Source organism: Selaginella moellendorffii, unplaced genomic scaffold (assembly GCF_000143415.4).
Source record: "Selaginella moellendorffii unplaced genomic scaffold, v1.0 SELMOscaffold_14, whole genome shotgun sequence".
NCBI classification, from domain to species: Eukaryota; Viridiplantae; Streptophyta; class Lycopodiopsida; order Selaginellales; family Selaginellaceae; genus Selaginella; species Selaginella moellendorffii.
In genome coordinates this window covers 866,944-996,071 of record NW_003314275.1, presented here as the reverse complement: position 1 = coordinate 996,071, position 129,128 = coordinate 866,944, and the positions used below count along the sequence as shown (strand labels likewise).

Below are 129,128 nucleotides of genomic sequence, written 5' to 3'. Positions count from 1 at the left end.
CTTAATTGCACTCCTTTTTGCAATGTTAGAGACTTTTGTTGAATGTCTTTGTATCAAGACTCCTAAGGCTGTGTTGAAGGATAAGATCCAAAAAGCTTGCAATGCCAAGATTGCTAATCTTCATCACAAGCATCTTTTTGAGGTGACCAGAATCATGATCGCAGCAAGACAAGAGGAAGTCGTGCACTACCAGCAATTAATCTCTCCTGATGCTGCTCTTTCCTTATTTGATACCAGGTTGGGGCATATTGCTTTCTCTTGTGGGAATTTCTTTTGGAAAGTGTTTCTAGCAAGATGTTGCTTTCTTCAGGGCTAGCAAGGCTAACCAAGAGAGGAACAAGAAGTCTGTTGATGAAGCTTTTGCTGAAGCCAACCAAAGAGCTTTGGAGGGATCAACTTCCATTCCTTCAGAAGAAGCCATTGTCACTGACGAGAGATGAGTCAACTGCCACATCATCAACCATGATGAGTCGTCTCCCCAAACGCCCGTCTAGATACATAAGGGGATCCAGGCCCAAGGGATTTCTCGAATCGTTCAACATCAGTCTTGAGCTCCACACTCCGATCACATTTTCCATTCCGATTCTCCTCTTCCATTGTTTTTCCATTTTCTCCATTTTGTTTTTTGGTGAAGAGGGAAGAGAGGAGAAGAAGGGAACTAAAGAGTTCCTGGCTGCTGCAACCCTTGCACCCCTTGAACTACTTGCACCGCCGCCTTGTTCTCGCGCCCTTAGAACCCTAACAGGCCCTAATCCACGAGCAATCACTTCGGCTGCAAAAGGAGAAGCGCCCATTGCAGATCCGAAGGCTTTACTCCACGCCCAACATGTTGAAACTCGCGCCATTCTCAGACCCTGACTTGACATTCTTTCGCTCAGTAGCAGCGAAGTCCTCTAAACGGCTTGCCGCCGGATTGCTTTGTCATCCTTGACAGGCCGAACGTCGCCGGCAAAATTCTTCCGCCCAACGCTGCAGTAGTCGTTGAGCTTCTGGGTGCCTCAGATGATCTGCCGACAACGATGAAGACATGCAGAGAGTACATCACCTCCGACCATTGCACCGAGACTGTAATTCTTCTAGCTGATGACTCGGTCAAGCACGCGAAGAAGTTTGATGAGGTTCACACCTTCAAACTGATAGGTGGAAAGGTGGAGCATGAGCTCTTGAACAAGCCGGAGTACGTGGACCTTGGTCCTGGTCTTCCTGGTTGTCGGGTTTACTTTTGCTTCACCCTTACCAAATTCGAGGTAAATCATGTTTTGTCAGTCATCAACTCGCGTGACTGATCTCTGTTGCAGCATGGGGACCTACACAGGCCTGTTTGACGATGAGATTCTTCAACTGCTCTGTGATGCTGCTTGTGCTGACAACCTTGACGACGTGAAGAAGTTTACATGTGGCCTTGGTAAGTTGTCATATGTTTGCACGCTGAACGCACGCTCAGTTTTGTTCTTTAGGTGGAAGCTTGCAGGGTGAGAAACGGTAACATGATCGGGTGGCTTCTTGATGAAGGTGCAGACAAAGATTTAAAAGGTGTGCTTCTGATTGATATTGTTTTGTTTTCGTTTCTTTTCCTTTTAGATGCTCGCGGCTTTTGGCCGGTTTTGGTTGCCCATGGCCCGGTACTGCAGCAGGTTCCTTCAACAGGTCCGATATGCGTTGAGAATTTCAACAAGGCTTTGGATGTGAAGGATGATGAACTGGTGCGAGCTTTGCTGCAGGCGGGAGCAGACCCATGCGAGGCAGATTCTGCAGGTCGGGTTCCACTCATTGAAGCGGTCCATTCCATGGTACCCCTAGGCACTTTCAAAGTGCTTGTGGACAATGCCAAAGATGTGAACGTTGAGGACAAATATGCTCTCACAGTGTTGTGATGCGCAAAGAAGCAGGCACGGGGCTATGAGGAGGTGTTGCTTAAGGCTCAGGTAGATCTTATTCAATTCTTTTCGTTGTTAATTCTTGCTAATTCTTCCTTCTTTTTCTTTTCTTAGTTGCAGAGGATACTGGGGAACCGGGAGTTTTACACATCAATAAAGCTGTGTTGATAGCTTCCCACTTGAGAAACGAATCTAATTGGCTTTGCGGTCTCATGATTTAGGGTATATTCGGGTTATATACCTTTCCCTCGGTTATGAGAATATACGATATTTTCTCATTTTCTCTCCGCCCTCTTTCAAGCTGTGTGGAGTTTTGCTAGGGAGAAATAAGTAGGAAAAGGGAACAGGCTATGACCGCTCATGAATGTATGAATCAACAATGTACATAATTGACGATTGATGAACCTGAGCAAGTTGCATTTTGTTATACCATTTTTTGCTTCTGACCCAGGAATCTAATCCAAGTCTTTGATGTATATTTGTTTTTTTTTCTTAACCTGTCAGCGCCACCGCTTTCAGGAAGAACAGGATCAGGAAGATGAAATCTGGGAGTGCGGCTCTTTCTTAAATCAGGTATGTCCCCTTCTGTTCAATAATTGAATTGAAGCAGCTGCTCGATGGCAGAATATATATATATATATATATCCAACATCATAAACGTCATGGTTTTTCACAGGAACTTGGAACTTTTGAGGGTTTGATTTCAATTTCAGCTGGCTGACAGGCATCTCCCACAGGAGTTGCCCTCTCTGCAATGCGCTCGATGGTTCATTTAGAATGAACAGTCAAATTTAAATCAGCATTAGTCAGAAAAAAGAAAAATTAAAAAGGAAAACGAGAAAGAAAGCAGCTTACAGTAAAATTGGAAGAAGCTGCAACTCTTGTCACTTGCTTGGATTCATCAAAAGCTGCTTCAACAAGATCAATGGCCCGTCCCAAACCAGCCGCTTTATTCACTATTTCAATATACTGGGTCCGAGTTTGCCACTGCGCCGGCTCCAGATTGGAGATGAACTGACCATTCATGTCGCACTTAGTGGCACTTTGTGATGATGATGATGTTGGGAATACCATCGTCCTAAGTGCAAGAGCAATATCCATGCCACCATTGAATACGATCCCTCCAATTCCACCACTGTACGGGCCTCACCGTGTGCCTGTCCATTATTTGCAAGGCTTTTACCTGGATGATATTGAGAATTTGATAATAGTAATGACATATGGTCAGCAATGCTTACCTTTGGAGCTCCACCGACCGTTCCACTGGCAAAGCGGCACGAAGAGTGTCCCACGAAGTTAAGCTGTCTTGCAACTGGCAGAAAAAAAAAGAAAAAAAAAGGTTTTTTTTTTTACTCTAATAGATACAGTGGAGCTGATGTGCATGACATGGGAGTATCTCTCCACTTCCATAAACTTCTCAACCTTCACAGAACCAGCTTTGGAAACCTGGAAAATATTTTGTCACGCTTGAAATCAGTAGTAGATTCACTGGATGAACAGGAATTAAATCATGTGACAAGAAAACTCTATGATGAAGGTTACTTTGAGTCTTTGATGGCAACAAATGAACTGAATACTGAGAATGAAGATGAAAAGAATGCTCGGACAATGGAGTGAGTTGCCACTCGTAGTTCGCAGCATGAAAATCATGCCAGACAATGGAGTGTGTCGTTCCTCCTGGTTCTCAGCATGAGACATAAGCTTCAACTCATGATCAAATTAAAGAACAACTAGTTCTGCCGTTTGTATGCAAAAGTTAGAAGTTTAAATTTTGAACTTGCAAAAACTTTTAACTGCTGAGAAAGAAGCTTTTGACAGAGAGAAGCAAAGTAATGCTCTCTTACAGGCTTCTATCAATAACTACTCTGAAAATCACACGTGTGAATGCATGAACGTTGATACTCATGGTTATCAAACTTTGCAAGCTAAACTTGTCAAGGGTGAGATACCTAGATTGCTTTGAATCAAGACTCCCAAGGCTGTGTTGAAGGATGAGAAGATCCACCAGCAATTAATCTCTCCTGATGCTGCTCTCTCCTTATTTGATACCAGGTTGGGGCATATTGTTTAAACTTCTCTTGAGGGAATTTCTTCTGATGACGAGCCTTTGGTTAAAGCTGAACTTGGAAAGTTGGTTGGTGAAAGGAGATCTGCTTTCCAGAAAGATGTTGCTTTCTTCAGGGCTAGCAAGGCTGTCCAAGAGAGGAACAAGAAGTCTGCTGATGAAGATCTTGCTGAAGCCAAGCAAAAAGCTTTGGAAGAATCAACTTCCATTCCTTCAGAAGAAGCCCACTGTCACCGTCCTGTCAAATGTCCAGTACCTTCTCCAATATCGTCACCGAGATTTGAACCGTGAATCAGAATGTCATCAACAAGATACCGGCAGTTCACCATCTGACGGAAGATGCTCATCTCTGTCGCCAAAGACTGAATTGTTGGAGAGTTGCAACTGTTATTTGAGAATTTTTCACCTTCACAACATCCTCTGAACGCACTCGCTCAATCAGCATTGCTCTCATAGTGACATCGTTCTGTTCGAAATCTTCATGCCGTCACTAATATGCTTGTTGTTGCTCCACAAACATTCAAGCAACTTCTTCAGCAGGGAGAAGAACCGGCACTGGGAAACGTTATAGGAAGCCTCTATGGCAAATATTTAGCGAGTTTGCTGGGAGGCCGAGGGTGGGGCTACAGTGGAAGTGGTGATGTCAAGTACCATCTAGGAACGTCCTACAACAGACCGACCAGGACTGGGAAGCACATCCATCTCTCGTTCGTTGTGAATCCCAGTCACCTGGAAGCTGTGGACCCGGTTGTGGCGACGACTACAAGAGGAAGAAGAACATGGCGATTTTGCTTCATGGAGATAGCTTCTCTGGCCACGGTGATGCTGCACTTGAGCGATCTTCCAAACTACACCACCGAGCAGTCGCTCCTTGCCTTACTGCACGGACGTTTCCAAGGGTTTGAACGCTCCTATCTTTCCCCTGAATGGAGATGAGCTATCGTCCATGCCTGGCCGCGGAATGGAGGTGCTAGTTCAAGTCGGATATTGTGGGGTCACAATGAGATAGACGAGCCATTGTTCACTCGACCAAAAATGTACCAGGTAAGCACAACTTTGTCTCGATTTGCTAGTGCTTGATGGATTTTTTTTTTTTTTTTATGTGCAGGTCAAGAAGAAACTCGTTGAAAGTGGTCATGACGATCAGTGAGGAGACCGTGAAAAAAACCCATGACAAAGTGTATGCGATTTTAAGCGAAGACTACTCCTAAGTCACAGGACTGATATTGGACGGGCTTCACGGGTCCGGAGCAGTTGTCACGGTTAAGAAACACCGGGTAAGTTTAGTCTTTCGTCTTTGTTTCTTACATGTGTCGGTGTTCTGACTGCAGTGTCAAACCAGAGGTTGGCAAGAAAATCGCCACCCTTCCTCCCCCGTTTACCCCGCATAGAGAGAGGATGTGTGAGCATTGAGGCGGGAGACGGAGTGGAATGGGCTACAGCTGAGGCATTGGCGTTCACAATGCGACATGCTTCCAGCCTGGGGGTGTCCGGCCAGACGATCCATGATTCGCGGCCGTGCACAAGATGGAGCTCGTCCAAGCAGAAAAAAACTGTAAAGCTGAGCATAAGAAAAATTCCATAGATGCATCATGTGGCGATGGCTGTGCCGGATCCGGTAAGAGTTATAACGGCTTTAGAGCAGGTGAAGGTCGAAGTTTGCAATCAAGTCAAGGTGGACAAAGGCGCTCCTCCCGCACAAGCCAAGCTTTTGGATCTGCCTAACGATCTTAGCGAAGGCTGGTGGTCTGCGGGGAAACCGAACCGAAAGCTTCTAGTCCGCAGCTGCTACGATCCCATCTTTAATCTCGTGTGGAAGCACAATGAGGTGGAAGCGGAGAGCTTGGACGTTCCTAATCCAGGCGTAGTCTTGCTGGGGAATCCAGGGATAGGGAAGACGCGGTTTTTGTGGCTGTCGCTATGGAAACTGCTGGCCAAGAGGCAACATCATCATAAAACTCCCTACTATGGATGACTACGTATTTGTCACTTGGGAGAACGACCAGCTTAAAGTGGACAAGCACAGTGAGGTCCCGAACACATTAAATGGCGGTGGTGAAGGTGTGTCCTGGTGGTACCTGGCTGATACGTTTATACCAAGCTGCGCTTGGAGTTTGCACTGCAGGTTTTTGCTCACGTGCTCACCGAAGAAGGCCAATTACTACGAGTTTGCAAAGACTGGCAACGTGCGCATGCTGTTCGATCCCGTCTGGACAGAAGATGAGCTTCTGGCCCTCAACGAGCACAACTTCGGACATGATCCAGAGGAAGTGAGGAAACGCTTCCTTGGTACGCCTCGGTACGTGCTGGAGAAGGTGTGGCCGGAAGCCCAGGCAGAGATAAGCCGTGCCATTGGACTGGTGAGAGATTTTGACAAGATTATAATGCTCCAGGCTCCAGCTCGCAAGGCGTTTCATACAATTGTTGACGAGAGCACGTTCACATCTTGCCGTTTGGCTCCTGCCAGTGCCTACGTCGAAGAGCAACTGCTGTCAAATCTCCCATTACCAGGATTGAAGCGTTTTTTGTCGGTGGAGCAACCAGATGGTATCTGGATATCTAGGCAAAGCTGCTAGAGACCTTTGTCTGCAATGTACTCATTCCCAGGGGTGGCAAGCTACAGTTTAGGAAGCTGCAACAAGATGGGGAAATTCGGGCCAGTTTTGGTAGGGAGCTTTCCAGAGGTTGCTCCAAGGTATCATCTAGAACGTAGTGGAACTGGACATGAGGCTGTCTTTCCGCAACAAATTCTATTAGACTATAAGAATGCGCTCTTTAAGCCTTCTTCAGCCAGGAACACAGAGTGGGATTTCATTGTCAATGGAAATATATATCAGGTAACCGTAACAAAGAAGCGCGCCTTGGTACTCAGGCCAGCTGTTGAGAAAGCTCTGGACTTCCTGCGAGTGTACTACAGCAAAGAGAAACAAGTCGACTTCTGCATACTGGTACCGCTCTTCAATCTGACGGCGTTCGCCATTGACTGGTTCGATACCATCAATCCGGAAAAGAGAAAGGACAAACATGGTATGGTTAATGAAGTCATGGACAGCATCAAGAAGCTGAATGTCAAGGTGAAGTTAGTCTTGCTGGACATTGGTGGCATTTGCGTGCCTTGAATGATGAAAGAAGCAGCTGAAAATTTCAAGAATATACCCATTTGTACGGAGAAAAGATTCTCTCTACAGAACTTTCGTTGAGTAATCCTGCATCTGTAAAGAGCACAATGAGTAGTTTTGGTCCTGACACCCTCACTTTTGTGAGCTTCATCAAGGGGAAAGAAACATAAAAAATCTTGAACTTTCTATGTTTGTCTTCCAAAACTCCCAATACTAGGACTGCTAAAACATTATCTTAAGTATATTCACTACCAAACAGGTTTACTTAAAAAAGATCTTTGTAATCAGAAAATGAATCTATCCATTGCATTTCTATCGGCCATGAGGGCTCTTTCGCAAGAGGAAATTAGACTAAATTAGCAATGCATTTATACTTATATGATATAAAAATTCAAACTGTTCCAAGTTAGACATTGTAAGCACACTGAAAGAGTTGTAGACTTCGATCCATACCTTGCCCGTTGGTCAGATTACTTACATCTCCGACATGCGTAAAGAAGACAAGGAGGAGATGATATCGCTCTGGTAGTTTCTCACGATGATCCCTGCCCCCATGCACGTCGGGCACACGTCACCGATATCCAGCGAGACTACCTTCACCCGAATGTTCAGCTGCTTGATTCGGTCCATCACTTCATCAACCATTCCTTTTTTGTCCTTGCATGAGCGTCTCTTTCCCCTCTCAGCTGGCTTGATGGTATCGAACCAGTCAATGGTAAAGGCGGTCAGATTGAAGCCCGGTACCAGTATGTAGAAGTCGACTTGTTTCTCTTTACCGTAGTACAGTCGCAGGAAGTCCAGCGCTTTCTCAACAGCTGGCCCGAGTACCAAGGCGCGCTTCTTTGTGACAGTTACCTGATATATGCCTCCGTGGGCGATGAAATTCCATTCCGCATTCCTGGCTGACGAAGGCTTGAAGAGCGCAGCCTTATGGTCTGACCGGATCTCTCGCGGAAAAACGGCCTCGTGTCCACCTCCTCCTCTGCGTTCCAGAGGATAGCTTGCAGGAACCTGAGGGTAGCTCCCTGCCAGAACTGGCCCGAATTCCCCATCTTGTTGCAGCTCCCTGTATTGCATCCTACCACCCCTGGGAATGATGATGTTGCACACAAAGTTCTCTAGCAGCTTTCCCTGGATGTCCCGGATACCATCTGGTTGCTCGACCGACAAGAAACGCTTCAATCCTGGCAACGGGAGATTGAGCATGAGCTGCTCTTCGACGTAAGGACTGGCGGGAGCTAAACGGAAAGACTTGAACGTGCTCTCGTCAACAACCATATGGAAGGCCTTGTGGCTCTGGCCTTCGGATAGCGCTTGGTGATTGATAACCCTGTCGAACTCTCGCACCAGTCCTAATGCTTCGCTTATCTGTGCCTGGGCTTCCGGCCCCACCTTCTGCAGCACGTAGCGAGGAATACCACCCCACTTCAGGAAGCGCTTCCTCACATCCTCTGGATCGTGCCCGAAGTTATGCTCGTTGAGGGCCAGAAGCTCATCTTCTGTCCAGATGGGATCAAACAGCGTGCAGACGTTGCCGGCCTTTGCAAACTCGTCGTAATTGGCCTTCTTCGGTGAGCACGTGAGCAAAAACCTGCAGTGAAAACTCCAGTCCCTTTTCGGTATGAACGTATCAGCCAGGTACCACCAGGGCACACCTTCACCACCGTCAGGCAGTGTTTTCGGGACCTCCGTGCGCTCCTCCACCTCAAGCTGGCCGTCCTTCCAAGTGACAAATACGTAGTCATCCACAGTAGGGAGCTTTATGATGATGTTGCGCCTCTTGGCCAGCAGTTTCCACAGCGCCAGCCACAAAAACCCCGTCTTCCCTATCCCTGGATTCCCCAGCAAGACTACGCCTGCAATAGGAGCGTCCAAGCGCTCCGCTTCCACCTCATTGTGCTCCCATACGAGATTAAAGATGGGATCGTAGCAGCTGCGGAGTAGAAGCTTCCGGTTCCGTCTACCCGCAGACCACCAGCTTACGCTAAGATCGTCAGGCAGATCCAAAAACTTGGCTTGTGCGGGAGGAGCGCCTTTGTCCACCTTGACTTGATTGCAAACTTCGACCTTCGCCTGGGTGCGCTCTAGAGCAGCTATAGCCCATGCCGGTTCCGGTCTAAACCGGTGGGGCTGCGGCTGTCTTCGCGGAGCGCCTCGGCACAGCCATCGCCACATTTCTCCCTCGCCAAAAACCCTAAACCATCCTCGTCGCCTCATATTACCGGTTCGGTAAAAGGCTTACTAGACTAATCCACCTACAAGCTAGAAAGTCTGGAGGGGTTCCTCAAATTGGTCTTCCTCCTCGGGACCACCAGTTCTTACACCACCAATATCAGCTCCGGCCGTATTTTTCCTTTTTTTCTCCTCCCAGTTCTTTCTGCTGTTTCTGGAATAAACTCTACGGAAACCGAACACCATGACGTACGTCTAAAATTCTCCCTTTCCACTCACGATTGTCATGGGGTTCTTGCAGACGTGGTCCACATTGCTGCGTGCTTGATATTCATCGGGCTGTTTGCGCTGGACGCATAAATAGAGTTGCCTTGATTTTCGCACCATCGTGATAGCGTGGTTGTATCCCGGAACATCCTTCGAGCTCTGTCACCCTTACAACTTGGACTTCTGTGGTGTGTATCACAGGTGGCTTAGCATGACTTTATCATCACTCCGCCTGGACAGTGATTGCTTTTTCTTCTTGTTTTATTCAGGAACGGGACTGATGTTTGCTGATTTGGAACACTTTCCTATCAAGGTACTTTTGTGTGGAAATGCTTTGCTTTTTGCTGACGGCACACGATTTCCATACATTGCATTCACTCGTGTAGTCTATCCTTGTCTTGTTCTTGCCTACACGGGACAAGCAGCATGTCTCCCCAAGAATCACGATGACATTTGAAGAGTTTCTACAAATCCATACCGAGTAAGAAATTTTTTGAAAGGCCACCTGCTTTCTGGTCTAATGCCTTGACAATCTCTTCAGAAACCGTATGCTGGCCAGTTTTCGTCATCGCCACCCTTGCGGGAGCCAGGCAGTCATTTCTGCAACCTTCTCGATTATCAAGCAGTGCTTATCTCTGGGTTGCTTCCCACGGGTGAAAGTTGTCCACACATCCTAAGATATTTACCGGCAGACGGAGTCAAATGCTTGCCGTGACACTCAGATTCAGGAATACAATCCTCATCGGCCACGCATATGGTATGTGGTGCTTCCGGTTCACTTCCAACGCCTGATTTGTTCTTGTCCTTTCAGATTTGGCCGTTGTCACGGTTATGTTCGTCACTCATGATCATATGGAGGAAGAGCATTTTCCTGGCAGCTGCGTTTCCCCTTTTCTTTGAGGCATTTTACATATCAGCGGCACTGGTCCTCTCGATGATATTCATGGCCGTCATGTACGTATAGCATTACGGCACCTCCAAGAAGTTCTCCATGAAGTGGCTGCTCACCCCGGGTCCGAGCCTTGGCATCGTCCGAGTTCCTGGAGTAGGCCTGATTTAAACAGAGCCATCTTCTCACAAACCTCCCGGCGTTTCACCAAGTCCTCGTCTTCGTCTGCATCAAGTCCGTGCCGGTGCCTCACGTTCCACCGCCATCGGCAGGATCGAGCGTATCGTCCAGATGGAGGACGCGCACCCTTGGACCCCCTCGAGCACCGAGGTGTCCGTGGATGGGAGGATGACTGTGGTGGAACTCCGCAGTGCTCGAGGAGCAAGAGCTGGAGGAGGCGGAGCTCCCTCGGCTGGACAACAAGAAGAGGGTGAGGTTCGAGCTCCCAAAGGCCGTCGTCCATCATGAGGTTCCGTCCATCAAGGCGAAGCTCCCTCGGCTAGACAACTCCCAAAGGCCGCGGTGGAGATGGATCTGTCCATCAAGGCGGAGCCAAGGAAGCCATGGCGTACGTGCTGGGACACTCTTTTACGTCAAGGCGAAGAAGGCATCGTCCTTTGTGAAGAAGTTTGCCGTTGCGGAAGAACTGCCGGAACCAGCATGCTTGATCGAGGTGGGCATGAGTGAGTTCCAACGTTTGGATGCGTGTTACCGCTCATCTTAGTGTGTTTTCTTTTGCTATAGTTTCTTTTTTCTCATTTGATATATTATTTTTTGCTGCAATCTCTTCTCATCTCAGTATATATTGGCCTTTTTGCTACAATCGATCTTTTTTCTTTTTCAGATTCTTAAATTTCAGTTTCCACTTGCGTAAAATCTATCCACTCCTGGCAAGCTTAAGATCACAAATCCTTGGAGAATAACGAGCTTACGACCTCTCCCTTTCTTTTGGAAGATCATAAGAACGAAAAGAAACGTGTGATTGCCTTGTGCTTGGAGAGCCCCATCTTGTGCACGGCCGCGAATCCAGTCGCAGTGGCAGCGGATGGCCGAGGACTTGGATCTCCGCAAAGCTCCCACGATTGACGGACAGCCTTGCCGTTCCCAGGTGAGGAGCCCATGTTCATGGGTTCTTCCTGGCACCACACAACATCCGCGTCTACAAGAGAAACCGCTCCGCAAGCTTTCTTACGCTTGAGTTCTTTTTGGAGAAGATCGTAAGGAACCGGGCACAGCTGCTCTACGCGGCAGATAGCCACGTCCTTTGCTCCAACGCGCTCCTTTCCTCGTCGTACCTGGAGAAAAAGCTCAGTCATTGTTTTCCTCCACAAACCAAGAAGTGCACTATTTCCGAAGGGAGTGATAAAGGGATAGGTAAAAGAGCGTCGCGTCACACAAACCTGCAAAAAGCTTTCCAGCCTCGCACTCGAGTGTTGTGGCCCTTGTCCATCATAACCGTGTGGCAGCCAGCATGCACACAAGTCCTGTTTGACGCAACCACTTGTCTTCTCCATAGCTCAAAAACTGATCACCTGCGCACCATTGACGACGTCTCCAAACTACGGGTTTTCCATTGAATCCATATTCCGAGAGCGAGCTGCATTAAAATCTAGAATAACAGGAGAAAAAACGTGTTGCTCACGATTGGGCAGAACGTGGTCAAGGGGGCAGTATCTTTCATACCACGGCATGTCTCTGCAAGGAGCGTTGCGAACGCAAGTGCCTCAGCTGTAACTTCCCGTCTCAATCATGTTGCTCACACACCCTTTTGATCGCTCTATGCGGGGTAAACGAGGGAGGAATTTTCTTGCCAACCTCTGGTTTGACACTGCAGTCAGAATATAAGAAACAAAGACGAAAGACTAAACTTACCCGTTGTTTCTTAACCGTGACAACTGCTCCGGACCCATGAAGCCCGTCCAATATCAGTCCTGTGACTTAGGAGCGTAGTCTTCGCTTAAAATCGCATACACTTTGTCATGGATATTTTTCACGGTCTCCTCACTGATCGTCATGACCAATTTCAACGAGTTTCTTCTGGACCTGCACCAAAAAAAAAAAAAAAAAAAACAATCCATCAAGCACCAGAAAATCGAGACAAAGTTGTACTTACCTGGTACATTTTTGGTCGAGTGAACAATGGCTCGTCGATCGCATTGTGACCCCACAACATCCGACTTGAACTGGCACCTCCATTTTGCGGCCAGGCATGGACGACAGCTCATCTCCTTTCAGGGGAAAGATAGGAGCGTTCAAACCCTTGGAAACGTCCGTGCAGTAAGGCGAGGAGCGACTGTTCGGTGGTGTAGTTTGGAAGATCGCTCAAGTGCAGCATCACCTTGGCCAGAGAAGCTATCTCCATGAAGCAAAATCGTCATGTTCTTCTTCCTCTCGTAGTCGTCGCCACAACCGGGTCCACAGCTTCCAGGTGACTGGGATTCGCAACGAGCGAGAGATGGATGTGCTTCCCGGTCCTGGTCGGTCTGTCGTAGGACGTTCCTAGATGGTACTTGACATCACCACTTCCACTGTAGCCACCCTCTCGCTAAATGTTTGCCGCAGAGGCTTCCTACAACGTTTCCCAGCACGTTGGAGCTGCCACGATGAGGCATACCGATGACAAGGCTCGCAGCTCCCGAGCGATTTGCTCCTTCATGTCTCACAACCTTCCAGTCCAAACCTTTTGGCCGTCCACTTAAGTTCCTTCTGAAACTTTGTCCCCTAGATGAGACGATCGAGGATGGTAATCTGCCTTTGCTTGGAATACTTGCGCTCGATCTTCTCCCGCAACCAGTTGCACTTCTCTCGATCCGGGATGTGCTCATCGTCCCACGCTTGCTCCAGCCGCTTCAAGATCGCCTGGAGAGTCTGGACTGGACGATTGACAAAAACCCGGACATCCTCCACACCCCGATAAAAAAAACTCACGATCCAGATTGGTCTCGGATTGAGCAGCTTGGCTTTCGTGTCACCCGGTACGCTCTCAGCAAGCACATACTCTCCTCCGGACAACCCTGGCCTTAACTTGTCGTCCACGCTCTTGGAATCGCCCTCTTCGAGATAGGCCGTCAAGGAAATTATCCGGGGGCACGGCCCAGGGCTTTAGTTCCAAGAATGGAGAGCATTGGCGCTGGCCTCTCGCATCACGATCCCTGCTTCTGGTAGTTTCGGATCGTTTGGCGACAGGGCAATGGCGTCTCTTGCAGCAATCGGGCGGAGGAAAGGTAGGATTTGTCATGCTCTTTCTCTCGACCTGGCACTTGCGATTTAGATCGGCGAGGAGCAATGTCGTGAGCACTGGCAGCTTGTCTCTCCATGTCGCGGGTAACTAGCGAGATTTCGTTTCCTTTTGATTTCATATCTTATCGCAGGAACATACAAGATGTTTGGATGCACCAAGAGGTGTGGAGAGAGCATGGCTTTAGCTCGCTCGCCTCCCACTTGTTCCAGGAAGGAGTAAAAGCTGGTCCGAGTTCCTTCTCACGCCAAGGTGGTGGTCTCCCATCCACTCCATTGCCGACGAGCTTCATTCCAGGCATGCTTTCTTCATCCCGGATTCGAACACCGGTCGTCGACGATCGTGTTACAATACAGGACTCGAACTTTGTCCGCGACCGTTTTACACTGGTTTAAAAATCCATGGGCGTGAACCGTACAAGTACCGGGGGAATGCATCCACCTGAGGTAAAAATCCTCACTTTTACACGTTCATCACCGATCAGCTCTTCCATGATGCTCAGCGCAAGGGCCGTGTCGACGAGGAGGAACGTCATGCTGCTCCAGCTCAAGGTAGGCAATCCTTCGAGATTCACATACAAGGTGGCCTGGATTTGCTAGCGTGTGGTTTTGACTGCGTTCTTTGCGCCTTCTTTGGAGCCGGAAGCCTCCATTCCCTCCGATTTTCCTCTACTACTACCCTTGCGACCTCTTGCGCTGCTGTGGCTGGATTCTTGCTCTTCTTTCTGAGCAAAGGCGCCGGCTTCCCCCTGTGGATTGCGAGCGTGTCTTGTTCCCCTGTTGTCTTTGGCGTTAGCATTCTTTTCTTCGAGTTAGAGGCTTCCATTTTCTGTGGCCTGCCTCGATTCTCGTGTGTTTTGCGTCCTCTTCGTGTTTTCTCGCTAGTAGGGGCTCTTCTCTCGGAGTGTTCTCGTGTTCTTGCGTCGTAGGGGCTGAGCTAGCGTTTGAGTTCTTTTGCTTTCTTGCTTGCTCCCTTTGCGTGCTTTTATCTTTCTCCTTTGGTTGCGCACTAACTTAACTCTTGTTGCCAGCTGAGGAAAGCTTCCTTCTCCGGATGACGGACGCGCTGATGCTGAAGATTTACGAGGCTTGGAGCTCATCTTACCGAACGTCCAAGCCAAGCGCTCCACAGGTGGAAACTGAGCCTACTGGCCAGAAGGAGAGCGCTGTGGAAAGCAAGCGGAAGCGCCCGGCGAGGAATGCTTCTACCGATCAGAAGCAGACCAGCTTCGCGAAGAGCGCATCGGCCGACCAGCTGCGTGCTCCTGCCGACCGGAAGCGGAGCCACGATCTCATCAAAGAAGCCGGAAAAGCAGGGAGGCTGGAGGACGCGGAGAAACTATTCAGTAGCATCTCTTCTCCAAATGCGTACTCGTACAACGCCATGTTGCAGGTTTACGCGGTGAACAAGAAGCCTGGCGAGGCCTTGGAGCTCTTCCAAAGAGCCACCACGAGAAATGCCGTTTCGTGGAATATCGTGCTTAATGCGAGGTGAGCACGGTTTTGCTAGAGTCTTACGTTTTAACTCTTCGTCTGTTTGTTTTATCAGCTTCTATGGAGCTCTCCCCTGCTTCATGCGGTATCCTTGCTGGGATAGCTACTCTTGCAATTGCAGAGCTCAAGGCTGCTGTTGCCTCGTCAGACCTGTCGCTGCTGGAGGACGTCAGAGCACAGTACTTCAAGGCCTTTTGCTACGATGATGGATATGTCGACGCGATTATTCGAAGCAGCTATACGTCTCTCATGCACAGCCTTGGTACCCATGGTCATCTCGTTGATGTTGCCGAGAATGTCTACAAGCGAATCCCCTCTCCGGATGCTGCTGCCTTCAACGCTCTTCTCGCGGTTTACGTGAAGAACGGCTATTACTCGCGAGCACAGAAGCTCTTCGCCGAAGGAGGGGGTGACAGGATCGACACCAGGTCGTTCAACATTATGATTTCCAGTTTGCCGCTGCTTGAAGACTCGGAAGCTCTTTTCGAACGGGCAAAGGAGCAGGATGTCTTTACCTGGACAAGCCTTGCGTCAGCCTATGTCCAGAACAACAGGTATAGTTCGCTTTTCTTCTTCTTTCTTCGGCTCGGCAGATTGTATCTTGTTTTCCAGGCCAAAGGCAGCAGATTTGACGATCCGGAGGATGATCCAAGAAGGCATCGAACCAACAAGAGTCGCGTTTCTCGTCTGGGTTGCTTGTGGTGAAGAGCTTGGAACAATTGTACGCGACTTCGACTTCGTTCCGGATGCCTCGCACTATGGCCAAGTGGTCGTCAACCTTGCCCGAGGTGGGAAGTTTGCAGCGGCCGTGGAGCTTGCAAGCTGTTTGCCAGACGATCCCGTGAACTGGATCGCGGTTCTCTCTGCGGCAAGAATGGTTGACCACGTGGTCTACGGCGAGATTGCAGCAGAGAAGCTTCTGAGGCTCAAGAGCGACGATGACAAGTCCCCCACCGTATACATCATGCTGGGCAGCATCTACTACAACACGAAGCAGTAAAAGAAGCTCAAAGAAATCCTGGGAAAGATCAAGAAACTCAAGTTGAGGAGGATTCCGGGCATCAGCACGGTCGAAGCAAACGGCATTGGGAGGAAGTTTGTGGCAGGGGATGAGTACGAGCCAGGGATTCATCTTCTTCTACAGCACTGGGACGACATAATGAAGAAAGAGCACGGATACAAGCCAATTCTCGCCGACGTTCTCGAGGAAGAGAAAGAAGAAGGGATGTGCTTCCACAGCGAGAAGCTTGCGATTGCCTGGGCGGCGAGCGAGACGGCAACGGGGCCAATAACTGTGACCAAAAACCTCCGTGTGTGTCGGAATTGCCATAGCGCTACTATGGCAATGTCCAAGATCATAGGACGCAAGATTGTGGTGAAGGATGCCGCGACTACGCACACCATCGTTGACGGCCGCTGCACTTGCAATGGTAAGTGGTAAGCTTTCTCTTGATCTAAGCTAGTTGCAAGGCTTTTCTAATTCTCTAACGAGCTTTTAAATTGTGGCACTAATCACGAGGAATCTGAATCGGTACTTGAAAACTACTTGAAATGGATGAGTCAAGAGCTTGACAACGAGTGGAAGGAGGTAGCAATTCAAAACTTTGGCCAGAAACAAAGATGTGCAAATACACAAGCCAAATGGTGATAGAATTGGATCAATGGTAGTGGACTTTGGAAAATACAAGGGTAAGCGACTTACAGATCTTCTTCACGTTTATCTTGAATGGATGTCAACTGAAATGTACACCCATTGGGGTCGTCATGCGAAGGAGCTCTTATCAAGATGTCCTTCCAACTCACATACTATGATTGATGGGAAGAACATCCATTCTGTAGAGACGCTGAAGAAGATGATCAGGTCGCGCAAAGATTTAGAAGAAGCAAATAGAATCCGCGAATGTGTTCGTCAAAGCAGTTATCGGAATGACAAGTTTGTGGCAAATCTGTTGATTGAGATGTTTGGATCATGTGGGAGTTCAGACGATGCTCGTTTGGTGTTTGATGAAATCAAGCAGCCAAACATCTACTCTTGGAATATTATGCTTAAAGTATACACTCAAAACGGCCGGGTAGAAGATGCTTGGATCTTGTTCGAGAAGATGGAAGCCAAGAGTTTGGTGTCTTGGAACATCATGTTAGCAGCTATGGCTAAAAAGAATCAACTCGTTGAGACAAAGGAGTTTTTCAATCAAGTGCCCGAAAAGGATGATTACTCATGGACCATACTCTTGGGTGCATACATGGATTATGGGGAAGTAGACGAGGCAAGGAGAATTTTTGATGGGCTGAAGGTGGCAAACGTTGTTACATTGAACACAATGGTCCAAGGGTATGCCTAGAACGGGCAACTTAATCGAGCTCGCGAGATGTTTGATGGTGACACCAAGAGTGCAGCATCATGGAATGTGATGATCTCTGCATACGGAAAAGCAAGAAGCTGAGGAGATGTTTGAGTCAATGCCAAAAGAGCTCAGGAACCAGATCACTTGGAATTCAATGATGAAGGAGCTTGTACGCAATGGTCGATTAGTCCATGCGAAAAATATATTTAACACCATGCCCACGAAAGATGCTATTTCTTGGACGTGTCTACTCGAGGCACTGTGTCACGTAGGTGGAAAAGAAAGTTTGGCAAAAGCTCTCAAAGTGTTGGAGGAGATGCCGCATGACAAAACAGTGATTCACTGGACGATGATGCTGGAGGCCTATTCCAATACCGGGGACGTTGACTCCGCGAGGGCCATGTTTGACCGGAAGTGGCGTCAGTCAATGCGATGCTGTGGGCTTATGCCCAAAACGGCCATCTTCAATCAGCGGTTGACTTTTTTTACGACAAATCTAAAAACAAAGATATTGTCACACACAATATAATGCTCATTGTGTATGCAGCGTGCAGGAGGTATGATGATGCAAAGGCATTGTTTGCCAACACGCTTAACAAAGATGTGTACAAATGGACATCCATGATCAGGGCATGCACAATGATAAGGGATGAGACACATGTGATTCAAACCTTTAATCAGATGATTTTGGATGGAATTCTACCCAACAGAGTAACATTCATTGCTATACTTGTGGCAAACAGCCAGGTTTTGGATGTTGAAGAGAGCAAAAGCCTATTTTTCACGCCCATGGAACCCGACTTTGATATATTGAGCATTACGATTGCATGGTTGGGATGCTTGGGAAGGTGAAGCGGATGGAAGAGGCCCAAGAACTTATTGAGACGATGCCCTATGAGTGGGATGCAAGCATTTGGATGACATTTCTCTCTTCCTGTAGGAAGCATGTAAATGCTGAGCACGGAAAATATGCTGCGGAGCAGATATTTGCCATGGACCCAAACAATGCCACCCCATACATTATCCTCACCGAGATATACGGGAAAAGCGGAAGGACTGATGAAATTGCTGGGCTGAGAAAGATGGTGACAGAGAAGGGCTTGACGAAGCTTGGAGCAATCAGCCGTGTCCAACTTGGTGGAAAAATGCACACATTTCATCTGGGGGATTGGTCTCATCCTAATATAAAAGAAATATGGGGTGAGCTCATGAGGTTAATGAAGCTGGCAAAAGAGAATGGGTATGTGAAAGAAGAGAACTTTTGGCACCTCAATTGCAACAAAGAGGAGGTCCATAGTGAGAAGTTTGCAATTGCATATGCATTGCTTCAAGAATCTCACAAATCGAATGTTCTTGTCAGTAATAACATGTGCAGTGATTGCCATGCCTCAGCAAAAGTGATTCCTGAGATTGCTGAAAAAGGAAAGAATATCTTTGTTCAAGATGGTCAACAGCTTCACTGTTTCGAAGGAGGCTGTTGTTCTTGCAGTGATGCATGGTAATCTTACTACATTTCATAAGTTGGCTGTTTTATTCCACAGTATATTTTAAGTTCAACCGTGGTTTAAACTAGTTGCCAACATTTGTTAATTGGTTGCAACATATAGTGGAGGTCTTTCTAGGTGCAGTCCTCTTCATCCAGTCTCGTCCTAGTGCACGATGCGAGTAAGCTCTCTCCTCCCTTTCCAAGCATTTTTTCTCAAGACCTAAGATCGATTGTGGCAGTGTGATTGATTTCATGGATTCTCGAGGCCAGGCATGAGCGAGAGATGCCCGTGGCAGATAAATGTAAGTGGTAAAGGGGAAATGCCAGATCCTGAGCTCACAGTCTCTTGCCTTGCAGCTTGGTGATCAGATCATCCAAAGCGCAGGAAAGCAGCAAGTTGGTAGCAAAACACAATTGGTTTTTCTTTTTCTTTCCTGACACATTTTGATGTAAGCATTTATATAGATTTTGTGAAAGACAATGTAACAATTGTCAGTTTCTATGCTTCCATGCAAGTTTAAGGTAAAATCTTTTTGCTAACAGATGATTAATCTTCCTTTTATCTTTCTCGGTGGTTTTTTCACACTTGGCACTTGTCATGCTTTGTTTTGCAGGTCCTGTAGCATTGGTGTGTATTGTCTGGATTTCCTTGTGGGCCGGAGGCCTCACATCGAGCTCATGTGAACTTCTAGATGTGCTTGAATCCGATCTTGTCATCACGAGCACCAAACAAAAGGCCCTTTACCACTCACATTAATCTAGCTCCAGCAAGCAGCAGTGAGCAGTAGCGAGCAGCACAAGTCGAGTAAGCAGCAACAAGTAGTGGAAGTTGAGCAAGGGGCAACACAAGCAATAGTGAAGTAGTGTGAGGTAGTAGACCAACAAGAGCAGCACAATGAATTCAACTATAAATAAAATTAAATCTATAACTTTGTGAATTATAAAAGTGAAACATTCAACATGTCATTACATATTAAATTTCAAATGATTTTAATTGTGAGTTTACATGGAATTCATAATATTTTGCCACATACTAACAGTTATATCAGCGTCATCATCTACTTAAATATTAAAAGCCATTTAAATCTTGCTACATTACTATCTATATAGATAATGAAAATACAGAATCAAGATTAGCTTTCTCTGTGATCTGGTTTAGGGTTTAAGGTTTTTAGTGATACTTTTGTTATGTAATCATACCTCTCATCAAATTGGAGTTTGGAGCCTCTTCCAGCTTCAGGTAGAAGAAGTTTCCTCTGACTCCAAAGTTGTGCAGGACAAGGCTCTGATTCGGAAGCAGCAGCATATGCTTGTTATGCTTGAAGGGCTGCACGAGAATGGCAGCAGTGAGCTGTCGGCAAGGTGGAGGAGGTGATCCAAGGGGAGATGGTCTACATGAATCTTGAGCAGCAACAGTACTGGCAGGGCCTTCCATATCTCCAGATCCAGTGGTACCAGGCACTGATCACTCCCTTCCTCCGGAGAGCGATCTTCTTCTTGACTTAGTGTTACTAGCTTGAAATAGTGGTTGTTGTTCCCTTTGAGAGGTGGAATGAGGCTGACTTCCAAACAATACTATCTTCCAATGCTCTTCCTCAGTTGCAATTGCAACTGTCTCTGCCATTTCTCCTCCCGAATTGTATTATATTTTTAAATACTAAATAAATATTTGTTAAGAATTTAAAGCAAGCAAAAATATTTTAACTTTCCTAACAAAAGGTATGGCAAGAAATATATGATTGGGCATCTATATCAACAGATACGTGATTAATTTGATAGATTTATTTTCTTAGCATCATATTCTTTTGAATCACGCAAGTATTTACAAATAAAAAGCTAGCCCTTACCAATGACTGTCTCAAAAACATCATGTCTGTTTTCAGAACACTTTTTAACATTTTCATAGCTTTCCTATTTTGGAACCAGTAGTTTGGTTTAGGGCATAGTGGCGATACTGAGCATATTCTGTTAGGGCTCTTTTCTTTCTCTGGCGCACGCGTTTTCTTTCTCCGCGAGTTCTTCTTGACTCCCTCCCTCGATGTCCGTTGACGTGATTCTCATCCGGCTACTTCCACACACGGAGTAGCAGCAGCAGCGTAGCTTGATCGATCGCCCGGCGCCTCACTCCAAACCAAGGTCAGTCCCTGGCAGAGATTTCTCCCTCTGCATGCTGAATTTCTCGCCCGGGGCTGTCGATCACACAGCCCTAGTCTATCCCAGGCCTCTAGATTCCCCTTTTCCATTTTTTTTCTCGCGTTGGATTCCTTTCCAATGGCGGGGACTTCCACGCGCCTCTATGGCCCTCTGGCAGCTCTCGCCGCTGGTCTGGCAACAGCGATATCATCGTTCGAGATTGCTCCTCCTCGTCCTCGTCCTGCCACTCTCGGCCCACCGCCATACCTCCTCTACGCAGCTCATCCCTCCATGCCAGTTCCTCCATTCTCGAACGCCTACGTGAGAGAAAAATCTCCTCTTTCTTCCTCGATTGAATCCAAGAGCCCCTCGGTCGATCAGGTAGTCTGGACAGTCCATCGCTTTGTCTCCGATTCACTCAAGACGTGTTCTTGCTCGTCGCTCCACTTCTTCCCGATCCTTCCAAGCCTGGCTGTTCTATCCGCCACTGATGGCTCCCTCTTGCTACGCTCGTCTCCATGCCAGCCACACTATCGCAGCGTTGTTTCTTCTTTCTCCTCGTCGTCCAAGCCCAGCTATCCTTCCATTTTTTCTCCGACTTTCGCCGCCTCAAAGTACATTCGTTCGTGGCACTCGAAGAGCTCCTCCAAGCCGCAGGAATCCACGAGAGACGAGAACGAGAGGAAGAACTCCAAGGAGGTGACGGTGGTTTTGCTGGGATGGCTTGGAGCAAAGCAAAAGCACCTCAAGAAGTATGCCGACTGGTACACGGAGCGTGGGATCAACGCCGTCACCTTTGTCATTCCAATGAGCGACATGATAAGTTTCAAGGCTGGTGGAAAGGCCGAGCAGCAAATCGATCATCTGGCGCACCACCTCTTGGCCTGGATGGAGGAGGAGGAAAACGGCAAGGAAAAGCATCTGTTCTTTCACACCTTTAGCAACACTGGATGGCTAACGTAACTTTCCTTCTTTTCGCAGTCTCTTCAACGTGCTAACGAGTTATTGTTCTTCTTTTCCAGGTATGGAGTCCTTCTCGAGAGGCTGTTGCAGAAGAACAATAAGCTGCTGGACAAGGTGAAGGGATGCGTCGTGGATTCGGCCCCGGTCGCAGAGCCTGATCCTCAGGTAAAGGCTTCGGAGCTTTCTCTTTTCAAACAGGAGCTGAAGTTTGTATCAAATGGTCAGGTCTGGGCATCCGGTTTCTCTGCCGCGTTTCTCAAGAAAAAGAGCGTTACCACTCGCAAGGTGGACGTGTTGGACATCCTCAAGCACAGCAGCGAGGAGGCGCACGAAACTCGGCTCCAGGCCGACGTTACGGAGCAAGCGCTAGTGAGCATGCTCGAAAAATTCTTCTCGGTTTTCCTACAGCTTCCGTATGTAAAGAAGTGAGTCTTTCCTGTTTTGATTCATCGAGGCAGTAATCCCTTTTTTGCATCGCAGGAGATTGTCGGAAGTTGTCACCATTCTTTCGAAGCAGCAGCCAAAGTGCCCGCAGCTCTACATTTACAGCACCGCGGACAGGGTGATCCCGGCCAAGTCTGTCGAGTCATTTATGGAAGAGCAGCGAAGAAGTGGGCGCACTGTCAAGGCTTGCAACCTGCTGTGGTCACCCCACGTCGATCACTTTAGGAGCTTCCCGGATATCTATAGCTCGCAGCTCAACATTTTCATTCGTGAGTGCCTCTCGCAGTGGTCGCCACAAAAGTGTGCGTGACTACCATTGATTCTATCATGGCACATAATTTCTTTTTAAAGTGTATCACACCATTCGATAGCACATAATTTTTGGTTTGTTTTAAGCAAAGCAGGGTGGTAGTACCTAAAATATGATTGTATTTATTTAGATTACTTTTACATTTATAATTTATAGTGAGGTCCAAGTGTACGGTTATGATGCCATATACTAATATTAGTGGAGTGGGTGGTTTCAATTTGAACCACTCATTTCCATATATAAATTATAGTTTTTAAGTTAATAAATATGTAATTTTTTATATTCCCTTTCCATATTTTATGCATTCTTATAAAGGGTATCTTTGATTGTCCTTAAGAAGTGCTTAGATTTGGGATTTTAGTTTAAATTTAACTTTTAGATTTAACTTTTTCCATTTTTTTTTCTTTTGTTCTTTTCTTTTGGGATTTTAGTTTAGATTTAGCTTTTGCATTATCTAAATCTCCCTTTCCTTTTAGTTTTTTTCATTTTTTTTTTTTTTGCTTTTTCCTTTCCATTCACCTTCATGGCAGAGTAATAGCCTCCTCCTCTTTTAACTCTAGAGTAGAGTTGGTGCAATTATTCAATGTTATATGATTGCAATTGAACAATTAAACTCAATTGATGGTGGCATTCATAGCACATGGTACAACTTCTCCTGCTCTTGGTGCCAATCCTTGCATTTGGCTAGAATTCTTTCATGGGAATCTTGGGGATGATGTATATTATTAATTCGATTATTTTATAGTGATTGCCACATATCATTTTTGGGATGATGCTCGACATTTGCATGAATTTCTCACGTGTCTCCAAGGGATGGTGCTGTAGTGGTATAATGGTTTGAGCGCAATTACTTATGGGGATTTGAGTATTTTCCTAAATGTCTTTAAATGTATATTCAGACATGCTGACAATTGTGATGATGCCTTCCAACAATTACATCATTTTCGTCAAGGACCATTTGAGTTAATAATACAATTTAGCATTCGTTTCTAAAGCTTCTTGCTTCATGCAAAGCCAAATATGTCAAAGTGGATCAAGCTGGGAATATTGTGATTAACACTTCATCAAGATCTTGTAAAATTGGTGTATGCATTTGCTTCAGCCACCCTTGACGATACCCTTCACTTGGCACAACATTATGAAACGTCACCTCTTGCTACATGTCCTTCAGCTCCATTTCCTATGGGAGATGGTTCTGTTTCAATAGAAGTTGATGCTATTACTACTCGAATTCAAAGACAAAGGCAAGGATGTGGTCATGGTTGTGATGTTCGTTGCTATGCATGTGATGAAGTTGGTCAGACTTATCAGTGTTGTCAGCATTTTTTGGATTGGCAGTCTCCATTTCTTTGGTGGAGATCTTGGTGTCAATAACGTCCTATTAATGCTACTGTCGTGGAAGGTTTAAACACCGAGATTCATCCAGGAAACAAGGAGTTGCACAAGTAACGGAGGGACCATGTGCGAATAAATCAATGACCCCTTCATATTTCTTTTGGCAGTATCATCAAGGGGTTTATTTGGCATTAGTTCATCTAGTGTTTACTTTCCAAACTCGTTTTTATAACAAAAGGTCTTTTATTATTCTCTTTATATTGGTTGATATAGATTTGAGTTTATCTTCTATTGCTCGACATGTTGCTACATATTGCCGTTTACATTTGCATCGTACGGCAAAACTAGTTTTTATTCTTTATGGCAACAGTTATATATATACATGTGCACGGAATGAGGCGGACATAGTTATGTGTGTGGGCGATCTCAAGTTTGAGTTGTAGTCATTGCAAGTGATGTTAAATTAATTTTTTGACCTCATCCTTGGTATAGATTGGTTGTAACGCACCTATACCAAATGTGACTTTGAGACTTTCTCCCTTTTGTTTCATACTTCCTTATATTTTATCCATTCCTTTAACTTCTTTACTTCTTTGTCTGTTTGTTTTTTACTTTTGTTTCCCCATTACTTCCTTTTATATTTTTATCTTGTTTCACTCTTCCTTTTGTCGATCCCTCTGATAGTCTTTGTGTTGAGGCAGTTGACCGGCTCATAAAGGAGTATACTGATCTTTTTGAATTTGACCTATCGTCTAGGGCAAAGATTGCCACACATCATTTCATTCCAACTGGAAATGCTTGTTCAATCAAGGTTCTTATTTGTCATTGGTCATCCAAAGAAATCAAGATTTTACATGCAAACGTCAAAAAGATGTTAGAAAATAGTGTTATTTAGAAGTCATAAAGTCCTTGGGCATATGAATTTCATCTTATGACAAAGTTTGATAAGAGTATTCGTTTTTGCATCGACTATTGTTTGTTAAATGAAGTGACGATTCTGGATGTATACCCTTTTCTTCACAATATTGATCTCTTGGATCATCTAAAGAGAAATTGTTAATCCACCAAGCTAGATCTTATTTTTGGGTTTTGGTAAGTACCAATAGCCGAAGAAGATTTAATATTGCTTTTCGTACATCATTTAGTTTATATGAGTTCTTGGTGATGTTATTTGGTTTGAACAACGCTCCAATGACTTTCTAGTGGATGATGGATGAGATTCTTTGCAACATGCTAGAGGTGACTACTAACTTCATTGATGATGTCTTGATCCACTCGGAGGGAATGTGGGAGGAACACATCTGTGATGTTCGTAAAGTGTTAAATTAATTGCAAGAAGTTGGTTTAAACCTAAAGCAATCGAAGTGCATGTTTGGGTCCAAGAACACAATTTATCTTGGGTACCATATTTCTCGTGAGGGTTTGCAAGTTGATCCTAACAAACTTGTGGTTGTTCTAAAGATCTCTACTCCGAAATGTATAAATGATGTGTAATGCTTTCTGGGCAAGATGCAATATCTTGGTTATTTTGTGGATCATTTTTCTAATTGCACTGCACCATTGCGAGTATTGTTGAAGTTATCAACATCATCTTTCATTTGGTCTACACATTATGAGCAGATGTTCATAGATCTCAAGATGTTATTGATGACTCCTCCAGTTTTGGTGTATCTTGATTACACTTGACCTTTCATTTTGCACATGGATGTTTTTGATATTGGTCTTGGAGGTGTTTTGATGCAAGAGAACTTAAGTGTGGCTAGTCAATGCCATCTATTGCATATATAAGCCATACATTACAACCAACAAAGGCAAACTATATCACGACAGAGAAAGAATATTTAGTAGCACTTTGGGGTTTTGAGAAACTTTATGCATATATATATGGTTTTTGGACATTACTGGAAGGTGATCATGTTGTTGTTACTTCATTATTAAAGCAGAAAAACTTAGTTAGCCATATTGTTCAATGGGCTTTGAAGTTTAAGATATATAATTTTGATGTTATTCATCATTTGGGGAGTTCTATGGCTGATGCTGACGCCCTTTCTCAAACTTCTTTTCCTTCTTCACTCTCTTCTCATATTTCTGATGAGCCTGTTATTCCAGCGTTTATGGATTTTCTAAATGAGGATTTTGTGCTGTTCGCAGTTGTTATATTTGATGTTTAGTGTCCACAATATGCATAACAAAATTTACTTTCTCTTGATGAGGTTTGCAGGCTCAAAAGATTGAGCCATGGATTCAAAAACTTTGAGATGGGTTTGAGAATCTTGCATCACTTGCTGATGACTTGTCATTTTGACATTTACATTCTTAATATCATCTTGAAGATGGCCTTCTTTATTTTGTGAGGATAGATCCTAATAATCATTTATGGTTGGTGGTGCCTTAATATTTATTCCATAGTTTCTCCATACTTACCATGATTCTCCTATTCTAGGTGGGAATATGGGACATTGTCGTGCAACAGAGAAGCTACACAAGTATTTCTATTGGCCAGAGAGACAACACATGATGTTATCTGATATGTGTGTAATTGTGTTTGGTGCCAAGCTTGTAATACTCCTTCTTGTGCTACAGAAGGACAGTTAAAGTCAATTGTAGTTTTTTGTCCATTTTGAGTTGGTGGCATTTAATCTTACGAGAGCTTTTCCATGATTGACTACTGGCAATGAGTATGTTATTATTTATTCTGACTATTTAATTTGTTGGGCGAAAGTTCGTGTTTTTGCTAATGCCTTTGCAACTACTGTTAAGTACTTCCCCCTCAATTGAGTGGTGTTCTAACATTGTTGTCCGGAGCAGATTCTTTCGAATAATAATCCCACATTTATAGTTGAAGCATTTCATGTTTTGACGTCTTGGTTGGGGATATACCACATTTTCACAAGTGCTTATGATTCACAAACAGATGGTTTTGTGGAAAAACTCATTTAGACATTCAAAAAGATGATTGCAAAGTATGTGAATTTTCAGCATTCTAATTAGAATGGTTATTTGCCGTTTCTTCAGTATGCATATGTCATAAGGGTGCAAAATTTTGTTAGTGTTTCACCATATAAACTCCTATATGGTCATGATCCAATATTACCAATGGACTTAGATTGTTACCAAAGTACTCCGGGCTGGCTGTCCACAACAAGAGTATTTAGAGCAAAAAGGGCGAAAGATGAACTGTGGGAAAGCAATGCTTTCACTACAACATATATGCCTTGTGTCCTACTGATCAATCCAAAAGCCACAACGCTGGTGGTAGTGCAGCAGCTCCTCCTTTACTGATCCCTGGAACTTTTCTCACTCGCCTCGACATCATCAGGTTCCAGATCATTGAGACCTTGTCCAACCTCCCAATGTGTAATCGATAGAGTACATGTTTGAGAGACCAGTAGTGTAGTAGAGCTCCAGCGCCCTCAAAACTCTTTGCTGCAACTCTCTCAGCACAATCAGCCATGGAAGAGGGAAGCTCCCATCCAAAGCTCACAACATCTGGAAGGAATGGCATTGAGTTTGACAAGCTCCTTTGCACTCAAAGTTCTCCTGGATCGACCCAGGACATCGATCATGCAGAAATATAAGGTACCCCCTCCTCGCCACCATCCCAAAGTATTGGCTGATCAAGACCAAGTGTTCCCAGCTTGGCATGGCTGCACAAAGTTAAAATGCTTTGGAACATCAACTCGTCCGGCTTGACACCCTCAAGATTCATAAGCTGGAAGACTTCCACTGCTCGGTCGCAGTGCCCGTTTTGAGCGTTGGTCGTCCAGGAAACCAAGGTGCGCATCTTCATGCTCTCAAACATGCTCCTGGCAGCGCTCAAGTTGAAACTTGCGTGAGAGCTATCCAGCAGACAATGGTCTTGTGCAGGATCTTGTGAACGGCCTTGTCAAAATGCCCATTCTCGCAAATGCGAGGATCCACAGGACTGGATTCTTCTCCGGGATTTGACCGAAGCTGTTCTTCGTGAGGGCAACGATGCCGATGTTCACGTCCAGATGGTGCATGAATTTGTGGCACAAAAGCAAGTCCACGTGGATCCTACCTCTGCAAATCTCGGACAGCTTTGACATCCAAGCCAGCTCCCTTTCGTCCTTGGGCGGCTGGATGCCTTGGACGATTGCTGCATTTTGCCGTGTCTTGGCATCTGGAAGGGATGCATCAGGGAGCGAAGCAATTGCGTCAGAATAGATGCAGCTGAGCTCCTGGACCAGCTCGTCCCAAGTCCGGCACGCCAGGCCTGTTGTGTAGTTGAGAGAGAGGGGATGGAAAACGTCGCCTTTGTCTGGGTGCAACCGGATGGAGAGCTCCGAGGGATTCAAGCCACCCAAACATCTGGGAGCTTTCCACTGCACAGAGGAAGATGAATACCCGAGTCTCTCTCACCTCCCAGCGCAGGTCCATAGCCATGCGCACTAAAATCTAACAGTTTGGATGGTATATTCTAAGATATACTTTAATCCAACGGCTGTGATGTATCGCTCTTAACCTTTTATTTGTTTGTAGTTACCACTAATATAAACTGCGTTTAAAAGTTCATTCTCACTCACTATTTTGTCTAGCGTCTTTCTTGTTCAAATGGTGAGGAAGGCTTGCATATGCTGGCAGGGTCATCAAGAATTCAATGGCACAACATTGTGTGTGATTGATCGATTATGTTAAAGTGACAATTGATGAGAATTTGGTATATATGATTGAATTGGTAAGCTCAATGGCATATTTGTGCTGTTTGTGTGCTGTTGGAGCAAATCAAATATATATCTTCCCTTCCACAAAATTTGATTGCATGACTACAGTGGAGATGCACCTAAGTTAATACTGTTTAATGATCTGTCTGTTTAAGTCTGTAAGAATGGATTCCATTGATTACAAGTTTGGTTTTGCTTCTTTACTATGATCTAGTACCAACTTAACACCCAGAAACTCAACACAGTTAATTTAATAATAAAATAATAAAATAGTGTTCATGTAACTCAACACAGTTAATTTAATAATAAAATAATAAAATAGTGTTCATGTTAGGGGGCGACCCTAAAACCGTATTATTCTTAATTGAAAATTGAGGCGAATCGAACCCAGCAACCCTACACAATAGAACATTACAGCATGCATGCTATAACCACAAAGCCATGAACACTGGGAGATAATAAAATATAGTTTCAGCACTTCTCATTGGATTTGGAATGCAAAAGAAGATTTGAAATCCATCTGACTGTCCACGTGGACGACATCCGCTGCGAGGCCAGAGATTTGGAGGATCCACGCGCTACCTTGAGGAAGCTCGTGAAGTTGATCGCATCGAGATTACCCCCGGACTGCAATTGTCCAGATTCTGAAATGGCTTGGTCGATTCTGGGCTGGAAACGCTTCGGAAGCGATCATGTTGGAGAGGTATCGATTCGGCCAGTAGCTGCTCTCCAGGATCCGACAAGATTTGGCGTACATATCCACCAGCGTTGTCGCCAGAAAGATGTCACTCGCAAATCCCCGCTCCTCGGCCTGGGAATGGATCTCCATGCCTCTCTCCAAAGCCATCCTCTTCACGGCCCGTCCCTGGACCTGGCTCCTCTTTGCTCGCCAAGCCCGCGCAAGCCTTGAGAGCCGCAACAAAACTTCTCGCATCCGGCACGCAGCCCGATCTGGCAGGCATGCACGAAAACAGCTCCAGGGCGAGCTCGCTCTCGTTGTTCTGCGCGTAACCATGGCGATGGATACTGTCTGCGGAAACATAAACAAGTCACAAGTCACAAACAAACGAGTATGGTTCTGACTCCTGATTTTGTCCTTCAAGCGTTTTGAGCGTTGGTCGTCCAGGAAAGCAAGGTGCGCATCTTCATGCTCTCGTTCACGACATCCTGCGCAAGACCATTGTCTCACGCAAGTTTCAACTTGAGCGCTGCCAGGGCCTTGTCAAAATGCCCATTCTCGCGGATCCACGGTACTGAATTCTTGACCGAAGCTGTTCTTCATGAGGGCGACGAAGCCTTGGTGGCTGTCGTCATCGCCGTCCATGCACCACGTCTTGATCCGGCATGAAATCAAAGGTCTCTTTGGCGGTCCCCCTCTGGTATTCACTGCTGGAAGGGGACGTCCTGTCATTCTGGGCAGTAGATTGGACATGAGATCCTTGGCCGGCGTTTTTGCCCAAGGTCTCGATTTCGCTGCCACAATTTGCCCCTGCTGCGCGAGCGCCATTATCATCGAGTTCCATGGCGCTCTGAGACGCAATCAAACATAGACTCTCACTCTCGGATGCGGGATGCCGCCACATACGCGGTGATCAAGACGATCACGGAACTCCATGTTCTTGGAGTTCTCAAGATGCCCGGACTGGGCATACAGTGTACTGAGTGAGCGCTAGCCGACCACGTCAATCCAAGATTTTGTTTGCCTGGCTGAGATTGAAGTAGGATTGTACGACCGTGTTGCAGGACACGAGATTCCTCTGGGACATTCAATCGAACAAGATTGACGCCGCATCGATCGAATGCCCTGTTCTTGCTGCTCGCATTTGCCAGCGAAAGGGAATATCGCACGATCCAAGAGCCTGAACCCGGCGCGGCGGCGTGGATCATTCGTGGCGTCGCGCCTGGAGGATCGGCACGATAGAAGATTTAGCTCCAGAAACGCTGCCAGAAGAGAAATCCCTCGTTCATTTGATTGGGTCTCTGGCTGTGGATTCGAACCTGTGACCTTGCCAATATATTTTTTTATTCTAGCCAGATATCCGGCCATCAGGTTCCCATCCAAAGTGTACACTAATTGCTTCTTAACGTATACCATAATGTAAACAGCGGCGCAAGTTTTGTGGGCGCATGGCGCTCAGCTCGTTGCTGCTGTCAAGCTCAAGAAAGAAACCATTCTCTTCTCGATGGACTTTCTCCATGCTCTGGCGAGGCCATGGCAAACAAAACGGGTTGGATGGACTCTACATCTCAATCTGAGCAAGCAGCTGATGCAGAAGTTACTTTTGAGAAATAAAGTATAAGTATGCTGCAACAAGAACCAGCAACATCCGTTTAAGATATTGTTCTGGAAGATGGCTTGTCTGAGCTCGAGTTTGATTTGATCCAGGCACCCTGGTCCCGGGAATCTATTCTTCACTTGGTTGTCAAAGCTGGAGGTCCATAGGTTTGGATCCTTTCAAATCCTCGGGGCGTGAGACTCAGAGCTCCAAGTTTTGATGCCTTTTCTTGGCAATAATATATTGCTCTGAAACCGTGAAAGCTTACTCACCCGCAAACAAAACTCCAGGGTTGCACCAGAGATCCAATAAACCTGTGAGAGCCTTGACCAAGCTCAAACTCAATCAGCTGAGAGCAAGCTTTCTCAAAAGTTTCCAAAGAGCAGATGGCATAACACAAAAAAGTATACCAAGTCACCAACTCATCTCATCACAAGTTGCGTTGTGGTCACTCCACGCCTTGGATGTTGATGAACTACAAGCCTCCATTTTATCTTGGAAAATGGTCCAGGCCAAAGGGTGGCGAAGATGAGGAATGAAGCGATCTGAACTGGACAAGAGTATAAGCACAACGAGCACGAGAAGAACCATACATACCGCGGAAAAGCAGTGCTTGTGCTTGTGAGCCTAGTTTGAAGATGTCTGAGACTGAGAAGAAAGACCATGCTGCTCGACTCATAGAGCACGCCCGGCAGCAGCAGACCGCCCGGGTAAAGAGCCCCCTGGATCGAAAATGTGCAGCAGTAGCGTATAATGGCCATACTTGCATTCGAACGGGTACGATTAATAAAAAACACCGTTTAAAACGTGTGTATAATACGGCGTTTAAAACGGCGTTTAAACACCAAGAATATTTTTAAAAACCCTAAAGAATATGCTTTCTTTTACTTAGGATTAGGGTTCATGTATTCGAAAAAAAACTGTAAAATTAGGGTTCGAGAAAAACTGAAAACCATTATACCCGTTCGAAAAAAAGCTAAACGGGTATTAAACGTTCGATACCCGTTCGAATCCGGTTGCGTTCGAATGTTCGGATGCAAGTATGATAATGGCAATGGCAGTGGTTTTCCATGGCATCGTTCTTGAGCCTTGACGAGGAGGTGCCATCCAGCGAAGAGTTGCAGGAAGGAGGAGCGATCTCCAGCGGTGGGTGCCTGGGCGAGAATGCGGTGAGCACAGATCTGGGAGGGGGAAGGCGCATCCACGCATCCACGAGGAAAATCATCTCCAGGGGCCTCCAGGTTCCTTGCTAATCTGGTCATGGAAATGTATGGAAAGTGCGGGCGCTGGAAATCTTCCAGAAGATGAAAGATCGAGGTTCTTTCTCGTGGAAGATTGCGATGGCCTGGCCTGGATCACTTGTGCCAAGGGCACATTCGAGCCTCATTCGGGGACATTCCTTCGAGTGTATTCGACAGGGATTGAGAAGAATGGTTGGAGCTACACTAGCATCGGACTTTTCCCCACTCTTTCATTCTCCAGCGCTGAAATTTTGCTCGACACTGGCCTCGTCTAGCTTCCCAGATCTCCCCAGGAGATCCACCAAGCATCTTAAGTGTTCCATGATCGTGGACATGCTGTAGTCTTGGGCTATGGACGACAAGTAGCTCTTGGCTTTTCCCATCATCCCGAGATGACTGCAGGCAGAAGAGCTTGCTCTGATCACAGTAGCTTGCAAGATGCAAAGGAGGGAGAGCAAGAACAAGCGCACAAAGCGTTGCAAAATTATTTGATTTTGCCAATATATTTGTTTATTCCAGCCAGATATCCGGCCATCAGGTTCCCGTCCAAATCGGACACTAATTGCTTCTTAACGTATGACAGCCTTATAAAACATTCCCACGGGCTTAGGAATGAGCGAGAGCTTGCGCCATTATGGTGAACGTATAATATCCTTTCTGTGGTTGTCAAGCTCAAGAAAGAAACCATTATGGAATGAAGGTTTCACCACTGAATTCCTGGGATAACCTACTTTTTCTTTTTCTGAGAAACAAGGTTTGCTGCAACAGAAATTAATATCAACATCCAACAACTGAATGTCCAAAGATGGCTTATTTAAGCTTGAAATGAAAGTGATCAAGCATTAGACATCAAGAATACAAAATGGAAAAAGAGTAAGAAAATACTTAAAACTATCTAACAAGAGCTTCAAAACAAAGATCCCAAAATTATTAATGATTAAATATACAATCAAGACGACCAAACTTAAGTATTAAGCTTTACTCAAGTGAGCATACAACCATTGCCAAACACATACTACAGCAAGGAATTATTTTAACCCTATAATGAATATTACAAATAGCACCATATATGAAAAAATAAATCTTAAAGATATGTAATCAAAGGATATCTAAAGCTTGCATACAAGAAAAACACTAATATCAACCAACACAACAAAAAAATATTTACAGAATCCAACTTGATGATTATGATGATAATATACCTTGTATCAATGTATATATCGGCAAAAATCATATTGAAGGAGCTATCTTTGATGGAGGTTTTGGAGTTAACATCATTGAATATACATTATGTAAAGCTTTAGGACTTGGCAATATATAAATTGCACCATTCAATGTATGCATGGTTAATCAAAGAGTTGTCAAACCAACAGGCATTGTACATGATGTCTCTATAACAATCAAAGGACATAAATTTAAAGTTAGCTTTGTTGTGTTAAAAATGTCAATTGAAGAATCTTCTTACAAAATCTTGCTCAGAAGACTTTGACTTAACAAAGCTGTTTATGCACAATATTAGATGGAACATGAGATATGTATACAATCCCAAAAAGGACAAACTAAAATATTAATATTGACAAGCAAGAAAATCTCATGAAGTTTTTGACAAACACAAGTTCAAGAGTACAATTGGCAAAAAGGCTTAAACAATCTTGAAGAAGCTAAATTATTTGAAGCATATCTTGAACTTAAGTCAATTCAAGAAATTGACCTCAACAGGATACTTTTTGTATCCAAGTGTCAAGACTGTGAAGATTCAAAACAACCAAATTTTAAAAAAAACAAATATAACAAAAACTACCATACAAAAAGCAAGACCAGTGATACAACTAGAATAATTATAAACTACAAAATATCACTTAAATATACAAGATGAACCAACTCTCACCACTGAAAATCAAGAATTCAAACTTTGCATAAATATTAATGAAGACATTGAAGAATTAAATTTAAGACTCCCTCAAACCCACAAAACATTTTAATAACTACACAATTCGATGAAACTTTTAAACTTGACGCTACTGCACTCTTTATTAAGTATAAAGATGTCTTTGCTTGGTCATATAAATACCTCAAAGGTTTACCACTTGATTTATGTACACATCGAATTGAATTACTTCTAGGAATTCAACCCATTAAACAAATTATTTACTAGATGAATCCAACGTTTGCTAAAAAAGTAAAAACTGAAATCAACAAACTCCTTGAAGCAAGATTTATATATCTAATACAAAATGCCTAATGGCTATCACCTTTAGTCATTGTACCCAAGAAAAATGGGAAATTATGCATATGTGAACTATAAGAAGTTAAATGATGCCACTACAAAAGATACTTTTCCCATACCATTTTCAAATAAAATATGCAATGCCATAGCCGGTCATGAGATATACTCATTTCTTGAAAGTTTTTTAGGCTACAATCAAGTACACATAGCTATTAAAAATCAATATAAAACAGCTTTTATAAGTCCATGGGGAGCATATGCATACATGTGAATGCCATTTGGATTAACTAATGCTCTATTTACCTTTCAACGAATCATTAGTGATACCTTCCAAGATTATCTCACAAATTTCATAAAAGTCTTTATGGATGATTTTAATGTCTTTAGACCTAAAGATAAACATCTTGACTACCTCAAGAAATATTTATCAAATGTAGATAAAACCAAATTGCTCTTAATCCTGAAAAATGTACTTTCCTTGTTAAATTAGGAATACTACTTGCCCACATTGTTTCCAATCGAGGTATTCAAATCGATAAAGCTAAAACTGAATGGGGTTATCATGATTATCAACTTTTTGTTGGCAAAAAATTGTTAGAAGTATTAACTTATACAACAAATTCTTGAGTCCAGATTGGTTGGACAAGAATTGGTGCATGTGTAAGTTTATCTTTAAGTATCAAGAATGCTTGTTGACATTTTTGAGTCTAGTGATAAAATTTATCTTTCTTGAATAAATTAGTTAATGGTTTAGCTACTTTGGCATAGTCCTTGATAAATCTTTGATGGTAACCTATCTTACCTAGAAAACTTCTCAAATTTTTGAAGTCATTAGGTGGTTGCACTTTTATAATAACAATATTATGCAAGTTGATGACTTTCTCCACCCAAAATAAATTATACAACTACAGAAAAAGAAGTCTTAGGCATGATATATGCTTTAACCAAAATTTGACACTATTTACTTTCCAACAAAGTAAAAATATTTGTCAATCATCAAGCATTGATTCATCTACTTAACAAACCCATCCTTAGCGGAAGAATAATAAAATGGTTTTTGTTATTACAAGAATTCAAATTTGAGATAGTTCACAAACCTAACAAATACCATGAATAAGTTGATCATCTCAGCATAATTACAACTGGGGAAAATATACAAAACCCCAACGATGACTTACCTGATTCACATCTTTTTAAGATTACCACCCACAATACATTTCAAGAAATCTTTAGTTATTTAACAACTACAAAAGTTTTGACATCATGTACCACAAAAGATAAAACAATTCGTCTTGAGGACATGATGATACTCAGTCATCAGAAGAAAACTTTATAAAATTGAACATGATAATATATAAAGAAGATGTATAAAATCACAAGAAGAAATACAAGAGTTACTAGAAAAAGCTCATACAAGTTGTTTTGGTGGGCATTTTGCAAAAGAAATTATAACAAAAAAATATTGCAAGTAAGCCTATGGTGGCTTACATTATGGAAAGGCACTTCATAGTTTTGTCAAACTTGTGACATTTGTTAGTGTATAAAATTTCCACCCAAGAAAAAAACATAAGAACTAAATCTAACTATAGCAATAGAACCTTTCTAATGATAGGGCCTAGATTTTGTAGGACCCATACAAAAGAGCAAGAATGGAAATCAATATGTTTTGATAGCAATAGATTATATGACAAAATGGGCAAAAGCTCAACCACTCAAGAAAGCGATAGCAAAGAATATAGCTAAGTTTCTTTATGAAATGATTATCATATGGATTACCTAAACCCTAAACCCTAAATGGATAGAAGAACACATTTCCTCAATGAAACAATCAAGATTTTACTAAACGAATTCATTATTAAACATAAGAAATTTACACCATATTATCCACAGGGCAATAGTCAAGCTGAATCCACAAACAAAACACTTAAGAACATACTGAAGAAAATAGTGCAAACCAATCTTAAATATTGGGATAATAGAGTTTATGATGCTCTTTGGGCTTATAAAATAGCATATAAAGTTTCAATAAATTCAACTCCATTTAAATTAGCTTATGGACTTCAAGCTTTGACACCACTAGAATATATTGTACCATCCTTGAGAATGATAATTTAGCTGCAAATTAATCAAGAAAAGATTGGATATGCTAGAAAAGTTAGATGAAGAAAGATTAAATGCTTTATGGACAATTGAAGCCATACAAACAAGAAAAAAAGCTTATCACAATAGAAAACAAACTATAAAGAAAATTGATAGATTTGAAGTTGGAAATTTTGTTCTATGGTATAGAGGAAATGTCAACAAAATTTGAGGCAAATTGGTACATTAATGGGAAGGACCATTCAAGATCACAAATATGCAAACACCCGGCACAACTCACTTAGCAACACTCGATGATGAAGAAATTGAAATAGTCAATCTCAACAAAATTGAGAAAATATCAAGAACCAAGCATAGCATATATGCAAGCCACGCATACCATGCTAGAATTGACTACCAATGAAACCAATACAACTCACATTGCACATAAAACAGTTCCACAACAATCACAAACAACTCTACTCAAGAAAAGAGTTAGTGAAAATGCATATGAACAAAACAATAAAACAGAGTTAGCCCTAACCCTGATCGGAGAGGAAGTGTGCGCTGAAAAATCACAAGGGTAAGCTTGAGTGGCAAGCAAATCTTGAGATCACACGTGTGCTAGAGAGTGATCGTCAGCTAGGCACCCATCTCAAATGAGTGCATCAGATTCTAAGAAATGCACTGATCGAGAGAGACAAGAAGAAAGTGCAAGTGCATTCTCAACACAGCTGAAGAGTCGACACAATGCGAACCAAGCAAACACCCAAGACAGATACCATCATCCTCTCTCAAAATCTTGAGTGGCAATTCGATGCCAATGTCAAGCGTTGGACTCGCAATCACGGCCTCTTTGACTTTGCAGAATGAATGGCGGGATATCTCATGAATCAAGTGAGCAACAAGAGGTCTCACTTGATGGATCTCGCCACTGGCCAGGTTGAACTTGAAGATTCAGTTTCGGGAGCTACAACTCGGTGCTTAGTTTGCAATTCTCCAATGTCAAGGACGGGCTCTACAAGATCTTCAAGTTCCTTCTGGAGTTTTGGAAGACTGCAACGATAGTGAGCAGATATGTGGCCTTCATCTATGAGGATCTTTAAGCTGGGAAGAAAGTGGATTTAGCAAGATATGTGATCCCGAAGTTTCACAAGGAACTTAAAAAGGTGACAGCAGATCTCAATGCGGGGAGATGTGTGAGGACGCTGATACTACTGTATGTCCACGCCATCATCATGCATAGGAGTCAAGCCATGGTGATTTATAATCCACCACCTCTACCTCTACAACACGCAGCCACGGAAAGTTCAAAGCACCAAGCTGAAGACAACTTGATGAACACCGAGAAGAAAAAGGTCCAGCGAAAGGTAGTAGCAACTCCACGAAGAAAGACACAGGGATAAGGCCGAAGAAATGTTGGGACTCCATAGGTTAACAATGACAACAATGATGTGCAAGCAGTCCAACACAAGGTGCCGACACGACAACAACCAACGAGAACCTCCAGCTCCAAAACAAAACAGCAATAGAGTTTGGCACATACAAAGCCATCAATGAAGAGCTTGCAGCCTTTGCCACCATCACCACTGCATGAACTAGTGCCACTTCCATCTCCAATGACAACAATTCCGGTGGACGATCACTTTCAGCCAACACAGAATATTCTTGAAAATCTTGAGATGGTTACAATTCCACCATCCGTTGTGCAAGGGCACATTGCTCTTCATGAACCACCTGTGCAACAGGAGCAGCTTGCTGAGCAACACCAGCCTTAGCAGCAGCCTGCCATGCCACAATAGTTTGCAGAGTAGTAGCAGCCTCCACCACTACAGCCTATTGAGCAGCACCAACCTTCTCTGCCACAGCTTGCCGAGCAGCAATAGCTTGCCAAGCAGCCGTTTCCACCACAGCAGCTTGCCAACGAGCAGCCATTTCTACCGCAGCAACTAGCAAAGCTACATCAGCCTGCTGAGGAGTAACCACCTTTGCCATAGCAGCCAACTGAGCTACAGTAGCTTGTTAAGCCACACCGCAATCTGCAATAGCAACTGGCACCACCACAGCCTGAGAGCACACAAACATTTCCTCCAGACATTAGCGTTGACGACATGTAGCCGCCTAGTTCAACAATGCATCGCTAGTTTCCTCATGAGCACATGAGCACCAAGTGCCATCACTGTGACAAATACAATATTCCAGTTGAAGCAGAAGAGCAGCTACAACCGAAAGTGTACTATACCATGCCTACAAACTTTTTGGAGTAGTACCATAACTCCAATATGGCAGTGTATGCGTGGAATGGCATGGAGAGCTTCTTTCACAACGTTTTTGCATGACCACACGAGGAGAAGTTGGTGAGCATGGCTCAAGAATTTGATCAGGTAAAGGGAGTCCTTCGCACTATGCAGTCTCACAAACTCCCAACACCAAACACCTGCCAAGAATCTTCCAAGTTAGTGTAGCAGTACTAACTTGAGAATGCCTGCCTCACCAAAAAAAACATGGAGCTCAAGGCCCAACTTCAAATGCTCGAAATTGCCATTAAGAACTACACTTGTGACAAGCTTGAGGACTACGAGGAAGAACCAAAGGCTAATAACATAGCTGCTACTACCACCACAATGGAAGCTTGAGCTACAAGAGCTACTCAACTCTAGTCATCAAAGAATAGAGGGGTACATTGTATTGTGATTTTCGCAAAGGCATTTCTTGAGTTAGGAATTGAAATCAAGATTTCTCCCAATCAAATTTCTAACTTGGATGACTAGGCATGTAGTGGATATATAGGCTGGTGATAGCATGCCAGATTAATCCCCTTTTTGTCTTTTTATATCCTTAGCCATAATAACATATAGCCCACTTGCTCAACATCTATTCTTCTCTTCCATGCCTATTTTACTCACTGCCTTCTAGGGATCAAGGCTATGAGATGTAAATCAATCTCAGCATTAACATCTTTGCGATAATACATGGCTAAGTATTTTTTTCCTTTTTATGTTTGGATCTAGATTAGATTAAAGAGGATTCACTAAAGGTGATTTTGTAGTTTTCCAATATAATACATATTGCCAAAGGTGAACTGAAATATTAGAGTGCCAGAAGTATGGTAGGGTGTGAGCCATGGAAAGTCGCATCCCCATCTCCCCCCTCGGAAGAATGGTAGGGTGAGCTGTGGGAAGTTGCATCCCCAGCTCCCCCTCAGAAATATGTGAGATTACCAAAAAGTGCAAGAAGAAATCCAAGCATTCCACCACGGCAAAGTGAGCATATATAACTAGTATAGTGCCATGAGATTTCATTTCAATTAAACTGAATATCCATCTCATTTCATCTATATTGCTTATGCTCATATCCTACCATGTGTGTTTCCATAGACATGGAGTGCGTACAAAAGGTGAAGATTCTTTATCCATGCATATTGGACTTGAGAGCAGATCGGGAAGCAAAGTCTAGGATATCACCTAGGATTCTGCACCAAGTCTAGCACATGCCCGAAATGAGAGTTGAAAAGACTTGCTGCCAGCCATCACGACTGCCATCAAGACACCAAGAGACATATGCTGTCCTGGAGAAGCCTACTTGGTGCATGACCAAGAGGGAAACAACAATGTCAGCCACCAAATGCAATCCCACACACTAAAATTTAGGCTGGTCATAGTTGTTTCCTTCCTGAATAGCACACACCAAGTGGCTCGCCCAGTAAAGCAAAACAACAACAGCCCATACCTCACCAAAAAAAATTGCTCACACACCACGATATCACCCTGGTAGAGAGTGACTCCTGCACATGAACAAGTTTGTGCCACCAAAACTGTTCCCGAGTTGCCAAAAGGGTGTGCAGCATTGGGAGTGAATACACCAACCACGCTGGCCACCTATTGCAAGTTGAGATGTACTCCCACGAGCTAGAGGTTGAGCCTTCATGGTTGTGCATCTGGATCTCCAATACCACCAACCAAGTTAATGTTGTGGAGACAAGTGATGACAAGTCTCCACATTAGCAAAGAAGACAAGTCATTCATCTAAGAGCATTCTGCACACAAAATCACACATCTACATGGTATCGGGTTTGTTTTGATTTTGATGGTGAAACACTGGTAAACACAGCAACATGATGAGCAGGACCGCACTAGGGCTCTTGCAGTCCTTGCTAGGGTGGAATGACGGATTCAAGAACGCAAGCAAGCGCAACGTGATGTCCATCCATGCCTCTACCCTAATTGTCACTTTGTGTGCATGGCGTGTGGGCATCCCTTCCAATGATTCCCACCACCTCCTCCCCCTCCTCGCTTCTAGCTTACTGTGCTGTTTTGTCCTTTCATCTAGAAACTAATGGCTACTAGTACTCCACCTCGCACTACATTTAGAACCACCCTAGCAAGCACCATGGCCATCCCAGCTGGCAACTGAGATGCAAGATGGGAGAAGCTACTCTAAAAGTTCATGGGTGAGAACTTCACAATTTGGAAGACCAAAGTCCAATTAATTTTAATGGCAAAAGATTGTTGGGATTTAGTGGAAGGAACTGAAGTCAAACCTCAAGATACAGAAGCAACCTTGCAGGCTACTTGGGACTCCAAGAACCGCAAAGCCCTTTTTGTGATTGGACTGGGTCTTGGAGATGAATTTATTTTGGTTTTGACCTAGAAATTTTTCTCCCTATACATGCAGCCTGGTGAGACAATGGCAACATACATCAGGAAGCTCAAGGGCTTAATGCAGCAGCTGAAGGAAGTAAATGCTGCAATTTCCGATGACTATGCAAAAGCCTTTCTGCTCTACTCTATATCCCTAGAGTTGCAATAATCGTCCTCCATACTCTCTTTTGTCCCAGGCAAAACCATGGAGGAGCTCTACTCTGATCTGCTCAAGGAAGAGCACAAGATTGCTGAGCGTCAAGCTAGCCATCAAGGATCCCCTCAAGTTGCTCGCGAGTAAGCCTTGTTTCTTGGTAAGAAACAATTGAGTGGGGAGTAGAGGAAAGGAGGCACTAGTTGTGGGCCTTGTATCTCTTCTACTACAACTCCCAACTCTAGATCTAACTAGAAAAAGATCAAGAAGAAAAAGGGTCCTTGCAACTATTGTGGAAAGATGGGGCATGTTGAGTGTGATTGTCATGCAAAGAAGGTTGCCACCCAGCACATGCTTACCCAGAGCAACTCGTTGTTGATGATGGCTCTTTATCTGTCACCGGTGTCTGCTCTTGAGGTTCTATGGCTGGATAGTGGTGGTGGAGAGGATGTAGTACCTCTCTGTCCGTGTCATCAAGGCGTGCGCGTTGGCATCCAAGGATGCCGCCATCGATCCCTTCGCCAAGATCTCATTGGGATTGCACACCGCGCGCACCAGATTTGTGCCTAGCACACTCTACCCCAAGTGGAACGAGGTGTTCACTTTTGGCAAGGAGAGGATGGTGCATTTCACACTTACAAGGGTCTTCAAGCTCCACAACAGGTTTATGTTGGCAACAAGCGACCACTCCAGGTGGAAGGTCATGGCATGGTGGTGATCACGCTACCTAATGGACCTCTTAAGGAGGTTCATCACGTGCACTTTATACCTGAAGTAGGGCAGACGGTTCTTTCTATAGGTGCAGCCTAAGATCAAGGCTTTACTACCACCTTCTTTCCAAAAGGGTGCACCATCTATGGTCGTGATGGTACTTCTGTAGCCAGTGGCGTGAGATGTGAAACACTCTACCATTTAAATGTAGAATTGGTTTTTCTAGCTCAAGTGCTTGCTTTCCAAGCACAACACCATTGAGCTCTAGCATACTCATCTGGGGCATGTCAATAAATGAGATCTGCATGCTTTAACTTGTAACCAACATACTAAAGGCATCACGCTCCCAGCTGGCCATCTGGGTGTGTGTGAAACTTGTCATCTTGGGAAGTAAGTTTGCCTTCCTTTTCCATCAAGAACCATGGAGGACCAAGCTACAGGCTTATTGGATCTAGTTCACAGTGACATGTGCTACTTGCCCGTGGAAACACTCAGCCGCAAGAAGTAGTTTGTGTCTTTTATTGATGACTATTCCAGATATGCTACGGTGAGCCTTCTCCATGCCAAGAGCGAAGTGTTCAACCACTTTAAGCTTTTTTAGAGCTGGGCAGAGATGTCTACTGGCCAAAAGATTCATGTGTTACACACAGATGGTGGTAGAGAGTACCTGAACAAAGAGTTTCTCAACTTTTTGGCTGAGGCTGGCATCGTTCACTAGTACACGACAGCCCATACTCTCCAACATAACTGCGTGGTAGAGTGCGTTAATCACACTCTGCTAGAGATTGTTCATTGCCTTCTCCAGCACGTAGGTATACCCAACTCCTTTTGGGGTGAAGCCATTAACATGGCTCTTTACATTCGTAATTGCCTTCCCACAAAGAGCACTAGTGTGGTTCCTTATCAAGCTTGGACTAGGAAGCATCCTCAGTTAAGGCACTTGAGGGTTTTTGGCTGCACAGCATATGCTCGCATTCCAGATGTGACTCGGCAGAAGCTGGATCCTAGGAGCCAGAAGACCATCTTTGTGGGCTATCATGTTCATTCCAAGGCCTACCACTTTTATAATCTGCCTCTCAAGAAGCTCGTGGTTAGCCGAGATGTCTCTTTCAATGAGCAAGAGCTTTATCACCACATTCAAGGTACTATTCCTTCAAATTCTAACTTGGTGGACTTGACCCATATACTGGATGATGAGCTCACCCACCCACAAGCACCAGCAGTCCAAAGGCTGCTCATTCCAGAAGGAGGAACACCTCTTCCACTTGGTGATGAGCCTTCTCTAGCAACTCTATTGCTACCAGTTCCTCTGGTCACTTCAATGGCTACTAGTAGCAACACTACTTCATCTAGTGAGCAAAATCTTGCTACTACTGTGGACGAGCTGTTCATTGGTGAAGAAACAGTTGAAGGATTTTCCTGCTCACCTCCTCCAGATTTTCTCATGACACCACCACCTCATCAAGAGATTAGAGCTGTTACATGTTCAGGACAAGTGAGCAAGCCAACGGTCAAAGCTCTAGAATCTCTTGCTCAAGCTCCACACAAGAAGGGATTCTACTGGGCTATGAGCTCCATTGCTGAACCTCATGGCTACCAAGCTGCTCTCTCCAATCCTAATGCCTCACAGTGGCAAGTGGCCATGCAGGACGAGTATGCCTCATTGATCAAGAATGGAACCTGGACATTGGTTCCCCTCCCTCCCGGCAAGAAGGCAGTCACAACCAAGTGGCTGTTCAAGAAGAAATATCGAGCTGATGGCAGCATCAAGCGCTACAAGGCACACTTTGTAGCTCATGTTTTCTATCAGATCTAGGGAGTTGATTACTCTGAAACTTATAGCCCTATTGTAAAGCTGACAATAATTCATGTTTTGATGAGCCTTGTAGCTGAGCTCGACTTGGAGCTCCATCAACTTGATGTTTGAACTGATTTTCTGAACAGTGATCTTGAGGAGGAGGTGTATGTTGCCCAGCCTCCTGGGTTTATACGTCCCGGACAGAAGCATCTCGTCTACTGCTTGCACAAGGCTCTCTACAGGCTGAAACAAAGCCCCAAGTAATGGTACACTAAAATTAACAGCTTTCTGACCTTGTTGGGCTTTACTCGCAACACGGCTGATAATAATCTCTACATATATCGAGATGGCCAAGGATTTCTATTCTTAGCCTTATATGTGGACAATACAATATTAGCCTCTAACCAGATGCGACTCATCCACCACATCAAGGCCTCTCTCACTGCTAAATTCGAGATGACCGATTTGGGAAACATGCACTACTGTCTGGGAATTCAAGTCTGCCGGGATAGGCAATGTGGAGTACTTGAGCTCTCCCAGGAGAAATACATCCATGACATTCTCCAGAGGTACTCTATGCTTAATGGTAACCCGGTGGCTACTCCTATGGAAGCAAGCTCAAGGCTTTTAGTTTGACATCAACCTCTGATAACACTCCCGAGGAGGAGACCACAACACTGTACCGTTCAGTGGTTGGGAGCCTCATCTACTTGATGGTCTCAACTAGGCTTGACTTCGCATTCAATGTGGGAGCAGTCTCAAAGTTCCTGGACAATCCATCTCCCTCACATTGGGCCACTATGAAGCGGATCATGAGGTATGTGAGTGGCACAAGGAAATTCACATGGAGACAACGGCCTGGTGGGATTCACAGATGCAGACTGGGCAAGAGATCCAAATGACAAAAGATCCACCTCAGGGTATGTTTTCATGTATAACCATAACATGGTTAGTTGGTGTTCCAGGAGGCAATAGATCACTGCGATGTCCTCATGCGAATCTGAATACATAGTAGCTGCAACAGCAGTGAAAGAGGCCATCTGGCTTAAGACATTGCTGTAGGACCTTAGGATTCAAATTCCAGCAGTCAAACTCTACTGCGACAATATGTCGGCAATAGCGTTCACTCAGGATGCAAAATTTCACTCATGCACTAAGCACATTGAGTTGAGGTTCCATTTCATTTGGGATCAAGTCAACAATGGAACAATCAACCTGGAATTCTGTCCAACCAGCTCAATGGTCGCTGATATCCTGACAAAGTCCTTGCCTTGAGTGAAGCATGAACTCTTCCTCAAATCACTCCATTTGACTGATGGTGCAAGCCTTGAGAAGGAGTGTGGAGACAAGTGATGACAAATCTCCACATCAGCAAAGAAGACAAGTCATTCATCTAAGAGCATTCCACACACAAAACCACACAATCTACAGATGTCCCCAAGAAAAGCGAGATGGCAAAATGCCATGCCTGGCCCTGAAGAGCACCCACTGACCAGGAACTCACCCTAGTTTGGAGCAAGTCCAGAACACAGATGAGGATGTGCCACCAAACTGTTCCCGAGTTACCAAAAGGGTGTGTGGCACCAGAAGAGATTACACTAACCACACTGGCCGCCTACTGTAAGCTGGGATGTACTCCCGCAAGCAAGAGGTTGAACCCTCATGGTTGCGCATCCAAATCTCCAATACCACAAACCAAGTTGGTGTCCCTAGGAAAAGTGAGATGGCAAAATGCCATGCCTGGCCCTGAAGAGCTCCCACTGACCAAGAAATCACCCTGGTTTGGAGCAACTCCAGAACACGGACGAGGATGTGCCACCAAACTGTTCCCGAGTTACCAAAAGGATGTGTGGCACCAGAAGAGATTACACCAACCATGCTGGCCACCTACTGCAAGCCAGGATGTATTCCTGCGAGCAAGTGGTTAAGCCCTCATGGTTGCGCATCCGGATCTCCAATACCACAAACCAAGTTAATGTCCCCAGGAAAAGCGAGATGGCAAAATCTGGCCCTGAATCACCCAGGTTTGGAGCAAGTCCAGAACACGGACCAGGATGTGCCACCAAACTGTTCCAAGTTACCAAAAGGATGTGCAGCACCAGAAGAGATTACACCAACCACGCTGGCCACCTACTGCAAGCCGGGATGTACTCCCGTGAGCAAGAGGTTGAGCTCTCGTGTGTACCTCTCCAATCGACAATGGGGTTCTCTAAAAGCATCGGACTTGAGATGCCACCCTTTGCAATTGCATTGAACTTTCTGTGGACATCGATGGTCATGTCTACCATTGACATGCGCTGTGTGAGCCCGGTGTGTAAGCACGCTATACCGTTTGCATATGCTCTCGACAGTGTGACAAGCCACGGCTTTCTTTTGTCCGAGTGTTGGTGACAGATGCTGCACACCCACCACTCTGTCGAGCCCTGACCAGAGCTCGCCACTGCCTTGTTTTTACAAGCCGCTAGTCTGTGTGCATGGGGCGCTCCATTCCCACGCCTTCTCTTACAAATGTTTCTTTCTTGACCCCTTGTTTGTTCCCACCTAGCTCCACTCACCGCATGTCCGTTTTTTTCCAATCGCTCCGGCCCCATGCATCCACCATTGCATCCGGGACATATGGATAAAGCACCGTGCAGGGCTTGATCGTCGGAGTACCTCCGGCACGCCGCCCTTATCCCCCCGCGCCAAATATGGCCCTGAGGCTATTTTTGGCTGCCTGAACCAGTATTTGAGCGCACCAACTACCCTATGCACACCTATAGTCTGAATATGGAGAAGTTTAAGGTGCTGGAGGGTGCTGTCTATATGTACCGAATAGGAATTTTACAAACCTGGGTTTGTAGCTTTTCCCTTCTGTGCTTACTTTTGGGGTGGTGTTCTACCATGTGTATTGCTTTCTCATCTCCCGACCAGCTCAAGCATGTTTGTGCAGTTGCTCGCCGGAGCAACTTCCCAATGAATCCATTAAGGGGTGACAGAGAAGATGATACTGATTGTCAAAGAGAGTCCCAAGCTGACCAAGCAACATTGGCCCTGGGGCTATTTTTGGCTGCCCGGATCCATTCTTTGAGTGCACCAACTACCCTATGCTTACCCTATAGTCTGAATATGGAGAAGTTTAAGGCGCTGGAGGAGCTCCTGTCTAACAGGATCCAGGATGACACTGTCCCATACGTAGTGAATATTTTACAAACCCAGGTTCTAAACCAACATCAAATGGTACGTGGAGTTAAAGTTTTTCCTGGTTTGCCTCGTTACTGGATTTGTTGGGAACTCACTCTGGCGAGCAACTGCACAAACATGCTTGAGCTGGTCGGGAGATGGAGAAACCATCCCACCACCCAAACAACACGTCCAAAAGTAAGCATGGGAGGGAAAAGCTACAAACCCACGTTTGTAAAATGATCCCCTGTTTGCTATTATGGGATGGCATCGTCCCGGATCCCGTTACAGAGCAGCTCCTCCAGCACCTTAAACTTCTCCATATTCAGACTATGGGGGTAGGTATGAGAAGTTGGATACTGGATCCAGGTGGCCAAAAATAGCTTATTGTGGCAGCATCCTGCATCCGAGAGTGAGAGTATGTTTGATTGCGTCTCAGAGCGCCATGGAACTCGATAATGGCGCTCTCGCACCAGGGGCAAATTGTGGCAGCGAAATCGACCTTGGGCAAAAACGCCAGCCAAGGATCTCGTGTCCTGGACGAATCTACTGCCCAGAATGACAGGACGTTCCATGGGTTTCCCTTCCAGCAGTGAATACCAGAGGGGGATTTGGCCACCTCCAAAGAAATCTTTGATTTCATGCCGGATGAAGACGTGGTGCATGGACGGCGATGATGTCAGCCACCAAGGCCTCGTCGCCCTCACGAAGAACAGCTTCAGTTAAATCCCGGAGAAGAATCCAGTACCGTGGATCCTCGCATTTGCGAGAATGGGCATTTTGACAAGGCCGTTCACGAGATCCTGCGCAAGACCATTCATTGTCTGCTGGATAGCTCTCATGCAAGTCTCAACTTGAGCGCCGCCAGGAGCATGTTTGAGAGCATGAAGATGCGCACCTTGGTTTCCTGGACGACCAACGCTCAAAACGGGCACTATGATCGAGCAGTGGAAGTCTTCCAGCTTATGAATCTTGAGGGTGTCAAGCCGGACGAGTTGATGTTCCAGAGCGTTTTAACTTCGTGCAGCCATGCCGAGCTGGGAACACTTGGTCTTGATCAGCCAATACTTTGGGATGGTGGCGAGGAGAGGGATATTTCTGCATGATCGACGTCCTGGGTTGATCCAGGAGAACTTTGAGTCCGGAGGAGCTCGTCAAACTCGATGCCATTCCTTCCAGATGTCGTGATCTGGATGGGAGCTTGCCTCCTCCATGGCTGATTGTGTTGAGAGAGTCGCAGCAAAGATCTTTGAGAGTGCTGGAGCCGTGCTACAATACTGGTCTCTCAAACATGTACTCTGTCGATTACACATTGGGAGGTGGGACAAGGTCTCGCTCGATGATCTGGAACCTGATGAGGTCGAGGCGAGTGAGAAAAGTTCCAGGGATTAGTAACATCGTTCGAGTTGGTAGCGAAGTTCACAGCTTCGTGGTCGCAGCGAAGACATCGTCGAGGAGCGTAGGGGAGAGAGCAAAAGGAGGAGCTGCTGCACTACCACCAGTGTTGTGGCTTTTGGATTGATCAGCAGGGCACAAGGGATATACGTGAAAGCATTGCTTTCCCACAGTTCATCTTTCGCTTTTTTGCTCTAGATACTCTTGTGAAGGACAACCAAGTACTTTCCATGCATTGCCCCCTCTTCTTCACACAGGGTGTGACTTGAAATTTCATGGATTGTTTCAAATCTTTGGTCTTGTTGCTGCTAGGAACAAGCATCAAACTTGGATAGAACACGACAAGGAAGTCCCTTGATGAAATCTCAAGCTCCCCAGGATTTGAAACAGAGAACAGAGAAGTACCTCCAGCCTTGGACTCTTAACTTTGCTGCTAATCAAGAGCGTGCCTGGATCAATTTAATCTTCAATGCTCAAACAAGCCATCTTCGGACATTCAATCGTTGGATGTTGATATTGATTTCTGTTGCAGCAAACCTTGTTTCTCAGAAGAAGAAAAAGTAGGTTATCCCAGGGATTCAGTGGTGAAATCTTCATTCCATAATGGTTTCTTTCTTGAGCCTGACAACCGCAGAAAGGATATCATACCTTCACCATAACGGCGCAAGCTCTCGCTCATTTCTAAGCCCGTGGGAATGTTTTATAAGGCTGTTTATATTAAGAAGAAATTAGTGTCCGATTTGGACGGGAACCTGATGGCCGGATATCTTGCTGGAATAAAGAAATATATTGGCAAGGTCACAGGTTCGAATCCACAGCCAGAGACCCAATCAAAAATTTTGCAACGCTTGGTGCGCTTGTTCTTGCTCTCCCTCCTTTGCATCTTGCAAGCTACTGCGATCAGAGCGAGTTCTTCTGCCTGCAGTCATCTCGGGATGATGGGAAAAGCCAAGAGCTACTTGTCGTCCATAGCCCAAGACTACAGCATGTCCACGATCATGGAACACTTAAGATGCTTGGTGGATCTCCTGGGGAGATCTGGGAAGCTAGACGAGGCCAGTGTCGAGCCAAATATCAGCGCTGGAGAATGAAAGAGTGGGGAAAAGCCCGATGCTAGTGCAGCTCCAACCATTCTTCTCAATCCCTGTCGAATACACTCGAAGGAATGTCCCCGAATGAGGCTCGAATGTGCTCTTGGCACAGGTGATCCAGGCTAGGCCAGGCCACAGCGACGACTAGCGCGTGGATCTCCGCCGGATCGGCATTGATAGCTGCCAAGAGAAATAACTGGATGCTCGAAAAAGAGTAGCAAGGGCAAATGCCGCGATCGCAATCTTCCACGAGAAAGAACCAGATTTCCAGCGCCCGCACTTTCCATACATCTCTATGACCAGATTAGCAAGGAACCTCGAGGCCGCTGGAGACGATTTTCCTCGTGGATGCGCCTTCCCCCTCCCAGATCTGTGCTCATCGCATTCTCGCCCAGGCCCACCGCTGGAGATCGCTGGAATTGTTGGACGATGTCGTTCCAAGGGTCGATCCGAACTGCAATACTGAAGAGATGTGAGCTCAACTTACTCATTTCCAGGAACTTGGACAATTCGTCAAGCTTTCTTTTGAGCTCGAGCCACCTTCTTCTTCCGGAGAGCTGCCGCCTCACAACGGAGATTCAACCATGCCTTTCTTACTTTCAACTCTTCCCTCAGTATGTTCGCCTCCTTCTGACCCTACAAAGCCGCTTGCTTAGCCTGAATAGTTACCTCCGATAAACATGATTTAGATTGTTTCTAGAGTTTGAATGGCAGCCTGAATAGTTACCTTCGATTGTTGATCAAAACATGATTTAGATTGTTTCTAGAGTTGAATGGCACAAGAACACCCATAGATATGGATTAGGGTTTGTGGTGAATACCCTTTTTGTTTAAAATAAATCTAGAAACTGTAGCCAACGGTAACTATGCCACGTGGCATGGGGCATTTGAAATGCTTGAGCTGCTTTGTCGGCTCCTCATTTTTAGGTCACGCCGGAAGCCCTCGCTCGGGGAGAGGAGAGAGGGACGGCACCGCGGCGCGCCAAGCGGTAAATCGTAGCTAGCTAGGGATGTTCACGGAAGGGCTAGATCACAGCGCTCTCCAGTGGGTTCGCCAGGTGGAGAGCTTCAGGGAGGATCTGGATTCGGCATTCGAGGTAGAGGAAGAAGAAGACGAGTATGTGTCCACGGATGTAACCTTCGACGGCGAGGCTACTGCGGCAGCAGCAGCCACTACATCCACTGCTTCTTCCGAGTTTGAGAATGCAAAGATCTCGGCACTTGACCAGGTAGAAGAAGAAGACCAAGAAGAAGAGTCTGCGTCCACGGAAGTAAACTTTGATGGAGGAGCAATACATTTCGATGGAGAAGCAGTGAATTTCGACGGAGAAGCAGTAAATTTCGATGGAGGAGCAGTAAACTTCGATGGAGGAGTGAATTACGATGGAGGAGAAACAGCAGCAGCGGCAACAGCGACTACAACAGCACCAACAGCAGCTTCTTCCGACTTTGAGAGCACAAAGATATCAACCCTTGACAGTGGCCACGCTGCATGGCAAGCGATCATCGCCTACGAGGCTTGCATTCGCCTGTGTCTTCATGCCTGGTCTCGAGGCTGCGCCGAGGCTCCCGAGTTTTTGCGTGACGAGTGCATTCTACTCCGGACAAGTTTCGGGTAATATGCTTTTCCTTTTTCTTCTTTGGTTTCATGCTTTTCATGGTTTTCTCAGATTGCAACAACTTCTTCTACAGCCGTACGGGGAATCGTCGGCCAAGGAGTCGCAATATGATGTGGACGCTCGATCGGGATCGAAAGCAAAAGCGACTGTTGGGAAAGTCAAAGTGCAAGGTACGTGATTTCATTTCCTTTTTGTCATTTCCAAGGGTGGAGGATGGGGAGGAATGAGGTGTGAGCTAGCATTCTAATCTGCACAATTCTGTGCTGGGTTGGGAGCAGTTCGTAAAGTGAAGTTGATTATGAGGATGCGTTCCGGATGCCAGTTTCCATCTCTCGCCGAAACCTTTTCCAACGTTTATTCTGTGGGTAGACGCTCTTCTAACAAACTTTGGTCGGGCTGGGGGGCAGTGAGGAAGATTCGCGTCATTCCTCGTCAACCGTTGCGAGCAAACAGCATGCAAGGGCCGTCAAACGTGCAAAACAGCGGCTACTTGAATACTGGAGCACAGTATATGAGACAGGTTTCCGGGCTGTTGAAAGCTGGAGTAAACACCTTGCGCAGTGCGTCGCTCCTAGAGTCACAAGGTGAAGTTTTTCATGCGTCTTTTCCCAACGAACCACATTTGCTCGCAGATTCGTATTTCTGCGTGCTGAAGCTGAGAAGCTCTCCCGAAAGTGAGGCTGTCCGCGTGCAACCTGGTGGTGGAGAAGTGTCCATCTTGTAAGTGGATTTATTTATTTCGAATTGGAGAAAAGAAAGAGACTGATTTGAGTTCTTTCTTTTTCTAACAGCCACCCGGAAGTTACAGCGGATGAGTTGCTAGTCGAAGTTTCTGACTGCAAAGGATCCTTACTTGGTCGTGCTACTGCTCAGCTCTCAGCTACGGATGAGATGGTATTGTATTCCTTTTTTATGTTTCAAACACAAGTAACCCGTGAATGTTTCAGAGCGAACGTGTGCGGTGGTGGCCAATCTATAACGAGCCCGATCATGAATGCGTTGGAAAACTGCAGCTGTTTATCAGCTATGTTACTACATCGTCGGAACTAGGCCCGGGAAAGGTGACTAAATCTTGCTGTTTTTCTGTAGCGTTCTTATGTGCGTTTATCTTTTTCAGTGGGGTGCCGTAGGGGAGACTGTCGCTTACGACATTGTTTTGGAGGTTGCTATGAAAGTGCACCAATTTGGACGGCGAAGGCTACGATTGTATGGGTCCTGGCAATGGCTTCTGTGCGAGTTTGCTGTGTATTACGGTGTTTCAGACATTTACACGAAACTGAGGTACGCTTTCGATTTCAAACTGAGACGCCTGAATGGAGTCCTTCAGGTACCTTGCATGTGTCATGGACGTGGCCACGCCTACCGAAGATTGCCTATCATTGATTTATGAGCTGTTGATTCCTATTATCACTGCGAGGGATGAGAGTGAGCTTAATCGACAGGAGGTAAGATCGCGTTGTACAAAAGAACTGAGTACTTACGATTATTGCTCGCTAGAAACGGATTTTTGCAGATGTTGAAGAACAACTTTCCCAACTTCTGGCTTTTGTTTTTGAGAACTACAAGTCTCTCGACGAGTCATCACCTTCTGGTTTTCTAGATTTTTTCCAGCCGCCGTCTGGTGTAGCTGCACCCAGTCTCTCACCGGCAGTGCAAGTTTTTACCTTGCTGAACGACATACTCTCGACAGAAGCGCAAGCGACGCTTCGTAATTACTTCCAGGCAAGAACTAGAGATGATTTTCTTTCTCTTACGTGGTTTCTGATCAGACTGCTGCGAGGAAAAGATGCAAGCGACTCATGGCGGAAACTGATGAATTTGTTGCGACTACAAATGACGGGTTTTTGGCGGATCCCCTGTCACTTGCCACCGCATACCTTAAAATGAAAAATCTGTGCTCTTGTGTTAGCGCAGAGATTGCCACGGACATGGAAATCCACAACCAACATGTACTTCCAAGGTACTCGACTCTGAACTTTCGTTGTAGCAGCCTCAAGCTATTGTTTGCAGCTCAATTGACTTGCCGAACATAACGGCGAGCATCTACAATGTGGAGGTTTGCAATCGGCTCCGAGCGTTTCTGGTCGCCTGTCCCCCTTCGAGCCCATCGCCACCTGTTGCAGATCTACTTATCGCGACGGCTAACTTCCAGCGTGACTTGTCGTCATGGGGTGTAAAGTAAGAAATGTTTACGAGCAGGATTTCTGACAAGTGTATGTAAGGAATATTGCAGGTCTGTCAAGGGAGGTGTGGATGCAAAAGACCTGTTTCACCTCTACATTGTTCTGTGGATTCAAGAAAAAAGACTTCAATTATTGGAAGTCTGCAAATTCGATAAAGTTAAGCGCTTTTTCATACTAGCGGCGTATCTGACAAATTCCTGCAGGTGCGCCTAGCTGGTGTAACAACTCAACACGGTACTGCGCCTTTCGTTGAGGAGGTTTATGAAAGAATGAAAGAAACACTAAGTGAGTATGACGTGATTATCAGCCGCTGGCCAGAGTACACATTTGTTCTAGAGAATGTATGGGTGACCCGACTGTTATGTTTTAAATCTATTCTCAATGTTTTTCTTTCATGTAGGCGGTGGCTGACGTCGAAAGGGCCGTCTTAACTGCATTGGAGAAGCACTACGCGGATGTTCTTGTGCCGTTGAAAGAAGTGATGGTACCAAAGAAGTTCACTTTGCAATACATGCAGAAGCTAGCAAGGCGGAGGTCTCTGACACTATATAGTGTGCCTAACCAGGTAAGTATTCTAGATTTCAGTGGCGTATTCGCTGGCTCGATCCTAATGACTATCATAAATTTAACAGCTCGGAGTTGTTCTCAACACAATAAAGCGGTTGTTGGACACATTGCGTCCAAAGCTAGAGACGCAATTGAAAGCATGGGTTGCATGCCTCCCTGTTGACGGTGCTTCTCATGGAAAGATGGTCTTCGGGGAGCGGCTGAACGAAGTGACGGTCGCATTGCGAACGAAGTACAGGAGTCTACTCCAAGCAATTGTGGAAAAGCTAGCAGATAACGTAAGATGTTTTCGTTACTTTCATTGTTTACATCTTCCTGCTGCAGGCGCGGCTTCATCCGAGCACCAAGCTGAAAAGGATCTTGGAAGATACAAGAGAAGCCGCTGGAGAATCCGATATGCGAGAACGCATGCAACATCTCAACACTCAGCTTCTTGAAACAATCTCACATCTTCACGAAGTGTTTACTACACGAGTCTTCGTTGCCGTTTCTCGAGGTTACTGGGATCGGATGGCGAAGGTATTCAGCTCGTTTTTTTCGCTTGTGTTTTTGACGCGCTCTTCTTTTCAGGACGTGCTTCATTTTCTGGAGAACCGAAAGGAGAACAGGTCGTGGTACAAATCCTCGTGCTTTGCTCTTGGGGTATGTTTTAAAAACTTTCGAAGTCGTGTGAGCTCATGTCATTTAATTTCTTTTACTGCTTTGCGAAGGTTTTGGACGACATCTTTGCATCGCAGATGCAGCGGTTGCAAGGGAATTCTCTTCATGAAAAAGACTTGGAGCCTCCTCGATCTGTGATGGAAGCACGCTCGATGCTCTCCAAAGACGTACGTAACGGGCTCGACTCATCCAGCTACTTGTTTTGAGGCTACTAACTAGTGTTGCTACTGCCTCATTTTTGTGAGAAGCTGTTCCTGGACCAGCTTCTCTCTGCTATGTACATAGCCGACGATACTTCTTTCTTGAATAACATGAACTGATGAGTCCATCGCAACTAGAGGTTTGTTTACAGCGCAATGAGAATGCAGCATCTCTCCGGGAAGAAAGCGAGAACGTTATAGTGCAGGTACCCGTGAACGAAGCGCAACGGAAGGTCAAGGTTCTTAGTTTCTTTTCTTTGTCTCTGACATGCTTTTCTTTTGGCCGCAGTTTCACGAAGTCTGCTTCTGAACAAAGTTCTGAAAGTTCGTGACCACGGTAATATGTTCTCTTAACAATCAGAAGGTTTTAAAATCTTTGTTGTAATCGCAGAGAAATAGCTCGCAAAATTGAAGAAGAGAAGGCTTGTGAAAGGACACGACTCCAGGGTGGGTTTCCATGGTCATCAGTCGACTTGGTTTGCCGTGAAGAAATGATCTGGTGGAATCTATGTTGCACGCCAATTTCCATTGTACCAGCTGTGGTGAGTACTTTCCCGCCTGCATGCTTTTGCTTTAGCGGAGTTAACGTACCTCTTGACAAGGAATACATCTGCGACGCACCACAACAATGACCAAAGTAAATGGTCTTCTCGCAAGGTACACATTTTCCACTGTTGATGGCTTGGCCTTGACGTTTTTTCATCTTCTCGTCTTGCCGGGACTCTTTCCAGCCAGGAGGCAACTCGCTCGCGATCTCGTACGAGACATTTTCTTATCTTCACGACAAGATCATAGAAGATCTTTATGCTGCTCCCCACTACAAACAGATGCTCAACATAGTCGACTGATCCAGGTACGTGTTTTGAGGGTTGCTACCGCCTCTTTGTTGAGCTCTTCATCTCTGGAACTTGCTATCGTTTCTTTAGATGGAGGAGATGGTGGCTTTCACAGCGAAGAAGGAAGAGTTTCCAATAAACGCGTTAGCACCGATTAAGAAATTTTATTATGGTGATGTTTACATTGTATTTTGTGTTAAGGATCCGTGGCGCAATGGCTAGCGCGTCTGACTCCAGATCAGAAGGCTGTGTGTTCGAATCACACCGGGTTCATACAAAAATTTCTTGTTCTTTTGTTCTGGAAGAATTTATCTTGGCCTTCAAATTCCAACGGTGTCACTTACGCCAGCTGTGATGGTAATTACTTTCCCGCCAGCTATGCATGCTAAAACTCTTTAGGGGTTTTGCTTTAGCGGAGATAGGGTCCTTCTTTTGGTCCTCTGGAGCGCCAAGGGAGCAACAAGGAGCCAATCTTTGATCGATCGGCTTCTGGAGAGGTAAAATCTGGATGGATGTCGATCGCTTGAGCGTGATCTGTGGATCTTGACGCAGCATTCTTATCCAATCGTCCTCTGCTGGCACTCTCGATTGTTTGTGATTTCTCGGGGATTGGATCGGCGATGGGAATGGAGAATGTCGGCTGGCTGTATGAATTCCTGGTGGCAAAAGCGGCAGAGATTTCGGCGGCAGGATCTCAGCGTGCGGCCGTGATCTCGATCTCGCTCTTCGTATCGTTGCTGTGCGTGTGCATTGTCATCGGCCATTACTACGAGGAGAATCGCTGGCTGAATCAAGCGACCATTGCGATTATCCTGGTATGATTTATTGAAACCATCTCTTGATAGAAACTTTTTCTCTACATGATCTTTTTTCTATCAGGGTTGTGCTGTCGGCTTCGTGATCTATATCCTCAGCAACAATGCCGAGCTTTTGAGCTTTGACGAGCAATTGCTTTTCATCTACCTTCTTCCTCCTATAATCTTCAATGCGGGGTAAACTGGCTCTCCCTTTGATCACGTATCTTTCTTTTTCTCTTGGCATAGCTTTCAAGTGAAAAAGAAGCAATTCTTTCACAACTTTGGAACGATCATGCTCTTTGGCGGATCCGGTGTCTTGATCTCGGCATCCATCGTCACAGCTGGTTTGATTTTTCCATGGCGATGCTGTTCAACTTTAACACGCTACTGGCATTTTGCAGGATGCAGGTACATGTTTCCGCGGCTAAAACTTGGAAATCTGCAAATGAGAGATTACTTGGGTGAGCAAGGCTAAATCGATCGACTAATGTCATTGTCTTCCAATCGCTGTTGGGTGTTTGCAGCTCTTGGGACAATCTTCTCGGCGACAGACACTGTGGCAACTTTACAGGTTTTGTCTCGTCGTGCTTGTTTATAATTTCCTGATTTCTTTCTCTGCCAGTTGCTGCACCAAGACGAAACTCCTCTACTTTACAGTCTTGTGTTTGGGGAAGGGGTGGTTAACGATGCAACCGCTGTTGTTTTGTTCCGAGCTGTTCAGAGGTTTGAAGAGGCTGGATTGGATGGAAAAGCAGCGCTGAGAATGATCTATGAATTTGTCTACCTCTTCTCAGTGAGCACCGTGCTTGGAGTTGTGGTAAGTCGTTAGTTCTCTGTTAAATCCTGAGCTAATTCTCATGAACTTAGATTGGACTGATCGCAGCTTATGTTCTCAAGAGTCTATACTTCGGGAAGTACGTGTTTTTACACTTGTTTTGGCGCGTGTGTTTACGTCACAGTTCACACAGTGCAGGCACTCCACGGATAAAGAGATTGCACTGATGGCTTTGATGGCGTATCTGTCTTATATGCTGGCTGAGGTTTGCCTATAATCGTTTCTTCCTCAACGATAATTTGTTTATTCTCAGTTATTCCAATGGAGCGGGATACTTTCGGTTTTCTTTTGCGGCATTTTCATGTCCCACTACGGCTGGCACAATGTTTCTGGCAGTTCCAAAATCACATCCAAGTAAGAGCCATGGTAAAGTAACCTGTTGTTATCACTGACGTAAAACTCCGGAGGAGCAGGCATGCTTTCGCTACCTTTTCTTCCATTTCCGAAAGCTTCATGTTCTTGTACGTGGGGACAAATGTTTTCAACGTGAACATATGGCAACTTGTTGATGTCAGGCAAGTGGGAGTACTTTCATTCTGAACTCGATCACTAATACAACTTGAATCTGGAATGAATGCAGAGCCGCATCACTGAGTTGTGCTATGCTGCTGGCGCTAACTTCTCTCGGGAGGGCGGCATTTGTCTTTCCAATGTCCGCCATCTCCAACTATGCCCGTGGTTCATCAAGCGTGAAGCTGCGCTTTAGGCACCAGGTAATTCTAGCGTAGTGAGATAGCAAAGGGAAAGAAAACTACTGCTTAAAAGTACCACAGCCAGTTTTTTCACCAAGATTTGTCTTTCACAGGTGATTATTTGGTGGTCCGGGATAATGCGGGGAGCAGTCTCCATCGCCCTTGCGTACCAGCAGGTACACAAGCATCTAATCAGAAATGATCATCTAATCAGAAAAGATCATCACCATTTTCTTTGTTTTCTCAGTTCTCAACGTCAAGTGGAACCATGAACACGGACTATGCAACCATGATCTATAGCACAACTGGAGTAGTACTCTTCACAACCTTGGTACGTAAAATTTTCTTCCTGGAACTGACAAGACTTGCTAACTTCGTTTTCTATAAGGTGGTGGGAGTTGTCACAAAACCGCTGATTGCAACACTACTCCCTCACCACTTACGGCATTTGGAGCCTTCGTCCCCGAAAGACGAATCTTGCGAAGAAGCAAACGAAGATGGCTCGTCAATCTTTCTCCGGCGCAGCAGCCTCAGCATGCTTCTCGCCAATCCAACCTCGGCGGTGCATAGTCTGTGGAGAGGCTTCGATGATTCTTACATGCGACCATTCTTTGGAGGTGGCGGCCCTGTTCGCGACAGTGATGCTTGGGAAGCCTAGTAAAAATTAGGGCGGGCTCGAGGTACAAGGAATGGCGACGCCGCGGGATCTCGGCTACTACATGCCGGCCGAGTGGGAGCACCATTCTGGCTGCTGGATGGGTTGGCCGGTAAGTTAGTGTTCTTGCTTTCTTTTTTCTCATTTTTTTCTTTCTAGGAACGCACTGACAATTGGAGAGACGATGCGAAGCCCGCGCAAGCTGCTTTCGTCGAGGTCGCTACCGCGATTTCTCGATTCGAGGACGTGACTGTGTGCGCAAGCGTTGCTCAGGTTGAGCTTGGCTTGGATTGTTTAGCGGTTCTTACTTGTTCTTCCATTTGCAGTGGGAGAATGCGAGGAGCCAGCTACCCGAGCGTGTCCGTGTGATCGAGATGAGCATGAGCGACTCGTGGTTCCGGGACACGGGACCAACCGTAAGCAAATTCTTTGCTTTAAGATGATGACGTTTTGCTTGTAGTTTGTAGCGAAGAGAGTACGTTTGCCAGGCGCCGGTGGTGGTACTGCTGGAATCGACTGGACTTTTAATGCGTGGGGAGGTCAGTGTTGATGGAACTGTTGTTAGAAGCTCATTTGTTCTTCCAGGAGCTACTGCTGGATGTTACAGAAACTGGGAATTCGACAGCCTCGTTGCTAGAAAGGTGAGGACGATTTGCATTTATATCCGGCTAGCTCGAGCTAAATGACCAGTTTAGATCCTCGAAGTTGCACGTTTGCCACGATTCTTGCACACAATGATCCTGGAAGGGGGTGCTATTCATGTTGACGGCGAAGGTATGAAAAGATTCGTAACTCTTTTGTGTTTATTTCATTCTTTTCATTCTTTTTGTGCAAAGGGACCTGTTTGACGACGGAAGAATGTCTGCTGAATCCAAACCGAAATGCGAGCATGACAAAGCAAGAGATAGAGGAACAGCTGAAGCTCTACTTGGGAGTTGAGGCTGTTATTTGGCTGCCACGAGGACTACATGGTATGAAACTTTGAGTCTTTTTCTTTTTCTACTACAGCAAGCTTGAAACAAAACAAATGATCTGCTGGTCGATTTGTATAGGCGACAACGACACAAATGGCCACGTTGACAACATGTGTTGCTTCGTGAGGCCGGGTGTGGTCCTACTCTCTTGGGTGGACGACGAAGCTGATCCTCAGTACGAACGATCTCTGGAAGCTTTCAACTTGCTCACCTCGTGCAAGGATGCTAGAGGCCGATCGCTGCAAGTCGTCAAGATCCACATCCCAGGCCCGCTCTACAGATCTCCGGAGGAAGCTGCTGGTGTCAAGGTTCGGTTCGCTCGATTGGCTTTTGTTTTCACGTTATTGGCGAAACTCAATCTCAGGAGCTCAGTGCTGTGTCAAGACCAGCCGGAGAACGTCTCGCAGCTTCATACGTGAACTTCTACATCGCAAACGGCGGCATTGTTGCACCGGCTTTCGGCGACGCTGCCAGAGACGAACAAGCCTTCAAAGTTTTGAGCGAAGCTTTTCCAAACCGTAAGGTAGAACTTCCCATTCCATAGCTATACAGCTTAAAGCTCTCGTTTTTTCCAGGTGGTGATGGTGAAGCGAGGGAGAGAGATCGTTTTGGGCGGTGGGAACATCCACTGTATAACTCTACAACAACCGTCTGGACTCTAGCGGCGTATGTATGAGCGGAAGTATCCACGTACGGTGGGGCCGGAGAAAGCTACGCACGCGTTTGTTACATACGACGATGGCAAATACTCACGTGGGCAGCTTTGAAGCAGGCAAGGAAATTATGCGCTGCCGCCCATGTTAGTGTGGAACCTGGGAACATCCAAAAAGTAAAATAAAGTGGAGTGGAGGTCGTGTTTGATTCGCGTTTCTAAAAGACCGTCTCCTGGTAAGCCAAAGTTCTTTACTGATTGATATAACTTTGTGCTTGGCTGGATTCGTTTTCTAGAAACCAGTCCCAGGAACTTGTCATGAAGATGGGTGTTGCGAAATTCGAGACTTTGAGAGACCCAAGTCAAAACCATCTGGAAATGTGGTGATCCCAGCGATTGATCCCTGGATCATTCAGTTCCAGTGCGGTGATGGATCACTCACTCACTTCATTGCGAGAGATGATGTAAAAGCCATTGTCTGTTCTGTGCGTGATGAAAGAGAGATTTCTTTTGCCTGTCCAAAGCGTGGATGAAAGTTTGGAGCTTTGCACAGCTCAAGCCGGACCAAGCTGTCCTGTGACACCTTTTATACATTTGTGACCGGCCGGGACCGGTTGATGCCGGTCGCCACGCCGCCAGGCCGTACTCTAGCGGACAAATGCCGGTCGCGGTACGGAGTGCCACGCCAGCCCTTGCACGGTCCAAGCTGGCTGCCAGGTGTGATGCAGCATATTCACCAGGAGGAAGCTTCCGCACTGCCTTCGCGGAAGCGTCTTCGTCTAGTGTAAAGCGTGCGTGCATATATTCATCCCCTCCCTTTATTTTTCTTTCGACCGCCTCAATCGCCACCTAAACACGTGGCCGACTTTCAAGCCAGCGCCCACATTTTTCCTCTTCTTTTTTTCTTCTGTGTGTTCTTTCTTCCACTTGATTGATTCATCGCTGTGATGATCACGTAAGGAGCTATCGAGAAGAAGAGGAAGGGATCATCCATCCGCACGCCAGCCAGCGAGATTCGGTCAAGAAAGAGAGGCGAGCGCAATCCAATCGCCTTAGAAAGCTCGGCATTCCTCGGGAGCTCATCGATCCAATTTCGCTCGATCGATCTATGGACAGCGGCGGCAAGCCGCGCACAGCGCCTCCATCCGAGCAGCTCAATCTCCCCGCGGGCTTTCGATTCCACCCCACGGACGAGGAGCTCGTCGTGAGCTACCTGGCGATCAAGGCGGAGAGCCGGCCATTCGCGATCCCTATCATCGCCGAGATCGATCTCTACAAGTTTGATCCGTGGGAGCTCCCGGAGAAGGCCCTGTTTGGGGAGAGGGAGTGGTACTTCTTTAGCCCCAGGGACCGGAAGTACCCCAATGGCGCGCGCCCCAACCGGGCTGCCGCATCCGGGTATTGGAAGGCCACCGGCACGGACAAGCCCATTCTTAGCAAGGGCAAGAAGGTAGGGGTGAAGAAGGCGCTCGTCTTCTACAAGGGCAAGGCGCCCAAGGGATCCAAGACGAATTGGATCATGCACGAGTACCGCCTCGCCGATAGCAGCGCCAAGGCCGCCGCAGCGATTCCGGCCATGCGCAAGAAAGGATCGCTCAGGGTAAGAAGAATCTCCGCCATCGCCTCGGTCATGGCTTCTTTCTTGCATTCTTTGTGGTGAAATCCTCGATTTCCTGGTGAAATTCGCGTTTCTTGCTTGAATCGTCGGGCTCGATCTCTCAAGAAATCCATGAAATCCTTGCTTTTCTGGGATTCTTTGTGGTGAAATCCTCCATGCTTTGCCGAAATCCTCGTTTCTTCTAGAGTTTTCATGGTGAATCATCGATTCTTTCGAGAGATCGTGTCTTGTGAGGTCATTTCTTCCAGTTTTTCTCATCGATTTTTTTTCCAGCTCGACGACTGGGTACTGTGCCGGATTTACAAGAAGAGCAGTGGAGCATTCAAGCCGATGCTATCCGGCAGCACCACGCCCAGGAGCAGCATGAAATCCGAGCCGCCAGAGGAGGAGCTCGACGACGTTCTAGCATCTCTCCCCGACATCGACGACAACTCTCGCCTCTACAAAATCCCACCCTTCGGATCATCCTCGTCGGCGCAGCTAGCCACGCAGTTCGTAGGAGGATTATCGTCAGCTCCTCCGCCATCTCAGCAGCAGGAACTCTTCGAATCCTCGTCCCAGCAGCAGCAAACTTCCGAGAGCTTTGACCACTACCACCATCAATCCTCGTCACTTACCAGCGGCGGCTATGGTGGCGGCGGCGGCGGCGGCGGCTATGGCTTCCAGACCTTCTTGGGCGATAAGTTCCACAATACCGGCAACACGACCATGGTGATGATGAGCAAGGTGAATCCCTGGGCCTACGATCAATCCCTCAACACCCAATCGTTCCAGGCTGCCAATACTCCCCCGAGCTCTTTGCAGCAGCCCAGGATCATCAATCCTCCTCCCATGAAGCTGGAGTCGGTGCCCAGCAACATCAGCGAGATCTTGCTCCAGATCCAGCAGAGCTCCGCCGCCGCCGCCGCCGCCGCCAAGAAGAGGCCGCGCTTGGAATTCGAGGACGAGGACGACGTCCGGAGTACGTGCCGATCGCCCATCCCGCGGGCCAAGCAGGGATTTGCCTACGATCTGTCCACCGCGATGCTCTACTCGTGATCTTCTCGCGCGGCGGCGGCCATCGCATTTTCTTCTCGGCGAAAGATCGGTGGAGAATCGATGCTAGAAGAGAGTGAGCTTAGAGAAAATACCAGAGAATGTTTTTCGATTCTCTTCCCCTGATGTACAGATATTGTGATGTTAAAACGAAGAAAAAAAAAAAAAAAATCCTTGTGAAAGATTTTGACCTAAGGGCTGCTGGCTTGCTTGTAGCGATGGAGAAGAAGTCGCAGTGCTAGGGTATGGCGGATTGGGAGGAGGAGAGCTGCATCTTCGATGGCGTGCATCCGAAGGTAAGAACGCGGTGTCAGAGCGCTCTAGATTTTAGCTGCGCATTTTCATGGATTCTTCTCGCATATTTCCCTCGAGTTTTGGTCGTGAAACTGTTTTGTCTCGAGCGATCGCTCGTGAAATGGCGATTGTTTGTTCGTGAGGTCTTAATTCTATCGATCGGCGCTCACATCTGCAAGTCTGCAAGTCTGCGACTGTTTGATTCGGTCATGACGCATGAATGATTGGCGCCTTCTTATTCAATTCGCCATCGCACGAGCTCTTTGTTTTTTGACTTTTCACTCTTGTGACGACGATCTGTCCTGCTGGTTGTCAGTGCGACCTGGGAGATTTTTTCCTACCGATTTTCTCCTTTGGTGGTAGTGATACGAAGTTGTTTTTGATATGGACAGATGGACCGGCGGAAGAAGCTCAGGCTTGCTGTTGCGACAGCTTGTTCTGCCGCGAGTGCTGTGGAGCAGATTATCAACGTAAGTCCTGCGTCGTTTGGACTGGAAACCGGTCTCGCTCGTCACCAGGACGAAGAGAAACGCCAGGAAGAAGAGGATGACGAGCTCAACGCGCTCTTCTTCCAAAGTGCAATGCTGTCGGCTTCTCTGGCGCTTTCCACGGATGCTGGGTGGTGGGTGAAGCCGAGAAACCCAGCCTGGTTTGATAAGTTCCTGCTCGAGGTGCACGACCGGGATAGCTGGTTCAACGCTCTCAAGATGTCTCGGGAGACGTTCTTGTGGATCTGCGACCAGCTGAAGCCGCTGCTCAACAAGAAAGTCACCACCTTCAGGTCGCCGATTCCGGTTCCATGCAGGCTGGGTGCCGCGCTCTACCGGCTTACCAGCGGGGCTGACTTGCACGTCATAGGCGACAAGTTTGGAATCGGTGTGAGCAGCTCGCAGAGCTGCGTCATTGACGTGGTCAGGGCGATCAACCAGCACTTTGGAAGCTGTCTGAGGTTTCCCGAGAGGCTCAGGCAGACGGCTGCTGGGTTTGTCGACAAGTGCGAGCTTCCGAATTGCGTTGGTGCGATTGGTACGACGAATGTTCAAGTTATGGCTTCGGGAGACGTACCAAGCTGTTTGATCGCGCTCCAGGCTGTTTGCGACACCTCGTACAGGTTTCTGGATATACACTGCAATGCTCAGCATCCCCACAGTCCTGGTCTACTGAAAACTGGAGCGAACTTACTCTCGGCGGCGCAGTCTGAGAACTCTTCGGTGCACTATCTTGTGGGTGGTGACAAGTACCCGCTTCTTCCGTGGCTGCTGGTCCGCTACCAGGAGGCTGAAACGCCTGTGATGGCTGAGAGTTTTAACAGGAGGCATGTTCGGGCGGTGATCCACATCGAACAAAGCTTCGGGATTCTCAAGGAGACGTTCGAGATACTGGCGAAGTGCGTGAAGCACAACGTCAAGTTTGTTCCCAAAGTCATCGCAGCCTGCTGCATCCTACACAATGTTTTGCTGGACAAGAACGAGATCCCGGTCGAGAGCATTCTCCAGACACTGAGGCTGGACGAGGACAGCCTTGTAAGATACCACCAACAACACCACCATCTACAGGCAGGCAACGGCGAGTGTGCTAGTTTAGAGGAGCAGCAGGGCCAGGAACTGAGAGACCAACTCGCGGAGATGTTCTTCCGAAAAGACTTGTGATGGGCGATGTTCTTCGTGGTCCGGTGGTGGTCACTCCCGCTCCTTTGGCAAGAATCCAGAAGACCGGACAGCAGCAACAGCTCAAGGGATTGTTTGATCGGTTGGAGCAAATTGCCAGTGAAAGCAGCAGTTTGACGAGACTGGTGGATGCTTTGGACCCGGATAATCTACCATCTCATCCGGGTCCATATGCTCGAGCTCTCCAGGCATGTGGGAACGCAAACGCTCTGGTCGAAGGGAGGAAAGTTCATGGTTTCGCAGTTCAGGCAGGTCTCCAAGAGAACCTCATCTTGGGGAACCACATCGTGCGAATGTATGGGCGGTGTGGAAGTTTGGAAGAAGCAAGTCGGGCTTTTGCAGCTATGCCGCAGCACAACTCGGTGTCTTGGAACGCTCTCATCTCAGCTTATGCCCAAGCCGGGCGTATGCACTCGAGGTACTGTCTCCGGCTCTTTTGGAGGATGCAGCAGGAGGGCGCCAAAGTTGACAGGATCACGTTCATCGTAGTTTTGGGAGTTTTAAGTGGCTCTCACGAACTTTCGGAAGGGAAGAAGATCCATTCATGCATACGGGAGTTTGGCATCGAGTCGGACACTTTCGTGGCAACGGCTTTAGTGACCATGTACAGCAAGTGCCACTGTCCGTGGAGTGCCCGGCAAATGTTTGACGCGATGAGTCCCCGGAGTACAGTGTCCTGGACTGCGATGGTTACCGCCTATTCTCAACACGGGCATAACAGGGAAGCCATGGAGATCTTTCACTCCATGCAACAGGAGGGAGTCCGAAGTGATAGCGTGACTTACGTTGCCACCCTCACCGCGTGTGATGATCTCAGGGCCGGGGACGCGATTCACTCGTGCCTTGTTGAAGCCGGGTTTGAAAACGAGCTTCAGGTTGGGAATGCGCTAGTCAACATGTACGCAAAGTGTGGAAGGTTGGACAAGGCCAGGGAGGTTTTCAGCAGGATGCAACACAGGAATGTGGTCAGCTGGACTGTGATAATCACTGGTTACTCTCAGCATGGACAAGACGTTGAGGCGCTGAAGCTGTTTCTGAGGATGCAACTGGAAGGCGTGAGGGCTGACTTCGTGACACTTCTCTGCATGCTGGAAGTTTGCGGGAACACGAGCTCGCTGGCCGAGGGGAGGATGGTTCATGCTTGCAGCGCCGAGACTGGTGCTGCGTTGCAGAGCTCGTTTGGAAACGCCATCGTGAGCATGTATGGGAAGTGTGGAAGCTTTCAAGACGCGCAACGAGTGTTTGACAGCCTCGACCACCAGGACTCCATCTCGTGGACCGCGCTAATCAATGCCTATGCGCAACACGGGGACAGCAGTATGGCCGTGGACCTATTCAGGAAGATGAAACAAGCTGGTGTGGATCCCGACGAAGTCACCTACGTCAGTGTTCTCTGGGCTTGCAGCCATGCGGGGCTCTTGGCCGATGGGTGTGAGAACTTTTACGCGATGCTCGTGGACGACGAGCTGGTTCCCGGGTTGGAGCACTGTGGCTGTGTGGTCGGGCTGCTAGGACGTGCTGGATGGTTGAGGGAGGCAGAAAACTTTCTCAGGAGCATGGACAGTGATCGGGGATTGTGGGTTGCTCTGCTGGGAGCTTGCAGCGTTCACGGAGACGTCGAGTGTGGCAAGCGTGCAGCTGAACGGTTGCTGGAGCTGGATCCAAACGACTGCTCGGGTTACGTAGTTTTGTCCAACATGATCCATTCGGCAGGCGATGAGGAGGAGGACAATGAGGTTCGTTTTGTTGCTCCTCCGTTATAGAATTTCTTGTTTCTCATCGATGGACGTGCTTTATAATTCAGGCTTGACCAGACAAAAGCGATTGCTATTTTGTAGTGAGGTGCGTGCACTGACTGGTGTTTCTTTGCTCTGTTACATAAATGGAAACTTCATCTTGTACTTGGTTTCTTTCCAGGTTGATCAGCTCAAAGCGTTGATTATTTAATGATCATTCGGAATTTGTTGACGCGGACAAAAAGACAGGACGAGCTCCAAAAATTGATAAAGTTGAATTCTTCGAGAAACATATGGGAATCGCATATACGCCAGCCAAAGGTGGTGCAGTTAGTGCAGCGTGGTAGTTGTCTTCTTAAATGCTACCTGACACGTTTCCATTCAATTCCCGCAGTGGCAAGCGATTAAACACCAAGTTTTACTCTGCAACAAGAACACAGTTTCAGGAGCAGAGGCAGCAGATTTTCAGGTGCCTCAAAGTTCTTCCTTCGAGGAGGAGGAGGTGGAGCGAGTCTCAAAAAGCGGTGGAGCACAGCTCAAGCTCAAGCTCAAGCCGAGCCGAGCCGAGGTAGAGTCTCATTTCCATTTTCGATCGCAAGGACAGAGCTCGGGGAAGGAAGAGAATGGCTTCTCCTTTGTCTTCCTCGGCGCGAGTGAGTATGCTAGTGTTGCTGCTGCTCCTGGTGGTACAGTTGGTCCTTGGGGAGGACAAGCAGTGCACAGCTCGCTTGGCCAGGATACAGCCGTGCATCACTTACATCGAGGGAAAGAGAGATCTTCCAGGCTCGAGGTGCTGCCGGGGGCTCCACTACATCTATCAGCACAGCCCCGTTTGCCTGTGCGAGCTCCTCTCCTCCACTGGCGGTGTAACTTCCACTCCCGGGATCAATATCACCAACGCCGTCATGCTTCCCACGCATTGCAAGCTCGACTCCAACACCAGTGCCTGTCCTAGTAATCTCTCCTCTCTTTTCTCTGCCTGCCATTCCTTGCTTGTAGGTGATAGTGTGTTCCTTCGCTTTTTCACTTCCATGTTTATCCTCTCCTTTTTGGTTCTTTCTTTTTCCAGGCCTAACTTTTTGTGTGTTTGCAGCTTTGCTCGAGCAGAACAGTGCTGGTCGATCTGGTAAGCTTTTTAGAATGGAAAAAGTAATTAAAATGTATTGGTTTCTTTTTTCTTTTGTTTTGTCCTTTTTGCCAGATTTCTCTCCTCTTGTCACCACGGTGATGTTTTTCTTGGCGCAAATACTTTTCTAATATCAATCGGAACAATCAACGGTTTTGAATATGGTGAGATCGTAGGAAATCAAGTAGTATCAGTTTGAAATTTTACGAAACTTCGAGATGGCATTGAATTATGTTCGAGTATAATTTTTCATTCTCTTTAGAGGACAGAAAGGAAACAATGGCTATCCTCACGGGAATAGAATTTCGTTAGGAGTATGATTATTAACGGGATATTATATTTCCTAATATAACTTTTCCTTCCCCTAGGCAACGAAAAGGATTGAATTTCTTTAGTAGAAGAACCATAGTTTTTTTTAAGATAGCATGACATTGTATGAGAGGCGACGAGAAGGACCTCTTCTTACTGGAGAGCAAGCATTCCAAGTCACCTTTTTCTCCGCTCGATGTGTTAGCGACGACGAAGCTTGCGACAGAGTAGACAAGTCATCGTCGGAGCTGAAAACCTCCCCGTCACAATCCTCTTCTAGCAGGCTCAAAATCTGGAACGATATTTAAAAGGGCGATGAGACACTCAAGTTCTCGCACGTTTACCTTGCTTGCGCTTGGCCTTTCCAGTGGATCTTCGTTCAAGCAGAGCGACGCAATGCTCATCATAGTGACAAGCTCGTAGGTGTTGTTATCGTCGCAGCCAAGCTCGGGATCGACGAGCTTTTGGCGGTCAAAGTCTCGGAGCAGCGGGGACGCCTATAAAACAACTCTATGTCAATAGACGAACACCACGAGGCAGCATTTTACCCATTCTGTCAGAAGGCGTTGGCTTGAATCCTCCATGGCCTTTCGAGAAGTGATGAGTTCCAGCAGTATGACACCATAGGAAAAGATATCGTTCTTCTCGTCCACTGCATGCCCCCGGAAATGTTCTGGAGCAGAGTAGCTATCAACGTGAAAATGAGCAATGGCGTCTGAGATAAATACAAAACTTACCCAGTGACACAAGGAGGACTTGGAAAAGCTGGTTGAGTTTTATGCTTTGCATAGCCCATCCCTGTAATCTGTGCAAATGTTTTAGGCACTGAAACTACAAACATAGCTTACTTACAACTGGTGTATAATCATGAGTCAAGAGAACGTTCCTAGATCGCAAGTTCCTGTGTACGATTGAGTAGCTGTGTAAGTAAAGCAAACCTTTGGCTATTCCCACGGCAATTGACTTCCTTATAGACCAACCCATGGCATTCCGAGTGAGAACTACACAAGGTCACGGTTAGAGAACAACGACGACGTAAAGATGAAAAGGAAAAAATTCGCTACCTGTTAGATGCCACTCCAAAGAGCCGTTGCAGATGAAGTCATAAACAAGAAATTTCCTGTCGTCGCCTTCGTCGCAGTAGCCTACCAGTCTCACAATATTAGGCGACCGAATGCGGCCCAAGAGCTGCTTGCGAGATTGAAAGACTGATGCGTCCGATATAACTCTCACGGCAACCACCTCGCCTCCTTCTAAAACTCCTCTAAATACATGACCACCCTCTGCGTCTGCCATGTAGTTGCAAAACCCAAAGTCGTTGGTAGCTGCCTTGAGCTCGTCAGAAAAGAAAACCTTCAGTGGCCTTCCCGAGCTCCTAAAACTGCGAGTCTTGCAAGCGGAGCAGACATAAGCAGCACCCTCTAACTCTGTTGAAGGAGCGACACTTCCACTACTGCGTGCCGAGCTTGATTCATCACCTTCCAGAACGAAACCTGACTTCCTTGATCGCAGCAAGGAAAGAAACCCCATTCGAAGTGAGCTCTCGTCCCGCCGCATCTGCAAATATATAATACCATGAGACGGATTCCACAACAAGCCGCAAAAGAGAGGGAAAAAAAAATTAAAAATGTGATTACCCGACAAATAGAAATTTGTCGACAAGGCACGGGCATAGATGGAGCGGAGCTGTTTTCTGAAAACATTTGGTCCCACGAATTTTTGAGGAAGCGGTATTTATTCGCCGCGTACCCAATGAGAAGCGACACTTCATTTTTGACGCAATGCGTACATATATTATAGCCGAAGATAGACTACAATATTCACAAAGAAAATACTTTTCTTTCCTGCACATAGAAGTCATTAGATCACATCAAAAATTACCATCTATTTGTACCTCACTCTACACGTTTGAGAAACTAAAATCCTGCGTGGACGAAAATTTGTTCAGCACTAAAGAGTGGAACAACTGAATTCTCACAATTAAATCTCCGCCATGGATGCAATGCCCGACTCGAGAATGACCTCCATCGAGGAAACCACCAGCCTACAGAGCAGCAACAAAAATCCTTAAATCACACTCAACAGCATCCTGTACAAGAAAGTAATCCAACTTTTAAGAAATAAACACGGAGCTATGCTTACCTGTATATGACGATGCACAACAAAGAAAGGTAAAAGCCGAGCTTGTAGAAGCGTATCTTCTTCTCGGGTTCAAGCTGATTGAAGATCTCCGTGACATCTACAAGGTGCCTCTTGCTCATGTATCTGAGGATAAAAAAAAAGAAATTCACGTTAACATCAGAGCCAGGGAAACATGAAAAACATGGCAACTTACAATCTTATGTTATAATATAAGAGCGGGGCGTTTAGCAAGAACATGAGCCAGTAGCCGAAAATAAGGTAGATCGCGCTCAGCACTCCCTGGATAGCAAATTCAGGAAGAACAAACCGGTTGATACGCGATGAAGAATCAAAGGGATTTATAAAATCGAATTCGAGATCGGAGAGACATAGCAGCTGCGAGAGAAGGACAAAAAAAAAACACATCATCAGAAGAGAAGAAAAAAAAAATCCCTTTTGAAGCCTCAGATTCAAAGACTGTGCTATAGTCACTGTCCTAAAGAAGAACTCATATGACACGCTACAGTGGATCATCAGTGGCAAGAAGCGTCTCAGAGAGAAGATTAGCGATTACTCCAGCTCATTTGTCCAAAGGACTCGCCGAGAATGAATTTTTGCCTTCTCATCACTGACGAAGAGATTCCGAGGAGGAAGAGAGCTCACCTGGTAGACGATGATCCCCAGCGCCGCTGCGACCGCAAGAAACGAGAGAATCCACAGCGCTAGGTCCCATGCCATGCGCGCCTTCCTCCACCGAGCACAAACAACGAAGAGCAAGCCCTCAAACCCTATTCAATCCGAGCCCTTGCTTCGAGAGAATCCACCCCGGCCGTCCAGAGCGCCACGTCAGCCGGAGTTTAGGGCTCCCGCGAGCGGGCAAGAGCGATGGATCGAGCCAGGTGAGAAGAGAGCTCGGGAGACTCCATGGAGCTGTAGGGCGAGATTACGATGGCATCGCCGCTGGTGGAGCTGGTAGAGGCATCGCAGGCCGGATTCGGGGGCTCGGAGGTGATCGTCGGGGACGCTGCCGCTCACAAGGGCTATGGCGGCGTCGGCGGTGGCGCCGCGAGGAATGCCGGCGACCAGCTGTCCGGGAAGAGGAAGAGGAATCGCAACTGGACGCACAGCGAGGTGCTGCTCCTGATCGAGGGCAAGAAGATGGAATCGGAGGCGACGATCGACACGAGCGGCGCGAGCTGCCTGTCGCGGGACAAGGTGATGATCAGCTCGGGCGAGAAGTGGAAGCGCGTGGTGGATCACATGAAGCGCAACGGGATCGACGATCGCGACGTCGCCCAGTGCAAGGGCAAGTGGGACAATCTCCTCTCCGACTACAAGACGATCAAGGGCGTGCTCAAGAAGAGCGGCAGGCCAAACTACTTCGCCATGTCGATCGAGGAGCGGCGCAAGGAGGATCCATCGCTGCCCTGCTACTTCGACAAGGATCTCTTCGATCGCCTCGACTCTTTCCTCTCGGGGCGGCTGGCCATCGTGTCGCCGCCGCCGCCGGCGCAGGCGCTGGACCATCTCAGCACCAGCGCGCAGTCGACGCGCGCGGGCAAGGGCGATCACGATCACCACCACGAGCTGGCGCCGGGGTCGAGCGGGAAGAAGAAGAGGCAGCAGTCGGCGAGCGACGTGGTGGCGGCGATTGGGAAGCTGACGAGCACGTACATGGCGGCGGTGGCGAGCATGGAGGAGAAGCGCGAGGCGCGGCACAGGGAGGCGCTCCAGTTTGAGAGGGAGAGGCTCCAGATCGAGTCGAGGGATCGCAGGGAGCTGGCGGCGCAGCTCGCCAATCTGGCCGTGGCGCTCAACCGGGTGGCAGACAATCTCAAAGACATTTGACAAGAAATCTCCATCTTCCATGCTCCATCCAATGATCTAAAAAATTTGACCATCTTTAAAACACAAGGGTTTAGGGCTTTTGGGTAACCTTAAAACTGTTTTGCAGTATATATCAATTTCGAAAACTTAATTTAGTGCGTTGTGCAGTAAAATATATTAGTGATGATAAACATATTTATACACAAGATTGTATTCTAAAAATATCCTATAATTTGCTTAAGCAAACCAAAAACATTAGTGCAGCATAATCTTAAAAAAGGAAAGGGTAAAGAATTAAGAGTAGAAAGATTTGCCTAAGCTGGTAGGTTAAAAAAATGTGTGCCCTAAAAGGACTCTAACGAATCTTCTATTTATAATAGCTTATTCTTCTTCCAAACAATCCTTGTATCGATCTGTTGTTATCACCCTGTACACAGAATGTTAGAAGCTGTTTTTTAGCGCGTGAATTAGTTCTTACATTGAGGGCATTCACCAAAAGCCGGTACTGGGTTTTCGAGATCGTTCGTGGCTGCAACATCAGAACCAAGGTCAGAGGGAACGAAACTAAAGATTAAGGAAATTATTTTGCTTACTCTTCTCAACACGCTCCATGTCACTTGCTCGGTGCAGGGCGGTGATGTCAGTGATCCAACATATCTGAAGAATCGCTTGCCTCCAACATTGAGCAGCGAGGGATCCACCACTTGAACATCTTGCTCGCCACTCAGCTCAGGTAGAAAATGCTCAACCTTTCCAAAAAGACAGTGAATAAAACTCGAAGAAATCACGCAGATCTCTGTTTACCTGATCGATAAAAGGGTCGTCCTCGGATCCAATCGTGTACATGACTGCGACGACTGCAAGCCTGTTGTCTTCACTCCTGTGGACAAGATGCCCCTCGACTGCGAGGTGCTTCCCATTCACAGTGTGCTCGCTGGGAGCATGGATGTGATACTCGCTCACACTGTACAAGGTGCCATCGATGATGAGCGATCCCGATGAAGCATCGCCAAACTCGAGCTATTGCGCAAACAGAGAATAGAAAAACGAGGGGCCCGAGCCATGATTAGATGGAGATCTTTCGGAGATGAGATGGACTCAGGAGATACATACTGCTATGTCGTGGTCGAGATTGGTGAGAGTGGCATTCGTTGGTTTGTATCTCGTCTGGAGCAACTTCAAAGAGCACACTGGCTGGAGCTCCTTGGATTGAATGTCGACCGGAGATTGCATTCTGCCGCTGCTGCAAGCCCTCCATTCTTGTCTCAAGTTTCCCCAGTTTGCCTGGCCTCGAGTCCCATTCGAGTAGTCATACTCCTCGTCTAGAAGAAAAGAAAGCAATATATGACCGATCGATTTAGTTTGAAAACTATTTACCTGCTTGTGCGATGATCATTGCTTGTGCAAAAACGAAGAGCAATAGTATGAGATTGGTTCTCTCCATCTCTCCTCGTCTCGAATCTACACCTGGTTTGAGACGCAAGAAAAGGAAAAAATATAGAGTTGCTGTTTCCTCCTCGAGTGATTTGCTTCTGTGGAGTCTGGGTCCCCAGAACGGTCCTTAAAAATATAAAGGCGGATGCAAAGTTTCGAACAAAGTGCCATTGTTCTGGACCAGATGCCAATAGGACTCCGGCCCTACCATCACGACGCTCCCAAGCAAAGGCGATTGCAACATGCAGGAACGTCCCCAAGCCCGTGTAAACGCAATCGCTCACTAAGGAGAAAGTCAAAGAGCGTGTTCCAGTCAGCAATGATTCTTGACTTTGGTCGTGCACGAGAGCGTATGAATTTGTTTTATTTTTTCTCTTGTTCCGGCCCTCTAGACTGTACTTTCAGGCCGGCAAATAGAGAGAAACATATTCTTTCTTTGGAATTTCGTATTTTGTTGGAATATCCCTGAAAGAGGCAAATTTGCTTCAGAAAAGATGGGCCACTTTGGAAAAGTCAAACGCGTCTCTGGCTTAAGAAAGAACGTTTCATTCTCAAACTTTGTGTGTCAATTTATTCTGGATGATGTCAGGTGACAAACATAAATAGTTTGGTATTGTTGAACATATCTCCTGGAACTGCACTGCTCGATCTCTTCTAAAATTATTCTATAGCAATTCGTATTCAATTTGTCATGCTGTCTAACGAATGGGTTTGCTTCCGGTTTCTATATTTTTTCACTTTTTATACATATTTGCGTTTTTTATTTCGTTCAATGGTAGTGGATTCAAAACATGCATAGTAGAACATAAAATGCCATCTTTTAAGTGTTTTGAATGCGGCATTTGGGTATCAGAATAACAACCACTGCGCAATCCGTGGCTATATCTACCGTGGTCTCTCACCCTCTCCAGGTAATCCACTCCTCTTTTGATGAATATTTACAAGAGTCTTCAGGATGGCCTTCACGCTGTGACTGAGGTCCCTTGCACTCAACCAGGGCATTGATCTCGGAGAGGGATTCTTGAAAGTAGATGGGCCGGGCTTCACTTGTAAGTGGTGAGGCGCATTGAGAAAACCTATAATACCTGTTCAATGCAGCTTTTGCGTAGGCGGCAACTCTGTGGCAATATTTTGCTCGGTTATGATGCAAATGCTAGTGCATGTCATCTCCTTTTCAAAACATTGTGATTGCAAGGGGTATCCTGGCTGCAAAATTGCTGCCATAGCTTTGACAAATACCACACAACTGACTATAAAAGGTGGTGGTTTAGGTAAATGATTCTCGAGTTTCTATAAATCCCCCAGGGTACTCATATGTTCTTGCATCCTTATTGCTTTCCTGCCCTTGGGGCAGTTTTTGCAATTTTGTGCAAATTACCAGGTAATATTTCCTCTAGCGTGAACCTAATGTGCTGCCTTTGTGGTCTCAGGCCATCTTTGTGAGGTGAGAAAGTTTTTTTCTTTTTTTTGTTACCAAGGTGGGAACTTTTCCTAGAGCGGGGCTGGCATGTTCATGACATACTCAACACAAAATTTTGGTGTTTGATGGTCAGTGGTTTCTACTTGGTTGAGTGCATCTCTTAGCTTGATGAAGATCATTGGTGTTTAAGAAATTGATAAAGAAGAAAGTAGCTACAAGCGTTTTTGCTTCTCAAGCCATGGTGTAGAAGTTTGATGGTAAGTTCACAGTCTTTTTCCACCATGGTGGCAAAAAGGAAGGCATATCAGTATTGTGAGGAAGTTTAGCCTCCTCTGGCAAGACATATAATTAGAGATTTTCCAAAGCTCTCACCCCATACAACAAAGTAGCCAAGCAACAAAAAAAAATATACACAGCTTTTTTTATATAATTAAGTAGTTATATTAAACTTGGTTTATAGTAACAAAATCTTGAGCCAAACTAGTTCAAATCAAATAAAGTGAAGTTGCTAAATTAAATCAAATCAAATCAAATCAAATCTTAAGTCTGGAAAGCAAACATGGTTTTCTTTTATAACATCCATATCACATTTAACTTAATGCAATTTTGGTTTTACTATAAACTGAGCTTTTCTATAAGACTTTTTCATCAAAAACTTTTTTTTGTTAATTGTGTTAGATTGAGCTTTCACAAAAAAATGAAAAAAATTAGTTTAGAAAGTTTTTACATTAGTGATATTTTATAAACTTAATAAAATGAGATAAGTTAGAGACTGAAGAGATAAATCTTAAATTAATTATATAATTTATAATAAAGTTTAAATTAGATTAGTATTTAAAATTATTCATTTCGTTTTACCAGTAATCTTTGCACGAGCAGGAGCCATCCCTGAAGTGGTGGAACCTGTGGTTGTCGCGGACGACGATCTCTCGCCCGGTGATCTTGGAGATAAACTTGGTCGCCGTGTGGCAGTCCTCGCACACTCTCAAGTTCTTGAAGATGTGTAGCGAGCTCGTCTCCGGAGTGCTTATCAACCCAAACGCGATTGCCAGCTTCTCGCTGTGGTAAGCCAGCAAGCTCTCCTTTTGCTCCTCGTCCACGTCGTGCAGCACCATCTTTGTGTCTGGGACGTAGCCTGCCTCCCTCATCGCAAAGCACAGCTCCTCCACTTTGTCGTAAATCTCCGCTGCTCGAGGATGGCTCGTGTCCCGGACTCGAAACTCGTGAACTTTGTTCTTCACCTGGATCGAGCTGATGCCCGGGACCTTCTTCACTCGCCTGCTGGCCATGGCTCTTCTCAGCTTCGCAGCGTTCTTCCAGTCTCCGCGCTCCGAGTAGATGTTGGAGAGAACCACGCTGGCCGAGGAGTTGCCTGGATCCAGCTCGAGGAGCTTCCCTGCAGCGAGCTTCCCCCGGTCGAGATCTTTTTGAACTCTGCAAGCTCCGAGAAGGCTAGCCCAAGTAACTATCCCTGGCTCCAACGGCATTTTGCTGATATACTTCTCGGCCTCCTGGAGCTTCCCTGCTCTTCCCAGAAGATCTACGAGGCAGCCGTAGTGCTCGGTCTTTACTTCGATCCCCCTGTCGTGGCCCAGAGAGTGGAAGTATTGGCAGCCTTCTGCGATCAAACCGGCGTGGCTGCACGACGAGAGAACACTGACGAAAGTTATTCCGTTGAGCTTCACGCCCTCCTGTTCCATTTTTCTGATAAGCTTGAGCACCTCCTCGGACTCTCCGTGTTGAGCGTAGGCTTGGAGCATGCCGTTCCAGGACACCGCGCTGCGGATGGGCATACTGTCGAAGATCCTGCGAGCGTTCTCCATGCTGCCGCACTTTGAGTACATGTTGGTCAGAGCGTTCTTCACGATCACGTCGGAGTCGAGGCCACACTCCACAGCGTTGGAATGGATCATCTTGCCTTCGGCCAGAGATGTTGAGCTTGTGCATGCGTTGAGGACGCTGATGAAGGTAACCTTGTCCACTGGGATGGCTTCGAGCTGGAGCTTTTGGTAAGCTTCCAGAGCTTCCCTGCTTCGCCCGTGTAGTGCGTAGCCATTGATGAGGACGTTCCATGCGGTTATCTGCTGCTCGTCCATCTCTTGCAGGATCACCTCTGCTACATCGAGCTCCCCAGCTTTGGCATACATGTTCACCAGGGATGTTTGCACCAGGGGCGAGCCTCCCAGTCCACTCTCTTCGACGCATTGGTGCACTAACTTGCGAGTTCTTCCGTGAGAGCCAATCGTACAGGCTCCCAAGATGGTCATGAAATTTACTCTGTCTGGTTGGATCCCTTGCTGCTGCATGGTCCGAAAGAGCTGCAAAGCGTCGTCGTGTCTCTCGCACTGCACGTAGATTCCAATCATCGAGTTCCACGAGATGAGATTCGGAAGCTCGAGTTGATCGAACACTGTCCTTGCGTCGTCCGGACTCTCACAACGTCCATAAACGTTGACAAGAGCGTTTCTCATGGTGGTGGTGTCGTCGAGTCCATGCTCCGTGATAAGGAGATGGATCCGGCTGAGTTCCTCGAGACCGGAGGGAGTTGTGAATCCGTTGAGAAGACTGATGAAAGTCACCCTGTTGGGAAGAATCCCTTCCTGCTGCATCATCCTGAAGTAGCGTAGGGCCTCTCCGCAGTGACCATGGTCAGCGAAAGCTGTGATTATCGCACTCCAGGTGATGAGATTCGTCTGCTTCATTCGACCAAAAACTTGAGCTGCATCCTCCGGACTCCGGCACCTCGCATACATGGTGATGAGAGCCGTCCCGACGAATAGATCGAGCTCGAAACTAGTCTCGCTGATGCTTTCCCGGACATGCTTCCCGTGTTGGAGTGTTTCTGGATTCACACAAGCATCGAGAATTGAGAGGAACGTCACCCGATCACAACGCTCACCTTCCTGCTGCATTCTCTGGAAAATGAAGAAAGCCTCTCCACTTCGCTCGCTAATGGAATACGCCGAAATCATCGAGTTCCAAGTACCGACACTCCTGCAAGGCATTCCATCAAAAACTTTCCTTGCGTCAGTCAAGCTACCACACTTGGTGTACGTGTTAACCAGTGCGGTGTTCACGAAAACATCCAGAGAATGCTCGCTCTCACGCACACAAGAATGAATGAACTTGCCTTTGCGAAGAGCGTCGGGATCCACCACGGAGTTGAGCACGTTGAGGAAAGTGATGACATTCGCCTTGACACCCTCGAGCAGCATCCTGGTGAAGAGCTCCACCGCGAGCTTCCAGCAGCAGCCTTGCAAAGAGTAAACCCCCAGCATCGCGTTCCAAGTCACGACGTTCTTCTCGGCCATCTCTTCAAAGACTGACTGCGCATCCAAGAGAGTCCCACACTTCCCATACATGTTGAGAAGCGCGGTGGCCACCAAAGTGTTCTGGAAGAATCCCCGCTCCAAGCTGAGAGCATGCACGAGAATCCCATCCCGGAGCTCGCGAAAACTCCCGCAGGAATTCAACACCGCCACCAGCGTGATCGCGTTTGGAGCCACGCCTTCGAGCAGCATCGCGTGGAAGAGCGCCAGCGCTTCTTGGAAGCTCTTGTAGCTGCTGTAGGCCGAGATCATCACGTTCCAGGACACCACATTCCTCGCCCGGATTTTCCCAAACGCGGCAACTGCGTCGCCCAGGCTTCCACACCGGCTGTACATGCTGACGAGATTGTTCCCCACGCAAAACGACTCCTCCAGCACCCCTGTCTCTTGCGCTAGGCGGGCATGAATCCCCCTACCTCTGGCAAGATCTTCCACACCCCGGCATTCTTGCAGGAGCCGCGAGTAATCGTAATCCGCTCCGGCCGCGGGGAATAGAATAGACTGCGACGAGAGATACCTGGCTCTGGATCCAGCAGGAAGAGAGATCGAGCGCAGCGCGCAGGAAATCTTCCTCATTCCATCATAAACCCTAATAGCCTGTAAACGCGGGTGTCGAATATTCTTTAGTAAACGCCAAAAAACCCTAAACCTCCAAATAAAATTGGTCCCCCCTAAAAGCCCTAAAGCATCCATGGAGAGCGTGTTGTTGGTGATGATAGAGAACGTGGATCTGGATCGGCAGCTTTGCAGTGCACTTGGCCGCCTCTACTCGGAGTGTAAAGATTGTTTCTCCGACGAGATCATCACTGCGATACTACATAGGGCGAATCCTTTGCACACTATGGCGTTTCACAAGCTTACCGAAGGCAGATGCCATGACAAGCTTGTGTCCAGGCTTGTGGAGGAAGATTGCCTGGCCGTGGCTTTCAAAATCATGGACAAGTGCGACGAGCCTCTATACTCGGAGCTGCTACGGAATCCCAATCTCGAGCTCAGGTTTCTTTCAGAGGTGAGGGATGCTGATTACTGGAGCAGAGTTGAGCTGTTTGGAGATGCGTTCTCGCAAACCAATGCAGTCAGAAAGGTTTTCCTGGGAATGATGAAGAAGCATCCGCAAAAGCTTGTGAAATTCAAAGGGTATGAAAAGGTGGTAGAACTCATCAAGCATAGGTCCACTGATTACGATTTGGATTTCTACCATTCTGTTGTTATGGAAGCAAAAGCCCAGGGTGTCCAATTGATGGTGGATCTGGAATACTTGAGGCACTGCATTTGGAACCACAAGGATGACAACTTCTGGAAGCAGAAAGTGTTGGATTTGTGTGGGGCGTCCAAAGATGCTTACCAGATATTGCTTGATTACAGTTGGGATCTGGACGACGCCCTTTCGATTGCAAGAGAGGCCAAGGGTGTGGGTGTTACAACGTTGAATCCACTGAAAATAGTAGCAAAACAGCTCTCTCATTGTGACTACGACGTTGCACAGGATGAATGTGTGCTTAGTTTCCTGAAAGAGCTGGATTGCCTAGAGGACAAGAGCATGGTGAAAAAAATCAACATACTGCAGGATTTTAAAGGTGGTGTGATCCTCGAGCTTTTGGTACGAAGTAAAAAGTGGCGAATGTTTCATCAGACCGTAGAACTTTTGCTCTCTGCATCTCAAGTTGAAGTGCATCTGGAAAGCGCAACTCCAAATGAAGCAAAAGAGTTCCTGAAGCAAGGCCTCGTGGCTACAGCTCTGGAGCTCCTCAACGAAGGTTGTGACCAAGCGGCATTCGCGAGTGTGCTAGAAAGCTCCCTCAAATCGAAAGTATCTCGCAGTAAGATTGTCCAGAAGCTGGAGTTGATGAAGAAATTGGGTTACAAGCGCGGGTTTAAGCTTTTTGAGCTATCCAGACTTCCGGAATGGAGCATCAAAGACCTGTTTTATGCCATGGTTGAAGAGCACCCGCATTTAACTGCTACTTCAAAGAACTACAGGTTTGCTTTGTCCGTGGCTGCAGAAAAGGGGGATCTAGAATTTGCTCACCGAGTTATTATTGCGGCACGAGCAAAGGGTGTCAAACTAAACGTACACAAACACCACAAGGCTTTCGAGAGGAGCATTAATAAGGTTTCTCCAAGAACAGCGCTTGATCTTCTTCCCGATATAATGTTCGATGAGCCTGCAAAGGTTTACGCGATGCTGTACAACAAAACCAAGAGTTTCGAGGATGCTGTCATGGTCGTCAAGGAGGCCAAACTCAGGGGTGTGAGCATCAAATCCTTGAATCCTTTCAAGGGCCAATTAGTTCTGGATTGTTTGAGGAGCAATTCTGGCCGCGATGCTCTGGGGGTTCTCATGGAGTCACTTGGCCCGGACGTTCTAGACGACATGCTGGAGGAGGCTGTCCAATCAAAAGATTACGATTCTCTGATCAGCCGAAAGCTATTTGACTTGGTAGTGGTGAGGGATCCTCGCGGCCGGGCATTCCCCAAGACCTTGGAACGCATGCTAGCAAAGTTTGGAGACTCCCATGAAGAGATACTCGATTATTTTGTGGCCTTTTGCAATGTGGTCAACCCCAGATGGAGTTTGTGCAAGCTCATGCTAGGAAAGCTCGAGAAAGATGGAAGTTTTATAGGGGAGAGAGCAAAGCTTCAAAAGGACTTTCCGTCATCCTTGGCCCGTAAGCGCTGATTGCGATGCTGCTCGCTCCAATTTCTCTGTGGTACCAAGATGGCAGGCCCCGAGCGGCTTACAAAGCTCAGCGATTGTGTGCTGTCAGAATGAATGAACGAAGGCCCTCCTGGTGAGGAGGCTTTCAGCAAGAGAGTAAACACCGAAGAAATTTAAAGGGGTGTAATTTGGTGTTTAATTTAAGACTAAGTATGACCTGCTGCTTCTCATGTCCATTCCGGTGGTGCCGACGATTCGAGTCATCGTCACGTTTTCCAACCAAGAGCGGCCCCGAGCATACTGGATCCTGGTTTTCTTGGATGAAAAGTTCGAATCCTAGTTCCGAGCACGCGGACCCGTTCCTGGTTCCAGGCGATTATACGTGGAAGAAAGGGAAGCAAGTGATCGTCCCATAGAAGAATGGTACGTGTAATGCAGATGGTTTGGCTGAAACACTCCTGCGACTGTTTTATAGGTTGTTTTCAGGCACACTACTAATACATATACAAGAAATTGTAAATCAGGTGAGAGATGTTTCGATTCCTTAAGTGAATACACAATTTTTTGGTAGACAAAATGAACCATCGACATAAGACTCTTGCCTGGAAGAGCCTAAGGTACCGCAATGTTTTCTTGAATTGCAGAGTTGACGTTACGCTCATCTCAGTTTATTGGCTTCAGTTCGAAAACTAGACCACTAACAGGTATCCTTACTTCATTTTTACTGTTCTCATATCTTTGCTGGTTTGAATGATATACAGGATGACGATGGCAAAGAAAGTGTCGCCGTTCCCTGGAAGTTTTGCTGTAATGTCTGCTCAACTGATGGTAGGATCCAATGACCTGTCCGAGGCCGTAGTGAGATTTCGTATCCTAACAAAACAAGAAGCAACGAGAAAGTTGTAGCGGTTTACGTGATGCTTCTACTCGCCTGTCGGATGGTTATTTATCAGTACTGTAAGGCAAATGGGGCTAACTGGCTTTTGCTGCAAACCGCATGTCGAAGCATGAAGACCAACTACAATGCATTTTGCAGTTTTTTCCAGAGAGCTAGGAAGAGGTATTTTTTCACAGCACAAGAAAACAAAAAACTGTTTTTCTGAATCAGCCAAGTTTAAATGTTACAAACATTCAGTATATGATCTTTCTTCCTAGTCTGATTCCGCGAACTCGGTCTCAGAGTCGGTCTTAAATTCGATCTCAAACTCAGTCCCATCTGATGAACTTTTTGTCATTTCAGTCATGCTTTCAAGGATCCTTTAGCTTACGACACCTCAGAAAGTTGGTTCCGATTGTGGTTCTTGATGGAGCTCTGCTAGCTGTGAGGGATATGCTAGAACTGGCTTATCCACTGGTTCAAGCTCTCAAGCGCGGAGTGGTAGTAGTTACTGGCACAACATTATAAGCAGAGAAAATGACTGGTTGGCCGGGAGAATTCACCAACTTCTCTGCTTGGGATGGACCGAAACAGATGGTGGACGGGTGCTCCCGCTGTCCCAAGAAGATCTGGCCCTGCTTGAGCGTCCCAGCAGCTCTTAAGGTGGATGCTTGAGATTTCTCCACAAGGCTATCAGAACGTCATAGTAGCTGCCTTTGAGGCTATGTGGAAGAAACACAGGGGAAGGATGGCCTCTATGCCGTTGTTTTTGCCGCTGCTGGGACATCCGAAATGTCCACGTTGGTTTCGTGACGCCGCAAACGTACATGGCAAGATGAAGGAGGGGATTTACAATGTCTATGTGCATTCGAACGGGTATACCTTGCCGATGTTCCTCTCTGATTTGAGCAAGGATCAGCAGCTGTGCACTGCCTTCGTTTGTGAAAACAATGATGTGGTCAGGGAATTTGAGTTCCAGCTCCCTGATGGAAAGACGGTATCGGTACTCTGCACTGATCAACATCAGCTGACTGAAGATGCTATGCTAAAGTCGGGTGTTAGGGATCCCGCTCTAGCACACTGTATTCCTATGCAGCTGCACTTCCTTTACCGGAATCGAGGACAGTGGCCTACTGCCTTTTGGAATGGATCAATGGGAACCATTATTATAGACATCGAAAGTGCTTCAAAGGAGCTGTATCTTGATGGAATCCAGGAGAGTAGTAGATGGTATACGAGTGGTGAATCGCCTCTTTCAGTTTCTTGAGGCAAATTTTAGAGGCTAGTAACTTGAATATGGTATGGTTGAGCATCGAGGTGTGACGAGCTATTTTCGAGATTACAAACATCTTAACTATCAGACTAGAGATATATTTTGCTACCGTCCAAGCCGGGGCGAGTTTGCCCGTCCTTCGGGGCTGTGCCCGAACTAGCTAAGAACAGTCTATCACGAGCTTGTGGCGAGTGATTGGGGTACATAATATAATCAGATATATGTGACTGAATAATGGGGATGTGCCTGAGCTGTTAAGGGCGATGTTATGGTGGAGTGTATTCTCGAGAATAAGGACATTCTTGACTGTAACACTTTTCAATCCAACGGATACAGACAGTCTGATTAACAAACTGTGAAGGCCAGGATGGAAGATCTCTCACTCTGTTCATGTCTTCTTGCTCACAGATAATGGCCGTGGCGTTTTTTCTCTGTTCTGGCCAATGGCTTTGAGGGCTGTGCATCTTAGCACTGTTGTACTGTGGGCTGATATCCAGCGAAGAGATGGTGTTCCCCGAGGGGAGGTATTCACTCCTTAGCTCAAGTGCTTGTGGTCATAGGAGTGTTGAGTATGTTACTCTTTGATCTTGGATGGCAGATGCACATAGAAAGATGTATTGACTATGATGAATAGTTATTAAAATGGTTTCTATATGTTTGTTTTTTACAATTGTTAACTATTCAGGACTTGCGATGTAGATGGATGCGAAGAACACTTTTTTGAACAGAAACTTTAGCAACTAGTACACATATGACAATTTCTTACTTTTGAAGTAGAAAGCAAAGAGATTTATGTGTGTAAGCTGAAACAATCCATTTATACAATCTCCACAAATTTGGTACAATACTTTAATTAACTTTTTTTTCCAATGTTGGGTTTTGTCAGATTAGAACATGTCTGTTTATCACAAAGATGGAGATGGTTAGAGGATTATGATGGGTTGCTACATTGGGTTAAAAAGAAACTTTTGGAACAGCTGAAAATGAGTGAGAGGATAAAAAAGGGAGAAATTCAACTGATTCAACATATTTATAACTTAATGAAAGGACTTTGAATCTTGTGACCTCTTTGCCAATGGTGAGCCAATGGGGAGTGTTGGAGCAAGGTAAAGAGTATATAAATATTATATCCCTTTGATCAATACATGTGTATATCTGCCGGTATATTCTATTCTAACATTGAGCTACTTGAATTGCATTTTTGAGAGATCGACAATGGTGTCTCGACTTTCAATGATGGAAACAAATTGGATTTTGAGGCCAAGACAGAGTAACACTCACAGATGATTCCTCCTTGTCGAACAAAAACCCAGATGCTCCAGACTCAAGCATCTGGAATTTCTTGCCCAAGAACCACAGAAGCTGCATACTGCAGGAGAATGCAGGGCCAACATTGATGGAAACATCTCTCCAACCTCGCATTCATCACTAGACGCACTTAGAATCCCTCGGGTGAGATCAATGACAGCGTCTCAGCTCTCGATGAACCCGTTGTTCGATGAGGGGGTATCATCTGCGAGCATCGCCTGGTTGAGCAGTCTTGACCTCGAAATCCACCTCGTAGGTGAATGTGTTTTAGTGGTACATATCTCTGCATTCACTCCAGAATCTCTCCAGCTAGTGGTTGCAAACCTCCAGTGTCACGAACCATAGCTGACCTAGCGTGCCCACCTCTTCACAAACCTTGGACACAAGGGGGGACGGCCGCGAGCGAGCCTCCTAGTAATTTGAGTAACTTATGTCAGGTTTGTGAAGCTAGATTACCAACTTGTTGGGAAACCAGCTGGGATGGAAGAAGCCATTGATCCAAACATTTCTAACTAGGTGACAGTGCTTCCACAAACCCTTGGAAATTCTTGGACCGGCCACCATTGTGTAATTTAGTCCAGCACCTACTATCATTTCTTGAGCCAACTTGATGAAACACGCTGATTCTTGAGCGTTTGGCATGGGCTTGTGCTAGCTGCCGTGGCAAACTCGTTCTACAACTCGCCCACAAAGCTGTTGCTCGCACCAGGATCGTCCATCGCCGCTAGCGATCGCCACAGCCCCAGCGTCTTAACCTCCTCGTCCACGCCTACGTGCAACGCGGCTGCCTGGGCGATGCTGCTACCGGCCACGGCCCACTCTCTTCACCTAGAACATCTTTCTTTCGCAATGGCCCAATGAAGGTGCTCCACGCCATGCCGTGCAGAGACGCCGTGCCCTGGAACAACATTACTACCGCATATGCCAGCACCGGCACTTGCAAGACGCTCGGCTACTCATGGTGGAGCGTTGTCTGTTTGAGCTACCTCGTCACGGAGTGTGCCCAAGTTGGTGATCTTGATGCCGTTCCATTCTACTTCCATTTGATGCCAACTAGCAACGAGGCATTCAAGCGACTGCCCAGAATGGACATCCAAAAGAAATGAAGTACGTGTTTGACAAGATCCCTTTCTGGAGCATTGCAACGTATTATGCGCAGCAAAGAAAAGTAGCGGAGGCAACTAGAGTCTTTCTTACAATGCCCTGTGATGGAGCGCTATGCTGGCAGCTTATCTATGCCCAGTATGGGCATGAAGTGTTGCTTTGACAAAATGCCCGTTGGGGCTTGGAACTCTATGATTCTACTTAACTTGGCCTTCCCGCCTGGGACTTTATCTCCTTGTTTCGAGCGATGTAACCAAAACGGCCACCTGGATCACGCTACGGAGCTCTTTCTTTCCATGCCGAAGCGTAGCATTGTCACATAAACCTCCATGATCGATGTGCATGGTCAGGGAGGCTATCTCGAGCCCGCCATGGAAAATCTTAACACGATGCCATGCCGCGACGTGGTTGCCTGGAACGCACTGATAGCAGCAAATGTTCTGAATGGTCATTTGCATGGTGCTTGTTTGAATCTCTCCCAAAGAGGAACATCGTTTCATGGAATGCTATGATCCAAGCTTATGCCCGTTCAGAGCTTACCACGAGATGCTTCTCTGCGGCGTGATGCCTGATGAGGCATCGTTTAAGAGCGTCATGGCGGCGTGCAGCTACGTCGGGATGCTTCTTGCCACACATTGCATGCCCCGATAAGTGATTTTGGCGTAGCTCCGGCCAAAGACCACTTCAACTGCGTTGCAGACATGCTAGAGAGGACCGGGCAGCAGTAGTTTGTCCATAGCATGGTAGTGCCACCTCTTGAAAAGGCCACGGGCGTGGAGTGCATTGCTGGGAAACTGCAAGCTCGAGCAGGATGCTGACTGAGCAGCTCGAGTGACTGAGTACACTCTGGATTGATGGATTTAATATTAATATTAATTTGTTTATTTTTCATTTTACTAATACTTAGAATCTTTACTAATTATAATTAATATTAATAAAGGGATTTAAGTAAATAATATTAAATTATTTTAAATGAATCTAAACTAATTTATGGATTCCTAAAGACACGATAGCACTTCTTGCCCCAAATTGTCATTCCTAAAAGGCCAACTGTTCACCAACATTGATTATATAGCTGAAGCAGGGATTTATAATATTGTACTAACTTATGTATAATAAATAAAACTATGTTCTATATAAGTTTTGTATACTAAAACACTTTTAAAAAAAATAAAAATGTATATAGTTTTCATACCCAATATTCTTACCTCCTTCTACAATTAGTATTGTTACAGCCATAATTATGTCTAGGAAGGATCCACTAGTAGCAAATTTAGGGAGGCTTATGTTTTACCCATGGTAATATAATAAAAACTTTTGGTTACCATCTATAGATCTTACTAACTCAAAGGATAACATTAAGTTAAGATCATACAAACAATACACATTAAAATCCAGCTAATGAGCACAAGAGAAAGTTCATATAATACAGTATAAAATGGTACAAGATAGTACAGCATGATATATTATAATCACCCATTTCACTGGCAAAAAGGAGGATGTAGACAGGTTTCTCCAACAACACCACTTGATCTTCTTAATAGCATATAAGACCTTGAAACTTCAATCATGAAGACAGACTCGATTGTCTTTGGCCTTTTGCAATGTGCCCAAGCCCAATAGTTTTTTGCCTGTCTCATGGAAAATATACTCTCCAAATATAAGAATTTTAGAGGGGAAAGCGCAATGTTTTCCAATAGGCTAGGGTTCCAGACAAATTTTAGAATATATACGAGGCTTGTATTATATTCGATCGGTATCTTTTTTAGGGTTCTTCCGCAAAGGGGAGATGGATAAGTCGCAGGGAGGGATCCAGCAGCTGCTGGCGGCGGAACAGGAGGCGCAGAGCATCGTCGCCAATGCCAGGAGCGGTAAGTTCTCTTTGCGATTCGCGGCCGAATCCAATCGCTGCTCGATCCAATTTCAATGATTTCTTCTCTTTGGTGGGATCGCAGCCAAGATGGCCCGCTTGCGCCAGGCCAAGGAGGAAGCCGACAGAGAAGTCGCGGCTTACAGAGCTCAGCGAGAGAGCGAGTACCGGAAGAAACTCGCAGAGGTGAGAGTTTCCTTGTCTCGATTCCTCCAATTAATTTTTCCAGTGGATTTGATCGAGCAGAGCAGCGGCGACTCTGGATCCACTGCCAAGAAGCTGGAAGCCGACACCACGCACAAGATAAAAACGCTCTCGTCGGAGGCATCCAGAGTGTCTCAAGAGGTGATTTTGCATATCTTTGCGATTGGAGTTTTGATCGAGCGTTTCGTTTTTTGTGTAGATCACTTCTCTCTTGATCAAGTACGTGACAACAGTGAAGAACTGAGGAGAAACTTGGGAGATTTATTTTTCACCGCAATAAGTCTGGAAAATCGAGAGAAGCTAAGTTCTTTTTTATATACTCTGAAATATCATAAAACCTTAGACCGAGGAAGAAAAAGAGGAACTCCCTTACACTCGAAAGCCTTGAATATGTATTCTATCGACTGGAAGAACTTTCGCGCTAGTTGTGTCAAATCGAAGTTGATAGTATCACCAGGATCAGGAGCGGAGCTACAAACGCAGTGATCGAGCTGGCTCTTGCGAAGTTAGTTCCTGAAACGTTTTGAGAAATGAAACGAGAATCAAAAGAACAGATCAGTCGTACCAGACGTGAGGGGAGCCGCGGATTGTGGGATTTTTGGGAAGGAAATGTTTGGCCCTGTAGAAACAAGAGGGATGAGCTTTGAGTAGTAAAAGGGAAGTGGCTTACTTCCTCCAGAGCACAGGGAACTCGAAGACATTGGCATCCATGGAGCAGCGATGTTGTCATTCAAGTCGCAAGTGAAGGTGATGCCGGAGCTACTCGTGATCATCACATCAGACGGCAAGCTATTTAGCAAGCACCCTACAAAAACACAACACTTTTAAGACCAGCAGCACAAAGCTAGTGAGCATCAAACACAAACCTTGATCTCCAGCACCTACAAGAGAAGAACAAAACCTTTGTTTTAGATGCCAAGCGAAACACAAAGGAGAAGCTTGCGGTACCTTGAAGGCTGAAATCTTTGAGATAGATGCCGCATAGATCGTAAATATTGCTTGTAACACCCCGCTTTTGCAGCATCGAGCCGAGTAAACTCACACACTCTAGCGCTTGCAAGTTCGTGATCAGCTTCTGCTGCTGCATTTCGGAGATGTATCTGTGCAGCGAGCTGCAACAGGTAACGTTGGATGGCGAGAGTCCATGGCAATCATCGACTACTGCAGATACGTCGCTAAAAACCAAAGGACACGCTGAAAAGAACAAAAGCTTAGGAAAACTTCTATCCAGAATAGAAAGAATCAGTCTCACCTTTGTTAACCTTACAGCTGAATAGATTCCGGAGTGCCGTGTTAGACTCGGTTAGATTGAGCTGACCAGCGACCCAAGCAAGAACAACGTCCTTGCAGTCTTCCAACACTTGATCATCCGCCGAGGCTGGAACAAGTCCGCTCTGTTTCACGAATCCAAATGAGCCATTCGAGGCGAGCTGTAACGCGGCCTCTTCGAGCGCTGGCTGGCAAACCGGCTTGCAGCATTCTTTCAGGGGGTCCACTCCTTTGCAGGCCGGGAGAAGCCTAGAAGTGTTGACAAGCCTGTAGAGCTCCTTTGTCTCGTACACCGGACACTGCCCTCCTGTCAAGCTTTTCGGCTCCATGGAACATATCTCCGATACGGTGGTGTTGGCTCCTTTGCTCACCAGCAGGCTGCTAATGTCGGAGAAACAGTAGCTTGCTTCAGTACGATTGAAAGTGAGCCGACCGGACGTGTTAATGTGATGCCCTTGAGCTAGACGAAAGAGTGTCTGCAACTGTGGGCAGCAGATAACCTCGCCCACGTACAATGCCAAGGGAGCGAGACAATCTTGTGCTGTTCGATCGATTGCTGGAGTTAGAGCCGAGAAGTTGAGCTTACAGTGTCCTAGACAAGAAGAAAACATTATTTAGTTCGATTAGTCGAAAACAACAAAAAGGAGACAAACACCAACTTGGAGAACACTCAAGCCAGCATTTGAATGAGACTGAGACGCAAGCAAAGAAGTATAATATCCATGCAGACACACTGAACGAGGCAAATTCAAAGAAATCCAACTTACACTCTAGCATGGAAGACAACAAGCATTGTATGCTTATGCGAAAGGAAAAGAGAGGCACACTTACCTGATAGCTTTGGCGAGGATGGATTGGGCAGAACTGGAATCATAGGCGATGGCGAGACAATGGGGATCGCTCCAGGCGCGCTCGGCGACACAGGCAGGAAGAAGGGCGGCTGCGCGCCTACAACCGCGGGAATCGACAGATTCCCATCGAATGCTGGTAGCGCCTCCTCGGCCTTGAGATCTCCAAAACCTACAAGCCCTGGCCACGGCCAAGCACTAGATGAGCAAGCGCTCGCAATGCTGGTGGATTACCGCCCGAAATTCGGCAAGACTTACAGAGCAAGACGATGGCAAGGATCCGTGCCGCCATTGCGAGCTCCCGGATCGAAATCTCCGAAAGAATGCTCACATTCTCAAGGCGCCGTCCGTCGCCCACCTCCTCGTCGCGGCGCCATAGCCGGGCTAAGACCTAGGTCACGCACCAAGGCGAGAGAATCTTCCTCTCTCATTCCCTCTTTGCTCTCTTTCGCTGGTGTTGCGCTCCACCCAGTAGTGATTCCACCTTCCCCCATTTAATTGCCCGTCGCCATCCGGCCGTCAGAGGATTTGAATCGCGCGGCCCAGAATTTGCCACATCATTCCGTTTTTTATATTATTTCTTGGACAAGGGTTAAAAGTGAGAATTCCAAATATGTACACTTTCATACGGTTGGAATGTTTTCGACAGTACGCGCACAATTCTCAAATAGGAATTTCAAGCTCGAAGTATAAACTTGGAAAAATATATATTTATTTTTCTAATTCTCCATTATTTTTTTACCAAAAATCCAGAAATACTGTCCTGGATCATTTGATTCCCGACTCTCGGTGTACTACTGTTCCGATGTCACAAAACATGTAAAAATTATTTGCTCGGGCTAGCGAAAAAATTGTAAACTTTTGTAAAGAGTAATAAAAATGAAATAAAGTGAATTAAAATGCTTAAAATTTGGAACTTTAACATGTTTTAAGGAAATAGAATAGCCTACCATAGTATGCCTCAAAGCAATCAAACCTCCGAAAAGCCCCGAGAATGCAAAATAGACATTCTAGCGCTTGGAGTTTTTTTATGTATGGACAGACAATCGACACAGGAAGGGAGGAATATCCCATCGCTTTCGCACGGTTCTCCAGTTAGAGAATGTTCTTCCCGTACCTCGATGGCTGGAAAACCGAAAACGATCTCCTCGTTTGTTTGCTTATCTAACAGAAGAAAAGATTCCTGCTATAAAACGGAACATACCCCATCTCCAAATCTCCTTTTTTGGTCGAGGAAGAACTCTCACAAGCGAGCGAGTCGCTGGCGACATTACTTACATCCAATTCACTCAATCAATTCGAGCGCCAGAGCCTCCAGCTCCCAGTTACAATCTGGAGTTGGACGGAAAAGCCGGGAATTATTTGTCTGCCGAAACCATAGCAGTTATATACCCTTGGAAGTCGGGGATCTCGGTGTCTATCTGCGCAATCGATCGATAGGTTAAAGTACAAGTTGTATGAATTGGACAGAGACAACGCTCTCAAAGTCTTCTATGTCTTAAATATTTGCTGGTTTTTCTTTCCATTTTCTTTTTTGATTTATAGAAAAAATTCAAGAAAGCTGTAAACATAAAGCTCAAAAAAAATTAATAAAAATAAAAAATTAAAACTAAAAAACTGTGGAAACAAAGCCGGCACAGCCGCCGACAAGGCACACACAAATGCCGCAAGCGACTCGCGACCTGCCACGTCAGCTCGATTTTAGGGTCCTGCCTTGCTGGCGCTTCTTTAAACTTTGAACGTATAATCTCTCTCACTCTCTCACTCGCTGGTGTCCATCCCTTCATTTGTTTCACTCGTTTTCCATATTGCCCGCCAATGCCATCGTTGAAGAACACAAGAATGACATGCCAGCCAAGAGATCCGCCGTATTTCTTGATTGGCATATCACCTTAAGCCCTAATCCGTACGGGGGGCTTGTCAATAGATGGAGCGAATGCTGCTCGATTCAATGTCTCTCCAAGACAAAGTTGACCATTCAAACCCCCCCGCTAAACCCTAGCGTAAACCCGCATATTCGTTCTGTTATTCGCGGGCTCGTCACGTAGTGGTGAGTGTTACTGCTGCTAGCGGCCAAATGGAAATCTAGTTCCGCCCATGGATCGATCGATGGAGACCCCGGATGCCACTGGAATATGGAATATCCGCCGTGACGGGCGCCCGTCACCGCCCCGCGGCCGGAAAACTGACATATGGCCTCACTGACGCAGCATGGACTTTCGCGGCCACGTCACGGTCACATAGCACAAGAACAAGGCCGCCTCTTTTTTGTGGCGCAAAGAAGCTTCTTTAAGCGATGCTGACCATGAGCAGAGATCTTCCACGTGGTGCCACCGGCGGTACGCCAGCTGTCGGGGTGGCGCTGCCACGCTGGCAGGAACCGCTGACGTCGGCGTGACCGCTTGCGTAACGTAACTTCCACGTGGGGTCCTGGACACGCGTCGGGCGGTCACTGGCTGTCGGCTTAAACCCTCTTAAAGAGGTGATAAACCCTCCTGGAAGGAAGGCCCTTTTTTTTCCCACCCACCACCAACCTAGGTTTTCCCCTCTCTCCCTCTCTCCGCTCTCATCTCTCTTCTCTCTCTCTTTTCCCATTTTGCCCTCTTTGTGCTGCTTTGCGCGTCTTGGGGCGCTCTCTCCTTCTCTTTGCGTGATCGATCGTCTCATCTTTGCGCGGCCGAGCTCTTGCGTGATTAGGGATATTTTCCGGATCCTCCATCCGGATCGATCGATATGCGGCAGCTCCGGCAGCAGTATGCTCGCGATTCGTGGAGCCGCGGCGGGATTGCGGCACTGCCGGAGAGAATTCGGGTGCTGTGAGGCGAATCCCAGCGGCATTTGGTCGAGAATTCGCCCGGGCAGGCGTCGGCCGTGGCCGTGGTCGCGGATCTTGGCCAGGCTGCATTGCCGCGCGGAGAATTTCGGCGCTGTCGGCCGGATTATCGTCCAAGAAGGCGCTGTGCCGCGCCGGCGCGGTGGTTACCGGGCGGCCTTCACAGGTGCTGCTGCTTGCTTTGTCGGCGAAATCTCTCGTGAGGCGCGCCTTGTTGCGGATCGTTCTTGCAAGAAGATCACGGAAGGGGAGGAGGCGAGGAGGAAGAAAAAGAGGAGAAAAAAGTATTTCTTCTTTGTGGCCGGCTCACATGTGGTTGCGTGCTGGCTGCTGGTGGCATTCAACGCAGACTTGGAATATTTTAGGTTTGTGAAGCTTCGGCCATCGGCAGGACGGATCTCCAATCCCAATCCAGACGAGAGGGACCGCTTTCGTTGTTCCCGAGCCACCACAGTGCCACTTCCGCCAGTTTTTTTTTCTCCTCCTCGTCAATCAGATCCGTCGCCGCGGTGAGCAACGCCAGCCAGCAGCCATCGACGCTACAAAACAAGAGAATCGATCGTCAACCACTGGTGTTTCCTTCGTCGCCTCGCCTCGAGCAGCTCCCACACAGCACCGGATATATCATTTTTTTATCCTTCGAGATCATCGGCTCCATGGTCACCAAGACGAAGACTAGGAGGCCCAGGAGATCCGCGATGTGATCAGGTGCCAGACGAGGATTGGAGGGCGCGCTCGGGAAGAGTCTTAAATTCCGATCCAAGGTGGCTGGCCGCGGTGGTAGCAGCAGGAGAAGATCAAGCAGCGCTTCATCTTCGTCGCCATCCACCACCGCCATGGCATCGTCCTCGAGCTCCCCGTGTGCCGCCTGCAAGTTCCTGCGGCGAAAGTGTACGCCCGAGTGCGTCTTCGCGCCGTACTTCCCGCCGGACCAGCCCCACAAGTTCGCAAACGTGCACAAGATCTTTGGAGCCAGCAACATCACCAAGCTGCTCAACGAGCTCCCCCCACACCAGCGCGAGGACGCGGTCAACTCGCTCGCCTACGAGGCCGACGCCCGCGTCAAGGATCCCGTCTACGGCTGCGTCGGCGCAATCTCCATGCTCCAGCGCCAAGTAGCGCGCTTGCAGCACGAGCTGGCCATCGCCCAGCAGGATCTCGCGAGGTACACAAGCGCATCAGTGCCGATGGTGGCCGTGGCGGCGGCGGCGGCGCAGCAGCAGCATCAACATCCACATCCACAACACCCACATCCGCACCAGCAACAACACCAGCAATCGCCGCAAGCTCATCCACCGCAGGCCGGGGCGGCCCATCTGGGAATTGGGCAGCAGCAGCAGCACGAGCAGCAGATGTTCACGAGGGACCAGCTGCTGGAGATCGCGAGGGAGCAGCACCTGACGCGGGAGCAAGTGATGGACATCGCGAGAATCGGTGGGGGGTCGTATGAGGCGGGGCTGGCGGTGCTGGGATTGAGCCCGCTGGGGCCGTTTGCGGCGTCGTCCACGCGCGGGTCGGGGAGCGAGAGCGGAGCCAGCGGCGGCGGCAGCAGCGGCGGAGGTAGTGTCGTCGGGCATTCATGATCTTGATTTTGGTATGCTGCATTTTTTTGGTTTCTTCTCGTTTTTCCTTTTTTTCTTTTTTTCTTTTTTTTTTTTTTCTTGTGAAATTTGTTGTTTGGGGAATCGGTTTGGTTGGCTTGGTCGTTGTGTTTCGGTGTTGGTGTTCCAGTCTTCCAGATGATCAGTTTTGCTTGTTTTCTGGGCGACGTTTTTTTGTTTTGGTGCTGTGCGGCTTTGCTTTTCCTTGAGGAGTGGCTTATATTTCCTCCTCCGCCGCAGCAGCATCCTGCAGTATCCATGGGTACTGTCTCCCCAACATGATTGTCCTAAATGTCTAGTTTTCTAGTGCACCAGAAAAACTTGGTACTTGATCGAGGAAAAAATGACTTCTTGAATGCTGTTTGTGTTGCAGGCTTTTATCACTAGGAGAGAGATACATGCTGCTGCTCAGGAACTGGGGAGGGGGGTCCCGGCTTTTGTTTTGAGTCAGGTTGGAGGCAAGCCATTCACTTCGGGATCCAGGGCCGTGCCTTCGCACAGGGGTCGGGGTCGGGTGTTTATCCAGTTGGTGCATCGTTTTGGCCGGAAGGGGAGTTGGGGGCATTTTGTACGAGGGAGCGGTGTGGAACAAGGCAAACTTTTAAGCGCACGGCATCGAAAGTTGATGAGGATGGCGTTTGATCAGTTGACAACAGAGATGGAAAGGGAGAGCTTCTCTCTTGGGCTCTCGTCTCAGCTCGCAGCAGCAAGCCAAAAGCTACCACCGGAGATCTCTATTGCCCATCGTTCCGATACTCCACAAGTGAGAGCTCAGTGTAGCAGCAGCAGCAGCAGCAAGCGCAGTGACTCACAGGCAAGCGCAGAAGGCAGCTTTTTTGATCCAAAGCATACAAACAATTCACACTCACTACATAACACTTCCACTTTGGGTCTACGGACATGGCGAGATTGAACGTGAAAGAGACCACACCGTAGGTACGCCTCGTCTTCATTTTCTTGCGTCCTCGAGAGAGAGAAGGGGGCTAATTCTCGCAATTTGTCGCCGTTTCTTCATTCACAGCTTCCCCCATTCGGAATCGGTTTATAAAAGCCGCCTCTCGGGAGAGGCGAAGCGGTCACAGAGGGGAAGGCAAAAAAGTATATACACAGGAGAGGTGATGGAAGGATCATCACTTCATCATCACTTCACTTTGGTACTTTCTTACAAGAAAGAGCAGGAGGAGGGACACACAAAGTCCAAGAGAAGGCGAGAGAGAAAAGGTGGGCCTCTTCCTCTCTCTCTCTCTCGTTTCACTTACTACTAAGCAGCAGCAAACGCACCGTGCACGGGCTCAGCGGCAGTGTACCACGTGCAACAACACACACATACGCAGAGAGAAGCAGTGCGCAGGCTTTCTTGTGCTTGGAGGAGATGAGAGGCCTCTACCACGGAAGCAGTCCAGTCCAGCCCAGCCAAGCCCAGGCCAGGCCAGGCCAGGCCAGAGGATGAGAAAGCGAAGAAATGGATAGAAAAACAGGGAGGAGGAGGAAGAAGAGGCAAGTGCCTTTAAAAGTCCATCACAGACAGCTTGGAGATTGGTGAAACAGTGGGTGGCGAAGCGCTTTGAGTGGAACGAGGAGAACTGAGGTGGTGGTGGTGGTGGGAAGTGGAAGGAAGGGCTCTCTCTCTGGATGGACTGTGGATGTCTGGAGCTACTTTTCTTTTTTTTCTTACAACACTGGCGGGCGAGGCGATTCCTACATTTTTTTTTTTCTTCTCTTCTTCTTCTTTCTTCTTTTGGGTTTTGGGGTTTGGGAGAGGGAGCGAGATGATCGATGGAGATTAGATTAGAGAGGCAAGAGAGAGGCAAACGAGCGAACGCTTATATTCATTCTACCAAAGCTGCTACAAAGAAGAGGTTTAGAGACTCCTTTTTCCTTCTCCCTCTTTATTAATTAGTTTCTTTGGCAGAGGCTGGAAAGGGAGCGTTTGGACATGACGACGATGACGTAGAGCTCCGATCGCGTAAATGTGATTGAATTGGATACACATACGTAGACAGCGAGCTCCTTTTTCGCGTTTGCATCGTTGCCATGCAAACGCAAATCACTTTCGCGCTTGGAAAAGATCCCCCCTTGAAAGTAAGAGAGAGAGAGAGAGAGAGAGAGAGAGAGAGGGAGAGGGAGAGGGAGAGAGAGAGAGAGGAGAGCTCCCCTTAGCCGCGATTTTCAAAGCCGCATATAAATAAAAACGTGGATGTCAAAGGGATGCAAACGTCGTGTGCACCAATCAAGGCGGCACTGCTGCTTGCTTTGCTGGAAGTAAAGACATGGCGAGACGACGAGCGAGTAAATATCCATCAAGGCAAGTTTTTAAGTACCTCTGTATGTGCTTGTTTGCTGGCTCCATCCATGGGTACCGAGTGTTGCAAGTTATATCTTTTGATGGATGGACGATCCATCTTTATCTTCGCTTTGACGCCTTGTTCTTACAAACGTGACCTGTCACAAACCAAACCCAACCAAACACCAAATCTCTCTCCCCCTCTCTTTTTCTCCCTCCCTCCAAACTTCTCCGACAAACAAAAACTTTCTCTCGGCTTGTCCCTGCCGTGGAAGTATAAGTAGGGAAAACGAAACATACTCGAGAAATCAGTCCCAAACCATACTTCTGTCACTCACTCTCACGAAAGCCAGCCACAGCAAAGCCAGCCAGCATTTCACTATCCAAAAGTACCTCCTTGTTTAAGTGTTGGTATTGCACAAGGGGGGGTCAATGATCGCGCTCCATGCATTGCTCCGATGGGGGCATCATCCTCTTCTGGCTGCTACTGCCCTCTGCAAATGCGCAGGCACCAAAAGTGTAAGTGAGAATGGATCACCAAAGAGTATCACATGCAAGCAACGCATTCACCTAATTCGCAATCACGTAATAAAAAGGAGGAGAGTGTGGCAATTACCTCCATCCCGTTCACGAGCTTTGATTTCCCGTGCCTCTTGAACGAGCGCGCAGCAGAAGCACAAGAAATGTGCCCAGCAATCGTCACAGGACCCGCCCTGTCATCCACGCGATCAGGAGAAAATAAAACAATCAAATAAGTGGATCTGTACCTCGATGTTGTACAGCTTGCGTAGTTTACGCCGGAAGCAACAGGTGTAGAAGCAGCAGCTAAGCACCATCGTGTAAATCAAACAGTTTGTGCAAGCAGCATGCTTGGCTGAGGCCCCACATAGAAAGGAAAAAAAAACGTAAGTGAGAATCAGCATGGCTTGATGAAAAGCTTACTCACGCATTATTCCATTAGTGGCAGTCGCCGCGACTGTAGCAAATGTGCAGCAAGGGCACAAGAATGTCCCCACGCCTGTAGCACACGCAAGCCACTTTACGTTAATACACATAATTTAGTTGGCTTACACAGCAGGGGGCTCCCACAGCATCCATAAAGATCATGATGCCAATCTTGTAGTTGCCAGGATTTAGAAGCCGTTTCACTGTTCACACGAAGATTAGAATCACAAAGTCGGAATCATCTGATGGAAGCCAGCTTACTTGGATTTGTGGCTCTCCTGATAGGTGTATGCGTCGGAGTTGGACTGCTCGTAATTGGATTGCTCGTACTTCTTGGCTTCTTTCATATAATCGGGATCCTTCTCGTAGGTACCCTTCACGTCAGTCTCGGTGATGTCAATAAGACGGCGGATCACGTCGCACTGGTCTTCCTCCATGAGCGACTGCATCTTCTGGAGCTCTTTCTTGAGCTTTTTGTTTTCTTTCCGGAGAGCTTCCTCGAGAGCAAGCCCCGGGTAGTTCCGAGAGAGGTTCCTCCGCAGCTCCCTCGACTCGTTGACGCTTAAGTCAGGTTTTAAAACTGTTTCCTGGAGCCGGAGCTCGTCTTCGTCCAGAGTGTACTCTTTCTGGTCTCGTTGTATCTCACGGAGCTCTCGCTTGGCCTGTAAAACAAACCGAAATAGTGAGAAAGATGGACGACCGAACAAACAAACCAAAGAGCAAAACAAAAAAATAAGAAAAAGAAAGAAAGATCACGCTGCCAGCGTACCCGATTGTTATCTACGAGACTGATGAGAGGAATAATCTGGAGAAGTCGGTCGATCTCGGCCTGGCGTAGCTTGAACTGGTTAACGATGTTCCATCCCATCGCCAAGAGGTAGAGGTAGCTCTTGTTCTTGCAGCTGTTGACGAGGATGTAAGCCTTCCTGAGAGCCTCCTCTAGACGCTCGAGAGGCTCGCTAGTCTCTGGATGCTCCCTGAGCTCCGATAGCCTCAGCTTCTCCAGCAAATTCCCAATGAGCTTCAAGTGCTGCGCGAAATTCCGGCAGTTCTTCTTGTGCATGCGCGCGTTCTTGGCCGCGGCCGCAACAGCCGCTATGAGCTTGAGAGAATCAAGGCCAGCAATCTGGGCAACGGTCGCCACGTCCCCCACCGGGAAAACCATCTCGTCCGCCAAGAATTTCCCTGCTCTATGCCCTGTCCGCTAGCTACATTCCACCGATTCCAGCCCAGCGCCTGTAGAATCGCTGGGATTCCATCCAGCGCCTGCCTCGGAGCTCAATCGTGCGAGCTCTCGACGATCTGGACAACCCTAGGCGCGCCACAGCGAAATTTCCAGCCGGAGCTCCTGCCGGCCGGAATTTTCTACCAGGAATTCGTGAAATGCGAGCATACCGGCGTTAGTGAGCTCCCAGCGCCGCATCGCTGCTCGAATCGTCGCTATCGTCCGCCATCGCCAAAGCACGCACGCGCGCACAAGAGAGAGAGAGAGAGAAGAGAGAGACGGAGGAGCGCACGAGAAAATAATAAGGTTTTTATTCTTCCCGACACAACACATCCAACCGTAAGAAATTTATCAACGCGGTAAATCTCCACCGTTGGGTAGCACCACGTAGTGGAAAAAAAGTTACAGCTGCCAAACTTGTGATCGAACGGCTGGGGACGCGGGACCGTCCAGTACGAGACGCCAGACAATCGGACGGCTGCCATCCGGCCACTTCCTCGTGATTGATCAGCTTTTTACGTGTCTGGCTGCAATTAAACAAAAGATGCTGGAACGATTAAAATATACTTACAAATGTACACCAATTCAATACAATATGGTGATTATGGTGTTACATTTTTATATAAAAAGGAAATAAAGATAAAGTTCCAACTAAATATTTTTTTTTTGCAGTTTTTTATTTTTTAGGAATAAAAATAAAAAATGTAACTTATAATTAAATGTATGACCATTGTTATGACTAAGATAATTATATTGTGTGTTTAAAAGGAACATTATAAATAAAATAATATTAAAAGAGGATGCAACTTACAAATAATGCATTGACATTTTTGTTATATTAATGCAACTTATAAGTAATACACATAAAAGTAAATGTTTCTAAATTTTTATTAAAAATAAAAAATATATAACATTAAAATTGCATATTATAATTCAGATTTATTCATGCATAAAGAAAATTTAAGCAACTTTAAATCATTTCATTATATGTTGTATCTTAGACACGTTTAGAAAAACAAGAGTTTTAGAATGTGCATAATTATAAAATACAAAAACATTTATAAAACCTTTGTGTTTCAATGGTGTTAATTATTCATCTTTAGTAAAAAAAATTATAACAAAACTCATAAATATTTTTAAAAACATAATTTTCTATTGTTGGTGATAATTAAGAATTTAAATAATATACTGCTATATTCATTTGATTAAAAATCTAGATTTTATATATTATTTGCATATCTAAAAATAAATCAATTTAGAAAATGTTATAGACCACCTTATTGTATAATAAAAGTTTACCTCACTTCTTACAACAAATATTACACCTTTAATTTCTCTATCATTATAACTTAAAAATTGAATAATAGTTTTAGCTTTTATATATATATATATATATATTAATAGTTATATTTATTTACAGTTTTTAAATATTACTATATTAACATATGTTGTCTGTGTCATTAAAACCTTTTTATTCAAGAATTTTGGTCATTTTTTTTATAACTAAATTTGCAAAAATGACAATATGCTAAAGGTTAAATTAGTGCGATACAAAAATTTTATTCAAATTAAAAATTATTGAACCACTACTAATAAAATCGTTTCTCTTGAGAAATGCAAAAACTTAAAATTGTATAATTTCATATAAAAGAAGTCAGTCTCAATATTTGTTGTGTAAACAAATGTATAATTATTGGAAAATACATATGTTGAATTGGAAAAATAAAAATCTAAGACATATACATACAATCTTCTGAATATCACTACAAACTTTTTTGAATGGATCCATTTCCTTCCAATATGTGGATGATCCCATTGATTACTTTCCAGCTGAATCCTCTTCGCTGGAGCCACCCTGCTAACCTCCGACTCCGAGCTTGCACCGAGATATTGCCTCCGCTACTCCACTTCCGAGCAGAGAGAGCAAAGATGTGCTCCTGGGCTTGTTTTGACATTCCCCACTGCATGTCATCGTCGTCCTGTACAATGTTTCCATCCCCGTCCGCTTTGAACACTTTCTGCAGCGCCCGATCGATGTTGGCGGTGTCAACACCCTTGCGGACGAGCTCCTGACCGCGACAGACAAGGGAAAGCTTGAGAAGAAAACATGACAAATACTTACGTGTTTTATCCGTTTTGGACCCCAGCCTCTCGTGTTCCACCTCGACTGTGCAAAAACTTCTGCGAAAGAAGTGTCGCTCTGCAATCCTCTGCTTAAAAGAAGAGTCCATGAGCAACGAAATGGACACCGAGATAAAACCAGCTTACTCTTCTCGCAGTGCAGCGATTGTGCTCTCCGTTACTTGGACAGAGTAGTTCTTCTCACTCAGTTTCTTCCGGAGCTCCGCAGCGGTTCTTTGCCTGAATGCGAAAAAATGATGCTACGATGGAAAGAGAAATGAAAAAACAAGGAGAAGAGAGAGCATACCATTTACTCAGCAGAAAAACGGCATAGTTCTTCGCAGCCGTTCTCTCTCCACCGCTGTCTGGAAAGCTTGGCAACTCTGTCTTTCGCGTCTGGACTTCAAGGGCGAACAACGCATCCTCCTCTTCTTCATCGTCAAACTCCTCTGGTTCATCATCTTCCATGCTTCTGGGATTTAAATTGAGCTGCGATGCTGGAAGTAAACGCATTGCTGGACACTGTGAAGGAATGCCGTCGTCACTCGTAGCGGCTTTAGAATCCAAAACCGCAGTGGAAGGTCCCGGTCTTGGCCTTGAAACGAGCCGTGATGCTGGAACTAGTTGCAAGCTTGAAAGAACCTCTTTTCTTATCGAAGTTTTCACCTCCTTTGTTCTTGGTGGCTGCTCCTTAGTAATTCGATGCAAGCTTGGAAGTCTTTCTTGTTGCCCGGAAGTCTCTTCCTCTCTATCGCTGCTAGATTCTTCTGTAGAAATCGTCTCGTTGCTAGACACCGCATCGTTTCTTTCATTCCCTTCTTCAAACTCTTCCAGCTCTATAGCATTCCTTCTAAAGGATGCTAACCCGAGCTCGCTACGCTGCTTCTCCGTGTCATCAAAATAGAACCGGGCACCCTTCCTCTTCTTCTTCCCAGCCTGTGAATCACTGTCAAAGTATCCACTCCCAAATTCCTCTTCTTCACCATCGTCTTCACCGCTAGAAATCGTCCGGGGAAAGTGAACGTTCTCGAGGATTTCCCCGTCGTGTTTTCTAGCTAGCTTGGGGATGTAACGCACCAGGGAGGGTATCTGAGAGGGTTTCTTGCCGCTAGAGCTCGCTCTCGCCGTGCCGAGAGACCTCCATTTTCCTAGAACTAGAAATCAGTGAATCGAAACCATCGCATCGGCTGGAATTCCAATACCTCGACCGCAATGCCGGCTTCCAAGCGCGTACCAGCTGCCGATCGGCTTGAGCGCCATCGCGCTCCTTCCGCCCTAAAACCCTAAATATTCGCTGGAATCTCTGGTGGGGCTCGAACCCACGACGCGTCTATTTCTCCACCGACCACAAATGCAAAATTAGGGTTAGGGCTCTTCGTTTCTTTCCTCTCTCTCGCGCCCAGGCGACGATCAGGGTATCGTATCTCGTCTCCTCTTGTTCGATAGCTTGATTGCGCTGCATTGCAACAGCATGCTGGCGGTGTAGCTCTGCTCGATCGATTGCTGGTGAGGCGCGCGATTGGGGTATTTCTTACCGGATCTTGGGGCTCCAGCGAGGTATTTTGTGGCTCTTTCCCCCTTGCATGCAGCGATTCTAGTGTCTAAGAGCGATCCTGGATTCCAGAATGGTGGCTCCGGTGGCATCGACGCCTGGTGTTCACTATGCCCCAGAAGACCCAACTCTCCCTCCTCCATGGAAGGCCCTGGTGGACGAAGAGACTGGATATCTCTACTACTGGAACACGCAGTCCAACGAGACGACGTATGTGAAGCCAGTCTCTTCCAGCGGTGCTCCAGGATTTTCCGTGAATGGTTCGACTTTTCAAGAGAGCTCGATGGCGAATGGTCACGTCAATGGAAGCAATGGTTCTCTGTACGGGAGTAAGGTTGCCGAGCAGCCAAAACTAGCAGCGCTTTCGATGTTTGGAGGACAGTCACAGGTAACACTTGCTCGTAGATAACTTTCTCTCGGATTTTTCATTGTTTTCTCTTCATGTCAGGTTGTAAATGGAGGCTCAAACGCTGCCTTGGTGCCGGGTGCGCTGGGTGGCTACAAGCGGAATGCTGACAATTTTGACTACAATGGTCGGGATGCCTACAAGCGCCCTCGGACTCAAACGACGGCATCACCGTTTGACGTCGATTCTTACAGGAGACAGCACGAGATAACCATCGTGGTATGTCTTTCATTAATACTTGGTATTTTGGTGTTGCAAGCTCATAACATCACCTTGGCCTTTCTGTTTCAGGGAACCAACGTTCCAGCACCGTTCATAACTTTCGAATCGGCAGGTCTTCCAGATGAAGTCTTAAGAGAGGTATGTGCATTTTGTCCTGCTGGTTTTGGTCCTTGCATGCATGCTGTCTTCTTTTCTGGATCTAGTGTATACATACTTTGCTTTTTAGAGGGCTAAAACTTACTACGTCCCTTATCCTTCGCAGATGCGATATTTGCTCCAGAATGGAGCATATGTCGTACGCTGTGCTGCTCTTCATGTGTACCAATGTTCTTTTGCCGGGTTTGGAGGATGACCCTTCGGAAGAAGGGACCAACCAGGCTGACACTGCATTCCTCTCACGCCGGTGCAAACTTAAGTACTGGATTCTGTGACAATATGCGGCATCAGTTAAGATGTTGCCTTACTTTTCTTGTTCTTTAGTTTTTCTGCTTGGGAGTAGTGCAAGTTTTAGAAGCTTTTGGAAACGTATTTATACTGTTCGTTTTTTAACAGGTTCAACTTGCCGGGTTTACGGCACCTACACCTATACAAGCCCAATCCTGGCCTATAGCTCTGAATGACCGTGACATTGTAGCTATTGCAAAGACGGGGTCTGGAAAAACGCTGGGGTACTTGCTGCCAGCATTTATGCACTTAGAGCGACGAAGGAACAACCCACGATCGGGCCCAACAGTACTCGTTCTCGCCCCAACGCGAGAATTAGCTACTCAAATACACGAGGAGGCTGTCAAGTTCGGGAGGTCCTCCAGGATTACGAGCACGGTAAGAATTTTTGTTATTTGTTTTGTTTATGATCTTTCTTTTATGTTTGCAGTGCGTTTATGGTGGTGCTTCCAAAGGCCCCCAGCTACGCGATATCGAACGGGGATGCGACATTGTTATCGCTACTCCAGGAAGGCTGAACGACTTTTTGGAAATGAGGAGGATCAGTTTGAGGCAGGTCTCCTACCTGGTCCTGGATGAAGCGGATCGCATGCTCGACATGGGATTCGAGCCCCAGATTCGCAAAATCGTGAATGAGGTGCCTGTTCAGAGACAAACGCTTATGTACACAGCGACGTGGCCGAAAGAAGTGAGAAAGATTGCTGGCGACTTGCTTATGAATCCCATCCAGGTGAACATTGGAAATACAGACGATCTAGCTGCAAACAAGGCTATCACTCAGGTCTCCATTTTTGTCTTTTGTTTTGTTTTGGTATTTGCGCTAACAATCGGTGCAGTGCGTAGAAGTTGTCTCGCCTCAAGACAAAGCGCGAAAGCTGGAGCTGATTCTTCGGACTCAAGAGCCTGGGTCCAAGATTATCATATTCTGCTCAACAAAGCGAATGTGTGATCAACTAGCTCGCTCACTGCGCAGAGATTTTGGTGCTGTGGCCATTCATGGTGACAAATCACAGGGCGAACGAGACTGGGTCCTTTCGCAGTTCAAAGCTGGAAAATCGCCTGTTCTTGTCGCTACCGATGTCGCAGCAAGAGGGCTAGATATCAAAGATATCAGGTAAGCGAAACAAAGCGAGACTTGTCTTTTTCTTTCTTTCCCTCTGCTGACCTTCGAGTTGTTTGTATTGCAGAGTTGTCATTAACTACGACTTTCCCACCGGTGTGGAGGACTACGTCCACCGCATTGGTCGGACCGGCCGAGCTGGTGCCACTGGCCTGGCTCACACTTTTTTTGCCGAGCAAGACGGGAAGTACGCTAGGGACTTGATCAAAGTCCTCGAGGGTGCGAACCAGAAAGTCCCACCGGAGTTGAGAGAGATGGCACTTCGAGGCGGTTTTGGAAAGCCTCGCCACAACCGCTGGGAGTCCGGCGGTGGCCGAGGAGGCGGAGGAGCCCCGGCCAACAGCTTCTATGGTAACAGGCGAGCAAGCTCTTGGGGTGGTGGCGCGGCTGCTGCTACTGCGCCACTTGCAAGGTTTCCTGTTGCCAACAACGGCGCTATCGGCTTCGAGAACGGGGACGTTTACAGGAGGGGCTATGGAGAGAGGATCTCTTCCGGGAAGCGGAGCTACAGCAGGAGCCGGAGCCGGAGTCCCAATGCTCGTCGGAGCCGCGGACGAAGCCGGTCTCCTCCTGGTGGAGCTCACGGGCGATTCCCGGAAGGCTATGGAGTCGCCAACGATGGTGGCTCCGGCTGGTAGGCGAGATCCATCTCTCCCACGATTCGATCGATTTTGTTCGCTCGTTGGTGGTTTCTAGCTAGCAGCAGGGACGCAAACGCAGCGGCTGATTTCTTTTGAGAACCAAAGAGAGTTACGAGAAAACGAGAGAAGAATAAGAGCGCGCCAAAAGTTTTGATTTGAAATTCGAATATTCGGATGGGATCTCTAGAAAATATCTTGTGTGCCCTTTTTGCCTTTGCGCCGCTATCCGGGGGTTTAGGGTTTAGGGTTCTTCGGAGGAAGATCAATGTTGGCTCCCAGGCGCGGATTGTGCGCATTCAGCAGCGGTGTGATCCGGAGAATCTCGAGCTACGGCGCGAGCGCTAGGTACGCAGCGGCAGCCCAGAATGCTGCAGCGGTGGAGGAAGCGGCGGCGGGCGTGAGCGAGGAAGAGGGATCTGCCGCCGCTGCTGCTGCTGCTGCTTCGATCGAGGAGGCCAAGCCCAAGAAGAAGAGGGCGCCGCGGAAGAAGGCCGAGAAGGTCGAGGAGGAGTCGCCCAAAAGCGAGGAGGCGAAGAGCACAAGCAAGAATGAAGAGAAGAAGAAGATCGAGGGGGAGAAAAAGAAGAAGGCTAGTGAGCCCGTGAAGAGCGATGACGCTGCTGCCCCAGCAAAGAAGAGTGGTGATTCCCCGCCGATGCTCAAGACGCTCAAGACGCTCAAGAGCATCATATCCAAATCCAGTGGCGACGTGGAGGTGCTCAAGAAGAAGCTGGCCGAGTACGAGGGGCCCTTCTCGGTGGCGGCGCTGGAGCGCGCCATGGCTGGATCCTCCGCCGAGTTTGCTCTGCCGCTCTTCCGCTGGGCCACAACCCGCCCGGAGTTTTGCGCCGAGAGCAAGGCCGTCCATCGGTTCGTCACGGTTCTTCGCAACGGCGAGAAGCTGGAGGAAGCTCGAGCGTTCATTGCCAACGAGCTCAGTGACCTCCCTGAGGTCCAGAGGATGGCCTACTCGGCGACTTACATCGGCTACATCAACTCCAAGAACAACGAGAAAGCTGACGAGGTCCTGGCCGAGATGACCGAGCGTGGATTCACTCCACACGGCTCGGCTCTCAACCGGCTGCTCCTCATGCGCTGGGACCGAGATGGAGTGGACGGGATGCTGGAGCTCCAGCGCGAGCACACCGCTCGAGGGTGGCTGCTCGACGCCGGAGGATACAACCAGCTGATTAACGGGCTGTGCCGGGCGGACAAGATGGACGAGGCGGTGGCGGAGCTCATGGAGAGCTTGGACAAGGGAGTTGTGCATCACGAAGGGACGTTCCAGGTGCTCATTCACGCTCTCCACTCCAGGGACCGCCTGGACGACGCTCTCAAAGTCGCGGACAAGATGTTCTCGGTGCTGGACGTGAAGACTCGCTGTGCCCCGCTCAAGACTTTCGTCCACAAGCTAGTGGAGAACAAGCGGTACGACGACGCGATGAGAATCTTCGAGCAGCTGATCCGGGCGACGGAGCCGACCGACTTGAAGATCGTGAGCTTGCTGTGCGAGGCCGGGGAGCTGGACCGAGCGGTGGAGGTGGCGGAGCTCATGAGGAAGCACCAAGTCAAGTATAACTTGGAGTTTAAGGTGCTGGTGGCGAAGCTTTGCGAGGCACAGAGGGTGGAGGATGCAAGGAAGGTGTTTGATATCATGGTGGAGGCCGGAGTGAGCCCCGACGCGGAGACTTGTACCAATCTGGCGATGTGCTCCGGAAAGGAGGTGAGCAAGGCAGTGGAGAAAGAAGAAGTGGAGAAGGAAGAAGAGAAGGCGATCGACGAGAGCTTCGACGAGAACGAGAGCGAGAGCGAGAGCAACAAGGCGTGATCGGGATGATGATGTCAAGCGACGCGCTAAAAGTACGTTCTATTCATTCTGGTATTTCATTTCGAAGAATTAGCAGTATAGATAGGCAGGCAGGCAGGAGGGGCTAGTCTTTTCTATCGAGAGAGAGAGAGTTCCATCGATTTTCCTTAGATGATCAACACGAAAATCTTACACTTCCATTCTGCTGACCAAATAATTTCTTTTGGATTTGGCTAAGGAATTCTGAAGAGGGAAGTCAGGATCTGTGGCAAGAGGTGTTCTCTCGTAGAGATCTCTGGGTCAAAAGTGAAGCTTGGATTCAGAAAGCTTACTGTGATTTTTCAACTAGGAAAAAAGTAAAATTAAACACAGAAATAATTTGCTGATTCAGTAAATATTATCGGCTAGAGAGAATATTTCTAGCAAATATATTCACAATGTCATAGCTCTCCAAAGTCTTTGTTTTGAAGCCCAATACCGGAGACATCCACACCTCAATCACAAAGATTGTAACCACAAGGGAATCATAGCAAGAAAAATTTATCTGTTATACGATGTCTAGGATCTTCCAAATTGAGGCACCACACCCCAACAATCACAACATCCCCAGGTGCCAGTATAGTTATGACAATGAAACAAAGTCACAACCTTGGTCCACAATCCTGTTTTTCCTGAATCATTTACATTTATTGGTGCCATCACTAGTACACAGACCCCCCCTTTCCAGACACCTTATAACATGGTTCGCTTTTCAAACAAAGTGATGGAAGAATCTTGGGCAGGATTCCAGACCATGGCAAACCAATCCTTGTCCTGTGAAAGGATTGCATCCTGTCATGAAAATCTACACCCAAAACGTGAGGTATGAGATCCTTCCACGCGACTCTCATGCATTCTCCTGCTCTGGAAATAAAATAACTCAATCAATCACGCGCTCTACTTTTTGGAGGAGCCCAAGCCAAGGTTTTCCAAGGACTCTGGCACAGAAGGAAATATTCGTTTGGTTTGGTTTAAAATTAAGCAGATTAACGAAAATCCTTGGAATATACCTGGAAATTTAATGTATATTTTCTACCCTATAAGTTTTCTACAATTATTAAAAATATTCACAAATCCCAAAACATTTTCAAACCACCCATCCCCATCCTTCCTAATGTTATTAGTTCTCCAAGTCTTTGTTTGGCAGTTGTAAATGGCTAAAAATTCTGAATGCACAATCAAAAATATGTTCTCATAAAGCAAACTAGAAGGTTCTTCAACATAGAGCCATGGATAAGTACGCTAGCTTCTTGGACTAAACCTTTAGAATCCAGCCTCAATAAATAACATGTAGAGCTGGTTGCAATTGTCATAAAGAAGGAATTTGCTGTCACCACGAAGATACTATAGGTATGACATTCATCTTCTTCACAATGTCTATATGCTGTCACTAAATTAGATAAGCTGCCATCTTCCAAATTATGGCACCACACCCCAACATCCTCCTCAGAAACCCTTGAGCATACATATAGATTGTTATCCCAATTAGCATTGATAATTGTATTCAAAACATATTTTTCGTCAAGATCAACCTTGTTCCACAGTTCCTGAATCATATGCGTAGATTGACTGCTTTTCTGGCACTAATATACAGATCCAATAATACTTTCCAGATGAGTCCATCCGCATTGCAGTCTCCTTCGAACATGGTTTACTTTCTAAACGAAGTGGGGGGAGAATCTTGGATGCTCCAGTGAGCGGATTCCAGACCATAAAATCCTCTGCTTTCATCCCAAGCAACAACCCACCGCTAGAGTTTAGAACATGATCCATGTTCTGTTCCATGGCAACCCAAGCCCTTGCTTCTTGTCCTGCGAAAGGATTGCATCTGTAAAGATGAAACTCTAGACCCAAAACATGAGGCAAGTGGCGTGTGTAGTGAAGAGCTGCGAATCCGGGTGTCTCTATGAGATTCTTCCATTGCTTGCACACGCCTCTCATTCGGGAATATAAAACAGCTGCTGTGAGCACCTCCTCAATTACCGTCCTCATAACCTCATAAACCTTTTTTCCTTAGGTTTAAGGTGTCACTAAGGTTTCCGTACAAGCTGACGAAGTGTCAAGATTTGTGTCATCGTTTTAGGAAGCTTCCTTTGGCATCTTCTCATTTTTCCAAGAGCAGAAGTGGCTGCTTTCATGGCTGATTACTGTCGAGTACGATATGTCCTTCCTTTCTCATGAGGAGAAGAGATTATAACTTAGTTTTATTCTATGTTTCTTAGCCGCTAGGTTCTGTCTTGGTAAATTTCTTTTTCTGACAGTTTACTCTTTTACTCGAATGGACAAGGCACTGCGGTGCGTGGACAGGCGGGTGAAGATCACACGTCTCTATCAGAGGTGCTTCGCCTTTCCCTCAGTTGTAACCACCGATTGTTTGGCAGAGATGAAGTCGTTATTCGCTGCCAAAGAGACGACAGCAATCTGTCCTTACTGATTTCCACGTGAGTGTTTTTCTGAGTTATGAACGTCCAACACCAATGTTTCCCGGAAATGCATATTTTTCTTGAATCTCTTTTCTCGATCGAGCTGAAAACAATGTGTTTTACTCGCTTTTCTTTGTTCTAGCGATTCATTCGACTTCGTTCTTTAAATAGGAGCACTGGATGCTATTCTTGGACATGCGGATGACCCGGGAAGTGTTTCTGGAGGTGCTTTTCCTTTCTTTTTTAGTTTCTCTTTCGTTCTTCTTTTTAAGGTTTAAGTATGCTTGCATCACTTACTGGTGTTCCTTTTATCAAAGATCACGTACCTTCTTCTGTTTTATAACAGGACTCCTATAACCAACGTTTCGACATGGTTGGCAAGTAGCTATCTACCAGGTGCCAAATACTCATGCCTGGTAACATGGACCACAATTAGTACCTACCAACAAATAGAGTGAAGTAAACTCTCTCAAAGAATTCCTATGCTAACTGTTGCTCTAAAATATATATATACACCAGGGAACCTAAATCCAAGCCATTGATTGAGTTATTAAGGACCCTTGGCCTAGGGATGCCATTTGCTCCAAAAACCTTCTAAAACATTTTAGCAAGCAGATATTACGGAATGTGCTGTACCTTGAAATGTTCGACCAGCCTCCAGTTCCACAGCCTTGTAATCTTTGGCCAAGTAGGATCATTCTCGCCTACAGATGCCGCGACTTGTGTGCCAAATCGCTGGAAAGACGTTCCTTTCGGTGGAATCTCCCAACCACGCCAGTTGTTGGTCCCCTTGTGGAGTCTCTGCATACAAGCAAAAGGCATTTTAGAGCACAGGGCCAGCATACCGCTGATAGCCTTCTCATAGAGCACTATAGCTCAATCGGTACCATCTTGTACATTTCTAAGCGAGCCGCGGGATTCCTTGACGTGGTACAAACGTGAGTGTCCATGTTACCAGTGCCAAAATCCTATGGTATTGAAAGACATGTGAAAACCTTCAAAACCTTTACTACCACCACAGCCTTTCGCCCTTGAAAGCAACAACGCACGCTTAAAAATCTAGAAATACAAATTAGGATAAACTCGATCCGATCCCCACGAAGAAATCTCATACGGGAGGAGAATTTGCGAGCTTGTTCACCTTGACTTGGAGCTCTGTGGCCCGCACCCTCTGTAGCATACATGAGCCAAGTATCTGGGTGATGCAAGCATACTTTCCCAAAAGCCTTAACACTCTTTTGACCTGTTCAAAAAAACTGTCACTCTCGAGAAAAGAACGAAGAACGAAATGGAAAGGAAAAGAAAGCGCACCTCTGATAGAACACGTTTCCCGGACGTGTGACCTTCATCCGCCTGTCCATGCACAGCATCCAGTGCTCCTTTGTCAAGAACGAAGTCGATCGAATCATTCGAGAACTAGAAAGCGAATTGATCGAGAACAAGAAAATAGCTTCACCTGCATTTTCGTCGCATGGCTGCTTCAATGTTCCTCCCAGTTCGAGCTTTTCAAAGTCGCAAAACCTCTCCTGAAAATATTTTCCTTCTCTATCGCAGCGATACTTTGCTGGAAACATTGATGTTGATAAGAACTCACATGAAATCGGCCATGAGATCATGGACAGATCCCCGTCGTCTCTTTCATAACAGATAGAAAATGTTCCCTGGACGTGTGATCTTCATCCGCCTGTCGTCCAGTGCCTAGAGAAACTTACAAAAACGAATTTCTATATTACAAAAACGATCAATCACTTCTCTCATTCTTGAGAAAGGTAGCACATATCACACTCCACAGTAGATGCTGGGAAGTTGGCCATCAAATCCGCTACTTTCTGCGTCACCTGCTCACGAAGATGCTGAAGGAACTCTGGCTCAGGTCATGACCTCACCAGGATGTAAAAATTGGAAAAAACTTGGAGCATTTTTGTTCTTCAACTGAGAAGATGATGTCGAAGCATGGGATGATATACTTCAAAACCGACTGGTGTTTCTACAGAAGCTCCACATGAGGCGAAGAGTGACAAAGCCAGGCAGAACTTCACCAAACAGCTTGACGAGGCTTTCTTCAGGCTTCCAGGGGAGTAAAGGGTATCGCGTTGGTACGGGTGAGTAACTAATATGCTTTTCAGTTTTATGTCAAGTATGAATTCTGATCATAGAAATATATGGACGAATATACTGCACTTCGCACGTTGGATCCAAAGTGTGCTGTGGAACAGGTCCTTTGCTTTCTATGGAATTTCTTTTTAAACTTTCGCTTTTTTCTGTGCACCAGGTACCCGTGAATGTCTCAGAGCGACCGTGTGCGATGGTGGCCAATCTATAGGGAGCACGATGATGAATGTGTTGGAAAATTGCAGCTGTTTATCAGTACATCATGGGAACTTGCCCTGAGAAAGGTTACTAAATTTTGCTGTTTTTCTTCACCTTTCCTATTTGCGTTTATCTCTTTCGGTGGGGGAAACTGTTGCGTTTTGGAGGTTGGTACGAAAGTGCACCATTTTGGACGGCGAAGACTACGATTGTATGGGTCCTGGCAATGGAGTTTACTGTATTACGGTGTTTCGGTCATTTATACCAAACTCGGTACGCTTTCGATTTCACAATGGAGTCTTTCAGGTACCTTGCATTTGGGAAGATTGCCTACCATTGATTATGAGCTGTTGATTCTTATAATCACTGCCAGGGATGAGAGTGAGCCTAAACGACAGGAGGTAAGCCGCAACAGAAATGAGTACTTAGGATTATGGCTCGCTAGAAACGGATTTTTGCAGGTGTTGAAGAACAACTTTCCCTGCTTCTGGCTTTTGTTTTTGAGAATTGTCTTGACGAGGCATCGCCTCCCTGTTATTTCTTTCAGCCGCCATCTGGTGTCGCTGCACCGAAGTTCTTGCCTGGAAGTAATTCCGAACCGCTGCTTGTGCCTGTCGAGAGTATGTCGTTCAAGATGATTTTCTTTCTCTCACGTGGCTTCTGATTAGACTCCTGCGAGGAAAAGATGCAAGCGACTCATGGCGGAAACTGATGGCTTTGTTGCGACTACAAGTGACGGGTTTTTGGTGGATCAACGCATACCTTTAAATGAAAAATCTCAGAGATTCCTACGGACGTGGAAATCCACAACCAACATGTACTTCCGAGGTACTCTACTCTGAACTTCCGTTGTAGCAGGCTCAAGCTGTTGTTTGCAGCTCGCTAGCATCTATAATGTGGAGGTTTGCAATCGGCTCCCCTTGTCGTAAAGTAAGAAGCAGGACTTTTGTATTTAAGGAATATGGCGGAGGTAAAGCCTTTTTCACGTCGAAAAAAATTATTGGAAGTTTGCAAGTTAAGCACTTCTGCTTATCTGACAAATTCCTCCAGGACACGGTACTGCGCCTTTTGTGGAAGAGGTTATGACAGAATGACAGAAACATTTGGCGAGGATGACGTGATTATCAGCTCCTGGCCAGGGTACACATTTGTTCTAGTGAATGTAAGGGTGACCAGATTATTATCGATTCTCAATGTTTTTTTAACATATAGGCGGTGGCTTATGCCGTCTTAACAGCATTGGAGACGCACTACACAGATGTTCTGGTGCCAAAGTGATGGTACCAAAGGTCACTTTGTAGAAGCTAGCAAGGCGAAGGTCTCTGACACTATATAGTGTGCCTAACTAATCAGGTAAGTAGTTTAGATTGCAGTCGCGTATTCGCTGGCTCGATCCTAATGACTATGAAAACTTCAACAACTCGGAGTTGTTCTCAACACTACATTGCGTCCAAAGCTAGTGATGCAGATGAAAGCAATGCCTTCCTATTGACGGTGCAAGATGCAGCTTAACGAAGTGACGGTTGCATTGCGAAAAAAGGAGACTCCAGGCAATTGTGGAAAAGCTAGCAGATATTGTAAGAGGTTTCGTTACTTTCTTTTTTGACATCAGGCCATCCGAGCAAAGCATTTTGGAAGATACAAGAGAAGTGGCTGGAGAACCCGACATGTGAAAACGCATGCAACATCTGAACACTCAGCTTTTCTTGAAACAATCTCACATCTTCACGAAGTGTTTACTACTCGAGTCTTCATTGCCGATTCTCGAGGTTACTGGGATCGGATGGCAAATATATTCAGGAGCTTCATTTTCTGGAGAAGGAAGAACAGGTTGTGGTACAATCTTTCTCATGAACAGAATTCCCTTACAACTACTACATCTCATCCAAAACCTTCACAAAGCAAAGAAAGGAAGGAACGCTTCGAAAAATTTTAGAACAGCAAAGCACGAGGATTCCACAATCTGTGATGATGCTCGCCAAAGACGTAGGTAACGGGCTCGATTCATCCAGCTACTTGTTTTGACGCTACTAACTAGTGTTGCTACTGCCTCTTTGTGAGAAGCTCTCTGCTGTGTGGAGTGTTGCCTTAACTGGAATACTGCTCGGTTTGGTAATTTTTTGGTTTCGCAAACTTTCATTGCTCGGTAAGGATGGTATCTACGAGCATATGGGAAACGGTTGACAGATGGATCTATCCTGACAACGCGGAAAACGTCTTGGAGTTGATGGGAATGGCTTACTTGCACGAGAATGCATGGAGATTCACCTGAACTTGAAGTTTCATTCGTTTCCAAGCGCACAGGATCGTGTCAGCTAAAACCGGTCTGGAGAGCTATCGGCTACTTGACACTTAACACCGACAAGTTTATCTTCCTGGATCATGGACGAAGGACACGAGCGAGTCTAAAGTTCGTCAGAGTGTAAGTTTGCTTTCCAGTGCCTACAGGAAGTCCCGAGAACAGCGCTTTCTTCTGGTTCAATCGCCACTGGAGAACGTACCTTGAATAAAAGAAAACACTCGTCTACCAAGATAAGTCCAAGAGCGTGGCGCTCAAAGATGGCCGTGACCACAGGATATAACTCTGCAAGGCCTTCTTTGCGAGCTCGTGATCCAGACCACGGTCGTTGTTTTCAGCATTCTAATGCACCCTTTCCTGGGTTCTCTCCTCTTTTCCCTTGTTTTAAAGCAAGAAAGGTGAAACCCTATCGCCGTTTAGGCTAGGTCAAGGTGAGGGTAGTCATGGATTGGATCCCAGTTGAGGAGGTGCTCAAGCGCTTGCCAGCAGTTGCTTTGTGGCGCGCGAGAGCCGTGTGCAAGAAATGGAAGGATCTCATAGAGACACCGGGATTTGCTGCTCTTCACTACACACAACACTTGAATCGTAGTCCTCCTCATGTTTTGGGTCAAGATCTGGATAGTGAAGGGCCTCTTTTCAGATGCAATCCCTTTACGGGGCAAGAAGCAAGTGATTGGGTTCTCATGGAGCATAACATGGATCGTGTTTTGAACTCTAGCGGTGGTTTGATACTTGGGATGAGAGGAAAAGATTTTATGGTCTGGAATCCTCTCACTGGAGCATCTAAGATGCTCCCACCACTTTATTTGGATGGTGAACCATGTTCTAAGGAGACTGCAATGGGGATGGACTTCTCTGGAGAGCGTTATTGGGCCTGTGTACTTAGGGACATGGAGCAGGGAGTCATGATTTATGTATATGATTCAGGAAAAACAGGATTGTGGAACGAAGTTTTGGTGCCTAGTGAAACGTTATTCGATACAATTTTCAGGGATAACAAATTATATATATATTGCATAGGGTTTTCAGGGGATGTTGAGGTGTGGTGCCTCAATTTATGTGATAGCAACTTATCTAATCTTGTGACAACACGGGCACAGGACCATCGTGGCTATCGTATGACAGATGAATATTTTTACTTTGATACCCTTGTAGTAACAGCAAAATCTTTATTTGTGACAACTTCAACCAAGTTTAGATGTTATTTATTGAAGCTGGATTCTACAGGTTTTGTTGAAGAAACTACTCATCAATGGAACAATATTGTGGAACCTGTATGTATGGCTTATAACAGCATACTTCTGATTGCACATCCAGATTTTTTGGCTTTGTACAACTACCAAACAAAAACATGGAGAAGAAATGATATTCAAAGGGTTTGTAGTGGGTTTCAAAATATATTTGGGTTTGTGCTAGGATTATGCCATGTTTGATTTCGGCATGATTTTCAAGAACTTAAATCCATTCTAGTTTGGAAGTTTTTGGTTAAGCAAAGGACATTCAGGAGAATAATTGTCTCTGGCTCGGAGATGGTGCATGTAGACAGCTTTCCAAATGAAAAAGCAAATGCAATCTAGAAAGAATAATTGTCCTTGGCTTGATCCTTCGTTTTTCTCGAAGGACCAAACTGTTCCCAGTCGCAACATATCACTGCGATAGAGAAGGAAATGCTTTGAGAAGACAAACATAGTTTCGCGACTTTCCCGACGCCAAGATTGGACAGCCATTGCTTTCCGGGCGGTCGGCGCTGTTGGTCACATCCTGACGCCACGGGCGTTCGCGGCGTGCTCTATCAGCGGGCAGAGGCCCCGGTAGCGGTGGCCACCTCCGGCCGGGGCGTAAGGACACTCCACACCGGGGGCGTGCTATTGTTTTGAAAGCCTCTAAGGCTTTGCGACAGACCAAGGCTCACGAGAGCGAGGAAGGAATGGCAAGTGTCGAAAGTTTTTCATAGAGATGTTGCTCTGGCGCTGCACCTTGGCGCTCCAGCCAAGAGCTGATTTTGATTCATCTCAATCGCTAGGGAAACACCAATCACAGCTTGATTTTCAAGGGCCTGCGCTGGAGGATGTGGCAAGCAGTTTGTTATTTTTTTCCAGAGCAGGCACAATGTAAAGCACCTGTGCTCCCGAAGAAGAGCACGGGACTTGGTGGATGCAGTAAGTTCTTCTCTCTCATTTTTTCTTGGATCTTTGAATATTTGACACAGGTTTTGCCACATCCAGATGTCAAAGAGGCCGCTTGCGATACATGGGAGCTTAGATTTACAATCAAGATGGCCCTCACAGGCTCCGCAGAGTTATTCAGAAATTCTTTGAGTTTTATCTTCTATCTAACTGGAGGAGGTGATAAAGTCCAATCTATCTGTCGCAGAGGATGGTACTCTCTCGGCTTTGTTTCTCATACCTTTGCTTTATTCTTTTGTCTAGGGATTATCCAGTGCTGGTTTTTTCTCTCGAAAGTTGACAAACTTGTTTCCTTTTGCAATGGATCCAATCACGAAAAGAATTTTAGTCGATCACGATCTTTGGCTCATTTGAACTTGTGCATGAATGAACTTGAAAATGAACTTGAAGTGGTCGTATCTGTGTTTTATTCTCTAGATGAGTCGAAATCTAAATCCCAAACTTTATCTCTAAGAGCAACAAGCTGAACGCATGCCACGAATGCGAGCCTTTGTGCGTTTCGTGGTCTTTTCGGGTACCATCACATTTTTGGGTAAGCAGAAAAACATTCCTTGCTCAAATGTTTTGGCAGTCTAGGAAATCTATTCAAGATAAAAGTACAAATGCTTCGCCCGGATGACAAAGGATGCCTATCTTTCCCCAGGTAAACTCCTCATACAAGTGCTCATCACCTCATCTCCCTTTTGATTTTTCTTGGAGATGCCCCACACTGCTGATTGATAGAGAACTCAGGCCTTGGGCAGAGCTCCTTGACGAGAAAGGAAGTCTTGTTATCTGTAACGCGCTCTGCTCTGCCTAACACTTTCTATCTCGACTTCCAGGCAAGTCAAACAGGGAAGCTCTCTCTCACTATCTTTTTTATCAGTCTCCTCCATTTTCATTTTCATAGATTGACAAGACCAGCCACACAGCAAAGACTTTTTCATAGACAAACATGATCAGAGCGAACATGTTGTCTGAGTAACCCAGCTCAATCAACTCTAGAAGCCAGAATGTTGTTCGGCTTCATCATCCTCCGTCTGGTAGAGGAGGTTTGATCCCCTCGGAGACCAGATTTTGCCGATTCGGCGTAAACAGCGAGTCGTCTGTCAGCACGAAACTAGGTGGTAGGAAATCAAAGAGACTGCGGAGCAAAAGGAAGTACAAGGAAGTAAAATGCTCGAAAGCGAATTGGCTAGTGATGAAATAAGAATGCCCAGGGAAGCTATCAGAATGCCGCGGTCCAAGCACACATATATGACAATCAGCATAAACACATCACCAAGCAGAACTGGGAAACCCGGAAAAGAATTATCGGAAATAAACACCAAGTAAACATTCAATGCAAACGTTGAGCACAAAGTAGATCAGGGTCGGTCTGGGTCACTCTCCGTGATGAGGGGGTGTGAGCAATGCTATGCTCACGTCCTTGCTCAAGAACAGGAGGAAGAGGCTGGCGAGGGAGACGCGATCCGGGTCTTCGACCGGATGGCGGAGAGAAACAGCGTTTCAAGCAAGAAAAGACAGCAAGGTGAGGCATCGCTTGCCAGTGCGCCATGGCCGAGTTTGCTCTGCCGCTCTTCCGCTGGGCCCGGCCGAGAGCAAGGCCGTCCATCGGTTCATCACGGTTCTTCGCAACGGCGAGAAGTTGGAGGTTGCCAGCGAGCTCAGTGACCTCCCGGAGGTCCAGAGGATGGCCTACTCGGCGACTTACATCGGCTACATCAACTCCAAGAACAACGACGAGGTCCTGGCCAGCGTGGATTCACTCCGCACGGGTCGGCTCTCAACCGGCTGCTCCTCATGCGCTGCGACCGAGAGGACGGGATGAGCGCGAGCACACCGCTCGAGGGAGGCTGCTGGACGCCGGATACAACCAGCTGGGCAACGGGCTGTGCCGGGCGGACAAGCTTGGAGTACACCACGAAGGGACGTTCCACGCTCAGGGACCGCCTGGACGACGCCCTCAAAGTCGCGGACAAGATGTTCTCGGTGCTGGACGTGAGGACTCGGCTCAATACTTTCGTCCACAAGCTGGTGGAGAACTAGCGGTACGACGACGCGATGAGCATCTTCGAGCCGACTTGAAGATCAGCGGTGGTGGCGTAGGTCGACGAGACACGGTGGTTAGCGGAGTGGAGATAAATGTCTTTCATTAATACTTTGGTATTGCAAGCTCTTAACATCACCTTGGCCTTTCTGTTTGATGGATCAACGCATGCCTTTAAATGAAAAATCTCAGAGATTCCTACGGACGTGGAAATCCACAACCAACATGTACTTCCGAGGTACTCTACTCTGAACTTCCGTTGTAGCAGCCTCAAGCTGTTGTTTGCAGCTCGCTAGCATCTATAATGTGGAGGTTTGCAATCGGCTCCCCTTGTCGTAAAGTAAGAAGCAGGACTTTTGTATTTATGGAATATTGCGGAGGTAAAGCCTTTTTCACGTCGAAGAAAATTATTGGAAGTTTGCAAGTTAATCACTTCTGCTTATCTGACAAATTCCTCCAGGACACGGTACTGCGCCTTTTGTTGAAGAGGTTATGACAGAATGACAGAAACATTTGGCGAGGATGACGTGATTATCAGCTCCTGGCCAGGGTACACATTTGTTCTAGTGAATGTAAGGGTGACCAGATTATTATTGATTCTCAATGTTTTTTTAACATATAGGCAGTGGCTTATGCCGTCTTAACAGCATTGGAGACGCACTACACAGATGTCCTGGTGCCAAAGTGATGGTACCAAAGGTCACTTTGTAGAAGCTAGCAAGGCGGAGGTCTCTGACACTATATAGTGTGCCTAACTAACCAGGTAAGTAGTTTAGATCGCAGTCGCGTATTCACTGGCTCGATCCTAATGACTATGAAAACTTCAACAACTCGGAGTTGTTCTCAACACTACATTGCGTCCAAAGCTAGTGATGCAGATGAAAGCAATGCCTTCCTATTGACGGCGCAAGATGCGGCTTAACGAAGTGACGGTTGCATTGCGAAAAAAGGACACTCCAGGCAATTGTGGAAAAGCTAGCAGATATTGTAAGAGGTTTCGTTACTTTCTTTTTTGACATCAGGCGCGGCTCCATCCGAGCAAAGCATTTTGGAATATACAAGAGAAGTCGCTGCAGAACCCGACATGCGAAAACGCATGCAACATCTGAACACTCAGCTTTTCTTGAAACAATCTCACATCTTCACGAAGTGTTTACTACTCGAGTCTTCATTGCCGATTCTCGAGGTTACTGGGATCGGATGGCAAAGGTATTCAGGAGCTTCATTTTCTGGAGAAGGAAGAACAGGATGTGGTACAATCTTTCTCATGAACAGAATTCCTTTGCAACTGCTACATCTCATCCAAAACCTTCACAAAGCAAAGAAAGGAAGGAACGCTTCGAAAAGTTTTTGAACAGCAAAGCACGAGGATTCCACAATCTGTGATGATGCTCTCCAAAGACGTATGTAACGGGCTGGACTCATCCAGCTCTTGTTTTGAGGCTACTAACTAGTGTTGCTACTGCCTCTTTGTGAGAAGCTCTCTGCTGTGTGGAGTGTTGCCTTAACTGGAATACTGCTCTGTTTGGTAATTTTTTGGTTTCGCAAACTTTCATCGCTCGGTTTTTGTGATTAAGGATGGTATCTATGAGCATATGGGAAACGGTTGACAGATGGATCTACGCGGAAAACGTCTTGGAGTTGATGGGAATGGCTTACTTGCACGAGAATGCATGGAGATTCACCTGAACTTGAAGCTTCATTCGTTTCCAAGCGCACAGGATCGTGTCAGCTAAAACCGGTCTGGAGAGCTATCGGCTACTTGACACTTCCATTACCGAGAAGTGTGACGTTTACAGCTGGGAAAAGAAGCTCCAACACCGACAAGTTTATCTTCCTGGATCATGGACGAAGGACACGAGCGAGTCTAAAGTTCGTCGGAGTGTAAGTTTGCTTTCCAGTGCCTACAGGAAGTCCCGAGAACAGCGCTTTCTTCTGGTTCAATCGCCACTGGAGAACGTACCTTGAATAAAAGAAAACACTCGTCTACCAAGATAAGTCCAAGAGCGTGGCGCTCAAAGATGGCCGTGACCACAGGATATAACTCTTTGCAAGCTCGTGATCCAGATCACGGTCGTTGTTTTCAGCATTCTTGCAGCTTGCACCCTTTCCTGGCTTCTCTCCCCTTTTCCCTTGTTTTAAAGCAAGAAAGGTGAAACCCTATCGCCGTTTAGGCTAGGTCAAGGTAAGGGTAGTCATGGATTGGATCCCAGTTGAGGAGGTGCTCAAGCACTTGCCAGCAGTTGCTTTGTGGCGCGCGAGAGCCGTGTGCAAGAAATGGAAGGATCTCATAGAGACACCGGGATTTGCTGCTATTCACTACAGACAACACTTGAATCGTAGTCCTCCTCATGTTTTGGGTCAAGATCTGGATAGTGAAGGGCCTCTTTTCAGATGCAATCCCTTTGCGGGGCAAGAAGCAAGTGATTGGGTTCTCATGGAGCATAACATGGATCGTGTTTTGAACTCTAGCGGTGGTTTGATACTTGGGATGAGAGGAAAAGATTTTATGGTCTGGAATCCTCTCACTGGAGCATCTAAGATGCTCCCGCCACTTTGTTTGGATGGTGAACCATGTTCTAAGGAGACTGCAATGGGGATGGATTCCTTTGGACAGTGCTATTGGGCCTGTGTACTTAGAGAGGTGGAGCAAGGAGTCATGATTTATATATATGATTCAGGAAAAACAGGAATGTGGAACAAAGTTCTGGTGGATAGTGACACGTTATTTGATACAATTATTAGGGATAACAAATTATATGTATATTGCACAAGGTTTTCAGGGGATGTTGAAGTGTGGTGCCTAAATTTGTGTGATGGCAACTTATCTAATCTTGTGATAACACGGGACCATCGTGGCTATCGTATGACAGATGAATATTTTTGCTTTGATACCCTTGTAGTAACAGCAAAATCCTTATTTGTGACAACTGCAACCGAGTCTACATGTTACTTATTGAAACTGGATTCTACAGGTTTTGTTGAAGAAACTACTCATCAATGGAACGATATTGTGGAACCTGTATGTATGGCTTATAACAACATACTTTTGATTGCACATCCAGATTTTTTGGCTTTGTACAACTACCAAACAAAAACATGGAGAAGAAATGATATTCAAAGGGTTTGTAGGGGGTTTCAAAATATATTTGGGTTTGTGCTAGGATTATGCCATGTTTGATTTTGGCATGATTTTCAAGAATTTAAATCTATTCTAGTTTGGAAGTTTTTGGTTAAGCACAGGACATTCAGGAGAATAATTATCTCAGACAGCTTTCCAAATGAAAAAGCAAATGCAATCTAGAAAGAATAATTGTTCTTGGCTTGATCTTTCGTTTTTCTCGAAGGACCAAAATGTTCCCTCCGATAGACAAGGAAATGCTTTGAGAAGACAAACATAGTTTCGCGACTTTGAAAAGCTTCAACCCTCTCGGAGATCTGTTCGGGAAAGTTCCCGACGCAGCCATTGCTTTCCGGGGCGGGCTTTAAGGTCACTCCACACCTATTGGTATGTTCGGTTATTTTGAAACCCTAGGTTTTGCGACAGGCCATGGCTCACAATGGCAAGTGTGGAAAGTGCTTCATAGAGATGTTGCTCTGGTGCTGCACCTTGGCGCGAATCGCGTTGCGGTCCAAGCGAGGAACCGAAACCTTCAAAAAGAAAAAAGCTCGCCAGGGATACCCCAGTTTGGTTTTTCCGTCTTGGGCGCCTGGCGTCAAGACACCAATCATAGTTTTGATTTTCAAGCTTGGGCCTGCTGGCAAGCTGGAAGTATTTTTTTCCAGAGAAGAACTAGGGACTTGGTGGATGCAGTAAGTTCTCTCTCATTTTTTTCTTGGATCTATGAATACTCGACACACTTCCCATAATGTTCCAGGATAATCTCTACATTTTGCGCTTCTAACGCAGAGTTATTCAGAAATTCTTTGAGTTCTACCTGACTGGAAGAGATGTCCCCCAATTTATCCGTCCAAGAGCTTTGTTTCTCGTCCCTTTGCTCTAGGGATTATCCAATGCTTTTTTTAGTTGACAAACTTGTTTCCTTCTGCAATATCCAATCACGAAAAGGGGATTGAAGAATTTTAGTCGATCACTTTGAACTGTGCACGCATGAACTTGAAGTGGTCGTATTTGTGTTTTTCTCTCTCGATGAGTCGAAATCTAAATCCAAAACTATATCTCTAAGAAAATTCTGAGCTTAACTGATGCAGCGAATGCGAGCCTTCGTGCGTTTCGTGGTCTTTCTTGGGTACCATCACATTTTTGTGTAAGCAGAAAAACATTCCTTCCTTTAATTTCTAGAAACTTGACAAATGTATTAGTAGTCTAGGAAATCTAGTCAAGTTAAAAGTACAAACGCTTCGCCCCCTCACACAAGTGCTCATCACCTCATCTCAACAAGTAATAAAAATTCCCTTTTGATTTTTCCTGGAGATGCTCCACACTGGTGATTGATAGAGACCTCGGGCCTTCTTTCTACCTTTCAGGCAAGTCAAACAGGGAATCTCTCACTCCTCCATTTTCATAGATTGCCAAGACCCGACTGAGATTCGACCCAGCATTGTCAGGCGTGCGCTCCTGATTTGAGTGGAAACACGCCTTGCTGTGTGCTGCTGGTTAGTACGCTTTGACTCTCTGTAAGAGCATTTTACTTCCTTTTGCTCCGTAGTCACTTTGATTTCTTACCATCTAGTTTCATGCTGGCAGACTGAAGCCAGTGACTCGCTGTTTACGCCGAATCGGCAAAACCCGGTCTCCGAGGGGATAAAATCAAACCTCCTCTGCCAGACGGAGGATGATGAAGCAGCAGCATATCTCTATAACGAAAGCGAATTGGCTAGTAATGAAATTAGACTGCCCAGGGAAGCTATCAGAATGTCGTGGTATATGACAATCAGCATAAACACATCACCAAGCAGAACTGGGAAACCCGGAAAGAATTATCGGAAATAAACACCAAGTAAACATTCAATGCAAACGTTCAGGACAAAGCAGATCAGGGTCGGTCTGGGTCACCCTCCGTGATGAGGGGGTGTGAGCAATGCTAAGCTCACGCCCTTGCTCAAGAACAGGAGGAAGAAGACGAGATCCGTGCAGGGTTTTTTGGGCTAATGGATATGCACATTTCTGTATTCCCTTTCCATATTCCAAGCACTCACATCTTGATATATATAAATGTTTATAAAACTTTATATTTTAATTGAATATCTTTGTTAAGTAATTGTAGAAAAATCACAAAGAAATGAATAAAATCTTTAACATTCACTCTTATTCTATAATATGCTAATTCAATAGTAAAATATTTTACCATTTATCAAGATATTAAAGTATTACTTTTTTAGATTAAGATCTACATTACATTTTTTAAGTATAAAATAAATTAATAAAAATATCAAGTTAATATGCATAAAGGTAAATATATCCTTAATATTTTTTAAGAGCTAAGAGAAAGATTTTTAATATAAGATATATATTAGAGGAAAATTTTAATAAAATATTTTTCCATCATTATACAAAATTTTATATTTGTAATAATTTCTTGTGTTATATTTGCAACAACATTCAATTTTTATATTTATATTAAATTTGATTATTTTCTAAGTAGGTATAAGTTATTAATTATCTTTATTTTAGAACAATAAATTTTAAAGTATTTATTTTGTTAGAAATAAAATAGCAATTTTAATTTTTTTTACAATTTATAATAACACATATATATGTATATATATGTTTAACTTTTTATCACCAATAATTGTATTAAAAAAGGATCCCCAATCTAATCACAATTCTAATTTTCTTGCCATCCAAATGAGTGCATCTACATAATAATAATTATTATATAAAATAATACAAAAAACAATGGATTGGAAATTACATTCTAATGCACAAAGTATAAAAATTAATTACATTTAAGCCACCATAATTGATGCAAATATGAAGATCTTATATTTAAATAGTAGCAATTGTTTATAAAAGAGTGTTACATTTAAACTATTAATTTCATGAATCGAAATATAAAAGAATATTTATCCCTTGATACTAATAGACATATTTTTGGGTTATGCTTTGACATATTAAAGTATCAGTTAATACAAATAATTAGTCATTTTAGCATAAGTAAGGAATTTTTTGCTTAAAACAATTATGAAAGTAATTTAAAATTAATAAAATATTTTTGGTATGAAATATGAAATAATTCTTGATTTATTTAAATTTCTCTAAAAGTTTATGTTTTTGTCTTTGTTAAATAATTGTAAAAAACAAGAAAGAAATGAATAAAATTCTTAACATTCACTCTCATTCAGTAATATATTTATTCAATAGTAAAATATTCTTTCATAAAAATATTCACAAATATTCAAAAAATATAATAATTATAATAAAATTGTTATTATTAGTGCCATCCCATCTACACTGCAGTTTCCATAGAACATAGTTATAATCCAAACAAAGTGGTGGCAGAATTTTGGATACTCTAGTAATAAGCAGACCATAAATTCTTCTCCTTGCATCTCAAGTAAAAATTTAAAATAAGATCCAATTGGCAATGGATGAAACTTCTACCATAGATATCCTTATGGTGAAGGAGAATTTTTGGCTTTAAAATGACCTTTTATGACCATGATTTTTATGTTTGTACAAGCGAAGGACCTAGGTTGAGTGAACAAGCTTCCAAATGAACGAGTAGCAAATGCAATCTAGAAGAGCCGTCAAGGAGCTTGTGAGATCGCTACTTAGCACCAGATGGGAAGAGGATGGCTGCAAAGTCTTGGTGTGTTCTTGAACGGTCTCGGTTGATTGGAATAAGAAATTTTACTCGGGTTTTTCCACCTCGCAGAAGTGACTCTTCGCATCTCGTGGATCCGTTCGGGCTCCCCTTCTCGTTGTGCCTCTCGAGCCTTGCGCTCTAGCGACAACCATTTGGAGAACCTGATCGTAGAAAGAACTTGTCACGAGCTGATAGGATTGAAAGAAAGAAAACTCACCGTTTGATGGCTGTTCTATTCGTCTCGGCCGTCGCATCTTGGAACTTTCCAGTAACAAAGTTTGTCCGTGCCAATCGCTCGTCGAGAAGTTCCTGGCCGAGAGCTGCCAAGTTTTTGAGGTTCTCCGGCGTGGAGTTGTCCACTTCGGCCGCGGTCTTGGACAGTCTTGTTGTCTGTTATAACCATCGTTTGTAAGTTTGGATCTAACCAAAGTCGAGATAACTTGCCTGGACTCTGATCAAGTTCTTGTCGCAAAATCCAGTTTTAAACATGAGAGCGATGTTGTTGTCCATCATATCTGAGCTCGCGTCCAAGAGCATGTTGATGATCGGAGCACCATCTTTGTGTAGCACCCAGCCAAGAGCTCCCCATTTGGAAATCTCCTGGGCCTCGTAACTGAAAGGAAGAGTGCCGCATCCCAGTGAGAGCACCAAGCAGTCATTGAATCGCTGGAAAAAGAAAACCTTTCTAGATCAGATTCAAAGAGTTCACTTTTTTCAGCGAAAAGAACCGAACCTCGAGTAAAGTTCTCTTGGAATCCTTGAGTAGCTTGTTGGTTTGAGGATCCTTGAAGGCCTCGACTAGAGCAAGAAAAGTCTGCTCATATAAGACAAGAGAAACAAAATAAACAAAGGAAGAAAGAATTCTAGTTTTTTTAATGCGAACGAAGAACTTACAGGATTGTTCGCGACGAGACCTCCGTCTGTCAAATGGTACTCGGAATCCTCGCAGCTGAATCTCACTGGCGGGAAAAACGTGGGAGCCGCCGAGGTTCCACGAGCGATTTCTCGCAGCAAAGCGTTCTTGGTTGGATCCACTCGTCCCTGTCGAGACAAAAGGCTAAGCTCGAAAAAAAAATATCTAGATCGGCAAGAAGTTACAGCAGCTGTGGTGAAGAAGACTGGATTCTGGAGCCTCGTATCGAAAGCAGTGACGAGGAGCTCGGTCACGGTGTCTCGGATTCGCGTGTCTTTGAGATAGCTCTCGAGCAAATGCTCCAAGTTTGTTGGAGAGTACTTGGGACCAAACATAGCACGGATGGATGTCATGCTGAGGAAAGATAGATAAGATATGGACTACAGTTATCTTGCTATCTAGCGAAGAACAAGAACCACAAAGAAGAGAGATGATCTACAGTCCTGACATACCGATCTCTATTGAAGATGGTCTTGCAATTGTCGAGGTAGAACTTGTTGATACCTTTGGCCGTGAATAAGGGTCGTCGCTGCGCATCGGGGGCCGCGAGCATGATCGAGATCAAGCCGCCAGTGCTCGTCCCGGCGACTACATCGAAGTAGTCTGCGATTCGAGCGTCGGGGCCGTCCAGCTCCTGTGTGATCGACCCAAGATGAAATGAAAGATCTAGCAAAACAAGACATTGCTACTGCTCTAGTTATAACCTGGAGGCATTCCTCGAGGAAGATGAGGATCTGTGCTGGGATGAGGCCGCGCACGCCGCCCCCATCGATGCTGAGCACGCATTTGTGCTTGCCAAAGGCGCCCTCCGGAACTTCCTCCGGAACTTCCTCCATCCTATTCTCTCTTTCCAATGTAGACAGGGTGTTGTAGCGCATTTATTATTGGCGCTAGCAGTTATTAACAAAAGATTTTTAAACCTTACCAACTTGAATTATTATAATTCACCATTCCTAAAATTAAATCAATAAATTTGCTAGTGATCTTAATAATGAACCATCCAGTAAGAAACTGACACATTGTATGATATGATATATTGACTACTGGACAGCTGTGGAGAAAACCAAAAAACATACAAAACACATGTTCTACCTCCTTTTATAAACTTACTGTGAAGTGAAGTGATTTGTGATTGTCAATTCAAGGTGGAGGTACACCTCCAAAGGGAAGGTGTACTAGGTGGCACTTACCAAATTTGTAAAATATATAAAAAAAAATCATACAGTGTGTGTGAGTCATACCACTAAAAATAATATTTGTATGTAAATGTTTATATTATGCATTTTTTACAACACTTTAGCACCACATAAGAATATTTATTTGCCACAGAATTCATATTAATAGGGTGTCATGTATTTGTCATCTTATTATATTTATTTATTCACCATTACTGTCTATAGTAAAAATTGAACCTTAAATCTTTGGTAATGGGATTTGAATTCAAAATCTTCTATTAGACATCTAGGATAAGTATGAACCTATACCTAAATTAAGTTTTTGGATTATTTTGTGTTGTATCAAGTTTATAAAAATAAGGTTTTAAGGATAAAGTGTTTAACATATCTTTTTTGTTGCTTTAGTATTTTATTAGTAATTTTGTTGTCTTCCCTTTTTTTAATGACGAGTTCTTGATACTATGATATGCATTTGTAGCTTTAGTAAATTATTTAATATCAAAAATAGCTTCTTGTTTTTTAACTAAAGATTGGTATAATAGTAAAGTTTGATGACACATGGTCTAAATTCTGTAGCTTCGTCAACCAAATCAAGTTTAAAATTATTATACAGTCTGATCAATATTCCAGTTTAACTTCTTGAGATTAATCAAATCTTGGAATGCTTCTTTCCTGGTTCTCTATTTTGTAAAATTTTGATCTCTTTGTAAAACACTTCAACAACATATTTAGTAATATTAATCAAGAGGGTACTACCAATTGTAAATTGCAGCAATTGCCAAGGCTCCAAATTTATATTTACTTATGCATTGGAATTTCAAATGGTTGCTATTGATATTTTATGGGATGATACAACTTTTGAATAACATTTTTGCCTTGGTTTTCATGAGGATGCTAAAGAATTCGTGCCATTCTATTTAAATCTAACATTTTTCATGATTGCTTTTGATCTTTTTATTTACTATGGTAATCAATTGCAAGAACATCGATTGAAGTGTCATCATCAAACTTTTGTCCCTTGTCCAATAGCAATAATTTTGGAACAAGCAGTGCATGAGTAATGTGTACTTTGTACGTCAACATCTTTCTGAAAGCTATATATGAAAGTACTATTTATAAAACTATATAATGCCAACAGTAATACAATTTATTCATATATATTTCTTTAAAAATACAAACTTCTAATATATAGAAGATTGAAATGAAAAGATAAAGAAAGAAAACCATGGCTCTTTCATGCTCTATCTCCCCTATTAGAGTGCCTAAAAATTGAAATTATTATTGATCCAAACATAAATAAAATTTAAGCATTTCATTTTGTAAATTACTAAAGCAATGAACAAAGGCAACATGAAGATACTCAAGGTTGATGATATTGATGTGAGTTTTTTCCACTCATAGCAAACTACAAGAAAAGGTTGCATTCCACTCCATTAATACCTAACTTGTCCATTGCTTAAATGTCAATACATTCTTGTGGTAAACTTTGACTTTTTGTTTTTCATATGAAAAAATCTGATAAATAAAGAAGAGATGGCCAAAAACTTATATCTCTTTTGTTTTAAAATTCTCAAAAGCCCACTCTCAAGTTTCTTAATTTAGCTTCTAGTCCATCTAGAAGAAAGGATTGAGAGTAAAAGAAAAAAACTACATTCCTAGCTAGTGATTTGGATTGCCTCCAGAACAAAGGTTGTGGTAGCCATTGATGGGTGCTTGGGGTTGGTATTGGCAGTGCTAGGGCTTGCTGCAATTGCACTATATTGACTATAAAGGCATGACAATGTTGTGGTTGGGTGCTAGGGTAATTGTTGATGGCATTTCCATTGAGAGTGCTAAGGCATAGCTATAGTTGTGTTGTGGTGGTCATGGGGTGTGCTTGGTTGATGCACTAGCCATGGCAACGGCAGAGCATTATGAGCACAGTGGCAACCATGGCTGGGAGCTATTATTGGGTGTTAGAGGCACTTATAAGAAGGAAAAAACTGTAAGTGTATGTAATTTATACCTTTGCTTTTAAGTCATTTTTAAAATTTTGATTAAAAAATAAAACATTTATAGAAAGAAAGGGGTGCATAAAAAAAGAGCAAATTGAAGGCTAAGTAGTGTCTATATATAGAATTAAACTATAAACTACTTTTAGAAAAATAAATACTATATTATAACTACTATAGACAAAAACAAACTATATTA

General features: G+C 45.9%; 24 protein-coding genes, 2 long non-coding RNA genes, 1 other non-coding gene and 1 pseudogene across 38 annotated transcripts; 19 read left to right on the top strand and 9 right to left on the bottom strand.

Annotated features, from left to right (window-relative positions):
* Window positions 1-11,967: 11,967 nt before the first annotated feature.
* On the bottom strand, window positions 11,968-13,706 carry LOC9632179 (annotated as a pseudogene).
* Window positions 13,707-14,974: 1,268 nt separating this feature from the next.
* LOC9632178 (pentatricopeptide repeat-containing protein At4g02750) lies at window positions 14,975-16,665 on the top strand. The gene is made up of 3 exons (XM_024675438.1): window positions 14,975-15,117; window positions 15,176-15,674; window positions 15,733-16,665. Exons 1-3 carry the CDS (start codon window positions 15,084-15,086, stop codon window positions 16,118-16,120), a joined length of 921 nt encoding a protein of 306 aa, XP_024531206.1. The 5' UTR covers window positions 14,975-15,083; the 3' UTR covers window positions 16,121-16,665.
* On the top strand, window positions 16,280-17,462 carry LOC112346422 (pentatricopeptide repeat-containing protein At4g37170-like). The gene is made up of 2 exons (XM_024675390.1): window positions 16,280-16,550; window positions 16,789-17,462. The coding sequence occupies exons 1-2, from the start codon at window positions 16,280-16,282 to the stop codon at window positions 17,460-17,462; spliced, it is 945 nt and encodes a 314-aa protein (XP_024531158.1).
* Window positions 17,463-17,568: 106 nt separating this feature from the next.
* Window positions 17,569-20,326, top strand: LOC9632177 (pentatricopeptide repeat-containing protein At3g49170, chloroplastic). The gene is made up of 6 exons (XM_024675389.1): window positions 17,569-17,902; window positions 18,013-18,212; window positions 18,314-18,963; window positions 19,222-19,253; window positions 19,566-19,687; window positions 20,186-20,326. Exons 1-6 carry the CDS (start codon window positions 17,569-17,571, stop codon window positions 20,324-20,326), a joined length of 1,479 nt encoding a protein of 492 aa, XP_024531157.1.
* A 594-nt stretch (window positions 20,327-20,920) lies between these two features.
* LOC9646614 (transmembrane protein 53) lies at window positions 20,921-22,970 on the top strand. Its single transcript, XM_002970428.2, has 4 exons — window positions 20,921-22,043; window positions 22,107-22,212; window positions 22,273-22,472; window positions 22,528-22,970. The coding sequence occupies exons 1-4, from the start codon at window positions 21,223-21,225 to the stop codon at window positions 22,799-22,801; spliced, it is 1,401 nt and encodes a 466-aa protein (XP_002970474.2). The 5' UTR covers window positions 20,921-21,222; the 3' UTR covers window positions 22,802-22,970.
* Window positions 22,971-50,535: 27,565 nt separating this feature from the next.
* On the top strand, window positions 50,536-54,961 carry LOC9632175. Its single transcript, XM_024675343.1, has 18 exons — window positions 50,536-51,210; window positions 51,266-51,384; window positions 51,493-51,798; window positions 51,847-51,934; window positions 52,006-52,108; window positions 52,162-52,275; window positions 52,332-52,495; window positions 52,542-52,659; window positions 52,712-52,936; window positions 52,984-53,174; window positions 53,225-53,392; window positions 53,448-53,553; window positions 53,601-53,738; window positions 53,798-53,962; window positions 54,030-54,242; window positions 54,289-54,483; window positions 54,535-54,606; window positions 54,675-54,961. Exons 1-18 carry the CDS (start codon window positions 50,606-50,608, stop codon window positions 54,828-54,830), a joined length of 3,246 nt encoding a protein of 1,081 aa, XP_024531111.1. The 5' UTR covers window positions 50,536-50,605; the 3' UTR covers window positions 54,831-54,961.
* An 899-nt stretch (window positions 54,962-55,860) lies between these two features.
* TRNAW-CCA lies at window positions 55,861-55,933 on the top strand. Its single transcript has one exon. It is a non-coding gene; the product is annotated as a tRNA-Trp (tRNA).
* Window positions 55,934-56,074: 141 nt separating this feature from the next.
* On the top strand, window positions 56,075-58,674 carry LOC9632174 (sodium/hydrogen exchanger 4). Its single transcript, XM_024675346.1, has 15 exons — window positions 56,075-56,157; window positions 56,213-56,475; window positions 56,540-56,652; window positions 56,704-56,801; window positions 56,859-56,918; window positions 56,982-57,028; window positions 57,080-57,274; window positions 57,325-57,371; window positions 57,431-57,497; window positions 57,546-57,646; window positions 57,706-57,807; window positions 57,873-58,005; window positions 58,098-58,160; window positions 58,232-58,315; window positions 58,373-58,674. Exons 2-15 carry the CDS (start codon window positions 56,281-56,283, stop codon window positions 58,640-58,642), a joined length of 1,575 nt encoding a protein of 524 aa, XP_024531114.1. The 5' UTR covers window positions 56,075-56,157; window positions 56,213-56,280; the 3' UTR covers window positions 58,643-58,674.
* On the top strand, window positions 58,584-60,784 carry LOC9632173 (agmatine deiminase). The gene is made up of 11 exons (XM_002970425.2): window positions 58,584-58,751; window positions 58,799-58,912; window positions 58,966-59,055; window positions 59,100-59,178; window positions 59,225-59,280; window positions 59,335-59,413; window positions 59,476-59,610; window positions 59,692-59,921; window positions 59,978-60,136; window positions 60,189-60,501; window positions 60,562-60,784. The coding sequence occupies exons 1-10, from the start codon at window positions 58,674-58,676 to the stop codon at window positions 60,273-60,275; spliced, it is 1,107 nt and encodes a 368-aa protein (XP_002970471.1). The 5' UTR covers window positions 58,584-58,673; the 3' UTR covers window positions 60,276-60,501; window positions 60,562-60,784.
* A 297-nt stretch (window positions 60,785-61,081) lies between these two features.
* Window positions 61,082-63,110, top strand: LOC9646613 (NAC domain-containing protein 72). The gene is made up of 2 exons (XM_024675350.1): window positions 61,082-61,865; window positions 62,157-63,110. Exons 1-2 carry the CDS (start codon window positions 61,374-61,376, stop codon window positions 62,919-62,921), a joined length of 1,257 nt encoding a protein of 418 aa, XP_024531118.1. The 5' UTR covers window positions 61,082-61,373; the 3' UTR covers window positions 62,922-63,110.
* Window positions 63,111-63,138: 28 nt separating this feature from the next.
* On the top strand, window positions 63,139-64,874 carry LOC112346409 (protein ALP1-like). The gene is made up of 2 exons (XM_024675347.1): window positions 63,139-63,214; window positions 63,605-64,874. Exons 1-2 carry the CDS (start codon window positions 63,164-63,166, stop codon window positions 64,859-64,861), a joined length of 1,308 nt encoding a protein of 435 aa, XP_024531115.1. The 5' UTR covers window positions 63,139-63,163; the 3' UTR covers window positions 64,862-64,874.
* LOC112346408 (putative pentatricopeptide repeat-containing protein At3g47840) lies at window positions 64,839-67,063 on the top strand. 3 transcript variants are annotated; one of them, XM_024675345.1, is made up of 3 exons: window positions 64,839-66,615; window positions 66,684-66,721; window positions 66,797-67,063. In XM_024675345.1, exons 1-2 carry the CDS (start codon window positions 64,861-64,863, stop codon window positions 66,687-66,689), a joined length of 1,761 nt encoding a protein of 586 aa, XP_024531113.1. In that variant the 5' UTR covers window positions 64,839-64,860; the 3' UTR covers window positions 66,690-66,721; window positions 66,797-67,063. The 3 variants fall into 3 exon arrangements, 2 of the variants coding, with proteins under 2 accessions (XP_024531113.1, XP_024531112.1); XR_002992415.1 differs by having other exon boundaries at window positions 64,839-66,721; XM_024675344.1 differs by lacking the exon at window positions 66,797-67,063 and having other exon boundaries at window positions 66,684-66,780.
* A 1,043-nt stretch (window positions 67,064-68,106) lies between these two features.
* LOC9646612 (probable serine/threonine-protein kinase PBL4) lies at window positions 68,107-70,031 on the bottom strand. Of its 2 annotated transcripts, XM_024675348.1 has the most exons (9): window positions 69,945-70,031; window positions 69,800-69,894; window positions 69,688-69,743; window positions 69,115-69,607; window positions 68,903-69,051; window positions 68,788-68,855; window positions 68,599-68,737; window positions 68,395-68,547; window positions 68,107-68,342 (listed from the first exon to the last, which is right to left on the bottom strand). In XM_024675348.1, the coding sequence occupies exons 2-9, from the start codon at window positions 69,819-69,821 to the stop codon at window positions 68,157-68,159; spliced, it is 1,266 nt and encodes a 421-aa protein (XP_024531116.1). In that variant the 5' UTR covers window positions 69,822-69,894; window positions 69,945-70,031; the 3' UTR covers window positions 68,107-68,156. The 2 variants fall into 2 exon arrangements, with proteins under 2 accessions (XP_024531116.1, XP_024531117.1); XM_024675349.1 differs by lacking the exon at window positions 68,107-68,342 and having other exon boundaries at window positions 68,437-68,547; window positions 68,599-68,723.
* Window positions 69,944-70,966, bottom strand: LOC9632172 (protein cornichon homolog 4). Of its 3 annotated transcripts, XM_024675351.1 has the most exons (5): window positions 70,835-70,965; window positions 70,386-70,567; window positions 70,193-70,315; window positions 70,029-70,094; window positions 69,944-69,974 (listed from the first exon to the last, which is right to left on the bottom strand). In XM_024675351.1, exons 1-4 carry the CDS (start codon window positions 70,907-70,909, stop codon window positions 70,031-70,033), a joined length of 444 nt encoding a protein of 147 aa, XP_024531119.1. In that variant the 5' UTR covers window positions 70,910-70,965; the 3' UTR covers window positions 69,944-69,974; window positions 70,029-70,030. The 3 variants fall into 3 exon arrangements, with proteins under 3 accessions (XP_024531119.1, XP_002970230.2, XP_024531120.1); XM_002970184.2 differs by having other exon boundaries at window positions 69,958-70,094; XM_024675352.1 differs by lacking the exon at window positions 69,944-69,974 and having other exon boundaries at window positions 70,040-70,139; window positions 70,835-70,966.
* Window positions 70,967-71,056: 90 nt separating this feature from the next.
* LOC9646611 (trihelix transcription factor ASR3) lies at window positions 71,057-72,153 on the top strand. The gene has a single exon (XM_002970423.2). It carries the CDS (start codon window positions 71,120-71,122, stop codon window positions 72,017-72,019), a length of 900 nt encoding a protein of 299 aa, XP_002970469.1. The 5' UTR covers window positions 71,057-71,119; the 3' UTR covers window positions 72,020-72,153.
* A 150-nt stretch (window positions 72,154-72,303) lies between these two features.
* On the bottom strand, window positions 72,304-73,523 carry LOC9646610 (bifunctional monodehydroascorbate reductase and carbonic anhydrase nectarin-3). The gene is made up of 6 exons (XM_024675278.1): window positions 73,376-73,523; window positions 73,112-73,320; window positions 72,803-73,018; window positions 72,592-72,747; window positions 72,477-72,527; window positions 72,304-72,425 (listed from the first exon to the last, which is right to left on the bottom strand). The coding sequence occupies exons 1-6, from the start codon at window positions 73,440-73,442 to the stop codon at window positions 72,366-72,368; spliced, it is 759 nt and encodes a 252-aa protein (XP_024531046.1). The 5' UTR covers window positions 73,443-73,523; the 3' UTR covers window positions 72,304-72,365.
* Window positions 73,524-75,685: 2,162 nt separating this feature from the next.
* On the bottom strand, window positions 75,686-78,800 carry LOC9632171 (pentatricopeptide repeat-containing protein At4g21065). Its single transcript, XM_024675439.1, has 2 exons — window positions 77,752-78,800; window positions 75,686-77,694 (listed from the first exon to the last, which is right to left on the bottom strand). The coding sequence occupies exons 1-2, from the start codon at window positions 78,755-78,757 to the stop codon at window positions 75,707-75,709; spliced, it is 2,994 nt and encodes a 997-aa protein (XP_024531207.1). The 5' UTR covers window positions 78,758-78,800; the 3' UTR covers window positions 75,686-75,706.
* An 8,337-nt stretch (window positions 78,801-87,137) lies between these two features.
* LOC9646609 (V-type proton ATPase subunit G1) lies at window positions 87,138-87,848 on the top strand. Its single transcript, XM_002970419.2, has 4 exons — window positions 87,138-87,273; window positions 87,358-87,458; window positions 87,519-87,617; window positions 87,676-87,848. Exons 1-4 carry the CDS (start codon window positions 87,192-87,194, stop codon window positions 87,718-87,720), a joined length of 327 nt encoding a protein of 108 aa, XP_002970465.1. The 5' UTR covers window positions 87,138-87,191; the 3' UTR covers window positions 87,721-87,848.
* LOC9632167 (uncharacterized GPI-anchored protein At1g61900) lies at window positions 87,718-90,076 on the bottom strand. 2 transcript variants are annotated; one of them, XR_002992382.1, is made up of 9 exons: window positions 89,852-90,076; window positions 89,577-89,774; window positions 88,729-89,337; window positions 88,425-88,670; window positions 88,343-88,357; window positions 88,147-88,281; window positions 88,042-88,095; window positions 87,850-87,989; window positions 87,718-87,797 (listed from the first exon to the last, which is right to left on the bottom strand). XR_002992382.1 is itself a non-coding variant. In XM_024675125.1 (8 exons), exons 1-8 carry the CDS (start codon window positions 89,883-89,885, stop codon window positions 87,907-87,909), a joined length of 1,374 nt encoding a protein of 457 aa, XP_024530893.1. In that variant the 5' UTR covers window positions 89,886-90,076; the 3' UTR covers window positions 87,718-87,906. The 2 variants fall into 2 exon arrangements, 1 of the variants encoding a protein (XP_024530893.1); XM_024675125.1 differs by having other exon boundaries at window positions 87,718-87,989.
* A 3,143-nt stretch (window positions 90,077-93,219) lies between these two features.
* LOC9646608 (protein ASYMMETRIC LEAVES 2) lies at window positions 93,220-95,533 on the top strand. 3 transcript variants are annotated; one of them, XR_002992383.1, is made up of 3 exons: window positions 93,220-93,986; window positions 94,401-94,963; window positions 95,049-95,533. XR_002992383.1 is itself a non-coding variant. In XM_024675128.1 (2 exons), exons 1-2 carry the CDS (start codon window positions 93,263-93,265, stop codon window positions 94,412-94,414), a joined length of 738 nt encoding a protein of 245 aa, XP_024530896.1. In that variant the 5' UTR covers window positions 93,220-93,262; the 3' UTR covers window positions 94,415-95,533. The 3 variants fall into 3 exon arrangements, 1 of the variants encoding a protein (XP_024530896.1); XR_002992384.1 differs by having other exon boundaries at window positions 94,401-95,248; window positions 95,300-95,533; XM_024675128.1 differs by having other exon boundaries at window positions 94,401-95,533.
* A 66-nt stretch (window positions 95,534-95,599) lies between these two features.
* Window positions 95,600-96,236, top strand: LOC112346357. The gene is made up of 2 exons (XR_002992385.1): window positions 95,600-95,886; window positions 95,940-96,236. It is a non-coding gene; the product is annotated as an uncharacterized LOC112346357 (long non-coding RNA).
* On the bottom strand, window positions 95,834-98,794 carry LOC9646607 (protein MID1-COMPLEMENTING ACTIVITY 1). 2 transcript variants are annotated; one of them, XM_024675127.1, is made up of 9 exons: window positions 98,026-98,794; window positions 97,518-97,918; window positions 97,383-97,459; window positions 97,258-97,329; window positions 97,079-97,185; window positions 96,928-97,024; window positions 96,705-96,805; window positions 96,349-96,574; window positions 95,834-96,283 (listed from the first exon to the last, which is right to left on the bottom strand). In XM_024675127.1, the coding sequence occupies exons 1-7, from the start codon at window positions 98,419-98,421 to the stop codon at window positions 96,741-96,743; spliced, it is 1,215 nt and encodes a 404-aa protein (XP_024530895.1). In that variant the 5' UTR covers window positions 98,422-98,794; the 3' UTR covers window positions 95,834-96,283; window positions 96,349-96,574; window positions 96,705-96,740. The 2 variants fall into 2 exon arrangements, with proteins under 2 accessions (XP_024530895.1, XP_024530894.1); XM_024675126.1 differs by having other exon boundaries at window positions 96,194-96,283; window positions 96,349-96,805; window positions 98,026-98,604; window positions 98,652-98,794.
* A 1,380-nt stretch (window positions 98,795-100,174) lies between these two features.
* On the bottom strand, window positions 100,175-101,890 carry LOC9632166. 2 transcript variants are annotated; one of them, XM_024675476.1, is made up of 5 exons: window positions 101,805-101,890; window positions 100,910-101,756; window positions 100,750-100,842; window positions 100,604-100,691; window positions 100,175-100,550 (listed from the first exon to the last, which is right to left on the bottom strand). In XM_024675476.1, the coding sequence occupies exons 1-5, from the start codon at window positions 101,860-101,862 to the stop codon at window positions 100,245-100,247; spliced, it is 1,392 nt and encodes a 463-aa protein (XP_024531244.1). In that variant the 5' UTR covers window positions 101,863-101,890; the 3' UTR covers window positions 100,175-100,244. The 2 variants fall into 2 exon arrangements, with proteins under 2 accessions (XP_024531244.1, XP_002970225.1); XM_002970179.2 differs by having other exon boundaries at window positions 100,910-101,750.
* An 82-nt stretch (window positions 101,891-101,972) lies between these two features.
* LOC9646606 (ATP-dependent RNA helicase-like protein DB10) lies at window positions 101,973-105,160 on the top strand. 2 transcript variants are annotated; one of them, XM_024675162.1, is made up of 9 exons: window positions 101,977-102,017; window positions 102,073-102,159; window positions 102,227-102,542; window positions 102,603-102,779; window positions 102,852-102,920; window positions 103,335-103,604; window positions 103,657-104,007; window positions 104,063-104,340; window positions 104,414-105,160. In XM_024675162.1, exons 3-9 carry the CDS (start codon window positions 102,228-102,230, stop codon window positions 104,982-104,984), a joined length of 2,031 nt encoding a protein of 676 aa, XP_024530930.1. In that variant the 5' UTR covers window positions 101,977-102,017; window positions 102,073-102,159; window position 102,227; the 3' UTR covers window positions 104,985-105,160. The 2 variants fall into 2 exon arrangements, with proteins under 2 accessions (XP_024530928.1, XP_024530930.1); XM_024675160.1 differs by having other exon boundaries at window positions 101,973-102,159.
* A 92-nt stretch (window positions 105,161-105,252) lies between these two features.
* Window positions 105,253-106,815, top strand: LOC112346421 (pentatricopeptide repeat-containing protein At5g65560-like). The gene has a single exon (XM_024675383.1). The coding sequence runs from the start codon at window positions 105,253-105,255 to the stop codon at window positions 106,813-106,815; it is 1,563 nt and encodes a 520-aa protein (XP_024531151.1).
* An 11,441-nt stretch (window positions 106,816-118,256) lies between these two features.
* Window positions 118,257-118,554, top strand: LOC9632164. Its single transcript, XR_002992432.1, has 3 exons — window positions 118,257-118,318; window positions 118,369-118,460; window positions 118,541-118,554. It is a non-coding gene; the product is annotated as an uncharacterized LOC9632164 (long non-coding RNA).
* Window positions 118,555-120,260: 1,706 nt separating this feature from the next.
* On the top strand, window positions 120,261-122,181 carry LOC9646605 (putative F-box protein At3g16210). Its single transcript, XM_024675263.1, has 2 exons — window positions 120,261-121,893; window positions 121,959-122,181. The coding sequence occupies exon 1, from the start codon at window positions 120,278-120,280 to the stop codon at window positions 121,259-121,261; it is 984 nt and encodes a 327-aa protein (XP_024531031.1). The 5' UTR covers window positions 120,261-120,277; the 3' UTR covers window positions 121,262-121,893; window positions 121,959-122,181.
* Window positions 122,182-124,629: 2,448 nt separating this feature from the next.
* Window positions 124,630-126,630, bottom strand: LOC9632163 (patatin-like protein 2). Its single transcript, XM_024675440.1, has 8 exons — window positions 126,468-126,630; window positions 126,216-126,397; window positions 125,949-126,117; window positions 125,745-125,891; window positions 125,584-125,664; window positions 125,295-125,516; window positions 125,068-125,240; window positions 124,630-125,011 (listed from the first exon to the last, which is right to left on the bottom strand). Exons 1-8 carry the CDS (start codon window positions 126,597-126,599, stop codon window positions 124,816-124,818), a joined length of 1,302 nt encoding a protein of 433 aa, XP_024531208.1. The 5' UTR covers window positions 126,600-126,630; the 3' UTR covers window positions 124,630-124,815.
* Between the last annotated feature and the right edge of the window lie 2,498 nt (window positions 126,631-129,128).

What these genes read in the sequence shown, in the direction of transcription:
- LOC9632178 (XM_024675438.1), top strand. Translation starts at nt 15,084, where the DNA reads ATGCCGTTTCGTGGAATATCGTGCTTAATGCGAG. An exon ending in AATATCGTGCTTAATGCGAG is followed by an intron (nt 15,118 to 15,175) that starts GTGAGCACGGTT and finishes TTGTTTTATCAG; the next exon opens with CTTCTATGGAGCTCTCCCCT. An exon ending in GCCTATGTCCAGAACAACAG is followed by an intron (nt 15,675 to 15,732) that starts GTATAGTTCGCT and finishes CTTGTTTTCCAG; the next exon opens with GCCAAAGGCAGCAGATTTGA.
- LOC112346422 (XM_024675390.1), top strand. Translation starts at nt 16,280, where the DNA reads ATGAAGAAAGAGCACGGATACAAGCCAATTCTCGCCGACGTTCTCGAG. An exon ending in CGGCCGCTGCACTTGCAATG is followed by an intron (nt 16,551 to 16,788) that starts GTAAGTGGTAAG and finishes GATCAATGGTAG; the next exon opens with TGGACTTTGGAAAATACAAG.
- LOC9632177 (XM_024675389.1), top strand. Translation starts at nt 17,569, where the DNA reads ATGTTTGAGTCAATGCCAAAAGAGCTCAGGAACCAGATCACTTGGAAT. An exon ending in TACTTGTGGCAAACAGCCAG is followed by an intron (nt 18,213 to 18,313) that starts GTTTTGGATGTT and finishes ATGCTTGGGAAG; the next exon opens with GTGAAGCGGATGGAAGAGGC. An exon ending in TCACGAGCACCAAACAAAAG is followed by an intron (nt 19,688 to 20,185) that starts GCCCTTTACCAC and finishes AGCCTCTTCCAG; the next exon opens with CTTCAGGTAGAAGAAGTTTC.
- LOC9646614 (XM_002970428.2), top strand. Translation starts at nt 21,223, where the DNA reads ATGGCGGGGACTTCCACGCGCCTCTATGGCCCTCTGGCAGCTCTCGCC. An exon ending in AGCAACACTGGATGGCTAAC is followed by an intron (nt 22,044 to 22,106) that starts GTAACTTTCCTT and finishes CTTCTTTTCCAG; the next exon opens with GTATGGAGTCCTTCTCGAGA. An exon ending in CAGCTTCCGTATGTAAAGAA is followed by an intron (nt 22,473 to 22,527) that starts GTGAGTCTTTCC and finishes TTTGCATCGCAG; the next exon opens with GAGATTGTCGGAAGTTGTCA.
- LOC9632175 (XM_024675343.1), top strand. Translation starts at nt 50,606, where the DNA reads ATGTTCACGGAAGGGCTAGATCACAGCGCTCTCCAGTGGGTTCGCCAG. An exon ending in ACACATTTGTTCTAGAGAAT is followed by an intron (nt 53,739 to 53,797) that starts GTATGGGTGACC and finishes TCTTTCATGTAG; the next exon opens with GCGGTGGCTGACGTCGAAAG. An exon ending in TGGAAAAGCTAGCAGATAAC is followed by an intron (nt 54,243 to 54,288) that starts GTAAGATGTTTT and finishes TTCCTGCTGCAG; the next exon opens with GCGCGGCTTCATCCGAGCAC.
- LOC9632174 (XM_024675346.1), top strand. Translation starts at nt 56,281, where the DNA reads ATGGGAATGGAGAATGTCGGCTGGCTGTATGAATTCCTGGTGGCAAAA. An exon ending in GGCATCCATCGTCACAGCTG is followed by an intron (nt 56,802 to 56,858) that starts GTTTGATTTTTC and finishes GGCATTTTGCAG; the next exon opens with GATGCAGGTACATGTTTCCG. An exon ending in TCGCCCTTGCGTACCAGCAG is followed by an intron (nt 58,161 to 58,231) that starts GTACACAAGCAT and finishes TTGTTTTCTCAG; the next exon opens with TTCTCAACGTCAAGTGGAAC.
- LOC9632173 (XM_002970425.2), top strand. Translation starts at nt 58,674, where the DNA reads ATGGCGACGCCGCGGGATCTCGGCTACTACATGCCGGCCGAGTGGGAG. An exon ending in GCTGCTGGATGGGTTGGCCG is followed by an intron (nt 58,752 to 58,798) that starts GTAAGTTAGTGT and finishes TTTTCTTTCTAG; the next exon opens with GAACGCACTGACAATTGGAG. An exon ending in GCTGCCACGAGGACTACATG is followed by an intron (nt 59,611 to 59,691) that starts GTATGAAACTTT and finishes CGATTTGTATAG; the next exon opens with GCGACAACGACACAAATGGC.
- LOC9646613 (XM_024675350.1), top strand. Translation starts at nt 61,374, where the DNA reads ATGGACAGCGGCGGCAAGCCGCGCACAGCGCCTCCATCCGAGCAGCTC. An exon ending in GCAAGAAAGGATCGCTCAGG is followed by an intron (nt 61,866 to 62,156) that starts GTAAGAAGAATC and finishes TTTTTTTTCCAG; the next exon opens with CTCGACGACTGGGTACTGTG.
- LOC112346409 (XM_024675347.1), top strand. Translation starts at nt 63,164, where the DNA reads ATGGCGGATTGGGAGGAGGAGAGCTGCATCTTCGATGGCGTGCATCCG. An exon ending in TCGATGGCGTGCATCCGAAG is followed by an intron (nt 63,215 to 63,604) that starts GTAAGAACGCGG and finishes TGATATGGACAG; the next exon opens with ATGGACCGGCGGAAGAAGCT.
- LOC112346408 (XM_024675345.1), top strand. Translation starts at nt 64,861, where the DNA reads ATGGGCGATGTTCTTCGTGGTCCGGTGGTGGTCACTCCCGCTCCTTTG.
- LOC9646612 (XM_024675348.1), bottom strand. Translation starts at nt 69,821, where the DNA reads ATGAAGTGTCGCTTCTCATTGG. An exon ending in CTCATGATTATACACCAGTT is followed by an intron (nt 68,856 to 68,902) that starts GTAAGTAAGCTA and finishes ACATTTGCACAG; the next exon opens with ATTACAGGGATGGGCTATGC. An exon ending in AAAGGCCAAGCGCAAGCAAG is followed by an intron (nt 68,343 to 68,394) that starts GTAAACGTGCGA and finishes ATATCGTTCCAG; the next exon opens with ATTTTGAGCCTGCTAGAAGA.
- LOC9632172 (XM_024675351.1), bottom strand. Translation starts at nt 70,909, where the DNA reads ATGGCATGGGACCTAGCGCTGTGGATTCTCTCGTTTCTTGCGGTCGCA. An exon ending in TTATATTATAACATAAGATT is followed by an intron (nt 70,316 to 70,385) that starts GTAAGTTGCCAT and finishes TTTTATCCTCAG; the next exon opens with ATACATGAGCAAGAGGCACC. An exon ending in TTGTGCATCGTCATATACAG is followed by an intron (nt 70,095 to 70,192) that starts GTAAGCATAGCT and finishes GCTGCTCTGTAG; the next exon opens with GCTGGTGGTTTCCTCGATGG.
- LOC9646611 (XM_002970423.2), top strand. Translation starts at nt 71,120, where the DNA reads ATGGCATCGCCGCTGGTGGAGCTGGTAGAGGCATCGCAGGCCGGATTC.
- LOC9646610 (XM_024675278.1), bottom strand. Translation starts at nt 73,442, where the DNA reads ATGGAGAGAACCAATCTCATACTATTGCTCTTCGTTTTTGCACAAGCA. An exon ending in ACGACCCTTTTATCGATCAG is followed by an intron (nt 72,748 to 72,802) that starts GTAAACAGAGAT and finishes CTTTTTGGAAAG; the next exon opens with GTTGAGCATTTTCTACCTGA. An exon ending in CATGGAGCGTGTTGAGAAGA is followed by an intron (nt 72,528 to 72,591) that starts GTAAGCAAAATA and finishes CTGATGTTGCAG; the next exon opens with CCACGAACGATCTCGAAAAC.
- LOC9632171 (XM_024675439.1), bottom strand. Translation starts at nt 78,757, where the DNA reads ATGAGGAAGATTTCCTGCGCGCTGCGCTCGATCTCTCTTCCTGCTGGA. An exon ending in CCAGAGAATGCAGCAGGAAG is followed by an intron (nt 77,695 to 77,751) that starts GTGAGCGTTGTG and finishes GTGTGAATCCAG; the next exon opens with AAACACTCCAACACGGGAAG.
- LOC9646609 (XM_002970419.2), top strand. Translation starts at nt 87,192, where the DNA reads ATGGATAAGTCGCAGGGAGGGATCCAGCAGCTGCTGGCGGCGGAACAG. An exon ending in CGTCGCCAATGCCAGGAGCG is followed by an intron (nt 87,274 to 87,357) that starts GTAAGTTCTCTT and finishes GTGGGATCGCAG; the next exon opens with CCAAGATGGCCCGCTTGCGC. An exon ending in ACCGGAAGAAACTCGCAGAG is followed by an intron (nt 87,459 to 87,518) that starts GTGAGAGTTTCC and finishes TTGATCGAGCAG; the next exon opens with AGCAGCGGCGACTCTGGATC.
- LOC9632167 (XM_024675125.1), bottom strand. Translation starts at nt 89,885, where the DNA reads ATGGCGGCACGGATCCTTGCCATCGTCTTGCTCT. An exon ending in CAGCTGTAAGGTTAACAAAG is followed by an intron (nt 88,671 to 88,728) that starts GTGAGACTGATT and finishes TGTTCTTTTCAG; the next exon opens with CGTGTCCTTTGGTTTTTAGC. An exon ending in CGCGGCTCCCCTCACGTCTG is followed by an intron (nt 87,990 to 88,041) that starts GTACGACTGATC and finishes AAAACGTTTCAG; the next exon opens with GAACTAACTTCGCAAGAGCC.
- LOC9646608 (XM_024675128.1), top strand. Translation starts at nt 93,263, where the DNA reads ATGGCATCGTCCTCGAGCTCCCCGTGTGCCGCCTGCAAGTTCCTGCGG.
- LOC9646607 (XM_024675127.1), bottom strand. Translation starts at nt 98,421, where the DNA reads ATGGTTTTCCCGGTGGGGGACGTGGCGACCGTTGCCCAGATTGCTGGC. An exon ending in GTCTCGTAGATAACAATCGG is followed by an intron (nt 97,919 to 98,025) that starts GTACGCTGGCAG and finishes TTTGTTTTACAG; the next exon opens with GCCAAGCGAGAGCTCCGTGA. An exon ending in AGCTCGTGAACGGGATGGAG is followed by an intron (nt 96,806 to 96,927) that starts GTAATTGCCACA and finishes GCGCATTTGCAG; the next exon opens with AGGGCAGTAGCAGCCAGAAG.
- LOC9632166 (XM_024675476.1), bottom strand. Translation starts at nt 101,862, where the DNA reads ATGGCGCTCAAGCCGATCGGCAGCTGGTACGCGCTTGGAAGCCGGCAT. An exon ending in AAGCCGGCATTGCGGTCGAG is followed by an intron (nt 101,757 to 101,804) that starts GTATTGGAATTC and finishes ACTGATTTCTAG; the next exon opens with TTCTAGGAAAATGGAGGTCT. An exon ending in GTTTTTCTGCTGAGTAAATG is followed by an intron (nt 100,843 to 100,909) that starts GTATGCTCTCTC and finishes TTTCGCATTCAG; the next exon opens with GCAAAGAACCGCTGCGGAGC.
- LOC9646606 (XM_024675160.1), top strand. Translation starts at nt 102,228, where the DNA reads ATGGTGGCTCCGGTGGCATCGACGCCTGGTGTTCACTATGCCCCAGAA. An exon ending in CAAACAAGGCTATCACTCAG is followed by an intron (nt 104,008 to 104,062) that starts GTCTCCATTTTT and finishes CAATCGGTGCAG; the next exon opens with TGCGTAGAAGTTGTCTCGCC. An exon ending in CTAGATATCAAAGATATCAG is followed by an intron (nt 104,341 to 104,413) that starts GTAAGCGAAACA and finishes TTTGTATTGCAG; the next exon opens with AGTTGTCATTAACTACGACT.
- LOC112346421 (XM_024675383.1), top strand. Translation starts at nt 105,253, where the DNA reads ATGTTGGCTCCCAGGCGCGGATTGTGCGCATTCAGCAGCGGTGTGATC.
- LOC9646605 (XM_024675263.1), top strand. Translation starts at nt 120,278, where the DNA reads ATGGATTGGATCCCAGTTGAGGAGGTGCTCAAGCACTTGCCAGCAGTT.
- LOC9632163 (XM_024675440.1), bottom strand. Translation starts at nt 126,599, where the DNA reads ATGGAGGAAGTTCCGGAGGAAGTTCCGGAGGGCGCCTTTGGCAAGCAC. An exon ending in TCCTCGAGGAATGCCTCCAG is followed by an intron (nt 126,398 to 126,467) that starts GTTATAACTAGA and finishes TCGATCACACAG; the next exon opens with GAGCTGGACGGCCCCGACGC. An exon ending in ACCATCTTCAATAGAGATCG is followed by an intron (nt 126,118 to 126,215) that starts GTATGTCAGGAC and finishes ATCTTTCCTCAG; the next exon opens with CATGACATCCATCCGTGCTA.